This window comes from Harpegnathos saltator, unplaced genomic scaffold (genome assembly GCF_003227715.2).
Source record: "Harpegnathos saltator strain DR-91 unplaced genomic scaffold, Hsal_v8.6 scaffold132, whole genome shotgun sequence".
Taxonomy (NCBI): Eukaryota; Metazoa; Arthropoda; class Insecta; order Hymenoptera; family Formicidae; genus Harpegnathos; species Harpegnathos saltator.
In genome coordinates, this window is record NW_020229909.1 from 910599 (window position 1) to 1054777 (window position 144179).

At 46.4% G+C, this 144179-nt stretch overlaps 3 protein-coding genes across 12 annotated transcripts; 1 reads left to right on the forward strand and 2 right to left on the reverse strand.

Moving 5' to 3' along the window:
* Positions 1-19406: 19406 nt before the first annotated feature.
* On the reverse strand, positions 19407-111907 carry LOC105188875 (fibroblast growth factor receptor 3). 5 transcript variants are annotated; one of them, XM_025307948.1, is made up of 6 exons: positions 111531-111907; positions 104574-104887; positions 79083-79291; positions 57445-57644; positions 31336-31549; positions 19407-22555 (listed from the first exon to the last, which is right to left on the reverse strand). In XM_025307948.1, exons 3-6 carry the CDS (start codon positions 79213-79215, stop codon positions 22143-22145), a joined length of 960 nt encoding a protein of 319 aa, XP_025163733.1. In that variant the 5' UTR covers positions 79216-79291; positions 104574-104887; positions 111531-111907; the 3' UTR covers positions 19407-22142. The 5 variants fall into 5 exon arrangements, with proteins under 5 accessions (XP_025163733.1, XP_025163732.1, XP_025163731.1 ...); XM_025307947.1 differs by lacking the exon at positions 104574-104887; XM_025307946.1 differs by lacking the exon at positions 104574-104887 and having other exon boundaries at positions 79083-79433.
* Positions 111908-130922: 19015 nt separating this feature from the next.
* Positions 130923-132060, forward strand: LOC105188874 (COMM domain-containing protein 7). Of its 3 annotated transcripts, none has more exons than XM_011150559.3 (3): positions 130923-131088; positions 131482-131579; positions 131851-132060. In XM_011150559.3, the coding sequence occupies exons 2-3, from the start codon at positions 131531-131533 to the stop codon at positions 132024-132026; spliced, it is 225 nt and encodes a 74-aa protein (XP_011148861.1). In that variant the 5' UTR covers positions 130923-131088; positions 131482-131530; the 3' UTR covers positions 132027-132060. The 3 variants fall into 3 exon arrangements, with proteins under 3 accessions (XP_011148861.1, XP_011148862.1, XP_011148863.1); XM_011150560.3 differs by having other exon boundaries at positions 130924-131047; XM_011150561.3 differs by lacking the exon at positions 130923-131088 and adding an exon at positions 131116-131190.
* A 712-nt stretch (positions 132061-132772) lies between these two features.
* Ripk5 (receptor interacting protein kinase 5) lies at positions 132773-138987 on the reverse strand. 4 transcript variants are annotated; one of them, XM_025307950.1, is made up of 5 exons: positions 138514-138987; positions 137369-137542; positions 134883-137312; positions 134394-134642; positions 132773-133194 (listed from the first exon to the last, which is right to left on the reverse strand). In XM_025307950.1, the coding sequence occupies exons 2-5, from the start codon at positions 137490-137492 to the stop codon at positions 133163-133165; spliced, it is 2835 nt and encodes a 944-aa protein (XP_025163735.1). In that variant the 5' UTR covers positions 137493-137542; positions 138514-138987; the 3' UTR covers positions 132773-133162. The 4 variants fall into 4 exon arrangements, with proteins under 4 accessions (XP_025163735.1, XP_025163734.1, XP_011148860.1 ...); XM_025307949.1 differs by having other exon boundaries at positions 134355-134642; XM_011150558.3 differs by having other exon boundaries at positions 134499-134642; positions 138514-138986.
* Positions 138988-144179: the final 5192 nt, after the last annotated feature.

The following is a 144179-nucleotide window of genomic DNA, read 5'->3' on the forward strand; positions in this document are numbered from 1 at the left end:
TTGCCACAGCAGGCGCGCGAGCCGATGTCGATGAGCTCGCGCGCGCGCACCGCCATTAACGAATCGGAATAGAAAAGGCTCTCGACCTGTTTCCAAGTCGGAGCCTGTTAAACAACGCCGCTGTCAAGCTGTTAAACATGTCTCTCTCTCTCTCTCTCTCTCTCTCTCTCTCTCTCTCTCTCTCATGCTCGTTCCGTCCCTCTCTCTTTCTACGTTTCTCTATTTCTCTCTCCCCATTTGCCTCTCCGCCTCTTTCTCTCTGTCACCTCTCCTCACCCTCACTTTCGCATGCCGCGCGCTCGAAAATTAATATTCATCGAAGTCGCGCGCCGACGATAAATTCTGCTTTTTCGGAATTGCGCCACGGGGAGCTTTTTTTCATTGTCACGTAATTAATGCGCGCGCTGGAAAACGTGTCACGGAGGTTGCGCGAGTGAAAGTGCGTGCGAACGCGCGTCCGATATTCCGCTTGCACACAGGCAAATAATTTCCTTTCGTTACCGCGCATACGTGTGTGTACACTCTTGAGCTCTTTTCATTAATATAATTCAATTATCCGGGAAATTTTCTCGACCCGCTCGCGATGCGAATCGCTTCAGTTTGACACGTCAAAGCCATACTGGATTGCGTCCTTCAATAACTATTTAATACAGCACGAGTGCGGCCGATCACTCCGCTGATTACAAAATAACAAGATTGTAGAAATTGTTTCGCTTCTAAACACACGCACGCAGTATGCGCAAAGTCGAATTAACAAATTAACTGTTAGAATTAATAAATTAGAAGCGATATAACTTTCTAATATATCGCAAATATTTCCGCTATCGGCCAGCAGCGACAATTCATTTGTTTGATATTAAATCTCGCTGTTCGACATTTCTGAAGAGTTTTAGATTTTTCCCACGTATAATATAATATAATGATTACGTACGGACGGCGAAACGAAACGATTTTAATGGCACGAAAACCACCTTGCGAGCACGACAGCGAATAGAGAACGCGAAAGCGTAAAGGTTTTATTCAACAAACGCAATTGACGCAATTAACTCCATTTCCCCAATGAGACGTGGAATGCATTTTCTTACGAGTCGCGCTAAACGTTCCGGCTACTAAGCGCTCGCCGCAAAAAAGGACATCGTCCATCGATGAAAGTTCTTGCCCCGCAAGCAGACCCTATTTACCGCAATAGAGGAGGAAGAAAAAGAGCGGTGAAAAAAAAAAAAAAAAAAGAAAGAAAGGAACACGGATACTTCTAACCGAAGACCGGCAACCGATCGTACATAGAACGACGATTGAGTTTCCGCGGGTTCCAGCATTATGGCGTAAATTCGCGAAAGTTCGTGCGAACCTACGAAATACCTGGTCTTTTAAATGGCAGCTCTCTTTACACTCGAAACTTCGTTCGAAGGTGAAACCCGACTTATGCGATAAAGAGACGCGAGAAAACGCGAAGCGGCGCAATCGTAAAATTACGAAGGAGAATCGGTCGGACGATTCCGCCGCCCGGTTGTTCTCGACTACTTCGCCAACTTCTTCGCTTATTTCACAGGTCGGCACGCGCTTCTTGTTGATTTATTTGGTCGTATGCGCTTTAAACTAAAAATTATAATATCCCGAGCGTGCTATTCGACTACGTCGAGGCTCTCTCTCTCTCTCTCTCTCTCTCTCTCTCTCTCTCTCAACATTCTTCCACTAAATTTCAGCGCATACGACCCGATCGATTTTCCAGCGATGATACGCGCGACATATTTCGCGAGGAAACATTCATTTCAGACGATTCTTCACTGTTTGTGTTATACTTTTACAATGCTACCTTATATGCATAATTTATACGCATGTTCCGACAAAAGTGGACGGAGGGACTATGTGTAGCGGAGATTAGAGTATTCGGTAACTTCTCGTGCACCACGCAGAAACTACTTGTATAATTATGATACGGCCAGCACCTAGCTCGTAGAATAAACATTTGCGAATCTGAATTCCTCTAAACGATCGGTGTTGGGCAGCATTTTCATCGCTTGGCACGGATCGTATCGAGTTGGGAGAACTAGCATTTGAACTAGTTAATTCCATCAAACAATCAGACCGGTTTAATTTAATTCAACGGATCGGGCAAAACATGATTTTCTGTTTAACAAACAGTTTTATATGTCAAAGCGAATGTTTTTTTTTTTTTTGTTTATTTCTCCCTTTTTTTTTTTTTGAAGCGGAATGAAAATCGTAGCAATTTTTATTGTGCGTATGTGTAAAAGTAATAGCGCAAATCGACGATCATACAGAAATATTGAAGGCATAAGAGTCCTATTTTTCCTTTTTTGTTTATTTTTCTCTTTTTTTCCAATCGATTTTCGAATGTGCGCAGAGGGTTCATATTACACGCACGCTGAAAACGTGGCGTTTCGAGAATTTTCAGGTAATTTGGTGAAACAGTTAATAACGTGTATTGTATGAAGTGCCTCGTTAGCAACGCGTTTCATTTCGATGTAGATTATGTTTTTAATTTGCGCTAAACGCTTCTTAACGTTGCCACACTCATGATTATTATGCTCGCGCCGGAATATTCCTGTAAGTTGATGTATCCTCGCGAGCGTATGCAAATATGATCGCGCTGCATTCGCTTATAATCTTCTGTGTGTATTCAGGCCAGCGGCTTGTTTAGAATCCTTGAGGATTTGCTCCTCGAATCTGGGTAATTTGTATCCGTGTTATAAATGTATACGTGCATTATCTGCTCTCTCGAGCACATTGAATTATTCTTATGTGAGACTCCGCCGTTATCGACCACAACGTTTTCTTCTTTCTTTTTTTATTTGCGAAGAAATATTGAAAAAGAACTATCGGGAAGAATTAATTCCGCTATTTACAATATTCATGGGCAATTGCTTTGTGGAGCACGATTTCAATTTACTGAAAACGTCGGATTGGGGAAAAATTGGATTAAAGAGGGAATTTTTTTATCACTCGCGATATGCATCTTCCTCCCCTCTTTCTCTCTCTCTCTCTCTCTCTCTCTCTCTCTCTCTCTCTCTCTCTATCTCTATCTTGTCGTCTGAATAATATGGAAAAAAAGTCCGGAAATAAAATTATCCGTTTCACGAGGCTCGATATTATAACTGGCGGCAGTAAATGTAGCCTATAATTCAATGCGATAAGAAATTAACAATAATACACACCGAAATGGTCGAGAGCGTATAAAATGTGACAATCAATTTCCATCCCCTTGAAATAAAGCATCGGTGAAAACGTCGCTGATGAGAATAATGTATAGATCGTATCAGCAGCGACACACACATACACACACGCGTGCACACGTGTGCGCGCGCGCACACGCATATCGCGCGTACGTTTATCTCGGCTGGAAATATCGCAATTAGACGAGCTTTTCAACCAATTTCAGATCAACTCATTCTTCACGATCGTGCGCTTCTTCGCGTCTATATTATTGACGCGACGCCATCGTATCGCCTTTCTCCGTTCAACGCGCAGAACGTCTTCTCTCTCCGCAATAAATACGTAAACGCACTCGATACGGATACGCCTTTCCTTTCTGCTCTCGGTGCTCGTATCGTTAATATTTATTTGAAAGTTAGCAGACGCGGTGTCCGATAAAGTTTTACCGAAGTCGCGTGCATCTTATGCAATCACGATGAAATTGGAAAGTTCCGGCAAGAGGATTGGTCGAAGGAGCAGCAGATCGCCGGGATCCTAACCGAGTTGCCGGATTACCGGGTTTGATGCGACATTCGTAAGGTATCCTGTCGCATCGATCCTTATTGACGCGCGCGCTCTCTTTTCTTCCTCCTTCCTCTCTCTCTCTCTCTCTCTCTCTCTCTCTCTTCCTTTCCCTCCCAAATTCTTTTCCTTTTTTCATTCTTGTTTCTCCTATTCCGAGATAGACAGCGGAGCTTTATCGCAGAGATCACATCATATCTGAGCGAGTGCACGGAAATATAATCGCGCCGTTCTCATACATCTCTCGTACACATTTATGGGAAAATGCTTGTTTAGCAAGATGTATTATCTTCACCTTTGTGCGCCCGAAGTAGCGCGCGTGCGTGTACTCTTTTGAAAAATGTTTATGCAAACTCGGGCGCTCTCGAATCACTACCATCACCGTGAGCTCTTTGCTCTTGAAAGATGACGCATCTTCTTTGCGGTGGTCTTAGACTGGCGCAAGCCGTCTTCTACCATGTTCGGCCGCTCGTGCGCGGAGCGGAAGCTTAGCGAAAAATCAGTTTTTAACAATATCGATTTTCGGCCTGTCCTTCAAAGTTCACCGCGAGATATCTGTATGATTCACGTACGGCGAGGAGCGGGCGGAGAGGAGGAACTATTTATGCTCGAAATTGATGCACACACATGCGCGCGCGCGAGTTTCACGTTACCTGAATATTCCCGCGATGAATTATTGGGTTCGTCGTGCAACATCATCGTACGTACATCGTACGTACGTTACCCGTTAAAAAAGAATATGCCGTCGTCGGCGAACTCTCTCTAACGGGAAATTTCGAAACGCAGCTAAAGTTACCGGCTAAATGCCATTAACTCGACAATCACTGAAGCGGCAACCATAACTCGATGACAAAATCATTCGCGCAACACCTGCAGGCGAAGTTATAGAAATGCAAATATGGAGATGCAACGCATAATATCGCGCCTCGGTGGACTGGTGAAGCGAGGTCTCGGCGATTTTCAAAAACATAATTTGCGGCTTGTCAAAGGTGCGCCCGAGTCGCATTATCCGTCGATCCGTCGTTCCGTCGAGAATCGCTCTCGCTCTAAAAATAGATATATATATATATATATATATTTAGTGACAAATATTGTCTCTTTCTCTCTCTCTCTCTCTCGCTCGCTCGCTCGCTCGGTTCACATTATCCGTTAAATTCGCCGTGGCCGCAATAACGCGCTTTTCCTCCATCCTTCGCATTTATCGCCTAATTAACAGCGCACCATCGCCATCAGCACCATCGACGTTGCCTTCTTCGTGCGTAAACATCCACCTAATTTGCTGCGCAGCCCAATTTAGCGCATTAATGTGTGTCGCGCAAATGATATACAATCATGAAGCACCGAATTATGCATGCGTGCTACTTACGCGTGGCGGATGCATTTATCTTCGCCAGGATGTACGCTACCGGATTTTGTCAATTGCGTATAGACCGCGTATAGGACTTCCTATCCCAGCGACGTTGATCCTTATTGCCGTCGGTTCGCTCGGCACCGCGCCGGCACTTATAACGTCGCGCGAGCTCTCGCTTCCAATTATCCCGGGGCATCGATTCGGATCTACATCTCTCAGCGACACGGAGGAAATTCACCGGAAAACCGGAATGCTCGCGAGTCGCGCGACATCCACCAAAACGACGAGTGAAAATGACTCTAGAAAAAGGAAAAGAATTGGCATTTCTATCTTCTAATCCTCCTTAGCAAGCTACCGCTTGCTTCGCATAATCTCGGATCATTGATTCGGCGATTTGTCTCTCAGGGCGACGCAGAAGACTCACCAGGGGATCAGCTGCCCGCGAATCATGCGCGACGCTCGGCGCGACGACGAAATGACGAACGCGGAAAGAGCGCTCGGACAAAATTTGCATTTCCACCTTCCGATGTCCGATGCATAATAAAAAGACGCAGGATCCTGCGTCTGCCAGAGTTTCCCGCGGTGATGCGTACGGTTTGCCGCGGAAGAATCCTTGCCGCGCTCGAGCGGCGCTGTAGACGCGAGTATCCTCCGCTGCGAGGATACGAAGTCGCATATTCGCGGCTCGGCGGTGTCGTCCAATTCAGCGGCTCCGTCTGAATGCGCACCGCAATCACAAACGTAGATAGATACGCACACGCTAACCGAGCCCGCAGCGAGCGTGCATCAGCCGCGCCACGGACGCGTGTGTCCTTCCGCCGGGGCGTAACTCGAAACAGGACGTCGCGTTGCAACACGGCGCAATTTAATCCTGCGCCGTAGCGGCAACGTGACAGATCGAAGTCGGCGCCTGGCGTATAATAATCCGAGCTTATCACGGCTCGTCGTCGACGGCGAGGCTCTGCCGAGGCTGGGCTTGTCAATTCGAGTGCGGTCGATAAGGTCATCAGGACGCCGGAGCCGAGGTCATTTAGCGACGCGCGGAGCCAGTCAGGTATGCCGCCGCGTCATCGTCGTCGGGTTATTCCCGCTCGCTGGTCCGAAGGGAACCCTGCGAAGGGGGATTGGGAGAGGGCGGCCGGGTGGGTAGCTGCCGTGGCCGAACAATCACGAGGACCCCGTAGCCATGAAATTCGCGGAATGTCGGCCGGAAGCGCGTATATCCGACGCCGACTCGAATCCCGCGGGCAAGTATGCGCCTGGACGGACCGCCGCGCCGCGCGGCGGCCGAAGGAACGAAGGCGCGAAAAATGGGAGCCCGAATTTTCCGCGCGATTTAGCCGCGCAACCGGCGTTTAATCAACCGACCGATCGACCGTCCGACCGGACTGCCGCGCCTCCGACACGGTTGTTTTACGGAACACGGCGCTTGTCTTCTGTTGGGGAAACCGCACGCACAAAGCTTCCGGCTAATTACTTGCCCGAGTTGTTCTGCGGGCTCCGAACGCCGCGGGCGATCTCTTTTAACCCGGCCCGGCGTTTATTAATCCCAGGATTCTAAGGATCGCGCGGCGCGGCGCGGCGCGGCGCGGCGCGGCCCGAACGTCATCGCGATCGACGGGCTTGAATTTACGATGTTCACGTCGTCACGCCGATGTGTCAATTAAATCGTCCGCATCATTATGATTCATGTGACTAGAATCGACACAGTGCTTGACCCGGAAATGAGCGAGCTCGCGTTCTTTTCTGCGCCGCAAACGTATGTAGACGCGCGGCGACTCTGCGTCCCCATTGTGCGCGTCACTTTCATCAATTTAATTTGCGCGAAGTACGATAATTAAGGGGAGGAAGAAGAGCGACGCGAAAACGGACCCACGAAAGCATTGGAACACCGACGTGAGATTTGTACGCCTCCCACTTTTAAATCTCAACCTAGATCTCAAGTCTATTCAGGAGAAGACTTAAACTCGAGTTAAGGTTTAATCGATTTTAATCAGGTGGAAACGAGCGTCACTCGTTTCGTTAACTTTTGTCTCTATTCCGATTTATCCCTCTCTCCTTCTTTCCTTCTTCCTCTCTCCTAAACATCTCGCGCGCGTGTTTATATCAACTTTGAGAAGCAACACTACGTTCAAATAATTTTTTATGAGCTGAAAAGAAATGAGAGCCTTGGGTTCCCCGTGCGAAAACAGATGTGCCCTAGTAAATCTTTTGAGCGGATGGAAAAATGTATAGAGCGGGAAAGCAGATTTGTTAGACGAAACTTCGTCGGATTATTTGTATCAGCATTGAACAGCACGGAGAGACGCGCCAGCGGCGCGTATGGTAATGCAGCTTTTAATGCTTTTAATGTCGCGCGGTGCGAAATGATTGTGGAACGAAATGGACGAAGAAATTTTCCGAGGAAATTTCGGTGCGTCTCTTTGCAATGCAAAAACCCCCCGCACACACATACATATGCACATCCGCGAAGACAATGAGAGACACGATCAAAATACAAGATCGCTAGCGGTTCAGGGCTTTATTGAAATTTTGTTTCAAAGGAGAAGAAAGCTTATTTCGATATGGATGAGCTCGTGAGACATGAATAGCGATGCTTTCGCATGTCGCATTCTTCACAAAGAATATTATTCCAGTTCACAACGTGTAAAACGCAAGTACGTAACGTGGCAAAATAAGCTATTTGATGAAACCGTGCCCCCGGGAGCCTCTCGACGTAGAAGGATGATGTCAGAAAATTTTTGCACTGATGAAGATCTCGACATCTTCCAGCAGGATGAAGCTTTCATTAAGTTGGTAGATGACAATGGCAGTTTCGCGGAAGAGAGCTTCCGTCGGAATAATTCCTATCCAGATAGACCTTTGTAATAGAAAATAATAATTCTAATATTGAGAGAACGAGGGAAAAAGTTTGAGGCCGAGAAATGTAAAATTTTTTTCCAGCGGCACAAGCTGCGCTCGCTCCGGAGTAAATATGTCCGGTGACTTCAGCTGAAATGAGACGGTAACATTTGTCAGGGAAGCCCGGTATAAATTGCAGCAAATATGTACGAAGACTCGCTACTCGGAGGACCGTTTAGATCAACAGAAATTAAACCGAAAGTTAATCTACGCTGCTAACTGAGGGAATCCGAAAAGGTTTATGAATATGTATCCGCGGATCATTTTCTAGCAAGAAAAGTAATTTTCGTAACTGCATATTTGTTGTGTGCAGTGGCAACGGCAGTTTCAAGACGAGAGAGAGAGAGAGAGAGAGAGAGAGGTACGCACTTAAAAATTTTGTCTTTTACCTGATAAAATTTATTTACGTGAAAATCGTACGCGAAATACCAAAATTTTCCCTGTGCAGCTTTTCATCTGCAGCTAGATACAATATTTCGCACACATTTCTCCGCTATAAAGAATTGATTGATATTTGAAAAATGTTCCTTTTGTTTCGCGCTGATACCGTTCTCGGTCCACGAGACAACGAAATGAGCTTAACAAAATTTCTATCTTTCATGATTGTCGTTCTGTTTACGAATTCTACGTGAAAACAAATATCCGGATAAATTATTGCACATCAAACAGTGACAAAAGGGAAAGAAAATCGAAAATGAAGCGTGTGCCTTTGTTACACATGTATACTCGTGAAAGTAATGTAAATTATAACACAGTGAGAGAAGATGTAATTTGCGCGACACAGATAATTTTGCAAAGAAAATAACGAACATCGCAAAGTGCGTTTGGCGGAAGTGACAAACTCACAAAGATTCCCCGATGAGCGTGTAATTTGTCGAATATATTTAGCATAGATCGATAAATTGGACGGACGGTGAATAATTAAAGAAAAATAATATTCATCCGACGAGAGAGGTCGCGGGGAATAACTGCGCGACGTGGGATACATTATTGACCTTTTTATATTAACTTTCGTTTTGTCCATCGATCAACGCGCATTTTGCAATGCATATTGGATAAATGCGGAGTTCGCCGGCAGTATGTCGCATAACAGAATTACAGGACAAAGTATGCAAAACCGCCGAGCCGACTGAACCAAAGTATCGATACAATGAAAATTTGCATTTAATTTTGCGGAAACCGTGGATAATGTTGTAACCCCGGCGCGATCGCGATGGGGAAATTGTCGCAGTGATTTCGTACCGCGATATGTTACATCCATTACCCTTAACAGAAGAGCGGAGAGAAGCTTGGTCGTCGTTTCCATGATAGGAATGTCGAGTGGTAGCTTGCAGGGATACATCTAACGCTGCTGCGGAGCTGAAATACGCGGAAACGACCATTAGCGGAATCACCGTCATTGATAATCCCGAATCTCGCATGCCGCTCCGTCACGTGTCTCGCCCGCCGCTTTCCTTCGCTCAGAATTGCGCGAATGTCGTTGAAGATACGCACGGCGATACGCATTTTCTCGGGGCTATCGTCGCGCGTGGAAAAAAAGGAGAGACCGGAAGTACCCAACGGCGCGCAGTATCTAGCCGTCGAGGCGAGAGCAGGGCGAGAGACTAAAAGATTGGTATCGCCTAGAATTTGCATTTAATTTTGTTGAGAATTTCGAAGTAGTTTCTACATTGGGAATTACGAGAGACTTAAAGATCTCGAGTCGAATCCGTATACATTGTTAGAAATCCTGTTTATATTTCTACTTCTTAGGTAAAGTTGAATGGAATTTGCTAGCGTTCTTATTATTATTGAGAAAAGAAGGAGCGCAAGACGCGTCGTACATTTTCTTTTCTCGATAATAATAAGAACGCTAGCAAATTCCATTCAACTTTACTTAAGTAGAAAATGAGAAAATGTGAGACGCGCTTCGTTGCAGTCTCTCTCTCTCTCTCTCTCTCTCTCTCTCTCTCTCTCTCTCTCTCTCTCGACATTGTCGCTCATATTATTTGAAAGGACGACATTGCGATAACGACGATGACGATTATGAAAAAAAGTTGTCTGAATTGAGCAATATATGGCGATATATGGCAATTTTGAGCGATATATGGCAACATTGAAAAGAATTACACAGTTGTAGAGTACAGTTGTACCAATTCTTTACCTTATTTGAACCGCCTGTACGTGTGCGTGCGTGCAAGTGCGCGTGTGTGTTGCTCAACATTGTCATTGCGCAATCCCTCGAGAGTCCAAGGAGTTAAAGGTGCCTTTAAAGTTGCCGCGAGTCGATAAACGGCAGACTAGCGAAAATCCCGAAAATTCGGGCCTCTGAGGCTCTGAGGCTCTGAGGCTCTGAGGTAAGGGACTAATTGGGTATCTGTGGTAATTCCGTGTAATTCCATCGGAACTTCGAACGGCTGTACATGCCTCTGTCCGGAATTATAAGCGGATATCACCGGCGGTCTTGAATGCCGATGCCCTCCTCGAGTCCTGACCGCTACCGCAAAATAATTTCGCCGCCATCCGTGTTGCTATTCGCACCGCCGACAGGCGAGATGTATTAATAAATCCAATAATATTCAATATACCGCCGCGCCGGGCCGAGAACCCGATCGATCTTTCTTACAGCGTCACGCGCTGTTATAATGATCCAACGGAAACGATAAAATCACGCGTATTATTACCGGCCGCAGCGCGCGCTTGATAATAAATCCGTCCAAATCCGTCTCGAGGAGAACATTTTTCCGCGAATACCTTTTTAATATCAAACACGTGAATTCGCACGAAATCTCCCTCCTCGGTAGTTTTTAATCATTCGGAATTTTCGCGAAGATAATGTTACACACGCGATATCGCGTCCGCGCACTTCCGATATGTTGTTTCGCAGGAAATATACGACGGCCGCATGTGCACGGCGCAAAGAACACGTCCTGATAACAACTTAGGTCTTAATTTCCCCTGCAGAAGTATTTATGAAAATAATATCGACACGAGCGCGCGCGTGCCGCCGGAAACGCCGCGGAACCGATGAAATGAATTTTATATCGACTCGAATGTCCCCCCCATTGTTGGCGAACACGAGACGCGGCTTCGCGTATCCGCCGCGTCGAACTTTGGAAATGTATGCGTTACTGTTCCGAGTGACAATGGAATGGATATTTTTGAATATTGATAACCCGTGAAGATATAGATAGCGGGATATCGGCCTCGAATTACAAAGTCGGAAATAAAAGAGTCGCGTATTTCCACCACCTCTCCGTGATATTTTATACATATTTACTTTGCGATCTTATATTTTTATTAATCCTCAAACGCGCGCTCGCCGGAGTGCCCCCCACTCAGGAAAAAACCGCGCGTTCGTTTTACTTTATATCTCGCGTAAGGAACGATACAGACGACAGAAACATATATATTTTTCCGCGCGCGCGCGCGCGCGCTCGTAAGAGATACGTTTCTCGATGGTGCGCAAATATAAGCTGAACTCTCGGATTTAACGGAGTGTAATATCTCGTGATGCATTTGTTTGTCGTCGACCATGCGAAAAATGACGAATTAAAGCGGGTTTGTTCAACAACGACCGGCATGCAGGTTGGGACGAGAGCGAGGGGGGGGAAGTACGTAATGCGGAGAGAATCCACGGGATTCGTCGGTCAATTACGAATAATTGGACTACAACGGCAATGGCCGTAGCGAGAGAGCGCAACATGGTCCTTGTGAGAATCTCGATTTGATTGCCCAAGTGCTCGGTTGCCCGTGGCGGTTTCGTTATGTTTTGGACAAGAGCCGCAGTGAATTGTTAGAATGATCGTTACCTCAATGAGTCGTCACGAGGCGGCTCGCAAAGCGCACAAGGCGTTTACTTTCCGCTGCCGATCTTCCGCTTTGTGTAATCTGCCGGTAAATGGCGAGCGAGCCCCAATATCGATGAGTTGTCAGCGCACTTGTACAGCGAAATCATTGTTACGCGAGAGGAGACAAAATTCAAATGGGGAGGCAATAACGAATGTGTCACGGTATTCCCGGATAAACGCCGTATTGCGCGAGCGAGAAAATAAACGAAACCGCACATTGCATTCCGCGAGAATCGCAGAAGCGATATAATGTAATCACTTGAATATCGTCTCGCGTTCGTACTTCAACGCGACTCCGCGAGGCTGTTCGCGCTGCCCGCGGCAGAGCATCGGTCGCGACGGATCAAACATCAATAAATTACGAGGTTTTCAATGTACGTTACCCGCCGCGACACTCGAGACTCGAGCTTTGAATACACGAAATCCTGCCCGACACCGAGTATTATATACAAAATTTACAGCAAGCGCCATAAAAACGCCATAGACCTATTCTCTCGCCGGCTCGGCGCGTGTTGATTCTCTTTGTTTTATTTCTCTTCTGTTTCTACGGCTCCCGGCGAGACTCAAGAGAGTAGATCCTGAAAAAATGATCGCACCTCGTATCTCAGGTACAAGCGCGGCAAATGCGTTTTCCCGGTATATATCGCGCGGCTTTGTCGCAACAATGAACATCCGCCTGCGCCGCGTATCGTCGCATTTACAAGTGAAATTTATCTCGATTACATTTAACACGCATATCGAACGCCGGCCAGCGGGCGGCGGAGGAGGGAGGGGGGCGGGGGGGGGGTGGGAGGGTGAGACAATGGAGTTGTACGCGTCGCTGTTGTGTGTGCGTTCGCGCGAGACGTTTCCCAGCATTTGGCGGGCAACGTTCATTCATTCAAAACAATCGCAAAACTCTGCACTTACCTCAGATCCGTCGTCGCTAAAAATACGCTGAAGAGTAAGCTGCGGGATCCTCGACTGCTTGTCCAGCCGACGAAGCTCAGCTGGAGGGATCACCGCGTGTACATCGCACGCGCGCGCTAATAAAACGGGATCCCGCTGTGCGAGATTCGGTCTTACATCTTTTAGCATCACCCTTGCGCGCCATATCTTTCCTCCCCGCCTCTGCGATCCCACGGTAATCTCGCACGATGAAAAATTCGTCGAAGCCGGCTCGTTACCATTGAATTCAATCCGCTCGGGTTCCGCGGCAATTCGCGCGCGACGAATACGCTCCAGCCGCAAGCAGCCGGGGAAGGAGGAACGGTTTCTCTCTTCTTCTTTCGCGCGCTTCTGCTTTCCATTTTTAAACTAATACGTATGTGCGTCGGCGGGGGTGAGATATACATATAATATAAGCCAATAACATCCATCGAATTGCGCGTCCGGCGGGATACGAGCCGTAGCGAGAGCTCGCGCGCGCGCGCGCGCGCGCGGCTTATTTTCGGCTCTCTCGCCCGCAGCGAGGGAATTAAAATCAACGTGAATTAATCAGCCGCGCACTCGCAGCGCCGACGGACAACCCCCGGCAAGCCCGGCTTCTCGCTGGAGTCGTGCGCGCGCGTGCGCGCTCTGTTATCGGCGCTGTTATCAGCGCCAGCGCGACGGCTGTTTGTGAGCGTTTGTATCCGTGATGGCTCTCGCGCGAAACTGACGCGCCCTTCTACGCGCGCGTTCGGTCCGCGCTCGTCCGGCAAGATATACGTACACGCTGCTGTTGCGTGTAATAATCCGGCTTTTATCCCGTTGCAGACAGCCAACGCTACTTCGAGATTCGCGGGCTAAGCCGCGATACGACGAGGGATGCCTTGTCGCGTATGGTGACAGTGCCAACGAGGGCGGGAGGGAGAGGGATTTCGAGCGTGCACAGCCGAGCACGACGACGACGGCCCTATCGAAGACATGAATCAGTAAGCGTGTAATCGGCCAGCCCTACGGCCATGGCGAGACGGCAGGAACAGATTAGAGTCATCTTTCTGGAATAATGACGACGTGTGTCGCTGCGCGATATTAACGATTCAAATTTAGCACGCTCGGATATCGGACGCTGATTGCGAATGCAGCGCCCATTTCGGCCAGGCCGACGTGCATATCGCTCGCTCGTCGCGCTGCTTCTTTTTCTCGTCGTTGTGCTCTTTCCCCCACTGTTCTTCTTCCCCCTCCCCCCTCCGCCCTCCGTGTTGTTCCGTTTTTCTGCCTTTTTGCTGCGTTTGCTCGTTCGCTCGTTCGTTCGGACCGTGATCGCAGTCGACGATCGGTATGCAGCGTGCGAATGCACACAGCGGGTGAGTTTTTCATATTTGCCGGATACAACGCGTCGGGTCGCGCCGGCTGGAATCGCGATCCACTGGAAGCTCAATCCGCGAGATCGACCCGAAGGGGTTTGGCGCCGCGACCGAGTCGCTGGCGATTTTCCCAATCGATTCTTCCGCAGCCGTGCGTCGCATCGAGCGACTTCGAAAGGCCGCCGGTACGAGAGCCGGGCCGTTCCGAAATTGTCGATTCGCGCGCGCGCGAACGCGAGGCTCGCCTGATTATGAGTCGTTGTTTGCCGGCCGATTCAGCCGCTGAAAAACCCGAAGCGGGCTTAACGCGCGATTTGGCAGATTAACGTCCCGCGCGTATATCGCTCGGCGCGAAAATCCCTGCAATCAGCCGTCCGAGTGTCACCTGCAATTTTTACGGCTGACACAGTTTTCACAGTAATAGCGCGCTCCGGAAAAAAAAAAAAAAAACATTCGAATATATAAGAATATCGGGGACGCGACGCTCTCTCCTTCGATTGTATAATTTTTTCCGCACGCGTGTTTGAGTGCCTTTTTGGAATAACTGTGTCACAGTCAAGGAGAAATTAATCGGCAAGTCATCTTTAACGTGCTATTTGGAGAGAGAGAGAGAGAGAGAGAGAGAGAGAGAGAGAGAGAGAGAGAGAGGGAGAGAGAGAGAGAGAGAGAGAGAGTCTTGCAACATACTTGCGTAAAATTGCAACTTGTCAAGTTGGTACTTGGCAGAAGGATAGGATAATGGGAGCTTCTATGAGAAGCTTCAAGCTACCTCTTGAAGCAAGAAGCTTCTATTGCAATTAATAAAGCCGTCGATTAATTCGGACTATTCGGTTAGTTATGACGCGATTAGTTTGATGTGCAATTAATGGAGAAGGACAGTGGCACGTGGATCTTATTTGAGAAGTAACATTAATTATACTTCTGTTCTCTCCGGCAATGGAGCGCAGCACCACTTCCTTCAAATACGATCCCCGTTTCTCAGAAAATAGCTGTGCGCTAAGATCGCACGTTGTTAAGGATAAAAGCTTGATATAGTTAGGTCACAGAGAGCGTAACGTCTAAAAGTATATTATCTGATTATCCTCCGGACTGAATTCGCAATTTGAAATCTACGAGTCTAGCTTTGTAACGTCGGAACTGATCTGAACGTGTAAATAATTCGCGCCGTAAAATAAAGATTAGGCGATGATGTTTAGGTGCGAACGGGAAATGTATACAAAGACCGAGCGAATTGTCGGGTCGTGTGATTGCGATTGTGCCTGAAACCAGATTCATCAAAACGGCGATGCTGCACAGGGCAAATAATTTCGAACGTAATTAGAATATACGAACCTGATCGACGAGGAACGTCGAAATTGCAATTCCAGTTGTGCGAGTAAGATTACACGCCGTTTGAGTGTAATCGTTTCACAAATTTCATTTTCTCAAGGCAATTAGTTTGCTCTTAATTACGAATTGTTTCATCGTGCATCCGCATTTGTGGAGCAACGTACGGCAGGGCTTTCGTCCCATAGTTTATGGGATCAAACGGGTCTAGTGACTATGGCTCTGTGCACACACAGAGAGAAACAAAGGGAGGGGGAGAAAGCGAAGAGGGGGGAGAAGAATATCGGAAAACCCCTGCGTTATCCTTGCGTTATCGCTCGATTAACCTATTTCGTAATACATATACAATCGCTGAAACAAAACCATATAATATAATTATAATTCAAACGTGCGTTTTATAATTTCTCAATATCGTGATATAAGTAAACTTGTAAAATATCTAAATATCCTTTTAGCAAGAATTAAAAATAATGGAGAAATGTTATTGAGATATTTTGGCAAATTAATAATTTTGTCACGATTATGAAGCGTTAAATTTGTAATATCGAATCAAAAAACGTCTAAAATAATATTCAAATTTAATTAATCATTTACTCGGAGCCACGTAACAAACTACATTTTACCGTTCCCGCGCGACAATATTGCCTGAATTTTTACAAAACCACGGGAAGCTGCTCGGAACTGGTGTTTGACTTTAGATCTACTAATCCCTTTAACATGAATGCGGCTGAGTGATAATCATAAATCGTGTAGTTAAGAATTTAGAGCCACTAATTGCCGTCGACCTCAAGCTTCGAGAGCATTCAGGAGCGTAATTGTCTGACGCGCACACGATAAGGATCGCCTTTCGTAAATTAATGAGAACGTTATCCACCTGTGTGTCATTCGAGCATGGCATAATAATTGACTTGCACCAGCCGAACAGAACGTCAATTTTAATGTGGTAAACAATGTCATTAGCACGCTGATATTATCGAGGTCAACGCTTCAGATTGCAGCGTGGCGTAATTACACTTACGGGAGAGGTGCCAATCAGGGTGTGTTTGCAGCTGTAAATTGTCCGAATTCTGCGTGTATCATCCTCTCGTCGCAATGCACGACTTATGCGCAATTTCTTGTAAACTTTGTATCTCTACGTTTTGATCTATCACGTCGACGCGCTGCACGTGCAATTGGGATAAAAATCCCTCGGACGATGAATTGTTATCCTCCACCTAAAAATGCATATCGCGGCGATGAAAATGAAACGAAATTGATCGACGGTAACAAAAGAAAAAAGGGGGAGGGGGGGAAATCCCGTAAAAAGGACTCTAAATCGTTAACTCATCAGTGAGAAGTCCTCCTTCACATTTGTACGTTTCACAATTAACTACTTCACAATAACTAACTTGAAAGCACACATACATGACACAGAAGTAAATCCACTCGAAAGCTCGGTAGATGATTGTTTAAACCATTTATTATACGCTTAATGATTAAACAATATTCGAGACGACGTTAGTTACAGAGATATTACCGTTTAGTGTTTACTTGAAATCGCGCGTCGCGCGATCGATCCCTCCTCTTTCGAGGCATTGTCCAGTCATTAACACGTGTCCCTTAGTCTATACGGGAGAAGCCGCTCTGCGCAGATTTTCACACATCGGCGAGAACTTCTCTTCATTTAACGGTGCTGGATGGTGCGTTCGTTGAGTGCCATTCGCAGTACGGGGGATTATTCCCATCGAAAATGTGCACGATATATGGTCACCGGGGACGCCTATTGCAGGATAATGAATTAATGGAGGGCAGAGGTAAATGAAACAAGTATTTAAATCCGCCGCACACCACCGACTGCCGGATACAGCCTCTTTTCCATCCTCTTCATTCGCCGACAGATAGAAATATGTACTCGTCGCGATCATTAACCACCCCTTCCCTCTCTTCGGCTTTCCCGTCGTAATTAATGCGCGATGCGATTTCGATCGGTCGCCTAGGCGATTCGAGCTAGCCGGTCGTCCGGTGAAACGGCATAAGTCATAAAAAGGAATGAACCCCTCGCAAACGAGAGCCGTAATACCATTCTGCGTCTATGTACGCGTCTACAAGTCCGCCGGAGATCGAAATGGTCTGCCGAGGATTTTGCTTTTCAGCAAAATGTCGAAAAAAAGTATCAATCACCACGAACGAACAGTGACACACTACTCGCCGATATCGCAGCACTTTTGTCCTGCGACGCGAGTCCTACACCGGATCGAAACGATCTAGCGCGGATTTTGTTCCTCGGTAAAACGTCAAAGAAAAAAGGGAAAGCAAAAAAGTAGCAATCATCAAAAACGCGCAACGGCATGATCGTGTCAGCCTGCCGCCGCCGTCGCCGTCGCCACCGCCACCACGACCGCCACCGCCACCGCCACCGCCGCCACCGCTGCCGCCGCCGCCGCCGCCGCCGCCGCTGCTGCTTCGACAGCGAATAAATCCGCGAATAAAGCGCGACATATTTTCCCGCGATATTTCACCGCTGAAATACTGGATAAAAGCGAAAGCGTGCGGGACGGATAGAAAAAGAAAAACTTGAGCAGAAATCGCGATTGGGAACATCGCGTAGAACCTCACATACGACTGATACATCTGACGAATCTCGACCATGTCAAGAGCGTTTCGTATTTCTCTGCACCGCCCACCCCCTCACCTCACCCCCTTGCGCTGGCCTCTGGTTTTTCCTCTGGTTTTTGCCGCTTCGTCCCGGTTCTCTCTCTCTCTGTTGTTGCGCTCTTTCGTTTCCCACGGGCGTTTGTTAATACGCGAAATCTTTCCGCCAGCTGTTCCTATTCCCAGCACGGCGCCCCAAGGTTAAACGCGACCATCGCGCTGCATGCGCGATGATGTGCACCGAATCCGCAGGGAAATGTTCCTTGCAACTCGCGCCACGGAACACGATCTCCCGTGAACGTCGGGTATAACTAATTTCGACGTTATAAACAAGGTCAGCGGCGCAGCGACGGAGGATAATATCGTTAGGCCGCGCTGCATCACGCCAGGATTATCGCGATTAATTATGTGCGCCGGCTACGTAGACCGAGTATACAGGATTATTCCGTGCGTGCGTGTCGCTTACATTCGGATGTAGCCTGAATGCGCCGTAGTCGATTGTGACGGTGAAAATTGAACAACCGTCGGAAATTGCGCCCTTTAATGCCTCAATTCGAGGACGAATCTGATTATTTTACCTCCCCTTCCTCTTCCCCAACCATGCGCCCTCCGCCATCAACCTCGTGTCTTCCCCTTGTGAAACATTGCAGCCCTTGTCGCTTTTTCCCGCTTCGGTGGAGTCGCATTATCTTGAAATTATATCCCATTATATTTAATTGCACTTTCGAACGCGATATTTCTGTATCAATCATGATTAAGAAGCAAGAAAAAGAGAAGAAAAAGGAATAAAAGCAGCATCCCCGATTTCGATGCCCACGTGTGTGTGTCGACAGAAACATATTTATAAAAAGACATATTTATAAAACAAAGGAATATGTATTAAAATATGTATTAAAAATGGGATTAGATATGGGAGTGAAATTCGGTGCACCGCCTCCCAGATTCGCGACAGCAAATCCAAATGTGCTCCTAAAACACGCAAGTTCGCGGCAAATTCAGTTAATTAATTCTTTCCCTTCGGCGATAGCCGAGGGCTCAAGTCCGCCGCCCGCGCCGCCCGCGCGGTGCTTCCGGGAACGGAAGCTGTGCATTAAATTCGGTGTTTCCGGCAGCCTGCAGTTTAGCGTCAGCTTTAGAGAGGGAACTTGCGAAAACACGCAATATTATAACTTTGCAACTTCGCCGGCGAGGCTACGTCGACGTTCGCGCTCCTCCTCCACCTCCTTCTCCTATTCTCCTATACTCCTCCTTCCCGCCGCCCCCTGCCCCTTAATTTTTCATCGCGCGCATCGGTGCGACGACGGTGTGACGAGAGGCGATAATCAAGATTAACAAGTTTGAAACTTCGTAATTTGTCTGTGTTAGTACAGCACGCATGGCGGCGGCGGCGGCGGATTATCGACAGCGCTTGCACTTTCAATCGGCGGCGTGCGTGCAAGGTTAGAGTATCGGGTCGCGCAAGGTCGCATGCAGACATTACGGAAAGTTGTGCCGGCGAAGTGACGGCGCAGCGACCCGTCGAAATGCCGCCGTTAATCGCGGCACTCGTCACAGACCGATTATCGTTTCATTATCGGGAAAGCGCGCGCAACGCACCCTCGCGTGTAACGTCGATCACCCTTCGGGTTCGGGCTCGTCGACTCGACGATCGCAGGCACTCCCCCGTGGACACCCGAGTAAGGAGAGTTCTCCTTGGCCGGCTACGTCGAGGAGAGCCGTGCGACACGACACGAGGTGAACACCGTACGGACAGTCTCTCGATTAATCGCGGCCGCAAAGTGAACGATTACTCCGCGGTTGCTCCGCGGGCTTCTTATCGCCGTTGATCACGTGGAACGTTCGTCGTTCAACCCGCTCGCACCCGTTCGATCTTCGAATCGCGTCGGGAAGAGTCAGTGGGAAGTCCTCCTGCGAATACATTCAATTTCGAGTAATTTGATGGAAGCCCTCGAAACAAGATGTGTTCGCGCGTATCGAACGAGGATTTTCAGGGAAACTATCTCGATTAAAATCCCGAATAAAATTGCCGAATTCGTTTCTTTTCTCCTTTTTGCCGAATTTGAGCCGTTTCGCGCATGAACGGAAGTAGCCCGTCTCTGGCCGAACGCAAGCCTCATTATATTGATTCCCTTCGCATCGATGCCTCGCACTTACCGATGCGAGCGGCTCGATCGCCGAGATCGCTTATACTAACTCTCAGCGAGTGTTTGATTACAAAAGAACCTTGGCACGATAACTCCGCGGGCGCGATCAACGTCCGTCTGTGCGCGCGCGCGCACGAGGCCGCCGTTCTGCGCTCGAGAGTTTAGTGAAGAGCTCAGCTTCGGTTTATTTAGTCTGGATATTATTTTCACTCGTGTCCGCCATCACCCACCACCGTCCGCAGAGTCCTCTCGAGTCGAAAGCCCTCTCGGCTGGAGGGCTGAACATTTCGCATGAGACTTTCGTTGGAACGACCGCGTGTCGCAGCCGCGCGCCGATCAAGTATCTTAGGCCTCGGCGAGAGAAGAGACGTCACTCCCGTAGTTTCCCAAAGTCACCCACAGTCCTTCCACCACCTCCCCGTATATTTGTCTTCCACAGCGCACTCGAGTCAAGGACAAAGCGCCCTGTGTTATTAGCGGCGAGCAGCGCATCGCCGGCGAATGCATCATCTTCGCTTGGTCGCTTTGATGCGCCGTCCAGGCGATTGCTGATGCCCACGGCCACGAGTGTCCGCGGACACAGTTCCGATCTCCGCGCTATCAATCACTTACTTTCAGCCGGGTTGTTGCTTTCATCTCGGGACTCGCGCTCCCGTCACGTCGTCGTCGAGCATCCTCGTGTGTCGGGCGCGCGCGCGATTTCCGTTCTCTTCTCCTTCCGGCCCACCGGCCGAAATTCGACACACTTGATCGTTCAGCCACGCATGCGGTGCACGCGACGAGCCGCTTTGTCCGCCAAAGTACCGGCGCGGCGCGCAAATGCCATCTCGCACAGCGCTCATCGGTCTCTGAGGAGTTCTCTCTACCCGGACGTATAGCACCGCGCACATTCACCAACACAGAAACCTCGGGCCCGTGGAAGATCGCGCGCGCGCGCGCGCGCGCGGTCGGCGAACGCCGCTGCTAGCGTCGTATTAGCCGGTTAGATTGATGAGTCTGTCTTCATCCGCGCGTCAGCGTCCAATTTTTCCCGCTCGGCACGCTAGTCACACGCACTCGATCGATCGTCGAACACGATCTCTCGCGGGCGGGAGTCGATCCACCGCCGCCGAAGACACACACTCCTGGCGCCGCGAAGCCTGTGCGCATCACGGCCTAATATCCCTCGTTCCAGCATGTGACACGGAATGTAACACGATCGATCGCCGGAAGAATAGACGATAATACGCGACCCATCTCCAAGTTACACGGCGGCGTTTTATTCTACAGCGGCGCTGAGCTTCCTCGGCCCGGCGCTCGCTCGCTCTGCGAACGGATGCGAACAGGTGAGCCGTTACACTCGCCGCCTATGTCGTCCTCCGTCAGGAAGAACGACGACGTCGCCTGATTACTGGGGATTTCAATGGATGCGCCGATCCATTCGTCAGCAACCTCGTGGACTTCGGCGCGCGATGACATTATCGCGCTCTTCGTATTAGCGCGCTACGTTGTTACACGTATCTGCCGGTCGCGACTGTAATTAAACGCCGAATCGATCAGGTGGTCGTTCAACGGCGCAAATAACCACAAGTGACCTTTCGATACTATTTTGCTGGGCACTGCGAACGCGCTCGACCGCTCTGGATAAGCAACGATCAATCACTGCCGATCCCGCAGCTCCCACAAAGAGACAGAAAGAGAAACAGAGAGAGAGAGAGAGAGAGAGAGAAAGAGAGAGAGAGAGAGAGAGAGTATAGTGGAATAAAGAGAGTTCTCCCGCACAGTCCTCGGTCTCGTTAACGACGATGGATCTTCGCGACTGGAAGCAGCGTGCTGCTATGGCCGCCGGAGAGTCTGCTGCAAAGCTCTCCTGGCGGTGAAATTCGCGCGCGATTTCCGCGGGCACGTTTAATGACAATAATTACACAATTCCGCTAACACCCTCGGATTAAGTCCGTGTCCCTTACACACACGCACGTCACAAGCTCCAGTTCGTCTGCAGCGCCAGCTTGAGCGTGACGAACATGGTGAGCAAGGCGGTGCAGGCCATCATCGACGGTGAGGTCGCCATGCTGTGCTGCATGGCGGCCGGATTGTCGCCCTTGAACACGTGCACCAAGACGCGCGCCGGCTGGGCGTTGGTGGCCTTGCAGGTGTAGTTGCCCGAGTGCCGGTCCGATGCCTTTGGCACCTCCAACCAGCTCTCCCTGCCGGCGAGGTCGGTGCTCACGTTGACGCCTTGCTCCACGTCGAAGTTGATCATGCGTAAGTTGTGGTACCAGAAGAGGTACGTCGGCGCCTCGGTCGACTTCTTCACGAGGCAGTGCAGTTGCAACGTGCTGCCGGGCCTCACGAATTTCTCCGCCGGGCCGGCTATCTCCGCTCTAGCTTCTGCAAATGGCCGAACGTGACACGTGAGACGTGAGCCGCTTATACTCCGGGACGTCGTATTGTTTACTACGGGCGTGAGAGCCCGTCGGGGTCGGGAAAAGGGGATAGCTCGCCACGGGAGTGACAGGATCTCGGGCACGTCCCGCCAGGGTTTCTCAAACCGGGCGGGTCTCCCGCTTCCCCGAATGAGAAAGAAGGACAGAGAGGGTGAGAGAGAGAGAGAGAGAGAGAGAGAGAGAGAGAGAGAGAGAGAGAGAGAGAGAGAGACGCTGAAGAAAGGAGAAACACACACACACACACACACACAGAGAGAGAGAGAGAGAGAGAGAGAGAGAGAGAGAGAGGCTGAAATTGGCACGGCGGCCGATTATCTTGAACAGATGCCCACGATTACGTTCGGGCATCTGAATGAAGCCCGTTCAAATTGTCGTCGCGAGACGGCAAGCCGGGTATAGGAGGCGGTGCGCGTCTCCAGCGAAGCTTGACGGTGCGACGATTCGCAGGAGAAATTTGAATTGATTCTTTCCGCGCGTTTTATTCCTCGTTCTAATACCTCTCTCTCTCTCTCTCTCTCTCTCTCTCTCTCTCTCTCTCTCTCTCTCTCTCTCTCTCTCTCTCTCTCTCTCTCCGCTTCAATCTCCAGCTCTTTCCCTGGCCGAGCGGCCGAGCGGCCGAGTACACAAACGTGGCCGCAATTCGGCAGGTGCGACACGATATCCTGTAATCTGTTAATAACTGTAATTCAGTGTTTCTCCGCCGGGGGAACTGCGGAACGATATTTGGCCTATCAGATTTGGCTAATAGGCAATCAATGTAATACGAAATTAATACAACGGTGTGATTTATCGGGAACGATGATGTAACCTTTTATCCAATAATATCAATATTATAATTAATATGTATAATGCGCGCACGCGCGCGTGAACACGTGCGTGCGTGTCTCCGTGAGCGCGCGTGTTTGTGAGTGATATTCGCATGAAAGCAGACCGATTGCATAATTAACTTTTCATCTGGAGCAGCAAATCTGCATGTTACTATTTCCATTAGCAAACTGCCAATTTCGGCTTCCCCGATACGCTTTGATATAAAGGACATCGAGAGGAGTCGAGATATACTATCGATCATACCTTCGATATGCAATATTTCGCTCCGCCAGGCGATAGGTGTATTAATCACTTATTCCAACGATAAACCTTCAACCGTCGAGTACGTACATACGCCGAGAGAATGGATATGCTGTATTTGTTCTGGCGTGTCTAGGAAATGTTCAAAGAATTTGAGACCTTGCGAAAAGGGCAGGAAACTCCACCGGCGTCCTTCCTTCGTCGACTCGGCCCGATTCGTTTTCTACCGCAATTAATTATTCGACAAGAAATTAATCTCCCGCGCTAATTAATTCCTCGAACAATCCGCCGCCCCGCCCCCCCCCCCCCTCACACGTACGCGTGCGCATACGTGCATTGAGTAAACTGTCTATTAATTTAGTATTCAATTAGACCGTGTCCTCTGCAGAACAGTACGGTTATAATCACATCACATGCAACTAATATTATTATTCATAGAAATTCTAATTCATTAGCGACTTAACATCGAACGGTAATCACATTAACCACGCTATTTCCGTTTGCGCCCCGGTAAAAAGGGTACTTCCACCCGATTACGCAATTAGGCGAATAAATAATTATCCGCTCACACGTACGGATTGCTCTGTTAACTGCATTTACATTATCAGCTGCTGTTCGTGTGATGTAATAATCCGATATTTCTTATAAACAGATTAACGTTACCCGAAGCAGTCGTTAATTTGGTGAACGATACAGATACATAATTCGATATATTCAATATTCATTTACCTGGTTGCTCTAGTCATAGAAATTTGATGTATTTTATTATCATGCAAAATTTCGTTTATGGTTTAATCAAATTCGATCGAGATACTTGAAAGGAAACGATACAAATAAAAATTGAGTCATGTATCGGTGATATTTGATACTATCCATCATGGAACATTGTCGTGTAGTTATCGCGCACGCATACAATTTTGTGTCAAATTTTGGAAATATCCGACCGCACACGAATCCGGCCCACGGAATAATTCCGGAGGAAAGTAGATACATTTAATTAAAACAATTCTACTCTATAACGCTTAATTAAATGGACGGTTTAATTAATCAATCAAGAGTGAAGGGATAACATTCTCCTGATACCTCTCTGTGTTTACGGTCATTGTAACGGGGCGGGTTCTCGCAGAATTGATATCGGTTTTATCGCAAATGGAAACCATTTCTGCTCTTTCCTCTGAAACGTCATATGCATTGATTTTGTGATTTGTAAGTCGATAGCGCTGAGCAGTGTGACATAAAACTCTCAAAACATTTCAAACGGCCTGAAATATTGGATTGATAAATTTACGATTTTTGAGTGTAGTATTCCAAAGTGATTACGAATAGGTGATACGAGTTTAATACTTTGACAGCTGTACGTTACGAGGGAGGGGAAAAAAGTTTACGCCCGCCGCTGTTCGTTACATCTACGTGAGGTGCACACGGTGCTACGCAACTACCGATTGACTACTGATGTATCGGTGGTATTTATTATTTTATATTCAAATGTGTCACCGTCTATAAATTCCTCGGCGAAAACTATTACACTGATTGCACCGTACGATTCATCATCTCATATCTCCCTCCTTGCCTCTGTTCTGTTCTCCCATCCTCTTTACACACATACACACGCACGCACACATTCTCTCTCTCTCTCTCTCTCTCTCTCTCTCTCTCTCGCTTCCACCCATTCGCGGTGTTACTTATGAAAACAAGAGCAAGCTGCCTTTTGGTGCCCAATAACACACAACGACGACGCACCGTAATCCGACCGCAAAGTCATTTATTACACGCGGGTACATCTCGGAAGCTGGAGAGCTTCAGGATGCGGTGGAATTTGGGAGCGAGGGTGGGTGTACAGTAGTTATTGCACCGTACCGCGCGCGATCCCGACTTTGAGAAATACTGTCGGGATGACTCACGTTTCGCGGTGTATCTCGCGAGAGAGCGTAGCCCGCGCAACGGCGGCGGCCTCCGCGCGCGCATTTTAAGTCCGTTCACGCTCTGGCGCGTTTCACCCTTTCACTCGAGCGCGGCCTGACACGCGGCCACGCTCGCGCAGCGCACCCCGGCCAGCAGAGGGAGGCATTATAGGATCAGGTGTGAGAGAACACTGTAAACACGCCGCCGACACCCATATACCCCAGGCCAGATATACGCTGTTACCGCTAGCTGACTACTGTCACGGCCGAGCGGCCGCGAACGATAGTCGAGATGTGATTCGAAACGTTGCGTGCGGTCTGAGGGCTTTCCCGCGAAGTGAATGGGCGTTGGTTCTCCTGCGGGAAATGCAGTTTCGGATCGCCGGAGCGTGCGCCCTTGTTCGCCGCTTGCCTGAACAATTTTTTTTGACAGCCTTCGCTGAAATATTTACGCGGGCCACCCCCGTAGCCCGCCTACCGTACGCCGGCGCGACAAAGAATTTCGTTATCGCGCTTCAAAAGCGCGCGACATTTTTCGATCATGCTTCCTTGCCTCCCAATCTTCGTGATGAATTTTCACCTACCTACGTTTTTAACATCGCCTGCACGCCCTGACACATTTGGGACAACGAAGTATTCTAACCCGATGCCTGCCTTACCGTCGTTTATCGGCGACAACGTCGGCCCAACACGGAACGTTAATCCCTCGCCAGTACGCAAAAGTACGTAATAAAACCGGCATAAATATCGCCCGACGTGGCACAGGCGACGGCTGAGGGGGGAGAGGCTCGGAGAAGTAGCATCGTCCCACTGAGGATTAATAATTCAAAGTCTCCGCGAACACGTGGAAAGAACGCGTCGCGTTTAATAACGGCGAGCCGTCCGCGCGATGCGTTCAAGTATCGCCCGCGACTTGGCGCGGGCGCGCACGAGCGTGTATGCCCGCGTAATTAAATGGGGGGGGAAACTGAGAACCCATGTAAATTAGAAATTCGAGATGTTACATGGAGCGGAGGGGGAGGGGGGGGGGGAGAGAATTGGACAGCTTACAAAGTGCCCGCGGAACATAATATCGCGCGCGCGCACGCGCGCCCATTACCGTAGCTTAAGGACGATGTGCCGCTATCGAGTGATCAAGATCGGGATGGGCCCGCCGAGAGAGAGAGAGAGGAAGAGAGAGAGAGAGAGAGAGAGAGAGAGAGCGGTCCGCTTGTGATCTTCCGAGGGCGAAATATACGGCCGGAGTTGGAGCAAATGGACGAGAGAGTGCGAGCGGGCGCGTCCCGCTGCGCGCCGATTGTATTTTAATGGGAGCTCATTAAGGCCGAGTTTAAAACTATCTTCATTTCAAAGACAATATCACTGTCATATTGATTCGAAAGTTATACCGGATTCCTTCCGGCTCGCCGCCTTCATTAAATTCACCTCCCTCCCAAGTTCTCCTTCTTAGTGCCTCAATCGGGTCTCCTCCTATTCCACCGCCGATATATATATAGGCACGTTTCGACAGATTTATTTCAATTTTCTTCGCGGGACTGTTCGATTTGCCTCCCCCCTCCCCCCTCCCCGCAACCCTCCAGCCCGACCGCCGTGGATCGCAATTGCGATCGCGAGAATATGTTGCCCACTCGCGACGTTAATAACGCAACTGTTTCCTCGTCGTGAGCGTGATTGCGATCCGACCGTGGGCGCCGCCGAACTTAATGAACCGGGTAACGAAAGTAAATAGAACTTACTCGTCAACATCGCGGAGAGGAATTGCTTCGGAAACTAACTGAAGAGAAATCGAGTCTGTCATTCGGATAGGACGGGATCGCGCTCGAATTTCTTCTCAAGTCAAACAAATGAGAGCGACGCTCTCGCAAAGAGGCAGGCACATCCTCGAATCCCGAATTCCAGCGGCGGAGCCGCACGCCGCACAGCGCGCCGCGTGCGACAGCTCTCTCAGTGACAGCAGCTGCTTCATTAGACATTCGTGGGGTAGGTAGGTCTCGCGCGATTGAAGGGTCAACAACGTGAAAACGCTCTGAATCTCAGCGGGCCAGGTCAGGCGGGGGGCCGGGGGAGCATCGAAAAAAACAGAAATATTAAAAGCACGCAGGAAGAGACCTCGGGAGGTTACGCGTAGCGCGGCGCCAGGATGCCTGGCGCGCGAAGACCTGGGCAGACATCTCGAGAAAATTACCGGCGCTGCATACATAAAACATGTACTGTCAGAAATCAGAGAGTACATACGTTACAAACAACTCGACATAAATTAACTCCGCTGTACTAACGGGGAAACGCGCAATCAGAGCGCGAGCGATTCGTCGTGTATGGGAGGCAAGTCGGACAGCGGAGATGTTACGCGCGCGCGCGCGCGCGCAAAAAGCGTCGCGTACAAGTATGGAGTATGGAGATTCGCGGGAGTTTAGCAGAGTTTTGCATAAATTACGTGGCGTTGTGTCTTTCGAGTTTGCGCGCCGCCGGCGCTGACGGTGGCCCTGCCGACAGTTATCAATTAATAATCCCGGGGTTTGCTTTCGAGAGCGCTTTTGAGATGGTGAGCGAGCTGCCTCTCTCAAAGAGGAAGGTATTCGACGAGTATTCGCGCGACTAGAATCGCGCGCGTACGAAATCAATGCTGCGGTGCTCCGCTTATCCAGCCGCGATCGTGATGCTCTCTCTCCGCTGGAGCTTCGAGAGAGCTCCGACATCATCCGGAGACGGGTGCGCCCGCACGGAGAGAGAAGAGTGCGCGGTCTCGAGCGGACCCGCACACAATGGGGGTCCCGCGGATCGAAAGACGAACGCGGTGTCGGACGGTGGAGGGGGGGATCTAGACAAGCACGAGGGCTCCGAGAGATCTCGCAGAGGCGAAGGACGGGTTTAGCCACCGTGCGCGGCTGTGTACACGAAGAATAAGCGAGTGCGGGGCGTGAATCCGAGTCTCTCGTCGGAACGAAGACTGGAGATTCACGAGAGTGTCAAATGCCCCCGGGGCTGCGGGTAAGCATCACCTGACACTTAAGAGTATCGGACGCGAAGGCGAGCGTGTTCTCTCCGAAGACAAAAATGCCCGAGGCGAGGCACGCCGCCGCAACTCCGTAGACAGAATCCGCCCCGCAGCCGAAGCGCGACTCAGCGGGCAACGCGCGCACGACACAAGTCGACTGAGCTGAACGGCCGCCGTTGAGCGGTTTCCTCTCAAAAATACTCGAGATCGTGGCCGTTAAGCTCGGCCTCAGCCCAGCAGAGTACATATAGAACGATGGTCCGGGCGTGGTGAAGTCTAAAAATACGGCTGCTGCGAGCAAATTCCCGCAAACCGCCGTCGACTGAGGGAGACGCACGCTTGAGAAAAAGAAGCGACTCCTTCGGCAAAAGTGCCACAATCGGCGTTGGATCGTACGAAGAGCCGGAGAATACTCCGGCGACACTCGCGGGAACGCGACGCTTCGGGGGGTTTGCCACCCTCCTCCCCTCCCGTCGATCGCTTGCCGCACAGCAGCCGCGCGACCGCTCGTTAACAACGCCGAATGGATACAATGCAGGTTCGTTGAGACTGATAAGCCCGAGAGTAGCGGTCGTTGGATCTTCCGCGAGCAATTTTCCACGAGCGCATTTGGCGCGAATTGTCGAGTCGTCTCGTCTCTTCGGAGCGCCTATATTCCGCTTTACGGCGCCGACTTTCAGCGCTTACTCGACGCCGCGGCGGTAGCGATATAAAATCAATCCGTTCAGTATGGAACCTGATCCGCCGCATTCGATATCTCAAATTGTTTTCACCCTCCTTCGCTCGAGGTGCTAAGAAGCGCCGGCGGGGCCGGCGCTGATGTGCTCGGGGGTGGAAATTTATCCGATGTATTCCAGGTCTGGCGGTACATAAATATGAAAGAAGCGGTAGAAGAAAAGGGCCCACTTATGTAAACGTAATTCGGCAAAGAACAGGGGCCGAGACGAGCTCGGAGAGTCGGCTCGGAGGTGGACGAGAGAAAGCTCGAGAAGGAAAATAACATATACATGAAGTACGTTTACGGTGTCTGCTCCGGATAATTCCCCGGGATATATTCCGCGGATCTCGACAGAGAGTGCCTTCGATGAAATATTCTCGAAGAGTAATATTGACTTATATACGCTGACGACAGTCTGTTTGTGCGAACGTCGCAGCTCGAACGCAGGAATTTCACAAATCGCATACTAACGCGCACGATGGAGAGAGCGCCGAGACGCTCAAAGCCAGGTGAAAGGGTTGAAGCGCGTCGGGGTGTGCTGCACGGACACGGACATAAATATCGAAAAGCGCCTAAGGAAAAGGGCGGTGTAAGACCGCGTATACGTAATACCGCGCTCTCTCGCGCGCGACATCGAAAAAAGGCCAACGAAATCCCGAGGAAATTAGATAGCCTCGCGCATAAGAGATGCGCGCCGGAAAAAGCCGAATCTAAATGCAAATATGCGGGTGCCGCGCGCGCGCGCGTGCAGCGCGAGGGAGAAAGAAAGAGAGGGAGTGCGTGAGTGAGTGAGAGGAAGGAGAAAGCGGCCGTCGACGAGAGCGTATTTCATGAAATTCCCGCGACAACGGAAAAGTATTTTCACGCTATCGATCCCGCCTGTGCCGCTTAATAAAATCTAAATAAAAATACCTGCTGTCTCTCTCTCTCTCTCTCTCTCTCTTCCTCCCCCTTTCCTTCTCCCAGGTGACGACTCAAGAACGGGAGCGCCGGAGTTTCCGCCAACTTGCACTTAAATCGTGGCTCCGGACCGAGGACGGGATAGAGAAGTTATGTGAGGAATGTCTTTTGGAAAATGTGCAGAAATGCGCAAATTGTCGAGGTAGCCAGATAGGCGGATATAAGCAACTGAAGAGAAAAGACCAGAGAGAGAGAGAGAGAGAGAGAGAGAGAGAAGGGGAAGGAGAGGAAAGGAATTGTTATATTCATAGATGTACTCTTATCAATGGGAAGTAAAGTTCTCCGACTACGAGTGGAGATACTCTTCGCGGTTCCGCTCTTCCGCAGAAAGCCAAGATATACAATACATATAGCGCAACCACATACGAGGGAGCATTGTGCGTTATGTTTACACGCCCGTGCACGCATTGTGTCCCGTACTGCTCGACCTCCAAGCAGTACATATTTACTTTGCGCAATGTGTGAGTTAAATATGTAAGTAAGAAGGTGGTGATAGGAAAGTTGTATACGGAGGAATGCTGGTAATCAATACGCCGAGACATTGTTCGGGTTTTGCTGGAAAAGAGTAAGAGAAAGAGAAACAAAGGGAGGAAGAGACAAAGAGAGAGAGAGAGAGAGAGAGAGAGAGAGAGAGAGAGAGAGAGAGAGAGAGAGAGAGAGAGAGAGAGAGAGAGAGAGAGAGAGAGAGAGAGAGAAATAATTTCTCATTATTCAGTCAGTCCGTCTATTCATAAACATACACGGAAGCAAAAATATAAAAAAATCACCGAATGAAAATGCCGGCGCTGTTAATTACGAGGTGAATATTTTCGCTGCGAGGCGTCTCCTCGAGCGTAAAGCGTAACCTTTTGCTTCAAACGCGCACCATTCGTTATCATCCGCGGGATCCTTCGCCTTCGGAGCAAAGAGAGAGAGAGAAAGAGAGAGAGAGAAAGAGAGAGAGAGAGAGAGAGAGAGAGAGAGAGAGAGAGACAGAGATATGATGACGAAGGAACGCGAACTCGGAGCCTCGCGAGTGATGAGAGAACGCGGCTGAGTGTATATAATTGATAATTAACTCCGTGATTAAATTTTACTCTTACCGACAACCTCGAGTTTCAGAAATATACTCGTGGGCGGATGAGTAGACACTTGGCACTCGTATGAGCCGGCGTCCCTCGGTTGAACGTATTTTATTTGAAGAGTCCAGTCCTCGCTGTGGTGGAAATGAATCGCCTGAAACCGCTCGTCATTGGCGTACGTCGTCAGTCCTACGGTCAGTAACTCCTGCACGTTCTTCCGTTTGATCCATGACACCTGCGAACCGGCAAAAAGGCAAAAAAGAATTCATTAGTGAAGCCGTAGCGATTTATCACTCACGCTGCCGCAGAACGAATGTGTCTTCGATGACGTATTTCGCGTTTAAATAACTCGGGCGGAATAATTCCCACGCGTCTAACGAAAAATCGAATTCTCGTGAAATCGTGTGCAACAATTTCCATCCCCGCGTAATTTCCGCGTTCATTTACGAGTTTTGATGCCTATCGCTAAAATTTAATACGATGAAAATGAAAAGCGCGCGTATGCCCGCACGGGAAAAATGAAATATGTATATCGCAGAGAGAGAACGTTCTCTCTCTCTCTCTCTCTCTCTCTCTCTCTCTCTCTCTCTCTCTCTCTCTCTCTCTCTCTCTCTCTCTCACCATATTTATTAGCTTTTCGTATTACTTTTCGTTATCTATGCCGTCGAAAATTTCAGACTGTGCGTTTTCAACCTGACTTGCAGATTTTGGTGAGAAAAACGAAAAAAAAAAGAAAAGAAACACATAAAAACAAAAAGCGGAAAAGGAAAAAGATGAAAAAAGGAGAAAAAATTCGATACGGTTTTCGTACATAACACGATAATTGGAATATAGATTGGCGACACAGCTGTCACTGTTAGTCATAACAGTCGGTGACTACAGTCCGCGTATAATGAACAGTAATCACTGCCCGTTCATAACGGTTAGTAACTACTGCTCGACATGGCGATCCGCAACTACTGATACGTCCGTGGAATGCAAACACTAACTACTGCGCATAACTATTGCTGGCTTTGCAGACCAGAATACCCGTTATACATTAATGGCCCATGCCTTAACTTTCTATGTGCACCTATCGTCCTGAAAATTTTCAAAACACAAACAAAATCCCGGAAAATAGAGCAGAGACATCTCGCTTGCTCGGAGCATCTCAGAGAATGCGGCGGAATGTAACCATCTGGCAAAAAGTGGATTAATAGCGAGCGATAAACAAAGCGCGAGATTGCTTTAATTTTTATCTTTTATTCCGTGCCAAGCAATGCTTTAACACTCGCGAATTTAATGCTTTAACGTTATAACAGCTATCACGGAGACGTGCATGTAATTCAGAGAAAAAGGGAGAGAGAGAGAAACAGAGAGAGAGAGAGAGAGAGAGAGAGAGAGAGAGAGAGAGAGAGAGAGAGAGAGAGAGAGAGAGAGAGAGAGAGAGAGAGAGAGGAAGGGAAAGAGGGAAGGAATTTTGCTTTCTCCTGTGCGAGCGAGTGTAAATCTTGCGAGTTTACAAACAGAGAATTTTTTTCCCGTTCACGAAAATTTTAGTCATGTCGAGGTAAAAAAATACGTCTGTGAAAACATGCTTCCCGGTTTTCGCTCGGTTTTCAAACATTTCGACTTTACACGAAGCTACTGTTTAGCGAGATTTTTTTACGAAATAACGTATTTGTTATTTAACGGTAACTTCTCGCGACGTGGGGATTTAATACCACCGCAAATACAATGGTTTTCACAAAGCAATCGCGGCTATCTCGCGTTTTCCCGCAAATACAATTTCATTTCTTCGTAAAAAGAATCACCGTGTCCGTTGGTACATTTTGCATCGGCGCATATATGTTTCACAATTTTCAAATCCGTCGCTCTCCCCCCGCCCCCTCCTCCTCCCCCCCCCCACGGCGTGACATCCGCCCGCGGAATTTTACATTTCGGAACCTTACCGCGTCGCGAGATCTGCGTGTATCTGCATGCACGATCCGATGAACGCGCTCGTCTTGCCGCGTGAAATCGACTTCGAAGCTTAAGACACCGATGTGCCTATTAACCTGCGCCTTTGTCGACTGATTACGGGCGCCTCGCCGCGGGCGAGGCGGGACGCGCACTAGGCGAATTAGGCGTTATAAAGTTTGCGACGTCAATAAACCACTCAACGTCGACAACTATTACTCCGTACCGGATGCTCATAACGGACAGTAACTAATGAAAACTTGCAACGGCCAGTAACTGCGGTATACACACGTATATACATGTATACAAACACGCGCACATGCACACATACACACACACACACACACACACCTACGTACATACACACGACGGTCAGTAACTAAGGCACATCAATAATGGCCGGTAACTATCGTACGTACTCCCGCTCGACTCTCGGACCACCTGAAAGCCACCAAGAAGCGCCGTCAGCCAGAATAATCCGACGACTGTGCCGCGAGATGATTGTAGGGCTCGTGACCGGAATTGATCGCAAACTCCAAAGACGCCAGATCTCCCTCAATAACTATATATATATATATATGTGTGTGTGTGTGTGTGTATTTTTTACACCCTTTGTCACGTCACAGCCTCTTACAACAAATAAAAGTATATATCTGCGGCGGAGATGAAGAGCATCGTGATACATAAAACATTTCTTACTTCGAGAAATGAAGAAGTATGTGCAGCGAGAATTACGCGAGTTAGCGCGTCGTCGCGCCGGCTCACACCTGTGCTTTACTTTGTCGAACACGCACGTCGCGACGCGCGCTACCGTGCGATGCTTAAATTTCGAGCTTAAATGCCACGGGCGAAAGAGCAAAAATTAAAATTCCGCGACTGTGAATCCTCTCGAATGTTATTACACTCGCGTTGGCACGGTAACGCCGTTTCGCGTCTACTCGCGCCGCGCATAAACCGGGCAATATTTGCTCGCGAGAGGGGTATACCGTGGAGAAACATTCCGCGCGGAGTCGATCGGAAGACATATCTCCGTGAGAAAATATTCCACGTTGATACGACTTGGCCGGCATCCATTTTCGCGTTCCTCCGGAACGGAAGTGCGCAGTCTGTAAAACCGGACGAACCCGGGTCCGTCGCCCGGGTGCGCTGGACGGGACGTTGCAGTAGTGAACTTTATTGCGCGCGCGCGTTTTAAAGCGCCGGACTAAAGACATTTAAAGCGAACTCTCGCCCGACAGCGACTCCGCATACATGAACTGCGATCCGCACCGAGACGCCGGTCGAGTGCGCTTGATGTCAATAAAAAATCATTCCGTAACAACCCGGAGCAGCGTCCCGGCGACAGATTTCCGCAATTTGCCGGCCCGAAGAAAGAGAAGATGCGGGATTTTTCTCGCGGGCGAGCCAAAACGCCTCTGTATATATTTAACACGCAGGCGGCATCTGCAGATATAGAGTGTTCTTTAAACAGACGGAGAAAGCGCTTGCGCGTTATACCCGCACGCGTGCATACACTGGAGGAGGTGTATGCGAAGAAATTTACATAGGAAATGAAGGGAAAAATTTTTCTGGAGAAACTTACGGGGCGAAACGCCCCGGGAAACAAGGGAGAAACGGCCGGGAAGCTGGATGTGTATGACCAAGCCTTTTATTCCGCGCACGCTTCCCGGCTCGCTGTCTCGGCTCGCGCCGTTTTTTACTTTTCGTCGTCGGTGTTGTTATTGTGAATTAATTATCATACACAAACACACACACATCCTGCAGCGCGATCAACTGCTACATACGGTAATAATAATAATGACGATAATAACGACGAAGCTTTTCACATTTCACACACTGTTGTAATGCACATTTCATACACACTTTCGATTCGAGCGAGCGTCGTGCTTAATCTCCTTTAAGATCAATTTTATAGAAGCCGCATGCGGAGGGCCAGATTCATTAGTCCGCGATAGATCCACCGTTATTTACGCGTTACATGCCATTAAATACCGATCTTTTTATCTTAACGAGAAAATATTTTATGCATTTTCTAAATGGTCGATAGCCATTAAGCTATTCTTTTTTTAATGGAACCGTATTTTACGAAACGTTGCGACGCGAAAAGCATCGTCAATATACGCTCGCGAGCTTTATCGTGCAGTGTATATTCCAAGCTGTTCGCATAAAAAGGTTTAAAATAATCCCCGCGTGAGAAAACACACGGCCAACGTAGCGACAGGTTACGGCGAGCTTTAAATTCGGCCCAAGCACCGCCGGACTCGAAGAACGTAAATATTAAACAAGCACCCGGGAAAGATTCATACGTGCACATACTATGTTCTATCTCGCTACATCCAACCGTTCATACTCCTCGTAAGCTCGAGGAAATTAAATACAGACGTACGCAATAACTGTATAAACAAAAATGGAGCGAGAAGACGTAAGGCTCTTGAAAAATGGTTACTTCCTCTTTCGCTGGCAAGATTCTTCTCGAAAACTCAAATATTGATAGATCTCGGTGCTGTCGTTATTTTCTGTGCAGTCTATGTCCGTTGAGTCTTGCAAATTAACGAATCCAACAGAAATGACACCCCAAGGATATCTCAACGGACGCTTTTGACAGAAAATGCACGTGTTTTGCAAGGGAAATATATTCTCGTTCCTTAAGGTTTTAACGTTACTAAAGCTCCAGCGGTTTAAAAGCATGCGTAATTAAACATGAACGTGTTTAATAATTAATTACTCGTGCGCAGACTGCGCGTCGTGCAAATGTTTGATATTTTTCATTGTGCTGCACAGTGCAAGAGCTCTCCACGAGTTACAGCCACGAGTACACGCATTCCCTCAATTACAGAAATAGCGTAACGGATAAAATTGATACAAATACGAAAGAGACGAGGAACGCGCGTCTGTTTTTCACGAAACGTCGCCGAGCCCTTTGAGGGATGGAAATGGCAGCAGACACGCTGCAATATCGTAAACACGATGCGCTCACCATCCCGTACGACCTTGCAAGAGAATATTTTACAAGTATCGCCCCGGCAAAGTGGCCGGCCAGTTGATTGCGGGTGGCGGAGGAGGAGGGGGAGGAAGAAGAAGAGAAGGAAGAGAAGTGGCGAAGAGAGGTGGACGAACATAATAATCAATATCCGTTTTCACGTTTTCCCGAAAGATCTGCCGATGCCTAAAAACGGTCAGTGCCGTCGCAAGAAGAGCTATCAGTGAGGATAATCCGGTGAACGCGGCATCGAACGATGGCTCTGCTCGTAGACGGAATTGGCCGTCGAAATCGGGAAGGAAGGAAGGAAGGAAGGAAGAGGTTGTCTGTCCGTGACGATAGAATCTCTCCGCCCATATATGCCTTTATATTCCCCCTAAAGTTCTAAGCACCTGCTAAAGCGAGATTGAGGAGCTTTTTCTCGCGGAAAATTGAATTCCATCGATCGCACACCACCTGCCGGCCGGACATTCGTGTGGACATCACGGTAACGTCCCTTTAATCGAAACGCTTCAATCAACTGGCGCAACCTCGACCTCGTTAGTTACCATTTCTACGCAATTATCGCGGTCTCGGATTATGACGAATCCGCCCGATCGTCTTCCTCGACTGGGATCGGGCGGAAACGTTCTTCTTTTTGGTCTTGCCGTAGGGACGATTAGATGTTTATGCGATATCGACGGAGAACCTGATGTATGTCGTCGCTTCTTGGAAAACGAGGGCAATAAAAAGTGAACGAAGAAGTCGTAAACGGGAAGGTTTAGTAAAGGGTTTACTAAAATGAATGACGACGAATGTACCGACAACGCGGAGGCGATAATCAAAACGTCACATCAGATAAACCCCAATATGATTATATTTTCTTTTCTGTATTTCTTTCTGTATTTTCTGTATTTCTCGTACATACAGATTTTATATAAATATGTATTGTTTTATTGTTTTTTTATTTTATCGATATATTAAAACGTACAAGCATACGTGCATGTAGAAATCTTTCCAAAAATTTTTCGGGTATTTTTAGGCTTGTAAAATCTTTGTAAATTTTAATTTCCTCGATTGTTGTTGGGGAAATATTCCTGAGTGAAACAAACGCACGTTCAGTATGCGCAAGCGGCAAGACTTTTGTATGAGGCAAATATTTACGCTGCCATGCCGGGATACAAATTTCGAAATTTTTTATCGTTTTTGTTTTGCAAAGGCATTTTTAATGTTATAAAAATAATACGATTTAAATTTTGCAGAAAACAAAGTCAGTCGACCAAGTTTTCTATATGCAATCCCCTTCATTTAATAGCATCAGAAACATGTAAATTTGTAGATATAACAGCCAGAGAATTGTCAATTCGTCGTTCGCGGATCATCTCAAACCTCAAGCCAGGCCGAGAGGAAGCATTTGTGTTGCAACTAGCAGCAAAACCTTGACGGATCGTCTCTGCGAGTTGAGTGACGTAAATTTGGCCACTGCTTAGGTAATGATTGCGAAATTGTCAGAAGACGCCGGTTAGATATATTAAAGTGAATGACAGAAATTGTTACTGTCGGTATGACGCGGTCCTGTCGTTTCACGCAGCACAATCGCGAACGATGTTATTGTTACACGCTGCCCCATTCAATCCAAGAAGCGTTTAATATCGATCACCGACTCGCTCAGACTAGCGATCGTGTTTAGCTGTATATATTGACGCAACGCTAACATATAATGCAATTATACTTTTTTTCAAATTAGGTCGCCAAATACCAACATACCTATGAATTGTGCAATAATATCCGCTGTAATTATTTGCTCGGTGAGAAAAGCCGCCCGTTTTCATTGTCGCGGTTAAATTTCAGGTGAGAATATTCCATTGGATTTCCCAAGCAGAGTCCGCGCACTTTTACTTCCAACAACAATGTATAACGGTAATCTTGACTTGAGGCATTACAGCTATTCCGATAATTATTCTCATTCAATAACACGCCGCGCGGATTGCGAGGCGAGAGATAATTTGTCGGAGGAACATCATTACTACTCGGCAAACGGCTTTTGAATGAAACCAATTTTTTTTCTCCATCGCTACTAAAACGAGAAAGATATTTGAGCTATTTAACGAAGACCCAGAACTCAATAATGAACTTCGCCGGCATAAAGAGAGATCTTATCGTTCAGGCTGAATCTCTTGGCCTGATTTTACAAACAATTTCAGATGCAAACTTCCCAATCATTTCAGCATGCTAGTCAACGGACTGCTCTGAATTTCGATCGGTGAGATCTCGTCTTGATAAAACGCTCCGTCGCGACCCACGCTTCGCACTCGTCGCGCTCGAAGCAAGGAATATATATAACAGACAAACACACAACGAGATCATGTTTACCACGATACTGCGCGGATTAAACAAATGATCATTTGTAGCGACATTTTGATCAAATAATTTATGTGCCCGAATTCATAAATATAAACAGGGGTTTCGAACCCGTAAATACAAACAGCAATTTCAATTAGGATAGAACGCAACATATAAATTCCACGCGAATCTGAAACAAAACAGATTATATTGATCAATCAACACACTTCCGCCAACTCCCCCGCCCGCCTGCTCTCTCTCTCTCTCTCTCTCTCTCTCTCTCTCTCTCTCTCGCTCTATTAATTTGACTTTCGCGAGTCGCCACCTGAAACGGAGAATATAGAAATGCGCGTCGAACGATAGTCGACTGTCGCAACGCAGCCTGCAGACAGGCGGAATGGACTCGCAGGAGCCGGAAGAAGCGAGGAGACATTTTTTTCGCGACGATAAGATCGGGTACGCCCTGAAACGAGGCTCCCCAGTGTAACTTTCCCCTATCTGCCTTATTTCCGAAACTACTATCCACCCGCCCAATTTCTCTTCATCCCAGCGTCGCGGCTAGCCGCGACGCTGGAACTGGCATCGCAACCCCCCCGAATGCGGGTTCGCGCAATTTCCGAGATGAGGCTTCGAATGTTTGCTCGCTGTCTGCGGATATTTTCTTCGCGGAGTCTTTTATGGAGAGAGCCGGCAGAGGAGCCTGTGAAGGCCGTTTAAAAGCCTTCCGGAAGAAGCAGCTTTACAGGGGCGAGAGGAAGAGAGGAATGATCGCGCCGCTCGCGCGTTCGCGGAGAGTCGGCGGCAGAGAGAGAGAGAGAGAGAGAGAGAGAGAGAGAGAGAGAGAGAGAGAGAGAGAGAGAGAGAGCTGGGGAAAACAGAGGGATGAAGCTTGGGATGCAGACCGAAACGAAAGCGGAATAGAAAGAGAAAGAAAGAAAAAGAGAGAAAGAGAGGGGAGGGAGGGATAGAAGAGAGAGAGAGAGAGAGAAAGAGAGAAAGGGGAGACAGGAGAAAGAGAGAGAGAGAGAGGGAAAACGAGGGAATGGCCATCGGCAGATTCTTCTCGCATGCTTTCCGGATCCGATTGTCGAAACTGCGGCAGCGGTAGCGGTGGCGGCGGTGGCGGCGACGGCGGCGGCGGCAGCGGTGATGGTGGTGGTGGTGGTGGTGGTGGTGGTGGCAGTGTTGGTGGCGGCGACGGCCCCCTGGGACAGACGGACGAATTGAACCGGCCGAAATCGACATTGCACCGAGCTCGAAAAGCGAGAGCACTAATAACGGCGCTGCGCGTAATGGGAGATTCATTAAGCGGCAAATTCGATTTTCGACTAATTATGAGCCGGGACGAGGTGTTTTCGCGAGGCTCGCTGACGGAGAGCAAACGCGTCGTCGCAGAAATTTAAAGCGGCTTATGACAAATCCGGGACGAGTCGATGATGTAGCAAGTGATCGAGACGCGCTTAAAGCGTCAAATGTGATATACGTTCCGTGAAAAGCGTATCGAACGCGATCACGACGCTAAGTGGCAGCGCACACCTCGCGCGGCGAAGAAGCGCTCGCGAGAGGCAGGTATTACACAGCCACCACGGCTGCAATTTTGTTCGCCTTCGAAAAGAAGATCTATCGACGGTGTCTTCGGGGCTTATCGCATCCAGGACGCGCTTTCAATCTTTCTCGCCTTTTGAGAGACGCTGTAGGATTATTTCATCAAAACAGGCATTTTGTCACGCGCAAATGAGAGCAGAACGCCGTGACGAGAATATTGAGTCGTGACGAGGCGAGTCGAGTATCTGGTTCGATTTAAGAGAAAAGAAGAAGAAAAATCAAAAACGACGTGAAAACGAAAATACCATTCAATCTGAAGAGACGCGCGCGCGCGCGCGAGAGAGAGAGAGAGAGAGAGAGAGAGAGAGAGGAGCTTACATCAAAGAAATAAAGAGAGAGAGAGAGAGAGAGAGGAGAGAGAGAGAAAGAAAGCACGGTCAAAGATTGAGCAGCATCCCCGCGTTCCTTCATTATGGAAATTCGGTTAACGGTTGAATTCAGATGCAATTAGGATACGGATAATAATATAATTGACGCTCCGCGCTTTACCTGAAAGAGAGAATCGCATTGTGCGAGTCGCGCTACAGATTTCGCGCGAAGAGAATGCGCGCGCGCACGCGAAAATCGTCGTCGCGCGCTGCAAAATCGAGCGGAAACGTCGCACTTGGCGCGCTTGGTCATTATTCAGCCCAGAAATGTCGTCGCGTGCTTCCCGCGGATAATCAGGGCCGGCTCCGCGGTCATTATTATAAAGTTCTCGATTAAAAGCGCTGCCCGGCCGGTTTCGTAAATATTTTGTCTACAAGTAGCACGCTTGGCATGTTAATGTCCCTCAGACAGCAGGATAGTACGCCGTGCTCGCAGGAGGATTCCGTTCGCTACTCGGAGCTCCTACGGATCATTAAGCTGCTTTAGCGAAGTGATAAATACCCGCTGCACTTTACAGCTTCCAGATACAATCTCTCTTTCCCTCCGCCGCCATCCCGCCGCGCCCTGCCCGCGCCGTCCCGCCTCCCCCGGCGTGTCCGGGCCCTCCGGGTGAGCGCGGTAAAACAAATATCATGTCATCCGTCGCGGTACATATTTCCCCGTTATAGGACGGAAGATATTTATTACCGAAGGAATTCGCGAGGGAGATAAATTTAGGAAAAGACACCGCGCGAACGCCGCGCGCTGCAGCCGGCGACACGAAGGGGTTGAAACAACCACGCCCATATTCTAATCGATTGTATCGCCGGGCTTGATTAATGAACGCGTCTCCGACGGATATCCGGCAACGGAAGGATGAGTCGCGCGTCGCGAAAATGCGCCAAGGTGAAATTCGCGCGATGCGCCCGTTAATCTCGTCACGCATAATTCTTCCTCCGACACCAGCGCGTTCACTAGCTTTTCGCGTGAACGAGGCAAATGACACCGCGGACGATAAATGCTACACGCCGGGAAGTGAGAGAGAGAGAGAGAGAGAGAGAGAGAGGGAGGGAGGGAGAGGGGGAGGGGGAAGAGAGCTACGCGGAGAATAAAATAAATTAACTTGTCGACCATGAAGAGAAATCCGAGAATGCGTAGTACAATCGACCAATTGAAATCAATCTACCGCCCGCGCAGCCGGCACGACCGCGTCGGCTAACAAAGTCCGCGCCGGTGTGTACATACATGAGTGCGCTATTTTCCCCCTCCTTTGTCTCCAAAGTATCGTGATAAATATATACGCATTTCTCCGTTGCCGTGTCGGGCGAGAACGCGGCAACGGGACGTATTTAGCACGCGCTGTTAACGGTAATGGTGACTCGCTTCTTCTTAATCCGCTCTTCGTTTCGATTGGGTTGCAATCGCACGTGCATCCCGTACACCCTCGAGAAGATTTCTCCGGGCTTCTCGAATGCAGCGCTAATTAACCGAGAGAAAGAGAGAGAGAGAGAGAGAGAGAGAGAGAGAGAGAGAGAGAGAGAGAGGATAAATTGTGCTGCAGCTGCGTATTATAGTGCTTTGTGCTGTAGCATTCGTTATATTTCAATTTCGAGTTCTTTTTTGTCATTTAAAATTATGTGACGTTGGAACGAATATTTCAGATTATTTCTGTTGACAAGACTGACTGTTAACGAGGCGTCTCCTCTTCTCAATTGGAACTCGTGTATAACATTGATGATATTAATTACTAAAATGTCAGAAAGATGAGAATCCTCGCGCGGAAAGAATGTACGTTATTTAAAATATTTTTTCATATGATTTTTTCATCGCGCGTATGTAGGATACACGTGCATATATCTGAGATAATTATATTGCATTGCAGGAGAAATTTTTTTAAGTAAAGCAAGAGATATTGTTTCACACGTAGCTCGTCGAAATTAATTAATAACATTTTCGATATCATAATTCGCTACGCAATGATATTAGCGCCATTTAATACTCTATTAAGTGTAATTAATTATATCGCGTTAAAAACACATCAAGCCGCAACAGCCGAGCGAAAGGATCACAAATCAGATACCATCAATTAATTATGCGAGCGATTTTTCCTCGCCCTCAAAAAGCCGCGTGTAAGACAATAAAATCATTAATTAAGAGCCACATTATCCGTCCTGGCATCAATCTCCCTCCGGGGGGGTGCGCGCTCGTTCTCCGTTCTTCTCCCTTCATTCTCAAACTACCGCGATAAATACAAGACTCCGCTACTTGTAACCAACGTGCTTAGGTATAATAACGCCCTTCCGTATCTCCAATCCACCCCCGCCGCCCCTGAAGTAATTTCTCCCCGTGGCAGTTTCGAGCGGCGGCAGCGGGTGGATGAAGAGGGGGAGGCGGGGAGAGGGTGGAATTAAAGAAGCGTAATGTATGTGGAATGTACTTCCATGGAAAGGCAGCCGTACTTCGGAGTAATGGTCGATGGCGGATGTAAGGTTCGTTCGCACTTAACAGCGTTACGCGACACTTCATTAGGCGTTAAAGGACCAATTTTATCGCCGGTATAAATGGACGATAATTGCGCTCTCGCTTTGTGAATTTTCCTCCTCACTTTGCGCACTCACTTCCGATACATTTCCTTATCTAAGATTAATTCGCATCAGCCACCGCTCGTCCTCCTCTGCTGCGATGTGTCTCTTCCCTTCTTTCATTTTGTAGTCGAGCGCGCGGCTCATTCGGCCCGCGGTGAAACATGCATTTCGTCGAGCCGTGGAGCCTCTTTCCCTCTTTCTCTCGACAAAAGTGCGCGACCCATTGACCAGATGAAAATAGCGTACGTGTGTGCGCACATCTCAAAAAGATGCTCTTATTGTGTTGCGGATCACTCTTAATTCACGCTGCTGCATGATATGTGTGCCTCACGCCGGTGCATTCCACTTTCTGACCAACTAGCGCTTGCTTCTGGCATACAATGCGTTTTACTTAAAATTCGAGAATGCAAATAACATCCCTCACGGCCAGGTGCAAAGAGAGAAAAACATCTCAACGGCCTTGCGGCATTTTATTCTATATTTCTCTCTCTCTCTCTCTCTCTCTTTCTCTCTCTCTCGCTCTCACTCTCTCCCCCTTTCTCCCTTTCTCCCTCTGCCTCTTTTTCTATTTCATATTGATGCGCGTAGCTATGCACAATATGAGTATAAATTAATATGCTTATATATCGTATATATATATATATATATATATATATATATATAATATTTTCGAGAATCTGCAATATTTCAAACATAAACGATGATGCGTTACTTCGAGAATCTTTATGTCGGATATCACATAGGATTTCACAATCAACTCTCTGCCGAACTATTATTAGATACTCGATTTTCGATATCCGCCCGATACTGGCAGCCAGTATTAGCTCAGCATTCGATTACAGCCGGATGATAACTCGGGCCCAATATCGGTAATCAGCCCATGGTTGAACACTCGCAACTGTACATTAATCCGACAGTGAATTTCTCGATGTGACGCTCGACGCTGCTCGTCGCTGAGAAAGCGTATATTTTCCAGCGCGTGTCTGGAAAAATACGCGCATATCGCACGGGAAACAGAGCACCGATTGCACGGAAATGTCCATGCGAATCTCTCAACAAAATTCGTGTGAAACTTCGTTTGCTTCGCGCGACGGAAACTTCCGACGCTCTCTCTCTCTCTCTCTCTCTCTCTCTCTCTCTCTGCCTTCCGATTGGAATCATACTTGGCACTTGTCCGCACAACGATCTCTCATGTATATCGCGTTTCACAACTTTACATATAAATACGCGTCATGACAAGAGCACACGTGGTCAAAGCAGACGTGTGCGGCGCGCGACGCCGAGAAGAAAGACGTTTGTTTCACGTTCGTACGTCTATTTTTCGCCGAGTTAAGACCGTTTGAAGCTTCCGAGCGCGCCGTGCGTTCCTTCATTTTTATTCGCTATTGTTATTAAGAACAATTTATCCAGCGCTTCGAGATAGCTCGCTTGAGGCCTCAGATCAATACAGGTACAGTTCGCCAGAGTTTCCAGCGATTTTCAACATCGCAATCAACGTTGAAAATTGCACAAACCCGGTCGGCGCGTTGAGACATTGACGTCACCCGGTGCATGGAGTGCAGCGAGCGTGGTGGGGGCCGCCGCGGTGGCGTCCTCCGTGTGTCGGCGAGCGGCAGCTACTTGACTCGACTTCGCACCTCCGCGCACCGAGGCGGCGCGCGCGCAACAAAGGAGCGGCGCGCAACATTGTAGTCGGGCCTCGGTCCCATCAAACGATTCGCCGCTCGCCGATAACTCTACGTAGAAAAGTCCTAGCGACATGCGGAAAAATGCATTCGAAAGCTGAGACGATCCCGCTTCCGATGGTGGGGCGCGCGCTTCTCTATACCGGTCGATTAATTTAGCGGGATAATATAGGATAATTAAACATCGAGCCGCTTCATTCTTCGTTCTTGAACCGAAAGAATATAAATCTACGATTCGAAGTTGCATTTAGAGCCGCAGTCTTGGACTCGGGGATCATTGATTTAGATTTAGATTAAGAGTGATTGTTCCAGAATGAGAAAGTCTCTGGCTTCGCGCGTAAAGAATCGTTTCTTTACATTACGAGCCGCGATTGAATATTTAATTATCTGTTGGTGAAGGTGCAGAAATGGACGCCGAAATGTCGTCAATTAATACTTGGCACTCGTGGAGCGACTCGACGGGTCGCTGACTCGACGTAACGTTCAACTATCCTGCATATTATGTATATTACATAAAAACGATACTAAATACTTCGAGAGAATATTTCAGCCAATCAATTTCATTACACGACATGTTCTCTTTCGGATGCGTGTTATCGCTTCGAAACGCATCGAGTGCCGCACGATGTATGAGTGCGCGCACGTGTGCAAACGCCTGCGGGCTGCGTACATATACACGCTCAACATATACACACACGTACGCGTGTGCGCAATTCGCACGGCACACACGTAAACGTATACCTATCTAAACTAGCCACCCGCCTGCCTGCCTGCTTGCCTGCCTCCCCCATACCATCGCTCCGGAATACTTAATTCCGCCGTGTTGTACAAATTCTGCGGTCCGCATTTGCATCCTTTTCGTCGCGCGCCGCCGTTTATCGATTTCCCGGATCGATAAGTGCCTATGGGCTACGAAATTAGCACGATCGCTGCGCAGCTTCGCGAAAAGTCGGCAGATAAGAAAAAAAAAAAAAACGGATTAACCGCGTACTCATTGTCCGGGGAGTTCCGAATACGCGGCGCTCCACTAATTTGGATCGATCCTACAGAGCTCGGTGAAGCCAATAAAAGCGCCCCTTGAATGCATGCATCGCTGCTGCCGCCGCCGCCGCCGCCGCCGCCGCCGCCGCCGCCTCCACCTCCGCCACCTTCTCCATTGCCGCCATCGCTATGGGCGCCCTTCGCGCGCAGCCCTCTTTTTTTCATGCAATTTTCGCGGAATAACTCAGACCGCAGTTCGTACGACTGCATTTATCGAGCGCGAAAGAGAGATTCGCCCGAGCCGAGCGAGTCATTTATTTATTACGCCTGTTTGTATCCACACGATGGGACGCGAGGGCCATTCTTTTCTGCGCGGCCGTTTTGCGCCCTACGGCTGCTCATGCGTATGTATGTATATATCCATATTTTTCCGCCCGCCTCTTGTCGCGCGCCCGAGAGAGAGCGCGGAGCGCGCTCGGCTGGGTCCGCGAATTTTCGACTAATGCCCGCGATGTATGCAAAGCGACGCGAGTACACGCGAGTGCAACTTTATCTGCTTGCACGCGACGCGATACGCTGATGCGAATGTGCGCGCAGAGGACGGAGGAAGCTCGTGCAGCTTCCGTGGCTCGTGAATCGTAAGAATAGTCGCGACGCGATTTTACGAAAAATCGCGGCGGCATCGACCAAGTCAGTCCGCTGACATTTAATTGCCTCAGTCGTACTTTACTCGTGTTCCCCTTTTTCCGCCACTTTCCCGTCCCCGTACATCCCGTTGGAACCGCGCCTTCATCGTCCCGGAGCATTTTGAGAAACGCGACGGCGTGATGGACGCGCCTGTTATTTCGTGCACGTGCTAGTGCTAGAGAGACAGGGACAGAGACAGAGAGACAGAGAGAGAGAGAGAGAGAGAGAGAGCTCGGTCTGGTAAATTTGAATTCATTATTTATGTACAAAATGCGCCGCGCGTGTATCTCGCACATAAATAACGAGGTCACGTTTGCTCGCGATAATATCGGCTTGTTGTGTAAACGACGCACCGTTATAACGAACGATCGCGCTCACCGTTAATCTGTCCGTTCTTCTGCGATGAAGCACGAAAGGATACCGCGCCTTCGCTTTTGATTGAAATTCGTCGGAGGATGTCGGAGTGAAGGAGGAAGGGGGAGAAGAGTAATACCACGTATATACATTATAAGGTTATGGTCGCGGAGAGTATGTGTGAAAAATACAGGTTACATAATATTTCGCTCTACCAAAATGCACGACGTTTTAAGCATTCGCGCGGTTGCGCGACTTGTGTGCGACGGGGTATTTTCGTCCGGTGAATAAACCAACCGATAATGGACGCTGGCGGCGCAGAATGCGCAAATTGATTTCTAGCGCTACGATTTACCGCTATTTCGGGTCTCTTATTCCACCGCCGCCACCGTCAGAATTTCGTAGACCTCGCAATCCACTGCACTCGCGCGGTATTTGTCAGTTCCCGCGATACGCCGACACATGTTCGCGCGCGATAGTAAAATTCGCGTCGAATATATCCAACATCCGAAGCCTGTCGTACACTTTCCGTTGCGATTTTTCGTTGCCATCGTACGCCTCGTACGTACACGAGGCGCGGAGGAAGCGGGAAGGACGCGGAACGGGAGGGCGGCGGCGTGGAGGATTGAACGGCTAAATCTTGCTCCTCAGAAAGTATCGACTGTGCATCGATCGTGCATGTACAATTTATGTGCAGTGAAACGGCCGACGCGTGATTCCCGTTCGTAGCACGAGTTCCTGTTGTCCATCTTTACAATCGACGATGCTCATCCATCGCTCTTCTATTTCCTTTCCTCTCTCTCTCTCTCCCTCTCTCTCTCTCTCTCTCTCTCTCTCCCTCCCTCTGTCTCTTTCTCTTCCGCTCTTTTCTCTTTTTTCCATTTTTTCGAATCGCCCTTCTCCATAAAAGGAATTACCTCGCTGTCACTTGCGACATCGATTTATGTCCCCGGAGACTGGTGATGTATTTCAATGCGAACGATGCGACAGAAATGTAAATACCGCTTGCGATCGCGTAAACGCGAGCTCTCTCTCTCTCTCTCTCTCTCTCTCTCTCTCTCTCTCTCTCTCTCTCTCTCTCTCTCTCTCTCTCTCTCTCTCTCTCTCTCTCTCTCTCTCTCTCTCTCTCTCTCTCTCTCCCGTCCTCCGAAAATTATCAAAACGGACACAAAACTTGCGACGCCTCTCCCGTCACGGTAACGCCGTCGATGTTCGTAAGATCGCATCGAACCGCGCGATAGCGTTGCAAATTAACAAAACACTTACGCAGAGGTGTAACTTTCTCTTGGCACTCGATGTTCATAACTCGTGTCGACGTGATCGAAGCAGCGTGGTAATTAATTAACGCACTCGCGCCGTCGCTCGCATGTTACAGCTGACGCCGACTGATTCCACAAAATTTGCCGCATACGTGTGCGATATCGTCTCGAAAATATGAAGAAATGAAATTTCTTTACACCTTGTCCGTCGCGCTTTCCCGTTATCAACAAACTCACAATCTCACGAACGTAAGCGACGTGCAAACACGCATTAGACGGCATCCCGACGCCGTCATGACATTAATCATGCGGCGATGAAATCGCACGAAGAAGAATCGAAGCGTCAACGGCGACGCGAAGTTCGCCGTTGCGAGTTCACGCGCTTTTATCCAATCTTCCCCCCTCCCCAAAAAGAAGAAGAAAAAAAAGCAAAATAATGTGACAACGATAATGCGGAACGCGCGTGATTTCATCCCTCCGTAGCGGAGCGTCCTTACACCTGCTGCAGCGCAGCCGCGATTTCGCGGCTCCGGCACGTAGACTTAAAATTCTCCGGAAGTCGCGCGCGCCGTTCCAGCTAGTTCCTTCATCGCTCGCTCGGTCGGTCGCGATTTTTCGAGGCGCGCCGTCTTGTGAGTGCGCCCACACACCTTCTCGCGCCGAATGCGAGCATATGTACGTTTATCCAGAACCCCGCGCGCGCTTATTGAGCGATATCCGGCTACGAGCGCGCGCGCGGAGCGCACGACAGTACATCCGACGCCGAGCGCGACGCCCGGCGTCGCTTTCATGCGCAGCCGATCCCGGCGCTGCAGGCCGCCCAATTACCGGGATACAGGTCGTTAGCGATTCCCAAAGAGAGTTTTCAGCCGCGCACAATGCGGCTGCCGCGCCGGGCGATGCTCCGCATCGCCCTTTGCTGCCCTTCGCCAGCACGCCCCACCGCCAGCACGCCCCTGTCCGACCCTGTCCGCGCCGCTCTTCCGTGGCCGTCAATCATGCCCTCTAGTCGCCTAGTGAAAATGCCTCCAGCGCGGGTAACGAGTTGCAAACCGCGCGCACTCGGCCGTTGCGGCGACGAGGTCTCACACTTCCGCGGATTACTCTCGCGGAAAGTTGCGAGGCACCGCGCTGACTCGTAGCGCAGCGCGAAATGAAAATCGACTTTCCGCGAGAGGTAAGTCTCGGCCCCGGGGTTCGTTGCGCGCAACGAAAGCCGAGGTGCTCGCTTTGATTTGAATATTTTAATGGCACCGTGTACGCGCGCGCGCGCGCGCTCCACCGCGGGGTATTAATGAACGAGGAATGCGCGAGAAAGGAAGAGGGAGAGAGAGAGAGAGATAGAGAAAGATATATATATATATGTATATATAGGAGGAGGGAGGAGAAGGCAGAGAAGAGAAGCAGAAAGAACGAAAAAGAGAGAAATAGACGAGTTGTTGCGCGGGATGCCTTTTGCTTTCTTTTCTTTCTCGTTTTTCCTCATTCAGCCATAAGTCGGCCGCTTTCGATGGCGCGACGGCGGTGAAAAAAGAGATCGCGTTTGATGTGATGAGGATGCTCCGCAAGCGGTGCTTTGAATACGACGGCGGTCGCGCGCTACGAGTGAGTAATTATTTCATACTTTTTCTTATCATTCGCGGTTCGGCGTTACTCCTTCGATATTTTCACCTTTCTATTTCGGCCTTCTGCACAAATAGCACGCGCGATAGCTTGCACAGCGGCAAAAAATATGTCGGACATTCCACCTCCGCTGGCCGTGCGATAATTGATTCCCCGGTGGATTCTACGGTTAAAACGGAGAATTGAGAGAAGAAGCACCGTGCGGTCTTGATTTTTCGAATTTTCTAACGAGCTGATGACGTATATGGCTCACGTCGGGGCTGTTTTGTGCGAAAAATTGTGCCTAACAATCCAGCGTCACCGCGGAGAAAGAATAGAGCAAATGTATTTGAGTTGCCCCAGCGAGTCTTCGCAAGCGCGTAAAATCAAATAAGTAGTACCATCCTATAAGATATTCAACGTTTTTCAAAGCGGCAACGTTAAGTAGGTCACCCCTTGTATACGGGGTGGCATTCTTAACTTTGCGATCTGTACTGTGGCGTACGAAATAACATAAGAAAAGGATCTCATCCTCCGTCTCCGGTTGAATTTCCAGCGTTGATTTTTCAGCGCCGCGTGATGAATAAACACGCGAGAAATGGAACAAGACCAGATTTACATAAAAATTTATGAAAACGTAATACCGCATTAATATAAGAGAAGGCATTGTTTATGGAAGAAATACATTTTTATGCATATACGAGAACGAGTCGATTTGAAAACAAAAAGGATACGTAAATCCATACATATTTAAGCCAGTCGTATTTGCATGTCTGTGCCTCCGAAAATGAATATAAATACCAAGTGTCGCGTGTTTTTATATACGTTACGATCACGTCGCATAATCTCCAACATCCGGGCGCGCGTTACCTCTGGACAATTTATTATCCGAGCGGAACAAATTTTTTTTTCCAACTTCATCGTTCAACCGGTCGCGGCGGATCACACGAGCCCTTCTGTTCGTCGTTTAATGTTGCCTCCGGACTGTAATTTCACAAACGCGGAATTCCATGAATTACCGAGCGCCACTTGATTTGTTATCTTCCGACGTTCTTTATATCCGCGGCCGGAGAATGCACGCAATCGAACTTCATTAAGATTGCCGATACACCAGAATCCGAACATCGTATTTTCATATCGAGACGACTCCGGATTGCGGAGCTCCGCAATCTAGCCCCCGATCCCGTTATAATTAGATTTATGCCGGAGCATTCATCTCGCTCCTTCTCACTCACTTTCTCACTTACTCACTCACTCTCTCCCTTTCCCTCCTTTTCTCTCTCTCTCTCTCTCTCTCTCTCTCCCTCTGCCTCTCCTCTCTTCTTGAACGAATTCCAAATATTGCTGTAAATTACGGATAAAAAGGTTGACCGTGCGACCTAGTTCGCCGACTGTGATTGTATTTCCGCAACCCACCAGCAACTCCCATTCGGAATAGTAACGTCGTTACTTCCGTTCGTTCGAACGAAAAAAAATGGATTACCGAAAGAGGACAAGAGCGTGTGTGTATGTGTGTGTGTGTGTGTGTGTATGTGTGTGTGTGTGTGTACGTATGCGCGCGCGCGCGCGCGCGTGAACCGTGCTGGCTTCAACTTATGGTGGGCTTGATGTCCAGAGTTTCACGTTAACGCAGATTTAAATCGCTGCTGCGAGTATCGATCTTCTGCCCGTGTCGTTATCATCGCCATAGTATCGCCATATATTCGTCTTACTGCACTATAGGTCCAGAGCTTACAACGATGTCGCTCCCTGATGAAATCCGAACAACGCCAGAGCCCGAAAGCGCGCGCATGCTTTTGTATACAACTGATCTACAATGTACGAGAATATCGCTCGCGTATCTTTAAAGCAATCTCATGGGAACAACATCGTGCCCGAGATATTCGTCGAAAGATCCCGTCTCGTCCCGTTTTTCGCGAATTCCCGTTTGACGCACGGCTATATTGCTCGTCATAATCTTCCACATTTCAATTCAAGCACAAAAGCCGACAAGGTTCCGTGGCTGCTATAAACAGAATTTCGGCCGCACTAGGAGGATCTTGGACGCGATAATCATTTGTTATCCTCACATTGTCATCCGCGCACACCGCGTCACAATTCATGTCGTAACTCCAAACGTACGCACGATCTTCTCATTGACCGTAACGGCGAGAGAACGAGCGAGCGGGCGAGAGAGAGAGAGAGAGAGAGAGAGAGAGAGAGACAGAGTGAGAGAGAGAGAGAGAAAGGCAGACAGAGCTATAACCTATAACAAACGTGAGTTTACCCGCGCGGGAATCTAATTTTCTCCGCACACACAAAATCGATAAAATGAAAAAGCGCGCTCTGACCCTTATTATATGGTGCATCAGCCGACTGCCGGCGATGCTCTTTGTGGCGCTCTGTGTCCCGGTGTATCGCGTCGTCGTCGTCTCCTTTCGCCTTGCCTCGTCTTGCCACGGCCTGGCCTGGTCTCGCCTCGCCTCTTGCCATCCCGTTCGCTCCAGTTTGCGGCGATGAAATCTTATATGTCCCGCGAAACGACGCGCGTGCAGCGGCATCCGACAACGAGCTGCGGTATATACGCCGGGCGAGTCGTTCGACGAGGCCGTCCCTATCGATTTCCACCTGCGTCCATTTGACTCGCGCGTCTGCTCCCTCCCTCTCTCTCTCTCTCTCTCTCTCTCTCTCTCTCTCTCTCTCTGCTCGCCGTCCTATAACGCGCCAATTATTCTCGAGCGCTCGCGTGGCAAGGGCGTGTAATAATTCCGTAATAACTTCCGGGATACCGTCCGAGAAACAAGCGCGGATAGCAGAGGACCGCAAAACTGACAAACGATGCGCGCTGGCCCCGTCTCGATTCCGGTCGGGACAATACCCAAGTGAATTTGCACGCGATTTTAATGTCTCCTTGCGCGATATCGACGCCACGCGTTCGATATCGGCTGGTATCTCCCGGCGCGCACACATTTAAATCGCCGCACGTAGGGGATAATTCAGATCGCAAATTACGCGTTCTGAAAGGGGTAACTTCTCGTTGGCGGATCTCCGATCGAAAAGCGTGCGCGAGAAAACTTTGTTACGCCCTCGTACATTCGCGCTCGTACGCGATACGGGAATTACAGCGATATTTAAAGCGACTAATTCGCGTATACCTATACGTGGAATTCGTCTTCACCTTCTCCTCCGCTTTTCCTTCTGCTTTTCCTCCTTCTCTTCCGCGTAGGAAATATTCATAGTATACAAATGTCTCCACCACTCCTGCATTATTTGTCTTTACGTATAAGACATCTCGACATATTTTTCTTCGATATTTTCTCGGCATGTGGCGCTCGGAGATCTCGTCCCGTCATCTCTTCGAATTAAAGTAACAACGAAGAAGAGAAATATTCATACGTGCAATTTTTCATGTTTCATACATAAGATTGTCGTGCACACGCCGTCGCGTATATTTCCGGATGGACAAATAATTGCAGATAAAACGCCGCAGATATTGGATTAACCGAATGACGCTTGCAATTTATTGGTTGCGTTAACGTAATATTACGGTTTGGAATTTGGAGCAGCAAGTCGCGCCTGGCTACATCTTTTCCTAAGAAGCAAAGAGAACTATTTCTAATAAGACCACCGGCGAAGCTACCATACACACACACACACACACATGTATGTGCGTATGTGTACACACACATTAATTAATTAAATTCTTGAAATTCTGGAAACGATCAAACGTCGCGCGCGGGAGTGGATTGCATTCTTCCGGGCGGTAGCATTTTTTACAGCTTCCTTCTAGAACTTGAGAGGGCTCTTATTAAGTTTATAATATCGTGAAAATCCCCAGCTCGCGGCTGCAAGAGCAATTTTACGCTAGAACGTTGTTAATATCATTAATTAAATTAAACGCGACAAATCGCAATAAATACACGTCTTTTCGGCACGACGCGGCCGCAATTACGCGAGCAGCGAGGAAAATAGCCGCGGACAATTGTAAAACAAAACAAACGGACGTGATGCATCGGCCGTGGTGCGTTGGCGAGTCTTTGCCGTCGCTTTGGCGAATCGACACAAGTTGTCCGGTTATTAAAGTTATTTTACGCACAGTTAATAATTAATACTCTGCGCGCCACGTTATCCAACTTTGAAGCATTCTCGCGTTCGCGCGCGTGTGCGCGCCGCCGCCTGCATGTTTGCAGTAAATGAAGTTGAACAAGCAATAGGTTCATTAAACGGTTCATTAAACTCTATTTGATTGTATTGCTCGGTGTTTACGCCGCATGTTAAATCAACGCAACATTGTGACGGGCAAATGTCAGTTGCATTAAATTATGACAGGCTATGCTGACATGTCGGTCCGACGACGTAACGGCGCCTTTTGACGCAGCTTTTATTAACCGCAGCCGATTATTCGTGTTGCACTTTCCGCGCGCAAAAGGGAAGAAAGAGCGCTTCTCTCTCTCTCTCTCTCTCTTCTCTCTCTCTCTCTCTCTCTCTCTCTTTTTCTCGCCATTCTAGATACCGTCGTCGTCCGGGCGACACGTAAATCCGTGTGTCGCCACTCTTCCGCGGGGAAAAACTTCGCGTTGATATGCGCGCGAGCGCGGATGGAGTTATCGCGGTAAACAAAGAAAAGCAAACTTGATAACAACGTTAGCCACGAACAACCGGAAGAGTTTCGCTCGCGCTCGCGCTCGCGCTCGCGCCGCTATATTGTGAAGTTACGCCCTATAAGAAACCACGAATACAGTTTGAGAAAACATCGGATTAATTAAGCGACGCTTTAAACTTGTAATCGTCGCATTAATCCTCTCGCCGCGGAATCGCATTGCCGCGAGACGGGATTTTATTTCCCGCCGCGAAATTTTATGCGGATAAAAAAGTGCGCGAGCGTGCTCACCGCGATTTCCCCTCCTTGTCTCTTCGTATTTCTTCTTCTCTCTTTCTTTTTTCTCCTTTTCCTGAAAGGGACGGAAATACATCTCCGTATCCTTCGCGATCATCAGTTACACACACACACACACACGTCCGCGTATTTTTAATAAGTTGCCAGTATTCAGAACGAGGTTCGAGTTTATTTTGAATTCGCTGTCCAACTTCAGCTTTGAAAATCTCGCCATGATCGGCGTGCATCAGTTCGCATTCACATCTCATTGAAATTCATGATGTTTCAAAACTGGACTTATGTAACTTTCTGAATAAGTGACTCAATGCATGAAGTTGCGCGCAACGGCGCGAATGGTGTAATATAAAATATTGTACATGAGTAACGTTTCGAGAGCGGGACGAGCTTCGATATTGGACAAAATATCGCCGTATGTCGACATTTATCTGCCGACGCGTTTAAATATCGCAAAAATAATAACATCGCAAAAAATTACATTTAGGCGTTCGGTTAAAAGAAATGTTATCGTTCAGCATTGTATACTGCATTATTTATATCGTTTGCGAAGCGGCCTTTGTGCAGCGGGGTGTGATCTACCGTGACATATAATTGCTAATATTAATGTACCAATGACGTTTGCTTGCGTTTGAATTATTATTAGCATCGATTTCATACCGTTGTGCAACATCCCTTATTTATGTTTCTTTCATTATGCGAAACAACCGTATTTCTCTTTGTACTGCTCACGGTAAGTACATCCTGATGATCATTATTCAAAGCTATTGTTAGTGAAAAAAAAAACAACGTACGTTACATTAAGTAACATCTGTGGCAAAAAAACAGTGCGAAAGCAAAAAAGAGCGAACGATGTATTAATAAACGGCATAATTTATATAAATATGCTCCTGACGGTTGTGTCGAATTTTCTGTGAAAATTAAATAAAATATATTCTGTAGAAAATATAGCGTTATTTATAAACCATCTCCGCATTTGCGCCTGCTCTCTTTCTCTCTCTCTCTCTCTCTCTCTCTCTCTCTCTCTCTCTCTCTCTCTCTCTTCCTCTCTCTATTGTCCAGGTGCTTTTTATCAGACGCGGAGAGCTATTTGTTCGGCGGTATCATCGATCCCGAAGGAAGCTCTCGTTGTATTATTAGAATTCTTGAAAAGAAGCGTCGAAGTTGAAAATTCCCCTCCGAAGGCCGGCGGAAATCTTGTTTATCCCCGCTTTTATCTTGTCACGTCGAAATTAGATGACACTAATGCTTTTACTTTGTACAATTGTAAGTACCACCACCGCAGCGGCCGCCGTCGCTACCGTCGTCGTCGTCGTCGTCGTCGTTGCTGCCATTCGTCCTGCATACCTAATTAAGGTGCAAATAAGCGTAGCGCCGCTTTGTCCCCGGGATCAACGGAGGAAAGGAGCGCGCTATGGCGACGCGCCGAAGCGACTTATCGGCGCTCGTTGTCGAAAGAAATTTCAAAATCTCGGATTTATATCACGCTACGCGCGACAATACCCACTGTCGGACGGGACTTTGCACAATTGTCGTCGTGAAGGCTGACGCACGTTTCTCTCTTTCTTTCGCCGCCTCTCGGAATCGCATCCGACATTCGACGAGAAAATCCATCTCGCCGAGAATTTCACAAGAAATTTCACACATTTTTCCATTAAACTGCGCCCCGAAAGCTTTCGAAAATAAAGTTGTGCGTCAAGCTTTCGGTCGGGGCTGCGCACATTCTCCCTCCAATTATATTGTATCGAATCGGCAGTTTCGAAGAGAAAAATTAGAGCTGACCCGTCTCGAGTTTTATCTCGCCAGCAAAAATCGGATCGACGATATTACCGATACACACACACACACACACACACACACACACACACACACACGTCAGTCTCGCGTATCGCGACAGTCGTCGGAAATAATGTTTGTCCTAACAGCGATACTGCGTTCGCCATTGAACTACTATTGACCCAATTGTGATTCTATGTTGTCACGACTTTACATCGATACCGCCGAATGACAGTCGGTTGCTGATAGCGTCCCAACTATTCTATTGATTGTCACTCTACGTTGACACTCCACGTTGGACGTTTCCGCGCAGAGGAAAAGAATAAAAATCAATTCAATTAGATTCGCCAAGTATTTGAGCTGAAACGATCATCGAGCAGCGGCGCGTGGAGAAGTGGAACATTTTTTGGAGGCTTGCCGTTTGCCACTCGCCGCAATTTTAACCCCAGACGGGGCTGCCTCCCTTCGCCGTGCAAAATCCGATATTATTAATTAATAAATAATATTCGGTGCGTTTATATTGATTAACGCTACACGTTTGCATCATTAATATTTTAGAGTAAAATATGATTATCTATCATACGTTCATATTGATTATCCCGGCATCGGAACTAATTAATCGACGTAATCTGAGTGCCGCAATGATACTACGATACTACGTTGCGGAGGAAACACGATTGTGATAATTAATTAATACGATAACAGAATATACCGGCGGTCGTATAATCACATTGTACTTATCTAAAAACCGTTCACCCGTTGATTGACACAAACAATTAACGGGCGCGCCGCGAGTGTATTCTTTCTCTCGTGTGATATCGGCAAAATTGCTAGACCGTAATAGAAAATAATTCACGAATATATTATTGTAATACGCGTGTATTACAATGTATGTATATCGTAATGACATGCGTATAATGTATGCAAAATAAAATTGAGTGAACGAACGATCCAGTCGTCAACAACGCGAGAGAGAGAGAGAGAGAGAGAGAGAGAGAGAGAGAGAGAGAGAGAGAGAGAGAGAGAGAGAGAGAGAGAGAGAGAGAAGGAACGCTCGTTTGCATGCAAAATTGTCGTGCGCCAATCGACAGGTCAACAAACACATCGCAAACATGTTGCTGCTTCGCGAGCTACTTACCGTGCCTTCTCCCAGGTTGTGCACGACGCAAGGCATCAAGGCGGTGGAGCCTAATTGCGCCGAAACCAATGTTGAATTTTCCGTGCCGAAGCTCATCGGCAGAGTTGGCGGCAGGTCGACGTCCAGCGGCTTTCCCGTCGTGCCGTCCAGCGAGTTCATGTTAACATCGACTATTTCCGCCGTAACCGCAGCTGGATATTCTGAAACGAAAATCGCGAATTATCAATTATTACTCCCGCTGAAACTCTCGGCGGATTTTTAACCCGCGAAACCGAACGAACGCGAACGGCATGTCGCGCGACGTGCGTCACATATGTCAGTTGCTTTTTTTTTCAACGCGATGACAAACGGCAATGTTATAGCGACGACTGGCGGTGAAATGAATATTAAGATCATGCGCGCCGTGGCGATCGAGCGGCGAACTGCGCCGCGTGGAAATATGCGGTTTGCGACTCGAATTCATTGAAAATAAGTATCACGACTCGCGGCCGAGAAAAATCATGCGAAAAGTGCGCGAAGCTTGTTCGCGATTAATTCACCGCTCGTCATCACGTTTATGTCACGCAATGGATGCGCGCTCGGTCAGTTTATTCGAACGAGACGAGCGGCGCCGAATTCGCTCGTTCGGACGGTTTCCTTTTTCACCCGGCGCGCGATAATCGCGCGCAGTTCCCCCCCCCCCCCGTCATTCCGTATACTCTGCAAACGATCTCCGAGCGCGTTGCTTGTTACCGCACTTTGATTTTTCGATACGGCAAAGAGCTTGCGAGTGTGAAAATAATAAATGATATTTCGCGCGAATAAAATGCCGACGCGCGACTATTGGCGAGGCGATAATAATAATGAATAGTATTATTCCGCGGGAAGCTTCGTTTATAGCCGCGAAACGCATATATACGGCAGCTCGTTAATCTTTTTAATATATTATTTTCAAAAGCATAATGTTTTGTATACACTGTAAGTATACACATGCAACAACGCCGCTCTGCTTGCCGTGAGCGCAATAATAAAATACTGACTTCTTCCATGATACGTTCGGCGTTCGCGGATTATCTCCGCGAGTTAATTCACCACGAGTACCGTTTATTCATAAAGGTTTATTCATTGCCGCGTCAACGGACATTGCATTTTCCGATATACGCGGCGAAAATTGCAAAGTACTGAAAATCAGTTTTGTACAATTATTATTATTACGTGGGCGTTGCGGTGTTAGGAATACTAGCTGGCAAAAAATGACGATTACGATCGGTGCTCTTCCAATTCGGTGAACTGATTGCGACAAAGCGCTCCTGGTCTATTTATACTATCAAGTGTTATTGTACATTCCGATACCATTGCGAACAAATTGTATATCGGCATATGTCGCAGCAATCCGCATTATCGCGATCCATTCTTCCGTTCGGAGCCTCGATGTAATCTCAGTCTTTCGCAGATAATTCGAGACAATCGACAGCATCGATCCTACATCGATGTGCGTGTTCTACAACATTACTTCCGGTAAACGGCGAACCGACGACGGCGGCAATGAGCGTGTATCTGCCGTGCGCGTAATTTTCCGTGAAACGTTACGAGTCCAGTCCCTTATCGTGGATGTTGAAGCTCGCCGAGTTTTCGATGCCGGGGGTCATCGACTATCCTCGAGGTAACTGCCGTTAGATGCGCCGAGAAATTGGCATTAAATCATGACGGCCTTTACGAGGTCGAACTTTGTAACAGTGTAAGATCACCTACGCGTGAATATGAGACAAGCTTCTCTCCGCGATGGCCTCCTATTTTTCACGCGGTGTCCAGCCGGCCGATATTTCAATAAATGAGCGACAATTTTTGCCGACTGATTTACAGCGTTGTGAAAATAAGACCGCGAATCGAGATTATTCGCAGCGCCATATGGCGAATTTATGCTTCCACACGCGTTCATTATCTCGTCTTGCAAAAATATGAAAGATATGAAAAACGACGAGAAAAAATTTTTAATTATCCTTTGTCGAGAAAGGATCCGTATCATGTCGTAGAACTGAATACTGCCCGTTGCGATATTCTGAGCTTCGTTCCATTCTCAGCTGTCGCAGAAGCATCCACAATAGCAAATATTTTCGGTCAAAGTATTCACCAAAAATGAAAGAGAGAAAGAGAGACAGAGAGGAAGAAAGAGAGCGAGAGCGAGAGCGAGAGAGAGAGAGAGAGAGAGAGAGAGAGAAGAAAGAATAAACATTCGCGCACAACGTGCGCTTTAAACAAACAACGGAGTATATTAACGTACAAACGATACGATTGCGGAGGAATAAATTTCATTTCGCGTTGAAAGCTTATGCGTGACGAATCCACTTTATCCGCATTTTTAGAGGAAAATATTAAAGCGGAAAATGCTGCAGATAGCTATATGCAGAATTCGAATGACTTTTTTGTTGCGTTACTCACCAGTTAATACGTCGCACGATAGTCGATGGGGGCATACTTGCAAAATGTTCAGCGCACCACTTTACTGTATATCTCCTTTTGAACGTGGGAAACGAAATAATATACTCACGAAACCATTTCCTTTTTACCTCCTCTCCCACCACTTTCGTCATCGTATATATCCACGTCATTTTCGTCGAACGTTCCTCACACGCTGAAGCGCTAAAGTACGGCAGAGAGAAAGCGAGAGAGAGAGAGAGAGAGAGAGAGAGGAGAGGTTCGTGCAGATTGAAACGGCCAAAAAGTATGTCCCGCCCGGCCCGTACGATCACTTTTCATCCGTGAAAATCTACGATACGTTGCAGGCGATGCGTGTCTCTCGCGGCTACGCGGTTACATTGAACGCGTCTCATCTTGTCGGTTTAATTTTATTTTTGCCCGATGGTCGCGCGGAAATAGCAAGGTGGTTATCCGTCCGTGTCACACGGATTCCCGCAAGACCTTCATTTATTTCGCCCGGCCCGGCGGCGAGAGGCGGGAAGGAAGGAAGGAAGGAAGATACCGAGGAAAAAATCTATATCCCAGGCGTACAAATGTTTGTGCAGGGGCGATCGCGGCGCGCGAGGATGGTTAAAGTCCAACGGAAAGCCTCTTAACGAGAATCCCTCCGGCGCGCGACGGGAGGCTTTGAGCGGGCAACCGTTAAACCTCGTTCGACCCCCGTAACGACTGCTCTCTGATTTGACGCCTATTTTTCAAAGCCGGCATTTACCGCAGATGCGACGGGCAGCGAGGTGAATTCGTTAGGAGACGCCAGCGGAGGAGGAAGTCGGTCTGCTCGGCGACCGAGTCTTTGTTGACGAGCCGCCGTAGTTAACGATGAGACGCGCCGATGGCGGTCGCCGTTATTCCGGACGGCTGGAAGCCGGAGGAAATGGTGTATAAAACACGTGAAAGCCGGTCGCCGGGACGCGAGGAGACGCTGCGAAAATTTGTAAAAAGGACGCGCGGCCCGCTTGTAAGAAGTTGAAGTGCAGCGGGGGGAAACCTACGGAATTGGAGTCGTGCCAGCTCTCGCGACGTGAGATACACACAAGAAGCGCGGGAAAGAAATCGGCGCGAATGTCGAAAGAGTGCGAGATAAATCGGAAAGATGTAACGGAGCCGTATTAAGTCGCGCCGCCGCCGCCCCGGCCGAGGTGCTGCAGGTGCAGGATCGCGTGTCGATCGGTGCAGGATGGAAGATTGAATTTTCGAATCGTTCTTAATGACGATCGATAAGCCGGGACTGCAAGTTTCGCGCGGAGAGATCCTCGCAGGATCCCCCTAAATGGCCCAAATGCGAGATCCAACTTGTAATATCGAGTGCCAAAGTTGCAAACTGCAGCCACGCGCAGCAAGTAATTACCGCTGATTAATTGTTCAAGAATCCGACCGCGGTTTATTTAGCGCAGCTTACCGTTGTCTCAATAGCGCGCTATTACAAATTCACGAAATATCCGATCAATTACAACGGACGCCGGCGACTGGCATTGCAGCGCGACGTCGCGGGATATTGTTCACGTTTCGTGACGACGAAATTTCCGTTCGCGATTTCCTGCGGGAAGCGTCCTCGCGTCGCCGCTTCGCGCTCCGCCGAATCTATATATCGCGCGCGCGCGCGCGCGCGATATGGATTCGAGATATTAGCTTCGTGCCTTTTGATCTAACCTCGCGCTTCGCCCGTCTCTCAGCCGAAGGCGAAGGAGGATATTTCATGACACCGCGTCGCGTTTTCGGTTGGCCCAAAGAATACTTGTAAATTCGCGTCAAAGGGAGACAGAAGTATTTCCGGCCTCCCCCTCGCCATTCCGCGGCCACGCCTGCGACGATAATCAAGATTTTTGTTCCCCACGGCGGTGAGAACGCGCGAGAATAATGAGGACGCCATTACCGACACCGGAAGATCGAATATTTCAGGGGTGTAGCGGTAAAGCTCGTAATAAACGATGTCGACGGTCGATAATGCTTGGAAAATATTTGAATAAAGTGACCTCATCCACTTCTACTTCTTCTCCATTACGGTGAAGTAACGTCCATATAAGATGCGACTGTTGCGGATCCTCCTCCGCAAAATCTACCGAAATTGCATGCGACGTGTAATATTAACGATATACCGACCGGTCCCTTCAATCTTGCGAGATTATTTTCGCATATGAGATACGGCGCGTTTCTCGAGGAGGGACTCTTTCCATTCACTCAGCGATCGGAGCGACTGCACGTCAAATCGTATTATTTTGCTTATTTGTTCATCTCGTACCATATATTACCTGTATTCTTTTTTATGAGAAACAATAAATAGCTTCAGAATACGTTGCAGGGCACAAAGCGATTGTCGACGAGAGTTATGCGAGACGATATATTTTTCAAATACGCGCGATATGGAATAATTAAATTCTTTCCCCCCGATATGCCTGTTATTTATATAGCAATGAGTGATAACAAATATTTGGTAATCCAAATTCCACGTAGTCGACGAATTCGAGATATCTCTTTTTTAAACACATTCGTGCTTTTTCCCGTATAAAAGATCCTACGAAACAAAATATAATACGAATTATGTCGATACGTGATGCAACGTCGAGCATGCAGATTCATCAGAGAAATACTAAATACGCTCTCTCCTTCCCGGTCGTCCCAGTCGATCGGGACGACAAGAAGAGGAGAGATGCGAGAGATCTCGGTACTGAGGATGCAAAAATATTGAAATCCCGGCGGGAAAGCTTCGAACGCACGCACGTGCGTGCGTGCGTGCGTGCGTGCGTGCGTGCGTGCGGGCTATGAGGGGCGGGCGTTATCTCATCGATTTGTTTGTTACACGCCCGGCACAATCGCAGAGTTTAAAATCATTTCGCGCGGATACGTCGTGCGCGTCGCGCACGCTGTATATAAAGTGGCTGTTTTTCCTTCGGGATTTCGCAGCACGAGGCGCAGTCGACGGGTTAATATTCGACGAGCGTTAAATAATCAATAATGCATCTGTTGCGGGGAGAGCGAGCCGCTGAATGTTCGAGCGGTCGGCAGGGTTACCGCGCCGGATTCATTGTCGCGCGTATAGATTTTTCTCGGAGATGAGCGCGCCGCGAGATATTTTAATGCCATAATCCTAGATTACCCGGCTGGTTTGCGCGGGGAAGCGCATATCGCGCGTTCATCCACCGTGTACTGCCGATCCACCTTAAGCCATTACTCTCAGGCTCAGCGTCTAAAAGAGTGGACGCAATTCTTCAAATTGCATTAACGGCTCGGAACAGAGAGTACACTTATACTCCGAAATCATGATCGATCGCCCCTCCCCACTCCGCCCGCCCTTGAAAATGTTTTAATCACCCGACGACGTTTCCTCGGCAGGCTTCCCTTATGCGCGTCGCAAATTTTTTCATCGCGTGTACTTTGTTCGTTAATACTGGCCGGTTTAATAACGCGAGGTTCGACAATATCGACAGGTATTTAGGTTGAGCAATACAGCACTAATGAAGATACACGCACTGTGTGTGACTAATTTTCGGCGCTGCGGCGTCGGAGAGAGGAGGACACCCGGTGCCAGCAGCGAGCGATCCTCGAACTCGGGGATTTCAATCGACGAACGGCGATGGATTCTGTATCTCGTTGCTCCCCCGGGCAACATTATCTCTCGCAGTAACTTTTTATAAGCAGCCGTCGTTACTTTCAGCACTGGATTATTAAACCGGCACTTCCACGCTCGGTGGGAGAATGAAAAAAAATCAGACGCGCTTCGCGCGCGGATCTCGAGAGTGGCGAGCGAGTGGAGTCAGAACGTTCTCCGATAACAAAGTTGCAATAAAATTGTTGCGATAAATACGAGCGACGGGTAATAAGGGTGGATGTAGTTTCGCTTATTATTCCGACGGAACTTAAACGCGCCATCTACAATATCGCTCTTCTTCTTCTTCTTTTGTTTCGTTTTCCCCTCTTTAGTCTCTTTCTCTAGTTTCTTCCCTTCACCCTTTTCTCTTCCTCTCTTCTTCTGCTTCTTCTCTTTTTTTTTTCTTTTTTCGTTCGCTTTCCCTTCACGTTCAACTTTAAATCTCGAGCATCGCATTGCCACGGAGATACACGGGGATAAGCCCCGGGAGGCCGGTGAAAACAAATAGCAAAAGTTTAAAGGCCATCAGGAAAGTTTCATTATTTTCGAAGGTTTACGTGCCGCGTATTTTTAATAAAACAACCGAGTCGGCCGAGCGTTTTTTTGACGAAGCCACGAATGGAGCACGATTCTCACGGCGGCTTGTCGCTTATCGATTAAGCGCCTCGTTCGCGTTTCCCTTTTTCTCTTCTCCTACCTCCCCTCCTCGTCCCTTTTTTCCAGCCGCGACCGGAAATAGTGACTTATGCGTTCGGCTTCGCGGAAAGTGTAACGGACGATTACCCCCGAAAGCATTCGAGATCTCGGAACTCCTTTGGGCGTTACTCGCAGAACTGGTAAAAACGCCGTACGTGTGAAAAAAACCTACACAAGCGCGGCTCTCTTTCTCCCTCTTTCTCCCTCTCTCACGAATTATATTAACGACGTCGTCCAATCGATTTTAGCCGCTGCGAAAAAGCGCACTTTCTCTCGCATGGACGCTTCGAGTCGAGCGGAATGTATTTAGCGCGTTACCATCTCACACACAGTACACACAGTACACACAGTACCGCCGGTAATTCGCACCGTTGAACGTGAATCGCGGTCGCGATTGTGCGACCGTCGACACCATCAACATTATCGCAACGATCGGAAATTCTTCAAGTAGTGCCCATCTCGTTGGCCTCTTAACCAGCGCGAAGACCACCACCGCGAGCTAACTCCTGCGGGGCGGAAGTTGCGCGCTGACGTTTCCCTACCACGTCCAACAGGAAACTGCTCTCTCGTGCAACTTCATGCACTCAATTTAGAAGCTATGCGGTCCAAATTCTCCGCGCTTCAAGTTAATGTGTGAATATTTCCCCGTTTTTTCCTTTCTCTTTTTTCCTTTTTTCCATCGCGGCAACTTCGGCGTCGAAGTTTTCGCATTTTATCGGCTCAGACCGTGCCCGTGCGGCGCTGACGTAAAGAGCTCTCGCGAGGAGCACAGACGTGCGCGGTACGGTTTAATATTGCATATATTGCTGGTAAATAAGCTACACGCGCGCGCTGCTGCTGCGGCGACGGCGAGAGCGTGTTTGCCGGATGAATTCGAAGAGAATGAACCCTCTGTCGCGCGCGTCGCGCGCGTTTCTTTCTCTTTATTCGCCCGGCCGAATGTGATACGCGCACTGATGAGCGCAACAGAGCCGCGATAAAGCAGCCATGGTGGTGCGATCTTTCCCGACGAACACGAATCTCCACAGTCACGTCTACCGTCCGACGACGCTAGTCACGCTGTTGCCGCGTGTTTTTCGATTAATTACTGGCCGACGTCGTTAAAAGCCGGCCGCGGAATTACCGCGCGCTACGTCGGCACGTGAAATTACGGCGTTAAGCTCGTGCGTTCCACTTCCACTTCGCGGCTGCGTTGACTGCGCGGCCGACGCAGTCGACGCGTAACATGACGCTCCTCGTGCCGCGCGGAATTAGACGTATTCCGGAGAAGTTTGATGTCATTCCGCGCTGGAACTTTGGTCACTCTCTCATGAATTATGTAGCCACGTCGTTAAATAGCAACCGGTTCGTTTCTGCCAAGAGGAAGAACAACGCCCTCCCTCCCGCCCCTCCCGTCGCCGCGTGCGCTTCTGGATACTCTTGTTTAGAAACATAATTAATCCGCCGACGCGCGATCCCGTCACCTGCCTCGGGATTCTTCTATTTATATGTAAAAGCTGCGCTGTGGGACGCGTCGCGAATCTCGGCAACGGAGATTGACACAGAATGAATATTGTATGATCATATGAAGAATGCAGCGCTTTTTATAATCTTTACGGACGATACGTCGTTTCCGAACACGGAGGATCATCTGTCGTGTTTGTTTGAAGCTCGATTCTATCGCGGCGAGCGATATAACTCAACAGATTATAATTCAACGCCGCCCGTCCGCGTTTTCAGACACGGCCAAGTACGACGGAGAAGCGCCCAGAAGTCTCGCGGGCACGAAACCTTTTTTTCCCCTCCCTTTCCCTCCCCTCTCTACTCTCTTTTTTTCTCTCTCCTATGTGTGTGTCTAGCAAGCCGCGCGAGTGAAGTGGAAATTTTTCTCCGGCGTGAAATTCGTTAATTATGATATATTGCTCGCGTGCGCCCCCCGGAACTTTGGGAATTTATGCGGTTAAGCAACTGTAATTTCCCTGAATTTCCGCGTAACGTGCATCTTTCGCAGTAATTTCAGCCGCGAACTTTCTCTCGGCGTTCGTTAAGCCCGGGCTGAAATACTGGATCGTCTCGGGTATTCGTTTTCCCCCGTGCTCCCCCTCTCCCCTCGCTCAGCTTGGCGTAACTTGGTGGTCGTGGTCATTCGAATTTGTCCCATAATTAGATACATTATGCATGGAAATTTTGATGCAGGGCCTCTATTTTGCCACGTACAGCGGGAGATACGAGTGCGAGCGAAACGGCCGAGAAAGAGGAACGCAGCCGCTTTGCGGCGCTCGGCGGAAATAAATAAAAGCGGTCGCGGCGGGAAGCCCGAGGCGGCGTAACGATGTTTACTTCTTTCTGCGCGAGGAATTTTTACGCGAGCGTGCTAATTAAAAAAATACCAGTTGCCCCGATACATCGCCCGATACGTACGTCTGCGCAAAGCGCACGGCTGAAAAACAGATTCGAAGCCGTCGTTATTACGGTATCGGCAGCAACGCGACGGAAAATTCAAGAGCGCAAAATCGACGGGGAAATTGACCGGCGCAACAGTTGCAAAACTAGCACTCGATGCGTTCAACTGGAATCCGTTTTAACGGCAGCTTCTCGCGCATACTTGGTGAATACCGTTGTACGATTATTGCGCACTTGTAATCCAGAAATATTGGATTTGCCACTTCCCAACATACTAGCCTCCATGTTCGATTTTAAGTGTTATCAGGCTAAAGGGATTTTGCCGCGAGTTGCCCCTGTTCTACTGATTGAACAGTTCCATAGTCTTTTTAGAACAAACTATTCTCCGTACTTGACTGCACACGATTGCAAAAGCTTTTACGCCGTGGGGACGCGAACACGCGTGCGCAATACGCCGGAACCGGGTATCGCCGGAAACGGGTCGTAACTCGAAAAGCGGAGGGACAGGAGCGAAAAGATGAGATGAAAAAGAGAGGAAAAAAAAAAATAAAGGTAGAACACAATCATGTCTATTATGACGTCGCGCGAGTTAGCATCCGCGGACGATAATAATTGGCAGTGACGCATGGAGCTGCGCATGCAAATCGGCCCCGCGGGGTCCGTTATTATTTTCACCGCGCGTGCAATCGCGATCGTTCTCAGACGAATCTGCACGCGCGCACGTACTCACGCACGCGCCCCTTCCGTAAAAAGCTTTTTGTAATTCCGCGCAGTCGACAACGAAGAATGGAGTATATACCATGCGAAAAAAAAAAGCCCCGTGCCCGTCCGTTAAAACAGACGCTCGCTTAAATCCACTTACCGCTGAAAGCTACTGAAATGCAAATTTTTCAGCATTTTTCAACTGTTTCAAAAAACATCGGCGAAACGATGCCGCGTTCGTCAATAATAAGTATCCCTATCGATTTCGCTCTTAAAACACTACCTAAAAAACTCTACCATCGCACCCGCAGCACTTTTTGCCACGGGACTGTCGCGCACAGCAGCGCGCTGCGCCCGAAATTAAGATGGATGTGTTTACGTTGATCAGCATTGGCCTGTTCATAACTGCAATGTCGCCGCGAATGCGGTTCTTTCCGGCCGTAGTCAGTGTGCATAGCTGCTGCTGCTGCGAGAGAGAGAGAGAGAGAGAGAGAGAGAGAGAGAGAGAGAGAGAGAGAAAGAAAGAAAGGAAGAAAGCATCGGAAAGCGCGCGGCCAAACTGAGAAATAATTCATTGCTTTCCCAGTTCTCGACGCGAAAACGATGCATCGCGAGGCTGGCTGCGCCAGCCTCTCCCTTATTTCTTCGCTCCTAGCCGCTAATAGTAATACGATCAGCGCCGTGTTCGGCGCAAAAACTGCAACTGTACCAGCTGCAACGGACCCAGCGCGAGCGAGTGAAACGGTGATTTGATGACCGCGCCTTGGTGTACTTTTAACGCGAGCTCGGAACGCACTCGAGCACGCGTCGGGCGACTATCGCTGCGCGACGAAGCCCGTAATGGAGCGTCTCTCTTCGATCAGAGGAGACAGACTCCGACAGCCCACTCGTTACCCGATGCAACGAGCGATGCATTATTTTCAACGGTAAAAAATGGATTGGAAGTGAAAAATGCTGTCGATATTTTCGACGATGGAGTCGAGCCGGGCTCTCGCGAGGAGGAGTGAGCACACCTCGCGAGCTTCTCGATTTTACAGTACATTTAACGAATATAAGTAAGCTCATAAATACAAGTGCCTCCATTCTATACGCTTCTCCACATGTATCTTTTTCAGCCTGACGTATTCGTATCGTCAGCTGTCAACCTCAGTCGAGCAGGGGAAGGTCTTCCCTCCGGGAGATCGACGAATCTGTTTGACACGCCGCACGCGCTAATCTGTTTCACTTAAATACGCTATTTCTGCGCGGGCGATTTGTGCAGAGACACGGGAATCCAGACGCGAGTAAAAGGAGGGAAGTGCACACCCTGGCCGGGCGGACGCGCAGATGTTCTCGAATATAGAGTATGAAACCACCACTGGACCCCTCTCTCTTTCTCTCTCTCTCTCTCTCTCTCTGCATATCTCTCTCTCTCTCTCTCTCTCTCTCTGTGCAGCCGCTCTCGCAAGTATATTTAGCGAACGGATAGCCTCGGCGTGTATGACGTACTATTCGACTTTCCTTTGCCGCGGTGGAGCTTATTTAGTGTCACGGGATCGCGCTACTCGTGCCGAGGAAGCGCACCCGAATGCGAATAAATCGCGGTAAATTTAGCCGACCGCCAAACGAGCATCGGTTACAGCCGGCGATTAATTTGCTTTTCAGCCATGCAACGCGCTTCAAAATCTCGCCGAGGGCTTAACGTACTGCAGCGAGCCGCGGGACAGCCGATTTTAATGATGTTAACGTCTGGCCGGACGAGTCGTTTGGAAGGAAAAACCAGCGACGAAAAATTTCTGCAATTTCGCATCCTCTCGCGAGAGAGAGAGAGAGAGAGAGAGAGAGAGAGAGAGAGAAAGAGAGAGAGAGAGCCGTTCTCAACAGCGTTCGTTCGATCCGGACTGGTTTCGTTTGTTAGCCTGTTTGAGCATTTATTTCAACGAGTTCAACAGGCCTTACAAGCCCAACGAACTTTTCTCCGCTCTCCGCGTTTACATTTCCTTTCTGCCAATCTGATACATTTAATATTGCGGGCAGAGAATATTTTACTATTTTGATCAGCGGATGAAGCAAACGTCCGTGTTTAACCAGATTAAACAGCGCGACAGCGTGTCGGGGAATAATGCGGAATTCAACGCGCGGCTTGAAATTTAAAAAATTACAACGGAGAGGTGAAATTTTAATTCATAACCCTGATAAAAATAAAATTTTATCACCAGAGCAGCAACATTTATATCCTTTACCGCGTAGATAGCCCCGGAGAAAAAGTTTTCGTTTAATATCGCATTTACGAATCCTGCAGTCCGCAGCTACGTATATTCCAGATTTCACAGTTGAGGAATTTGCATTAATTTTAAAGTAATTACACGAAAGTCTCGCCCGAGCTTCAAGTTTTTGTTTCGCTCTCTACTTAATCCCGTTGCCGCGCCCACATACGGCTCGGCCGCGCAGTGGAATTATTTTGTAAAATTACGGCAAAATTTTCAAAAAGGATAAGGGACAATTTTGTTACACCACGGCCAATTAAATTCATCGTACTTAAGGGATTTAGGGAGAAGAGCTGTAAAACTTTCTCGCTTCTATTTCCTCTCTTTCTCTCTTTCTCCACAAACCGAGAGACGTAGGAAACAGATTAAGCACGTATCACACAAATGCGCCGACGAGATGTACGAATACCGGGACCATTGCGCGCGGATATATCCGCCATGATTCTACGAGTAATTACAAATATTACGAGAATACATATGAAAAACTTTCCACGGTTCGCAACGGGTCGGGTTATTCTCGGGAAATCGCAAACTCCGTCAGCTCGAAATCTTTCTGGCGATTTTGAATTTCTAAAGTTTCAAGTCCGTCGCGTACGTCGTAGCCGCCGCCGTCGCCGCTGTCAATTACTCCAAATCGTCCCAGCTAAGCCCTAAATCTAATGTTCGCCACCAATCACTAGCGAAAGTCTAAACGAACTCACGGAGATCTCAGGAAAGTCCGCCGCGGGCGCAACTTTAACGAAGTAAGCAGTCCCTCAAAATACCGACTTCTCTCTCTCTCTCTCTCTCTCTCTCTCTCTCTCTCTCTCTCTCTCTCTCTCTCTCTTATCCCTCCGCCGTGTCCCGCTCCTCCTACTAGTCGCCGGGTCGGCGAGATCCCGAGCCACCGATCGCCACACCGGAGCGTACTACCTTAAACAGCTTCGAGCAACTCCATCCCCGCACTCGAAACTCTTCGAGCGAGCTTACGGGCGGTAAGCTTTTTAGCGCGGCGAAATTTCGCCCCGGGAAGCGCCCGGGGGCGCGAGCGCGCGAGGGGCGCCCGCACCTAAGCCGTTACGGAAACAAATCAATGTGTAAGATAAACGGAAGTAACACACCTGGCGTACGCCGTTGAGCGTGTGTGTGTGTGTGTGTGTGTGTGTGTGTGTGTGTGCGTGTGTGTGTGTATGAATATGCGGTGCTCGGCGACGGCGGCACAGAGACGGCGGTGCAGCGCGGCGCGGCGCAGCCACCCCCGCCGACGAGCGCGCGAAAGTTGCGACGCGCCGAATTTCACGGTATATTGAAGCCGCAACCCGTGCTTTATTACGCCGCGGTGAATATCGTCGCCGCGCACCGGATTCGCTGCAGTTTGTTACGAAGTATCCGGCCGTGTAATCCGCGAACGTGCGCGCTCGCAAGCTCGCACGCGCCCGCAGTGCATCGTGCCGCGCGTATTAAACGGCGAACACGATTTGCAGCCCGAGGGGAAACTTTTACGCGCGTGTGTTCGTGCGAGCGTGTGCGAGAAAGAAGAGAGAGAGAGAGAGAGAGAGAGAGAGAGAGAGAGAGGAAAGGAGCGGGAGAGATCGAGTTGTCTTATTTGCATCGCGTTCCACGCAGAGAGAGAGAGAGAGAGAGAGAGAGAGAGAGGAAGCGCGTGTAAAGCGTCTACATACTTCCCCACTTTAAAACGTATTAACGCTTTCGCTGCGAGAAATGGGGCGAGGGAGGGAGGGTGAGCGGGAGACACCCGCGAGAATAATTGCGCGGACGGGCTTGACCTCCGACTTTATTCCGACTTTAATGATCCCCGAGTGTTAATTCTTAAACGGACCGGGCAATTTAAGTGCGCTTTCTCGCTGTCGGGATTCTACTCGCGCGCGCGTAGGATTCTGCTCTCTCGTCCTCTATTTCCCTTTCTCTCTAATTCGCATTAATAAGATATCCAGTTTCAAGAGCGACAGGATTAATCTTTCGCAAGTGCTTTTTACAGGGCGGGGATGTTACGCGGGCAGGTTTAGCCGGCGAGTGGATTTATGAATTAATTCCACGCACACCTGGCATATCCGCGATTTATAAACAAGATCATAACTGCCACACGCCAGTTATTTATTTCGCGGATGAATTAACAAGCGCTCGCAGCCAGCACGTGCAGCGCTTCCTGGGACTCGGCTTGACGCGGAGTTTCGGTGTCGCGAGCTCACGCGACCGTCGTTGCGCGCGTCATGTGACAGACAAAAGATCGCTTACTTCGTAATCCGCATCTTAACACATAGTTTAATCAGTAGATCTTAACAACCGGATACTGTGCGCACTTCTCACTCGTATACGCGTATTGCAGCATGTCGAGCTTTCACGAGAACGATCCGCACAACCGCGCGTCCTTTGCGTGCAGCCTTCTTCCAGAGAAGAAAAAACGCGTTTCAAAGTGACGGGACTGCAAACAACAATAACGATTTATTGGGAGAAACGTCATCAGCGAACACCAAATTGCACAATACACGAGATGGAAGCTTCAGCATTCAGCAACAGTAAAGGTGGGTGGGTAGGGAGCAGCGGCGTTTCGCAATCAATGGAAGAAAAGCTGACGGCGACAAAAGTCCCCGCGTAGAAGAATCGTTTCGCTCGCGGCTTATTCCTTCCCCTGCGGCCCCTCGGTTACCCTACGTCGCGAAAACACACTTACCGACCCCCGACGTTTGCATGAGAGACCGACGCGCTACTTAATCCCGTCCCGTCAATTTAACGGTAAGCCCCGATGAGGACGAGGACGAAAACGGGGGGGGGGGAGGCGCGCTAAGGTAACGGCAGTTACGCGCGCCTATAGGATCCGTAATTAATTGTTGGCGAAGCCGCTACTTTATTGACGTTCTCGATTATCAGCGAGCTCGTCCGATGCAGTCCTCCGCGAAACGTCTCCGTCTGTAATTTGCGGTCGACCGTCGCTTTATCGCCGGCCGAGACGTCGTTTGTACCCTTAAGGACTCCTATCGACACGTCCTTCGCTCATTTGAATCGCAAATACGGCCGGGAGAACGCACGAGCGAGCGAGCGAGCGAGCGAGCGAGCGAGCGAGCTACTCTCGACTCCGGCGATTTTCAAGGATGAATACACACTGCTTGATGAAGGAGCGCGCGCCGATTAATCTTTCACGGCCCGACTTTTTATCCCGGGAGAAAGTAACTCTCCGCGCGTCCCGGCCTATTATACATTCCCGACAGGCGTGATCGATCCATTAAGTTCCCACGCCGTCCTCCCCGCCGCCCCGCCACCCAGTCTTTTGCATCGGCTGCATCCGGGGAGTGCATCTTGGCCGCCTAGATTGATACAATATTTGTGGCAAACATAATAATACTCCGGGAACCACGTAGCGAATTAATATCGCTAAACTCTATTTGACGACGCGCAGCCTGCTTTCGCCGAGGATTACGAGAAGCGTCGGACGAGAGACAGGGAGATCATGAAGGGCAGGGCGTGAGAGGAAGAGACAAATAGACAGAAAGAGTAGGAGAGAGAGAGAGAGAGAGAGAGAGAGAGAGAGGAAGGGAGAGACGCCGGTCTAGGGCGAGTCGTATGAATCGCCGCTACCCCTTTTTCCTACCGGCAGCCACGCCGGTGGTAGTCTGGGCTTTTTGTAGCCTCCGTAAAGTACAACGGTTAGTGTATAACTCCAGACACGTCGACGCGCTCTCCCGTCTAGACTCTAGACTACTCCAGCGACCGGTCGCGCGCGTATCGAGTGCTTTTTGTCCCGGCATCGAAAACAATGACACTGCGCTCTCTACGTTGCGTTGCTGCTTGGCCTGCTGGAGTCGCTCTCTCTCTCTCTCTCTCTCTCTCTCTCTCTCTCTCTCTCTCTCTCGTCAAACTGAAGCGCTGCTTTCTGAACTTTGTTCCCGAGGACGACATCCGCCACCCCCGCGTCACATACACACATGTGCGCGCGCGCGTGTGCGCACGCACACAATGGGTGCACATAGAGCGAGCTATCGCGCCGGGATTCACACGCGATCTCCTATCTCTGCTCGCACACTCCCTCGCCGTCGTCAATGGGAAATTATCTAAGCGCGAGTCGCACGCGATTGCGGATCGACTTGCATCCGACGGAATCATCTGCAGCGGTGCGATTTTGCGAGTAAACGCGCCCTTCGGGCGCCGAGGGGGCGGGTCGTGGAGTGACCGTTGACAACAGCCTTGAACAGCCTTTGAAAGTACGTTGCGCGACCAAGGTCGCACGAGCAGGATGTATCTCGTGTCGCTCCTCGCTTCTTACTCCCCTCCCCAATCCTCGCTTCTCCCTGATCTTGTATTCTCCACCTCCCCCGTCGTCCCGAAGATACACGAGAGATAGCGATAACTAATGGCCCGCCGCGTAGCACGCGCTGTTAATGACACCTCGAGTCGCGGGATACTTTCTCTCTGGAAATTGCGCCTGTCGTTGAAAAGAATTATCGCGCGTACGTCATCGCGCAACGCTCCGAGCGATAGCGATACCGCGCGGATGATACCTTCGCGAAGCGTCCCGCGGAATAAGAAGCCCGCTGCTGCGCCAGCAGATCCTCTTTGTTCGCCAATCGGAAATCTATTAATAAAGAAACGAGCGACGTGCACGCTTCCCTTGTCTCTTCTTCTATCAATGTGTCTTCGGTCACGCAGCATCGAATGGCAAAGAGGGCAAAGATAAGAAGAACGAAGTTTGGGCCGCGCGCTACGGCGGCGTACAAGTGACAGCATGGAAATGACAGCGTGATTATGCAAGTGAGTCTCGGGCGTATTCTTCAGGGATGAATATATGAATGTATAGGAAGCTGGAACTTATGTCCGGGGGATATTAAGGAAGAAAGGTACGCTACGGAGGAAAAGTGGCGGTCTCTCGAGCGAATTACGCGAGCATTAGGACGCGATCGCGAGAGTACAGCGCGTCGGCTCGGGAACTCCGGGAAAGGTGCGAACGGCGGAAGAAGGCGCGGAGTGCGAACGTGTAGGCGATTTTACGAAAGAGATAACACCTCGAGGCTGAGGAGCGTATCGTTGAGATATTAATGTTGGAATAACTCATCGTTGATTCAAATGAGTTCCGTGTGGGCGCAACTTCCGCTAAATTTAACTCTATCTCTCTGTAATTTGCTCGCAACACAGCCATAAGTGAGCGATAAAGCACACACAGAGGAGGTTGAAAGGGCAGAAGCGCCAAAGGGACTAATGCTCAATGCTTATTGGACCGTGTATACGTTATTTACCAGCTTTCGGAAGTCTGATCAGAACGGCATAGCACCACTGGGCCGTGATCTTTGCAAATAATTATGCCGGAAACCCGGGGACTATGCTGGCTCGCGCGATATCCCCGATAATCGACCAGGTCGATATCAATCTGTAAATGAATATTTCAGCCGGCGAAGATGGTCGCATCCGCTGTAATCGATAAAAAAGCCCTCGCGAATGAAGCGCTTAATGAGTAATGTAGCTGGCGTTTACCTCCAAGTTGGTTATTAGGCGAAGTTCTTACTCCCGACTACTTTACGGCGCTTATATCATAGTCTCGAGAAGATAAGTTTTTCGGTCTGCGATCGTTTTATCTCTCTGATATCCTCCGAGTCTGCCGCGCGAGTTACCTCGAGAGCGTCTTCTCTAATAATGCCCGGCTATCTTATTTCCGCGAGACATGAAAATGTAATACACAATTAGAGATGATGTAATAAGGTCTGCTCAAACGGGCCGCGACAGCTCGCTAATTAATGTATTAACACTCGGGAGCGTTTTGACGCTGTCGAAGATCACGGTGTGAAGGATTTTACGAGTAAGTAAACAGGCAGTAGGGAGGGCTGTAAATTGCAAAGCAAAAATCCGTGGAACAGGTCCGTCGAGCGTTCCGCGAACGCGTTCATGTCGATGTCCGGTAATCAGCAATGCGAATTTGAACGCGAGTGTCGCAAAAATACGTGTTCTCAATTCGGTCGACCAAAGCCCTTTTACGCGCATTGTTTCGGGAAATGGAGATTTCAACACCATTTCCGCTAAACGAAGACGTCGGCTTTGTAGAACTTTATCCGCGCTCACATACACACGCGCGCGCGCGCGCGCGCGCGACATCTCAAACATCTCGAGCACCGTATATTGCGACGATTTGTAGTTTTCGCCGTTATGTTCCTCGCGGAAAATACAGTTTCCCACTGACGTTATCAAGTCGCAATACACCGGGAAATAATAATCGTGTAATACGTAAACGCAATGCCCGCCGTCCAACGCGCGCGAGGCAAAAAGAGGAGAAACTCGTTACCGTTTTTAAAGAACCATCAATCATCGCGCGAAGCTGTATATTACACTTCTTTTCTTTTTTTTTTCTCTTCCTTACGTGAAACGGGAGCTCGTACGGCGCATGATTCGGCAAACCTCTCTCTCTCTCTCTCGAGCGAGCGAGCGAGCGAGCGAGCAGATCTCGCGAGGAGATGTAGTTTTCTCGCTCGTCTCTCGTGCAGTCATTACACATTCTTTGTAAAGTGCGTTCGACTCGCCGCGGTCGAGATGGGTGTTCATCATGAGCGGGAGTTGCGATCACCCGGGAATCGAATCGGGAATTTCCTTTTCAAAACTTTCCCTAGTGAGATGTTGATAGGAACTGTCGGACGCGAATACTTTCTGCTCCAACTGATTGAAACTTACAAGCCGATAATTGGATCGCGGCCATCGCTATCGTGCGCGCCTTGGTCGAATGGATGCAATCGTTGTTTTGTCGGACTTGGCATGTGTATACACACACACATACATATATATATATATATATACATATATATGTATGTGTGTATGTGTGTGTGTATAAGTATGTATATATGTGTATATGTATGTATGTACGTATGTATGTATGTATATATGTATGTGTATATATATATATATATATATATGTGCGTGTATATATAGAAGTTTCGCTAAGAATTGGGTCTGCAGACGGCGCAAACTCTGTGAATCTCTTTTATAGATCGTTTCTAATAGACGCTTCTCCGAGTGGATATCGCCGTGCGCGCGCTCGCTTATATACGAGTTATGGACTTGAGCTTGTCGGAAAGTAATGACATCGGAGTTTCGACTTGAATCAGCCATAAAGGTTTTACTGTTGGCGGCACGTCGCGCGGAGAGTGTTACTATTCGAGCGCATTCCACCGAAATTCTCCAGGGGCTCGACAGCTGCGCTTGATCCTTTTTTCACTTTTGCTCCCGATATTGTCGCGTCTCGCCGCTGCTGCTGTGTGTATCCGTGTACCTGTCTGTCTGTCTGTGTGTGTGTGTGTATACTATGTATGTGTGTGAATTTATAGAACCTGTTTTTTTCCTCTTTTGTACAAGAAACACCTTATTGCGAGGCGCGCGATATTTTTAGACGCGAGCGCAAAGGGGGCTGACTCGTTCATTTATCATCGCAAAAATTGTAACAGTGGGAGGTACCTTCGGGGCTGTTTGAGATATGAATTTTTAGTTCTTTATATTGTGCGCAAAATTAAAAGAGCCGCGCTGTGTATGTTTCACAGCAGCGGCCAAACAGCTGTGTCTGTTGATGCCGTGTACCAAAATGGTGCATATATTAAAAAACAGATACTAGTTTTAATTAAGCTGTAAATAATTTAATTCAATTCCCTTGTTTCTTAATTTTATTTTATTTCTGACAAATGTCTTTGTGACTCTCGCGTTTTGTCGATCGCGCCTACGCCTACGGCGATGAAAATGCCAAAATTTTGTTCATCCTGAAAGATGCAGCCAAGATCGATAGTAGTATTTCAGTGTTTTATCAGTACACCGCGCGCGCGCGCGCGCACGGAATTTTGCATTTTTAGATGCGACTTTTAGATGCGATGCAGATGCTCGTGATATCTTTCTCCTATTTTTGTTTGTATCTCTATATATGTTTTGCATGTAAAGCATCATAGCGCTCTTGATACTGATGTTGCATAACTCGGATGAGTTATGAGTATTCGAACGAAATTTATTTCCCGCAGCGGTTCCAATACGGTAGATATTTTCAACGGACACTTTACAACGTACAAGTCCCTATTTATCGCGATTACCAATTTATTACGTAAAAATAAATGACAGATTTCCCCCGCGGCCGTATAAAATATCCATTGGCGTCTTATACATAATCCCCGAGAACGAACTGACGTTATTCTCAGGCACGTGATACAAATTTCACCGCAAGTGAGCCTGAGAGTGGCAAGTATATCGCGCGGTTTATGAATGATGTTATATCGAATTCATAAAGCATAATATGACGAATGTACATTCAGACCAGATTCCACTTTTAATGCACCCATCGATATGCAGCGGTATATCTGTGCATACTGGGACGTAATTTAAATGCATTAATCCTTTGAGTGGTGAACTATGATGTATCGTCATATCATGCGTGTGCCTGGAGTGCCGACGGAGATTTATCGTCGTTGCTGCAACATTCAAGAGATAAACAAGACAGGTGTACTTGAATTTCGGGCGAGATTTTATTAAACTGCTTTCGAATGAATAATCGATATTTCCGCAGTGAAACGATACCAACGCGCGATTATTGTTATGATTTATATCATATTGGATTCTTTGAGAATAAATCTTCGTTGGTAATTTGACAGTTTAACAGTTGAATTTAGGAGGAACAATAGGAGAGAATAATGCTACGCTAAACATCTCGAACGATTAACGTAAATTGTTCATTAATTAATAGCGATCTCGTCAATCGTGAAGCGATATTTCAATAATGGAAATGTGCCAACGTAATATGCAATGTAGATAGTAGTGGAAAGATTCATTGTAATGCAACATGCGTATTTTTCTACGCATATCCAAGCATACCGATCATATATAAATATATATATATATATATATATATATATATATATATATATACCAATATACACATATATATCGATGAAAATATCTGATTTATGAAGCAGAGGTAACCAGAATCGAGCCACGTCACCCAAACTCATGCATCATGCAAACGAAACAGCCTCGCGAAATCTTTTTTCAAGAAAGAATGAACGATCTCTCTCTTCGGACCACCCCTTTTAAATATCACACAACCCCGTACGCCTGCACATGACAAGCACGAGACCCGTGAAATATATATATACACAGCTGCTTCGAAAGTCTGCAACTCGCCACTTGTGATCCCGACGTGCGGCAGTGGTGTGTAGGCATTAATTAATACAACGATACATATCATTATCTTCTACATATCGCTACATCGTTCTAACGAAACTCAACGTCGCACTCTCGGACGCGCACTCGGATTGCTGCTCGATCTGGCGCAAACAGAACAACGAGAAAACGTCAGCTCAATATTTACAATAAAAATGCACGAAATTTGCAGAGGAGGAGAATGGGGAATGGAAAAAAAAACATTTTGCGGGAATACGACGAGTGACGAGTGCGAACAGCGCCTAAAGCGCAAAAAGAAGCAGTCAATATAGATAACGCTCGGGGCAGTCGCTACTTTACGCCAGGCCGCGCCATCCGCTCCGCTTTGTCGACGTTTGGGCGTGCGCAAACAAGAGCCGCGGAAAAACAAACGTTGCCGAAGGGAGTCGGAAAGTGGTTATACTCACCGGTGCGCACCAGCACGTTAAGCAGGACGTACAGGACGAGGGTGGTGGCCCGGTATCCGTGTATTATGATCATCAGCCACCTCGATGCGCTGAATCCTGCCGCGTGCCATAGACCCGTGCCCTCGTGCACCATATTTTTCCGGCTCGCCCTTTCAAGCCCGCCTCCTGGCCGCCGTGAGTTCCCGGCTGCGTCCTCATTCACCGGCACTCTGTGAGACCACGTATCGCGAGCATGTAACACGGGAGGGTTATCGGCGATACGGAGAGAGTCTTGGTTCACCCGGCGCGCGGAGCCGTGGCCGAGGTCGATTCCACCCCCCGGCCGGGGGTGAGCCGAGACGTCGAGAAGTCCTTTCGGGAGAGACGGTGGTGCGTTAGCCGCGCCGACGGACTGCTCGAAAATTCCTCGCGTGATCGACCAGTCCCGACACATTACGCGTGCAGTGCGCGGAATGTGTGAGTCGAGAGAGAGAGAGAGAGAGAGAGAGAGAGAGAGAGAGAGAGAGAGAGAGAGAGGAAGAGAGAGAGAGAGAGAGAGAGAGAGAAAGAGAGAGAGAGAGAGAGGAAGAGAGAGAGGGCGAGAACTCGGCCTCGCCCATGACACGACATGCTCCATGGAGACTGATTCTTCCGGCGACATTTTATTCGGAGGGGGATAATGCGGGATTAGAGATAACTTTTGGATTCGTACATCGGGATTACGCCGGTTAAAAATAGCGCGGAGCTTTAAGCTTTCGGGAGCTGTTAAAAGGGTAACGATGAAACCTACTTTTAGCGGCTGAATAGTTGACGTTAGTTCCGAGGACTCCGTAGTCTCTGAGAGAGGGAGAGAAGGGGGGGGAGAGAGAGAGAGAGAGAGAGAGAGAGAGAGAGAGAGAGAGAGAGAGAGAGAGAGAGAGAGAGAGAGAGAGAGAGAGATTACGCAGACAAAGGTATTTGGAGCAATGCAGACGTATACGCTGCAAAGAAAGCCGTTTGTTTGCGGGAGGAATTGCCTCTCGTTGACGCAACGATACATCTTTTCGACACAATGGCATTCATAGACCGTAATAACTGGATCGACTAAATATTGATCATATTAATCGTGTAATTTGTTCGGTTTATTTGATATTTATCTGAATGAGAACGAATATCTGTTTCATTATGCTCACCCAAGTATCAAGGATTTACGATATTCTATCGGATCAGTTTATCGATTTTGTTGGCACGAAGAGATAAAAATGATAAATCATTTTACAAATTATTTGCACAATTATTTGAAAGTTGACAGAAAGTAGCGGATAGCAATGGCGGATATTTTAATTCAATATAGCATACACCTTTAAATTGTTATTTATTAGTAGAAGAAATATCACCAAAAATCTGATAAACTCGCGCAAACCCCTAATAATTCTTTCCTCTAACACAGTAAATCTTGAATTATAAAGTATAAAGTGCCAAAAGCACACAAATTACGTGTGCACGTTGATCGAGATGTTTACTAAGGCAAATTTTTGCGGAGACGGAACTGATCGCCCAGCTTTGCTTACGACGGGCTTTACAATCGATCGGGAAGCAGAAGGCTGCTCGGGATGCGGTATAATTTGATGATCATCCTAGCGTGGCGCGAAGGAAGTCGATGGTACTTATTAATGCGAGTAAACAGGTCCGTTGATCTCAAAATTTTTCGTTCGTATCGCGAAATAGTCGACGAGCTTTTGGAACTCGTAATTTCTGTCGGCATCGACAACGTTTCCGACTTGGTGTTCGATGCGTCGGCACTTGACAATCACAAATGTGCGTTCCGCGTAGATGTTCTGATAAAATAGATTAGGGTCAATGGAGATTTAAAATAATCTGTACTTTACATTATTACGTATCTAAGTGCGGATTCACTGGCGAATGAGCGCACCCAATTTGATATTATGTGCTCCTTGCCGAAACATTAATAATATATATATATATATATATATATATCGTGAATTGGTGAATGAAATTTTTCATCATAAGAATAAATGGGACAGATATTCCTTTCTCTCTGTGTTATTACGTCGCATACTTCTCGTTATAAATCATACGAATCGTTCACCATTAAAAGTATTCATAAATTCCCAAATTGTCAAAGAACCAAATCACCAAAGGCAGAAAATTTGATGTAATAAATTCACAGATGCATCAATGAAATAAATGAAAGAATAAATAAAGAAAGGAAATGAGTAATTATTATATCACAATGACTAAACTGACAGACACGACAATGTCGCAAACTTGCAACGAAATTCATGCTGGATTTCTATCAAATAGTCCAAGGTAGAAACGAGACACCGTAGATGTCATTAACCTCGTAGCTCGGAACCAAAGGCGAATCAATTTAACGCGGTGCCGTCACGGTGCTTTTTCCGCATTAAGGAAATGCATGGCGTAAACTGAGTTTCGACATTGTCACAAACACGAAAGTTTTCTCCTCACGAAACAAGGTATCAGAACTCGTTTGTGTGGAATGTGTCTTAAGGCGCGACGAGCGAAGCTCTTCGCTTAAATCTTCCTCCGCACCGCCTACCTCCTGTCCTTCTTCATTCGACTGACGTTACCACCGTATAACAATATAACCCAAGAGACAACCGCGCGCACCGAGTTACGAAAACCGACCAGATTGTTTAGGCCACGTAGACTACCGAACAGAATCCCCGAGAAAGCGTTCAACCTTAGCGGAGAGGGTTAATGCAAGTTTATATTGTATATCATTCGTAATTCAAGATCCCCTATCTCACTGTAATAACCAGAGGTTGATATCGATTTAGAGAGAGAGAGAGAGAGAGTTTTTATCAGAACGCACCCCTTTAAGCGCAACCAAGATACGTTCCAAATAAACTGCAACGATGAAATAATGAGACGTCTATTTGCTTTGCAACAAAAATATTATTAATGTTAAAGGGAAATTACGCACAAAACACACTCGCCAATTATTTCCGATTCGAGTCCGTCCAAATCCGCAATGTCCCGCTTTAATGGCCGAGATTAGAAACACGAGCGAGCGGAGTGGAGAACGCGGTCGTATAACGTTTGAGCGCTCGCGCAAAGGTCTGAGGATCACTTTTACGCGTTTTCCGCGGCAAGCGCGAAGCTGCGCCTTCCAGGCGAACGCAGCGCAACGCAACGAGTTCCACTCCTTGGATACGCGAGATGATTTTTCCGGTAACGAGCTTAGTGTCGCGCGCGGCTTCTTTCAGCGTCGTTCTTTAGACCCGCCGGGAGAGAAGAGGAGAGAGAGGGTGTCTTTGAACGCATTCTTTCCGCGGCGTTTCCCCGTCGAAAACGCACAGGAACGAGCACACCTGTGCGTGCCGCCGCTACGCGAGCGCGCGCTGGCAAGTACGTTATTCGTCCCGTAATTAACCGGTGCTCTCGGAGGAGAATAAATCGAACGCTTTTCTCTTTCACGGGGTTAAACGGGGAATTTGCACGACGACGTCGTCGCAGCGTCTCGGCGACTCGAAAGAAGACGGCAGAATTAATATCGAGCTTCGAGAAGAACGAGAAACGCGGCCTCCCCCCCCGCCGCCGGTCCCGCGGCGTTCCACCCGCGCGCGCGGGTCCTTTTCTTTTTTCTGCCCGACGACGTCCGCAGCGACACGTAAAACGACGTTTCACCGACACGTAATTACTCGAAGACCATTCGACTCAGTGTCGCGCGGCAACGTGACGACGACGCAGCCCCCCGCCCCCCCTCCCCCCCCCCCGGCTCGAACATCAAAGTTCTCTTCTCCGGCTGCTAATTTCGAATGCGAAACGTCGGAATGAAAGGGCCGCGCGCGCCTCAACCGGCGCGCGGACGTGCGCGTTGTGTGGCAGCATTCCTCATCTGGTGACCGGGCAAATCTCGCGCGAGTTAACGTTACACACCTTGCCGGCCCGCTCTCGTATTCCGCCGGAGGTCTTTCGAGCATTATTCCGTTCGAGTAATATCAAGGCGCCGACACGGCGCGAAGAGAAAGAAGGAAAAACGCGCCTCTTTAGTGGGTGGAGATTTCCTCTCTGTTCTCGCCGGAAATCACGTCGCTCACCATCGTCGTCATTTCTCGCGAACATCAAGCGAATATATTATTCCTTCGGAAGTAAGTAAGTTCCGGTTGATCAAGTTGCTCTCCCGCCGACGACGACGGGGAGGCAAGAGAACGCGCGGCCGAAGAAGACAATGTCTAACAAGCCTCGACGGCGACACGAGCGTTTCTCGATTGTCAACAAGTCGCTCGCCGCAGCAGCAGCAGCAGCAGCAGCAGCAACAACGGACGGAGCAAAGCGAGTCCCGTGGCGCGGTTCAAGTAAGCGAGCGTTCCGGCAAATTGACGTGCGTTTGATCTTACGGGTAAATAGCCGCCCAACAGTTGGTCCGCGCGCGATTGTATCGCGCGGTCGATGCTCGGGGCTTGGCGCTTCTAAGCGTCCGTTGCTTTCGCGGGAAAAGAGAGACGAGAGACCCCAGAGATATTGTCAACTTTGCGAGCGAGAACTCAGCCGGGCGAATTCAACCTTGCGGATGTAACATTAGCTGCGTAAGATCGCGGCCGGCCCGTGTGCTCTCTCTCTCTCTCTCTCTCTCTCTCTCTCTCTCTCCCTCTCCGTCTCTCTCTCTCCAGTCTCGCAGCGAGAAGTTACCATGTGTAACTTCAATAGAGAACTTGCCTGATATCTTCAGTTCAACAAGTTCCACGACACACACGAATCCGCCCCTACGTTACGAGCTCCCCCGCCGGAACTCGGGGATCGTCGCTCGGGAAAGGCAGACGTTCCACTTTCGCAGAGACCCGGGGGTGTTCCCGACAATATCCCGGCTCTCGGGTTAGACGAGAGAGAGAGAGAGAGAGAGAGAGAGAGAGAGAGAGAGAGAGAGAGAGAGAGAGAGAGAGAGACGTTAAGGCATCGCCGGTGTGCGATATCCCTCGCGCCCGAGACGCGATATTAACTTCGTCACCTTCGGCGCGATGATAACTTCATCATCTAAAGCGCAACGCTAACCGCGTTAACGGGCAGTGCGCGGCTTTCGACCAGCTCGTTTGAGCCCTGCGCGCTCAAACTCCGCCCATGAAATGACCATAATTGTAAGACTGTCGCGCACGGCAGAGCAAGGTGTGCGACGCGACGGCTCGTTCCGCGAGCGACGGGGTCGTCTCCCTCGCCATTTCGCCGCGACTGCCTCGGGTAACTTGCTCCACGAGCGGGCTAGCTTTCTCTCTCTCTTTCTCTCTCTCTCTCTCTCTCTCGCTCGAGCTGCGGCGCGACGCTACGCGACTCGAGTGCAAGCCGGAAATAACGGAGCAGACGTCGAGGCACAGCCTCCCGTAACCGTAAACCGGTACCCATGTACCCGTACCCGTGCCCGCACGCGTGCGGAGCCGCAGCAACGGTTGTCGTTTCGTGACCCAGAAGTTTTCCAGCGTGCGCCGGTGCGCACCGACGTGTATCCTCGAGCCGTCACGACGGCGATGCCGCGGCACGCCGTGCGTGCGGATCTTCCATTTGGCAGCTCGTATTCGCCTCGCGTCTCGGAAGGCAGGGACTTTGATGTCTCGCTTCGCGGAGCAGCGTCGTTAACGAGTAAAGAGTCGAGGAGGGTGCGCCGAGAGAGGGAGAGAGAGAGAGAGAGAGAGAGAGAGAGAGAGAGAGAGAGAGAGAGAGAGAGAGAGAGAGAGAGAGAGAGTGAGGGGGGAGCGGCGCGCTACCCCATGCCGTCGGGGGACTGCCGCAAGAAAGAATGTCTTAAGAGAGTTCGAATGAAGAAGTAACGCGGCGAGTAGAAAGAGGATTTTCGTGGCCCCTTGAAATGTTCATATTTCTTGCCCCGCGCGACAGTTTGAGGAGAATAATAGTTGGCTTACCGCGCGTCCCCGGGATCCCCCGGGAGAGAAATGATGGCCGTTGCATACAGACGGCCGGCCGGCCGGCCGTGAAAAATACAGTCGACATCGTTGTCGCGCGCAGCGACGTGGCCAAATTATCGGTCGCTTGTCGATGTCGCGATTAATAATGCAACCGATACTCCATCCTTCGCGAATGGAGGCGCCGCGTTTATACCCCCCATCACTCGAGCCGCACGTATTCGCCTCACGTGACGTCCCGGAGAGAAGCGGAAACTTTTGCGCTTGCACATTGACGTGCGCCACGGCGATCGGAGAAGTAGGAAGAAGCGGATGGAGAACAAGTTCCGAAACGCGCCACATTCGCGTAACGTTCGAATCATACGCGGGGACCGCGATATTTTCAAAGGAGATCGCGGCCGGACGGGAAACAAAACCACCAGGCGGAAATTCACGTATCACTCGCGCGACTGCACTTGTGCATTTATTACTCGCAAGACGCGCACGTGTACTACGTACACGGCTTCGGAATCATTCAACGTCGGCGTTCCAGCCGAGAAACGTTCCAACGGGCACTTGCAAATTCTACAGCTCAGCCATAAAACCCGAACACTCGCTCCCTCGCGCGACGCACTATGCAACGCTCTGCAACGCTTTATTTCAAGGGGAATCCTCCCCGCAGACTCGAGCCTGCATTTTTCATAATTGTAATTGCGTAAAGCAGACTCGATTTATTTATATACGGACATAAGTAAGAGAAATTATCGCTGTCGCGCATACGTGACGCTGGTCTCTCATGAGAGATCGGCGCGTCTCACTGGCGCGTGACGCTCGTAGCGAACATGTTAAACACCAGCATGATCTCACCGGACGGAGAGGGGGCCCCGGCCCACAAAGCGAACCGCGAAGCGTCCTTTGTGTAATTACGTAAAACAGACTCCCTTTATTTATACGAGCATAAATAAGAAAAATTGCCGCCGCCGCGGCCGTCGCGCGTACGCGCGCGGTGCTGATTTCTCACGAGCGTGCGCGCGCTGCGAGCGCGAGCGTGCTAAAAAGCACGAACGAATGCGGATAAACGAACAGCTGCAGAATCGGGTTGGCACGAGCGGGATGACGGCTCGGGGTTGGTAAGGTGTTTTCGTATTTCCCCTCGAATTCGCAGCGCCCCTGTATCGGGAAATACGTGACGACAGCTCGCATATCAAGGAACGCGCGCGACTATCGCGCGGAAGGTTGCATTCCGTCGCGAGACGCCCGCGGCGTCTCATGCTTCTCATAATATCCGCGCTGAGGTTACGCCACCTCGGAATGTCCCGAAGACATCCATCCGCGACATCCGCGAAAGACAGACGGCGTCGGGCAAGAAAGCGCTTACGGGAGACGCCATTAGCCTCGTGGAACCTGGAGCGTTCCGTTGTCACGAGCATAATATTAACTACGTAATTCGACTGTCAACGCGCCTACGCCGCGCTGTCATTGCCACCAGCGAGTCATTGGCAGTCTGTACTCTCGCGACCGGCCGGCCGATCGCGAACGAGCACTATGAGTCATCAAAGGTGCGAAGGGAGTTGAGCGTCGGAGTAAACACGGTAAAAGTAAACGCGGAGAGAGAGAGAGAGAGAGAGAGAGAGAGAGAGAGAGAGAGAAAGACAGAGAGAGAAAGAGAGAGAGAGACAGAGAGACAGAGAGAGAAAGAAAGAAACTCTCGAGGGAAATGTTACGCGCACTATCCCGCTTCGCACAACGCTAGCTACGTTGCGTTGCTTCTAACTTAGCATAAGACAACCGTGAGCGAGAAGATGCAGGTGTGCACGGCGAAAAGAAACAAACGTCACCGGGGGTGGCGCGCTGTGTGACGCTCGAGCAGAGGCAAATCCGTCGCGCGGGATTAGAAGTCAACGTCGAGGATTTATTTTTCGCCGTCACTCGTATATCCCCCTTCGAAAAAGCGAATGGATGCATAATAGAGGAGAAAAAGCGGCGAAAGAAATAAACGAGTTTACTTCAGGACTCGGCTGACGTGCGCCTGCGGTGGCGTGCGATACATTCGCGACGACACCTGTCACTCAACGTGCCTCCTCTTCGTGCGTCAAACTTCTCCTCTCTCTCTCTCTCTCTCTCTCGACGACGATGACGACGACGACGACGGCGACGACGAGGCCGACGACAACGATGTCGTCGACGACGGAGACGACGAGGCCGACGGGAGACGTCTGAAGATGGCCGTGCGATTCCGAAGAGTGCTCGCCGGGAGTGGCGGAGTTGCCGTGTCAACTGCGTTGACAATCGCGTAATTAATATTAATTCTCGCTCATTACCCAACACCGCTGTCGCAGGTGGGAGCGTGCACAATGTCTGTCGGAGTATTACAAGAGGCATGAGAAGCGCTCTAGGTCATGGAACTTCTTCTTGCCGGCGCGCGCCGTCAAAGTTTCTCTCCTCCCGGAAGTACGAAGACGCAAACTCGAAGATCCGCGTGGACCTCCTCCCGGTCCACGGATATTGTGCAAGTTTTGGAGATATTGCGAGTGGGCACGAGTTACGCGCCGGCGGAGGTCCTCCTCCCCCTCGCAGAGGAGTACGCAGTTAACGTTACGCCCGTCAGCGAGAGAAAGACACCGCGAGAGGCCTTTGAGCGGCCCAACTTCCCCAACTCGCGTAAGTACGCTCCCCGTGAGTCCGCCAGCCAATTTACAGTAATTTACATTTTTGCCGCGCAAGTCGTGCGCGCCGTGGAAAATGAAAGAGCGCGCGAGACACGAGTCTGAAACGAGGAGACGCGACGTCGTAATTATTCCTCGCGACTCGTCGGTCACGCGCGCGCGCGCGCGCGCGTGCGATCATTTAAAATCGAGATTCCGTCCGACCGCCGCGCCGCGCCGGCCGCGAATGTATTCGTTGCACGTCGAGCGGTAGGTTTAGTTTCGATTATCTGGAGATGCCATTTTTCAGACTTCCAACTTTGACGGTGAATAACACGCTCATGTTTCACGAATACGGCGACGGTGAATAATGCCTTCATGTTTCAACGTGGAGAGGATTCGTTTCCTCTTTTTATCTTCCAGATTCCGCCCGTAATTTCGTGGCGGATACGGCTCATATGCGTAACACTTTACAGCCGCGAGAGGAGCCGCTCCTCTCTCCGAGCCGGGTTAGGTCCGTCGCGGTCTCACTCGGACAACGATCACCGGGACAAGTCGACCAGCGTTCACACGTGTCAACACATGTAGAAAGTAATTTCGACGCGATGTAATCCTTTAATTTTCTGGACACTTAAGCGCGCCCTTAAAGCATCTACATTTTCAAAGCGACAAAAAGCCGACGCGCGAACGCGCGCGCTACCTTCCTCCCTCTCTTTCTTCCGCGCAATAAGCTCGGAGGTAAGTGTGTGGAAAGACATTTGCCACACACCAGTGCGAGTCTAGCGTGCGAAAAATAGCACGTGGAAAAATGTTTGCTTTGCTACTGCGCGTGGAAAAGGGGCAGTGTGTTGGGTGTGCAGACACGTGTAAATTCCGCATTCCGCGACTGACTCCACCGTCAGTGCGCGACGGCGCTGGTAATTATCCGAGAGCTCGCGTCGCGTAATTTCGCAGTCGATCACACTCATTTACGTTGGATTTCGCGCGACAATTCGAAAGGCGAGAAAGCCGGCCTTTCTGCCTCGAGTCGGTGAACGAGTCACGTTCCTGTGTATCCGCGAACGGAGAAGAGACGTTTTGCTCGAACCACGAGCGACGTATCCGGCGGGGGTCTCCCCCGAGTATCAGAAATATTTATCTACTTCGCTCTCATGCAACGCATAATGCCCTCCCTGCGAAGTTCGCCGAAATATCGGCAGAAGACGAGCGCTGGCATTCCGGAACTGCAACGACACGCGAACTCGATAAATTGTCAGGGGAGTACATCGCCGCAGCGGAGAAGACATACATATGTGTGTACGGTGGTCTTTGTTGAGCATCCACGTCGCGCGACCGGTCCACTTTGAGGAATCCGAGCCGAGGTTCGTGGAGGATATTCTGGTCTAAGGCCACCCCCGAACGTGCGGCTTCGGGGATTACGAGGGTGTTGCCTCTTTAAGGAGCCCGCCGCTCTTGAAATTCGAGCAAAGTGGATATAGTTCGCGGAGCAATTCGGCCTCGTTGTAGCCAGGACACGCTCGGGCTGTCGTAAAATGTGTTGAAGGTAAGCTGCTTTTTGTTGAAAGCTCCGTCGGCAGGGCTGAGGGGGAGGGCGGGGGAGTTTGATACGTACGAAGACAGCTTTAAGACGACGACACTTCACTTCTCGTGAAGATATAATTGCGCGTATATCACGATTTGTCGCGGACCTAATCGCGGAATCGTGCAGGCGCACGTTCGTTTTACGGCGTGGCCGTATAAACGCCAGGTCGACGGCGCCGCCGTTATGGACTCGAGCGTCTGCGAGTGGGCGGGCGCGGGCGCGAATCGGCGAGTCAGCGTCCCTTCGAAATTAGATGTATGTACGCTTTGATAAACGCGCAAGTGGGAACCGGAGTCGAAATTTTGGCTGTACGCTAACCCTGCAGCTTCTATCGAGCTTGAAGAACCGATTAGAAAGCCCGATATATGATGCTACGTGTTATCGTTCCTCTTTGATGTTACAGCTGATTACTTGCCGCGGTTTTCCAATCATCGTTAAAGCTCAGAGAAGCAGTTACATCTCGAAATTATCCGATATTCGATCATCTCTCAATATTCTATCTGTGTTTAATCTTGAGCCTTAATTCCAATAAGCAATTGTGTAATTTAATTCCCTGCGCGCGATGGCGGAATATGAAATGGTTTGATAAAGATCGACAAATAAATGGATGGGTGAAAGAGTAGAGCGAGAGCGGGAGAGAAAGGGAGAGAACGAAAACAATGAGCGAAAAGCGCTACGTCATCTCCCGTCAATCGCCGATCATCGCCAGTCGCAGAAAAAAAAAAGTACGCGCACGCGTCTGATCGCGGCAGCCGCGAAACCGCAACAATCAGCGCGCTTTTCAAACAGCCCGAGTTTTACTTCAAGGTGATTGCGGTTAACTGGGCTTTCCCGCATAATACTCTCCTCCGATGTAACTCCGCGCGATCGAGTGTTACATTATATTCACCGTGGCGGTACGCACCACCGCAAAATGTATGCGTATCGGTGTATTAGTTGCAATTCCCGTCGGGCGATTAAACTATTTCGCGGCCTCTTGAAATATTCAATCGAGCTCTCGTCGACGCGGCGCGTTAATTAATTAACACGCGCATCTCCGACCGAGTCGTATCTGCGCGAGTGACAGTGCAACATCGGATGAAATATCCGGGACGAGAAATGGAGCAGGCAGGAGCCAAGGTGTTGTGGATCGGAAAGTCAAGAGGCAGGAAGATGCAGGATGTCAGAAGGCGGATACGTCGTATATATTTCTAGATACGTCAAATCATTTATTACAGGAATGTTTCCGAGCCGAACAGACGATTTTGACGAACTCACTCTGAGAATAGGAAAATATTAAAGTGGTTTCCGCTTTTGTTCACTTCCGGGCTTAGCCATTGCTTGGGGTGAATTAAAATTTTAAATTCTCTCTCGATAAGCAACATAATATGAAACGCGCAACTGCCTCGCTTTTACAACTATTTTTTTCACTCGTTTCGAATATTCGAATCTGTCGGAAATGTCAACGTCAGTAAAATGAAATAATAAAAGGTTTACAAGAAAGGAAAATGTCTGTTTCCTCCGCACGCTCACATATTAATTCCCGTTAATTATATATTATATTCAATATTTGATTATCGCACATATTCTACTTATAATCACATATTCTATTTATAATCAAATTATATAATTAATACATTGCTTGTTAAAGTTAATAAAGGCCCAACACGAATAGAATATTAAAATAGTCAGGTACATTAAGCGTAATTCTGGGATAAATCTTTCCTTATAATCAGCTGCATGGTACAATAGCATTTGCAGTGTTGTACCTCGAAATTCTCAACTGATCCTTTAGATTCTATGGAATTACAGGGTTAATCTGAAATCAAAATTTCAACTCGAGTTTCTCCTCTCTTGCCGCGCATTTTCTGCAGTTTGCATGTAACATGTATTCTGCATAATTATCATTGTGTTCTTAAGTATAATTCGGAGTTAAAAGCAGATAATGCACACTATTACGTTAACCGAGCTATTAGATAAGAAAAAACACCGTTATTATTACGTAATATAATATACACGTTATTATTATTACGTGATGCAATAAACCGATTCTGTTATACCCCTTTAAAGGCATCCATTACTTACGCATTAATTTCATAAAAGGAGTTTCCCGTTGAGGAGGAATAAAACGCCTCCACTTAATTAACGCGTTCGTATAAGCTCTCGAAAAATCTCGGTGCTTCGCGAGCAAGAGGAAAGCTTCCGAAACCATTTTGCCTTAACGAGTTTACGATGTCGGACAACAATAGCGGAACAATGTCGAGACGATACGCCGAGAACGTTTCAATATACTTGAGAGATTTGCCTACAGACATTTATTTTATCCGTTCTTTCAGCGGTATCTCGACGATGTCTTCTTTGAAGAAAAACAATGGAGAGTGTATCATATGATAAACTCACGCACAAACACGCATATGCGCGACAGGCGATTGACGTAAACATTAACGCGGTATTCGATCTAGTTGACAGAGGAGTCGTCCAGGATAATTCCCAATCAGGTTAATGAGGCGCGAGGTAAAAACGAAAACACTCGGAACGATTCGAATTTGATTCCCGGCGACGAAGTGCGCCGGGATGAAGTTTACGGCGTTGGCGCGAAGTGCAACAGGAACGAAAGGTCCTCGTTACGAACAATCACGGACTGTAGCGTAAAAAACTCACCCTCCCTGAAACCGTCGTGCCGCCGTAACACCGAATCGATAATGACGTACGCTGATCAATCGGATACTTGAATGGAACTCCGCGCTCGCGCGCGCTCCGTATCTTGAGAAATGCGCTCTGCGATGCACGACCGTCGGATTCTCGCGCCCTTTCTCTCTCTCTCTCTCTCTCTCTCTCTCTCCCTCTCTACCTGCTGATTTAAGCGGGCGAAAAATGAACGGGCGTACTCGCGCGGAGGATTTTCCGATACGTGTTAATCATCCTGAGACGTCTCGATCCCAGCGATGTACGTAGAGGTAGTACGTATCCCTTGAAAAGGGGGAGGCTTTTAGGGAAGGCGGCCAGGGCTCCTATCCTATAGTAGAGCGTTATCACAGTAGAGCGTTAAGCTCCGGAAGGTGGGCACGGAGGCGCAAACTTTAAAGAGTGACTAAGGTTGCTCGGCAAGAACGAGCGATGAGGGAAAAAATGAGGCGGAACGCGGAGAGGGAGAGAAGGAAAGAGAGAGTGAGAGAGGATGAGAGAGAGAGAGAGAGAGAGAGAGAGAAAGAGAGAGAGTCAGGTGCAGGCAGGAAACGGATACGACGATACAGCGGCGGCGGCAACCGCTGAAAGTAACGACACGGCACGGGGCCGCGGCACTTAGATTAACCGGTGGACATTTGTCCGGCAATGTGGTGGATTAAGTTCCGGCCGGTGTCTCCTCTCGCCTTTCCCCAGCGCCGCCCCATCCCCCCCCCCCCGTGGCCGGGCGCACTTTATGAATACTAATTGCTATCGGGGAGGACATTTGCCAAGGAAATTTATCGGCTTTATCGGGACCCGACCGCCGCCCCGTCATATCCCGAAGGACCTCATTGAAAAGAAATATCTCCGTCAGGGTCGAAGGGAGGAAGAAACGACGGGATCGTGAGATACGCGAACAGATCCGTGTTATCTAATGGAGTGTACCATTCGCTCTCTCTCTCTCTCTCTCTCTCTCTCTCCTCTCCCTCTCTCTCTCTCCCTCTCTCACCCCTTCTCTCCGTTGCCCTTCGGGACTGAATAGTATACGAGCGTACACACAGGGAAGACGCGCGCGTATGCTACGCGCGCACACCAAATATCGGCCAGGTTGGACTTGATTTTGGTATCCGTTTCCGGTAATTAAGTTCGGAACAGCGCGGTTGCGTGCATCCATGTTGGATTGGCGCAGCGCGCGCGCGCCAGCGTGTTTTTCCCTGCGTGTTATATTTATACGTCGCCGCGCGCTGTATATACGGAGCACACGCTTTAACAAACTAGGAAGACTGCTGAATAGGTTTTTATCTCCGCAGTTGCGAGCGCTACGGATACGGCAGTTCGCGCGAAACACGCGTTCGCGCAGGCGGTATTGTGGAAATGTGGATTTACGTTGTGGGAATCCGCGGTTTTGCCAAGTGTGAAGGAAGGAATAAAATGTGCACGGGTGTGTATACACGGCGGAGTCGACTACGTGCATTATTTTCGTACGTTTATGCTTGGTTAAACGAATGCGACCTGTGTATGCGCGAGGTTTTTCTCTTTTTTCCCCTTTCAAAAGTGGAATTTTCTGCGTAGCGTCGCAGTCGCGTCTTTTTTTCGCACGTACAGAGAGAGCGAGAGAGAGAGAGCGAGAGAGAGAGAGAGAGAGAGAGAGAGAGGGAGAGAGAGACTTAAATTGAGACGGGCTATTTTGAAAATTGCAGAGGACGCAGCGGAAAATGCGCGCAGTAAGCTCCGATAGAGCCTTGAGACATCCGCTACGTACCATTAGCTTTTCTAATCGTTCGCGTAGTGTTTAAACAATAGCGTGTACAGTCAATGAGGGGGAAGAGAATTTTTTGCTAAAAAGACAGCTGCTTAAACAAGAAAGACAACCGAGTTCACATGCGCTGCGAAATCTATCGGAAAGAAAGAAAGTGCGCAGCTTTTTCCCCGGCAACGGTTACACAATTACGTGTGATGAGTTTTCAATTAGTTTTTCGATGGATCTGTTATCCGCGGACAGCTTGACATATCGCGATGGAGGAAACGATTAGGAGGATTAATAAGTTCCTAAATAACTTGCTAAATGTTAGGACTTAGGATCGAAGCTTAGCGTACGGCGTCGCGCAAATCCCAACCTCTAAGCGGCGTATTCTCAGAGTCGAACGATAATATTAATAATTCCAGGTAAAAGCTGTAAAGCCAATGTCGGAATAGAAACGCTTTAGAAATAGATTCGCGTACGAGCGCGCGCGCGCGCGTGCACGCACAACGCGCTGCAGAGACGAACTATTCGCAATTTCGCAAACTGTTCACGTCCCGACGGCGTGCAAACGACACTCAGACTGCAATCTAATATAATGTAGTAATACGTTTTATATGGTTTCTAATAAGCACATCAATTACACAAGCGGAACAAACGCGCTATGTGCGAGACGAGGGATGAAATCAGTGTGAACCACTTGAGAATTAAGCCGCACTAGAAGGGTAATAATTCGGCCGCGCTGCCGGCTGCGCAGAACGCGGCGGAAATCACGACAATAGTATTTCGAGCGCGACGATCGCGCTCTATAGTATTTCATGCCACTTGCGCTGCAATCTCGCAGCTTTCGTGCTTTCCTTCAGATATCCGTGAGTAAGATATCAATATGAGGATATCATTGTAATAATATTAGTTGATATTAACAACATCGAGAGTAAACGTCGCTGACGCAGAGAGCGTCGTAACAGAGAGAGAGAGAGAGAGAGAGAGAGAGAGAGAGAGCGCTCGCGGAATTTCTCGGAACGAATTCTCTCGCTTAAGAGGAGGAAAAATTCTCATCCGGCGGAAATGAGGAAACTAACCCGCTCGTAATCGCAGGAGTGAATGTTTAACTCAAACTCGACGAGTAGGAGTTTTTAGCCCGTACGAGTGAATATTTCAATCGATTAGAGCCAACTCGTTGGCGCGACGACAGACCACGTCGTAGATTCGGTCGTCAGTCTCTCAAGTGAAAATAATTACTCGAACGATTCAGATCGTGGGAGTTCATTCACTCGCGAGTATATGAGTGAACAGTCACGCGAATTCCACCTCGGGCTTGCCTGTCAGTCTACTTCCCTTCGGTCAGAATTTCACCCGAAGAGGAAGCCCGCGGAAGAGCACGTTAGGCGACTTCGATTATTCTTGGCGTGTAACTTTCGTCGATTCGGAACGGACGGTGAGTGACGGCAAAACGCGGCGGTATCATACCACGCCATGACTGATGACAACGTAGAATTTCGCGCGCGGTGCACGCATACCGCGTGTAACTTGTCGGCTTGGTTCTGGCAATCGCAACCGGCAATTAACTCGCAGCATCGTACAGCTGCGTCAAAGCGCTGTATCCCACGGAACGTGCATCGCTAACCACTTCCTCGCGAAATATTCGCTATTTCATGGCACCCCGAACGTCGGATTTTTTGCCGAATTAATCCCCGCAGCTATCGTCTGGGCAATTGCCAGATGGCACGCCTCGCTCTTTTTTCCCTGTCTCTCCTACTCTTTTGCGATGCCGGCCACGCCGCCGGCTACAATGATCCCCGATCGTAAGCGGGACCGAGACCGATTCCTTGATAAATTATCGGACATTTATGACGCCGTAATACGGCAGCGCTTCAATCCGCGATTACTCCGCTTCTTACGCGGAGCGTGGCAGGCGTTACTTTCGCGATATATATATATATATATATATATCGTTGCTCCATCTGTATATCATGTTCGCACATTTGCAGCTCAGCACAAACATCCGCTTGAAACATACGCGAGAGATAGAATCTCTTGACTTGAGCGTTATATACGTTTCCGCTTAAATTGTGCAAATAATTCCGACGTAATTAATATAATGCGGTAAATATTTACGATGGCCGAAACGACGATCGCCGATCGTTGGACGAGTATCAGATTGCGCATTACGAGATTTTGCATTATTGGATAATATTCTACCCGAAGACACGCGTCCGAGGTGCGCGTTCAAGTGAAATCGGCCGAAGCACACGCGTCGAACGAACGAATCGTGAAATTCCGCAGACGCGGTCGCTCGTGCCTCCAAATCCTACGATCGATTTGTATCCGCGATACGTGGAAATTCTGCGAGTCCCTCCCCGGTAACGTAACGTGTGAGGGGAAATAAAATATCTCGTCCTCTAATCCGATAGTCGAGTCTGCCGGCGGAGTGGCTTCTCCCTTGCCGCTGAAATTGTATTCCCCGGCGCTGCTCTGCTCAACACTCCAATTCCGTCTCGTGTTTTCGCGCGCGCGCACGCCTGTGTGCGAGATTACGCTGCACGATCGCTCGCGCCGATTAAAGAACCGGCGATGTCGGGTACGAATTTAACCTATACGGCCCGGCATCCATTACCCGGCTCAATCGCCGTCAAATGACGCGTTTAGTCGGCGGCTGGTTCGGCCGGAAGCCGCGCTAGCGGGATCACCCGAGACAATTCCGCTAGTTCCGCAACAGAGATGCTCATCTCTTCGGACGAAGCCGGACTAAGTGAAGCAGAATTTCGCTAATGTCACTTCGGCCAAGTGCCGTTCTAATTTTTCGCGTGCATGTTCGCGTGATCAAACTCGAAATTCAATTACGACGCAGGAGATCGTGTAGGAACGGTTTTCGGTATTTTCAACTTTCAGTAGCCACCGTCCTTCATTCTCATCTCGCGGGGAAACTCGCTGTCTCAATTAGTGAGTCGTCTAATGTCGGAAAGTCGCGGTGTGTAAGTAGCCACGGTTAAATGAATCTTCCACGATGGAAAAATGGAAGCTACTTTCGGAAATATAGATCACGTTGATTCGCGACGAGTATTCCATGCTGTTGAAACAGTGGAACGTTGGGCACGAATGAGAAACGTTTGTTGATACGTCTAATGAAGCTGTTTACGTTCCATTATCGCCGTTGCTTACATTTCGTCTCTCAATTAAAGACACTTGCAAAGTGCGAAAGCGGGAGATCGCCACAGTCCCTCGCGTCATGGACCGGCCTGAAAACCGACCTGACGGCACATCTCTCCCTATTTTATCCCTAGAATTTTGCTAGGATCCGTCAATTTGCGCGCAGGCGCGCTCGAGAAAAGTAACGCGTTCCGAAACAACTACGCGCGAAAAAATGAAAGTGTTTCTTTTTTTCATGCCAACAATATCAATTATGCTATGGCAACTCGTAAAGCCGTATAATGTATGCAAAAGTAATCAATTGAAAACCTCTATTCTTGATGTCCAATATTCATTCATATTACACGATCTCATTATGCACTGGATATCGACTCGTATTATATATGTGCATAATTTGTTCTCAAATGCTGCGCGCCTGGCTACACGTTTTTTCAGAACAGACCGGCAGGGAGACCGGTGAATCTACATATTAATAGTCTATAGGTGCGTTAACGCGACATCGCGAGCAAGATTGTACGCTTCTTGTACGGAATTAGACGTTATAACTTTTAATTGGAAACTTTAACGGCACGCGATATAAAGTAAGTGTATCAAATTGAAACTCCAACAACACTGCAGAATCTAAGTAACTTTGTTACCTATTTCTTTTCTTCAATTTTCTTTATTCTAATTGTACGATTATAAGAAAGTTGCATTTTTCTGAAAAGTTTCGTCATATTGCGACGTATTATCCGTTTAAAACGAACGTTACATGCAAAGTTATAAATAACAAGAAGCGTACGTGTGAAAAAGTAGTAGGGCTGTAATTTGCGAAGGCGCGCATATAATAATTGAAGAGTTTAATAAAAATGGAAGGAAAGTAAAACTCTTACAGTCATTTCGCACAGGGACTTAGTTCAAAAGTTTTCAGATGGATCGGTTTCTCCGTCAGGAAACAAGAACGAAATATGCTTAACAAGGTACCAACAATAGTAATACTTCACATGTACTACTGTAGAATATTCAAATTTATGCCACGTCACATAATTCATAAGTACTACTCCCCTCCCCCGTGAAGAGAGACCTGCGTTATACCGAGCAAGGTATAGAGTAACAATTCAACCGTATAACAATTGCCCTTTTCTTCGCTCCCTCGTTTTCTAGAAACTTGACTAATGAGCTCGATCTTCACTTCGTATAAAACGATCTGAGACGATTATTTCTCTCTTTTTACTTTTCTTCCCTCTTTACATACCAAACGCCCCGTTTTTGAAGCAGGAGAAACAATACGTGGTGCGAGAAATTTGGCATAATTTATGGCAGTTCGTGCATTCAATGTATATTGCGTTAATTTGGGCGCTGATGAAATTCACGGTACAATTGCTAACAAACATTTGTCGGCGATACCACAATTATAGACACAAACGTTATTCTAAATTCTCTATTGAAATTCAATTTGGACGTTTTCGGTCTTTGCACATCGCGCAATTTCAACCTCGCGACTTATTCTGATCGCACGCACCTGTGAACAGAACGCTTTGCCTTCAGCCCTTATCATGCCTCGGACCGGTCTGATTATTTAAGGTATTACTAAACTTAATGGAAACTCAACACGTTCTACATTTTTCCTGGAATAAAAACAAAGGCCGGCTGATTGTCAGGGACATTTGAGATAACCGACGCCAGCGTGTCCCCAGCGTAAGATCTCTTTAAATGAGCCGGCTGCAAAAGTGTTAATGCGGGAAAAATATGTAATTAGCGCCTCGAGCATATAACGGGACGCGGCTAGCGTAGATTTTAAAAATGCACATGAGGGAAATGTTTTGGGATCTTGGTAAAAAGATGCTTTTGATAAAAAATTCCCACGCGCCGTGCTCGATTATCGAACCTTCCTCGTACCGTTGACCTCAACGCGAAACGCTTCATGCCTCGAGTTCCCAGAGAGGGAAAAATGTTGGCACCATCCAAAAGAAAAAAAATAAAAAACAAAAATAAATAAAAACGCCACTTCACAGCGAATCGCACGCAAAAGCCAGAAAATTCGGTGCGCATTTGATTCCCATCCGTTTCTTGCAGATTAAGGGTCGTCGGCCCTACTCTTTTGTTAATGCGCTTAAATCGTCGTGATTTCGCGGAATCCAACAATGGGGAATAGTTAATTTAATCGGCAAAAAAAGCTCGGCTCTGGGGACAAAAATTAAATGAGACGTCGTAGTACGACTTTGCAAAAAAAAACGCAAAGAAAAAGAGAGGAGGTAGAGAGAGAGAGAGAGAGAGAGAGAGAGAGAGAGAGAGAGAGAGAGAGAGAGAGAGAGAGAGAGAGAGAGAGAGAGAGAGAGAGAGAGAGAGAGAGAGAGAGAGAGAGATCGAGACCGAAAGGGTAATCGAGGTGGAGAAAGACAGAAACTCTGTAATCGCAAAACTTTTTAAGCCTCCGCTGTTGAGATTTTTTACGTTCGGTGCGAGGAACTTTTCCATGACCTAATAATCGAATAAAAAAACAGAGATCGTGTTTTCAAGATCGCGTGGTACTTTTTCTCAATTTTTTTTCTTGCAAATTCCCCAGACTTTGTCAGTGAAACGCAAAGTAAAAGTTCTTGGCGATAGTGAGCGTAACTTCGCGCGGATGTTCGCGCCAAGCAGGGGGTAGCAACGTAAATACTACATATATTAGTGATGAAGGAAGTTCAATTACGAGTACCCCGAACGCGCGGAATGAACTTAGGGATCGCGAGATAACGAGCGGATAACTTGGTCTGTGCTGAATTATTAAAAAAGGGGGGAAAGAAGTGAGACACGGTGCGCGAAGGTACACGCAGCGACGTACGCGCGATTATTGTCGGTATTTTAATAAAACATCATCGTGCGAGACGACGTGAATAAATCCCCTGTAAAACAAGGATGAACGTACAACAAATACAAATACGAGATATACGAGATGTGAAATGGGCCAGGTATGAATTATAAAATGCGGCCGTAAATATGCAGAATAGCGTACGAATAAACCGTGCAATAGATTCAACACATAAGAGAGCGAAACATATTAAATCATGTACGCGCACGCTGATAAACGACAGTGGATTAAAAAAGATCGTATCCGCGAGCTACTCGAAACTCGCGCAGTCATTAATTTGTATATTGTATTACACGCTTAATTCAGTCAACGGCATAATGCAATGCATAAATGTCATTGGCCGGCGACAAGATAAATTCGCATTGCGCGAGCATCCCGACCAATTAACCGTTGCCCGTATTAATAATTTCCGCGATTGCATTACTCCGCGGTTATTGCCTAAGAGCCAATTGCGGACATATTTGAAATTCTAGCGGCGGACGTACTGCCGACAGTACGAGAGCATGCGGAGCTTAACGAATACTCGTTGCTCGCTGTTGCTCGCGATAAATTGCGCTTCGCGTTGCGGGCACATTGCTACGCAAGCTTGACGATATCGAGGAGCCGTTCGACGGAACGACTTTCGGTATTCACGCGGGCGAAAGGCGTTAAGAACGCCCGCAGGCTACACCCGGATGATGCGTTGCTTCCGCGGAAGGGTGGAGAGAAGAGGGGGATAACCGGGAAAAAATATGAAAGGTATTGAAATGTTATTGTACGGTTGATCGGCGGACGATCGCGCGAGATCTTCAGCCTCCCCCGCTGCTCCCTCCTCGATGTACCCCTCTCGCGTGAGACTTCCGGTAACGCAAAAAAATGTTGCTGTGGGCTGTAACTCGCTTACGCGTCGCTTAACTCCCCTCCCGCTTTCCTTGGCTCTATTATCCCGCCTGAAAGCTTTACAGAAAATAACGCCGTACACATATTGTCCCCTACTCTCTTCCTCCTCCCTTCCAATCCCCTCCTCCGCGTATTTTTCTCCATTATAGAGTTCGATATACGCTCGTCTTTTGTTTACGGCAAGCACCCCCGTCGTCGTAGTCGCGCATAAAGATTAAATTTGCAAAACGCTAGCGGAGCGAAATCCTCTACCGCCACTATACGTCGCTTTTCGTGTCGCGGGGTAGTCGTTTTTTTTTTTTTTTCGACATCGTGTCCTTGCAATCAAATTTTTCGGAAATTGCTGCACCGAACGGGACGGAAGTCGACGCACGCGTTCCCCGGCTCCGCGTTGTCGACGTGAAAACCGAAAATGCGATAGTGCGGGATTAAATTGTTCGGCATCAAACTCCGCGTGGCAATTTTTCACGACAACATTGGCGACGAAATTCTTAACAAAGAGGTCTCGCAAATTTTCAAACAAGAACAGGGAGAGAGAGAGAGAGAGAGAGAGAGAGAGAGAATGAGAGGCAAAATAAATGAAAAAAAAAAAAATGTTTTTAAACCCTCCCACTTGTACAAGAGGAAAATTATTTTCCAATCGTGAAAGTTAAATGAAGTCGCTTGACAAAGCGACGTGGATCAACCGAGTCTTCTCATTACAAGCTAACTCGGTCAATTGGCATGGAAATATGCGAATAAAACGTCGTCGAGGAGACGCAATGTCACACGGCGCGCTGGCAAATCTTTACTTTTTCCTCGAGCGGCATATGAAACTTCGATCAAGATTCTCGCGAGAAAACGACTACGGAAAAATGTGGTCCTGATACGTCGTCCATCATTATCGACAGTATCATTGATCATCGTAGGGCACCGGAGAAACCGAAAGAAGCAATCAGTGAGGACATTCGATCCATCTCACCAATGGGCCGCGCGTTGTTGCTGTGTTGTCTACACGTATGTCAATGGCAAGCGCAGAAAATGCTAACCGTTAACAGTAATGAAATTCTCCGTTGAGTTAAACAACAAAACGACGGAATCGCTCGCGGTGATCGCGCCCGCGAGCACCACCACAGACCATTTGCCCGCTGATGAAAATGGTAATGCGAGCGAACCAACGGAATTAGAAATATGTACATATTTAGTCTTCGTATAAAACGTTATGCTTTTAAGGCGCCATTAAAGTTTCAACGCGGGTTTCGGCCATAATAACGAAGTTGTTGAAGCGCATGTACTAAAAAGCAATGCTGAGCTGCAATGTAAGTGCGGCAGGTCAGAAATAAATAATACATCAATGACGCACTTTATTTCGTGAGCAGTAGCTAGCGCACGCGATGATTGCTCTATCTCTCAGATAATATTGCAATGACGGAAAATTTAATTATGCATAAGATACTTTTTTTCTTCCTTTTTTGAAAAACACAGTAAAGTAATAAATATAAATTTCGGACCACGCGCATGCCGACGTTTTTAACACCGAATTAATTTTAAACTGGAGGTAACAGATGGAGTACACGAGGTTCGTCATTGTTAACAATTATATAGAAAAGAGAGAGAGCCTTGCAAATTCGCAGGCAAGCGCGAATCCGAAATAAAAATAAAAAAATATATATACTACATTTTATAATATATATTTTTTGTGTAAATATATATATATATATATATATGCATGTCTGTGTGTAATTATTTGCAAAGCTAACTGCCGTGTCAACGAGCCTTCATAACGTGTTTCTGAAGTTGAACCACATCGCATTAATAATCGATGAATGATGGACGAACGATTCTCCGCAAAGTTTAACGATGAAAGATAGATTCCATAAATCGTTCAATAATGACGGGACAATATCTACTTGTCAGCGAGGAAAGTAACAAGCGTAATGTAGCATGCGCAGTTTTATTGTAAATAATGAACTCGCCTTTCTTCTTGAAAGACCCGCTCAAGTTGACCAAGAAGCAAGAGGCAGTAACCACCATTATTTCGTTACACAATTGTAATAGCTTAGATATTCGATTAGTAATACGTTATGAAGCATTTTGCAAGAATGGTATATATATATATATATATATATATATATACACATACATATATCATTGCATGTATTTTCATAATTCCAAAGTTTCCAAGTTAATTTTCCAAAGTTATTTTCCAAAGAGGTCATAGACTATCGATCGCCAGCCTCTGTAACTTTGTGGTGTAAGTAACATAAACACGGATTCACACATTATCGTATAACTGTGGAATCCAAGAAACCGGATTCCTGGCTTTACGACGGATCCGCAGATTCCCGAGTTCCAGATTCGCCGAGGCCGAATTTCAAACTCGGCTTCACAATTATCATTCAAATATCCGGAATAAAATCACGAACTTTCGGTTAAAAACTAAATCCCTAATACGAGCCGGCCGAACATAAGTATCTGAAAAAGCGACCGCATTACATAATTTCCAGTATAATCGCGGCTGCCAGTATAACTATTCAACGAAAAGGATCAAACGTTTAACTCGAGCATGAAGTCGAAAAAAGAACACATACAGAAATATCTCGTGGAGTTTATTACGTGTGCGAGTTTGCGTAAGAGATTGCGGCTCCTCCCGCATTGAACGCAGAAAATATCGCGCCACTAGAAGCGATAAAATGTACAAACTGATGAGAACCACAAAAAAGCGTACGTTACATCAGTGCTTCCCATTTCCATCCGTACGAACGTATCTCGTTAACCTATTTGTCCGATTCCTCTTGAACTTTTAATCTCTAAATTTGGACTGTAATATACGAGATATTCTCTCTCTCTCTATCTATCTCTCTCTCTCTCTCTCTCTCTCTCTCTCTCTCTCTCTCTCTCTCTCTCTCTATCTATCTCTCTCTCTCTCTCTCTCCCTCTCTCTCTCTCTCTCCAATATAAAGATAAATATGTGCTTATCATTGTCGGCAAATAAAATAGTCGCACTAACAAAATAACAAACGAAACAGTCGCAGAGGGTCACGGGCGATGAACAAAGTGCATCGTTAAAATCTCCCATTTACGAGAGAAAGCGAAAATTTGCGAGCGAAGGGAAAAGGGAAGGGAATGAGACACGCTATGCGTTGACGCGCTATTACCTATTATTTTCTTGGCGGAAATATATCGGCGGGAATATTCGTCCGAGCAAGACCTTATGAAATTGAACGAGCCGCACGCGCGCGCATACGCTTTCCCACGGCTGTTGTAGGCCGGCCAATTACAAAAGTTGAGAATCGCTGTGGAACACGATTGTTCGCGCGGCCGACCGAAACGTATCCGATAGCGAAAACACAAAAGGGAGAGAAAAAAGAGGAGAACCAGAGAGGAGCAGAAAATGTTGAGATCTGGTCGCGTGCGGCGATCCTCTGGGAAAATAAATTCGACAAACAGGCAGTAACGTTTCCGACCGATGCATTGTGCCGCTCTTTCTCAAGAAGAGATTATGCCTTAGAAACCCTGCATTGTACCCCTTTAATCTACTGTTTAGGGCGACTGAGGGGGTGAGTGGAGGGGTGAGCGGGCAGAGACATATTCGCGGAGCAGTTTGGCACAGAGCCGTACCGATTAAAATTGGAGTCCGTTCAAACAATCAGCCCCTTTTATAATGTAACAACCGCGCGTCGTTGTCCAACGCGGTGGGCAGAGAGAGAGAGATATATATATATATAGAGAGAGAGAAAGAGAGAGAGAGAGAGAGAGAGAGAGAGAGAGAGAGAGAGGAGGGGGTGGGAGAGGGGAAGGGGAAGACGGCGCGCTCTTTTATAGCTGGCTTCTCCCTTTCATCTTTAACAACCACCTGCGCAAATATTAAACTATTTGACCTCCTTACCCCCAACCCCTCACTCTCAACCTCCAACTTTGCCACTCTGTCTCCGTTCTCTGTCACCCTTGTGATCTTCTTTGACTCCTCTACCCTTCAGCCATTCGGCGTCCGGCGATGTTTACTGTTGCATATTATCGGTCCGGCGTACAATCACGCGACGAAACGCGATCGAGTGTAATTAAAATAATCGTTTGCGAGAATCGTAGCTGCATACTGCGCCGGCGAAATTTGCCGGCGAAATTAACGCGGCTAAATGAAGTTGCCGATAACGACAGGATTTATCGGCTGGTAATCGCCGCAATTATTGGCATTTAATTACCCGTATGCCGTTCCTCTTCCAGGCGGCCGCCCGTCACCCCGTCACGACCGTTCACCGAATCACAACTTTCTTTCTCGGCCACTGAAAAGAACACGCCGGAACCTTTTCAGCGGGCTCGCGCCGAGTGGATAACGAAGCAATAAGAAAGTTCCGACGAATTAGCATTATCTAGCGCCGAGGTACGGAATTAATGAGTTCCCCTCGCCCAGCCCTCATGTCCTCCCTGTCTGTCCCTTTTCCGCAACCCTCTCGCTTGCACACTTTGAACACAGTTTTTTCGGTGGTTGGCGAGCTGGCAGGTTATGGCACGTAATCTTGTAAAATACGGTGTAACTGAACTCTCCTCCTTTCTACCATCCCCCATCTCACTCACTCATTCCCTCATTCTTTTCCTTTCTTCCCCCTCCCTTCTCTCTCTCTCTCTCTCTCTTTCTCTCTCGCCGCTTTTGTCGGCCGCATGCCGAAAAAGCGCTCCTCGAAAGACGAGAAACACAGAGAAAGACAGAAGAAACAACGAAAGCGGAATTTCTCCACAAGATTCTTTCCTCCCCGGTGTAATTACTCGGCCGTTTACGACATTGTCGCAAGTTGTTGTTACTTTCAATAAGAATGAACACACGAAACATTGCAATTGCCAGTGACATGGGCGGTTTTATGCAAGCTTTCAGAAAACTTCAAATATAATTTTCAGTTATTACGGCTAAATGTTTTAATTAAATGCTTTTCCTTTATAATTATAACCAAATAACAATATACTCGGAAAATATTTTAAAATGTTCCATATAAGGATAAATATGAATTTGTGTAAAATTTAGCAGCATTTCAAGAGCATTTCTCCTACTATTTATTTTATCTGCTTGCATTAGTAATTTTTGATATTTTACAATCTGTACAGTGTTGTTATTTCATTTTTAATAATAATACTTTAATTAAAGAATGATCTATTACCCGAAACAGTGGTGGCTAAGATATTCGTGTCAACAAAGAGTCAACACGACGTTCGAGTGAAATCGTTGAAATATTTTGTTAAAACATGTTAGAACGTCGTCCGTATTTATTTTTATGTATGTATAAATGTCGATGACAAATATCATATGTGTAGAAACAGAAATCGACAAGAACAACATTTGCGAAGGGAGGAACGCCAGTAAACGAAAGAACAGTGAAGACGTACATGGGTAGATGTATGGAAGGCAAGTAGCGATAGGATTTGGTAGCGGAAGCTGAAATCGAGAACATTTCTCTTACTATTTATTTTATCCGCTTGCTTTTACTGCAATACGATAAGCCGCGTTGGAAGCTCGCGCTGTTATCAAACGATCGCTCGAACAACTTTGGGAAAGAATCGTGCCCAATCCACGATTGTTTAAAGTGTTCCTTGTGCTTCTACTAGTATCAGCGGAGAGTGAGGTTATCAAATTAGGCTCTTTTTCCATCTATCCTCACGATTGACTTGCCATCGCAAAATTGTCGTGTTCGCTTAAGGGAATCACTTCTCGCCGTTTTGCTTTTTCGATATTCCTCGAGACCGAGCGACCTGACCCTCCCACCGAATCATCTACAACATTTCGCAGCTCGCAAATTACGTCCCGAAATTACCTCCTTCATTAACCTCGCGCCTGATTACTCAAGATAACTTGGACACCCTCCGTACTCGGAAATTTATAACTCGGGTTAAAATTTGCTCTTGAGCTTTTTACGTCAACTGAATTTTATACGGAAATGTTACACGAAGTCCAATATTTGCAGCTAATTATTTATCGTTCGCTGCTTATATATACATACATACACTTATATATAATTATTATTAACTTTTCTTGATTCTCTCTCTCTCTCTCTCTCTCTCGCGTAACTTTCTAGTAAAGGGGAGTGCTCCATTTGTGAGACCAATTTTTAAATATGAAATGAAAATTAAATATTATAAATTTTGTTTTATCAAATGAAAGTTTGCTATAATGGAATATTATAAATTTGTTCATTGACATAAACTTTGGTTTCCACATTAAAACACCTACAGACGATGAAGCTTGTGATTTTAGAAAAATATTAATTTTGTATGTCGTCAGCAGAGATCATTGAGAAAGTATAAATTGTGGAAGATGTTTAAAGAAAACGTACATGTCCACATCCTAGTTTTCGGAACACGCACAAACACGTTAGTGAAAACTGAGAATGAACTGTTCGCGGTTGAGATTTTCTCGATAACATTACAAAGACGTGTCGTCAGCTGTTAGGAAAATATTCGGAAGCCAAGTCACATACCAAGTCTGCCAGGTCAACAACGTACACTGGACACCTTGTAAGCGGGAATTGGATTCTGTCGTGATAAATACTGGCATATCACTGCCCGTTATGTCGCCCAAACTTCGTGAATATATATACCGTCCGACTGTGCATGTAATGACTGTAGCCGTTGTAGCATCCTAATGTAGATATAGCCGCGCTCTGCACGCTGCAGGACGTGTACATGCAGGATAAACCGGGGGTCATGATACTGCTAAGGAGGGAACAGTTTACTGCGCAAATCGAATGAGAAATGTATAAATGGATTTTCTCTCCCTCCCCGACAAAAAGGCTTTACTCTCCTTGGGAAGCTTGTGAAAAGTTGATCGGCCAGATAACTGGCTCGACGTCGATAGAGACTCGTCGTCGATTTAACGAGAGCGCGTTAAAACAATCCTCCCGCGTGGAATTTCATTTTGGCATTTGGCAGCACTTCCCCCCCCCCTTCATTGTGCTATAATCCCCGGCCAATTCTGCTTGCATATTATTACAGCGTAATACGGCCGCGGACGTATCAGCTTTCCACGGATCACTATGTGGGCCGAGTGGAAAGGAATCCGACGCTGTTTAATCTCACTTAAGAAAAAGCTGGCTGAGTATGCAAAGGGAATCCAATTAGAAGGAGGCCAACTGCAGGTATACCACACCGAGCATATCCTATATATGCTTTATGTACGAGAGGATGGAATAATCCGCGCGTATAGTCACGAACGTGACACGTCGTTGCGCGGCGGGCAGCGGAAAGCGAGGGGAAAATAAAGGCGGCGTCAATTTCAGCCTGATTCGCCGGAATTATTAACGCCTCCGACGGATGTTAGGATGCCGCGCGCGCCCTAAGGATCAGCTGAAATCCACGGGGGTAATTATTAACGACCTAACGCGGCGTGACGACGTGACCCGGCGCGACGTGAAAAAATTTACGTAACCCCGGGGAGGGCTTACGTGCAATCTTTATGGGAGAGAAAAATAATTCGTCAGTGAAGTGTGTGCAGCACCGTGTTACGAGTTCACGACGGTCATATTTTCAGGACGAAATTCGCAGTGCTCGCGTTGCGGCGACAGATTTGCCGCAAGCGGCAGATACGCTCGTTGTACGGAAAACGGACCGTTGCCGCCACTTCTGCTGAAACGTCAAACTAGAATGTTATTTAAGGTAACATTTTAATTAACATTCACAAAATACACGAATGATTAAGTGCGTTACATTATACTCGGCGTAGAGCAGAGAGTGCGCGTGACTCGGAATACGCAAGCGGCTATATACCTTATGGAATTCGTTCGCAATTCATGCAAATATGTAGGAATTTAATTACGCACAAAATATTCCCTTTGTATTCCCAAAGAGAGGCAAAAATCACAATGCGCAGGGAGCAATTCGATTAACACCGATCAGCAGCGATTCTATCGATTCTATCTGATTACAAACAATATCCTTGATTATCGATTTGTCAAATATTAATCCGCTCAAATTCTCGTTATAGCATTCGCGCAAAGGAAAGCGCAAAGTACCGCGTGACGCATAACGCGAAACTCTTCACGGACACAATAGTCGTATAACACAAAGGAAAAAAGCAAAAAATGGAAATGGAACAATAAGGTAGAACAAAAAGGAGAGAGCTAATAAATATTGAAAAGCAAAGTTATCCCGACAATACACAAACGAGCTGCTCGACAAATACGTCTGCGAGACGTTTGCCATAAATTCTCGTGAAATTTCAAGCGTAGAGAAGGCGGAAAATGTGCGGCGCTGCTATCTTTCGGAGCTTACAAGTTCACGTGAATTAATGCGATCCAGTCCATCCTAATCTATGACGAAATCTTGTTAGTTCACCTCAGAGCGAACGACTGAAATTCTCGTACTCGTAGCGACGTTGCGAAGACAAACGTACGCAATTAAAAGCTCACGTGAACGATATAACAAGCGGAGATCGGAGAAGCGAGCGGAATACTTTCCGCAGTGCCCAAGTACGTCCTGGATTAACGGTATCAAGTTGATTCAGATTCGCGACGGGATCCAATTAATACGCCCGAATGATCAGCTGAAACTCATCACCAGGGAGAGAGAGGAGGATAGGTACACCCACATCGACACAACACATCGCGATATTACGAACGTGCGATATTAAAAATCGCATCCCTCTGTGCATCCCGAGAGCGCGAGTCGCGAGACTTCTTTTTCTCTGCGCGTAACATTTATATATATCTGCATATTGTATAGTACAGTACGTGCAACAACTATCGCACTGTTTTCCTGGACCGTGTGCCTGGACCCGCGAAACAAGCCGCTCTTCGGCGCTTCTCTTGCGCTTGGAAATCTAGCCGTCTTCTCTCACTTTTTAACTTTTCACATTGGGAATTTCTCGACGGCTAAACGCTGGATTACGGCTGCGATCTTATCAGAACATTTCACTCAATATTGAGCGGCGAAGCCCAGGGAAATTCGCGTACGTCGTACCTGCTTGAATTTGCCGCGGAGAAGTGACGCGAAAGGTCGCCGAAAGAAATCGGATCGTCTCTGCGTGTTCGTGTAAATTAAAAAAGTCCCGTCTAACCCAAGATTCAATTAATGTACACCCCAGCGATCGGCCGAAATCCGTCCGAGAAAGTGTGGGAAAGCCAACGTATCGTAAGAACGAACGCTCACGTCGGGGAGTTTACAAGGTGTGTCCAATAAAAGTTTCAGGACTTCGCCGCTGAGACATTGAAAATCGTCCGATGAAGGAATGCACAGGCTATCGATTACTACGGTCGAATGTTGGGAGCTGGGGAAAATTTTTATCGGCGAACATGTGGCTTTTCTCTTGCATTTTACGATTCGACAAAACACACCAATATTCAATGATTCATCCATTAACAACTCCTCCGTTGTTGTTGCGCCGTAAATATATAAATATGCAACATTACAGCGGGCGCCTGCAACAAATTGCGTGTGCAATCAATAATTATCCGAACTCGAGGGCGTTTTAATCACTCTGAAAATATTTCGGAACACGTAGTATTTCTCTTAAGAGGATTACGCATGTCATTTTACATTTGATTATTATTGTAATTAATTGATACTGAGAGTTCCGCTTTTACGTCGGAAAAATAGGATTAATATCTCGCTTGTAATTTAAAATGCGTTACGTTTATTCACACCGTGTGAACAGTATTTCATGTCCGTCACGTAATTTACAAAAATTAATTTCAAATACATTAAATAGCCTTTATGACTTTTTCGCAACGTACTCGTATCAACGTGGATAATTCTTTTCTTTTATTATTAAAGGTTTATTCCCGATTATAGTCCACGTTTGTACGTTTCGGTTATATTCATGTGGATAAATATGGAAAATATTACCCTTCCCTTTGCGCTATTTAGCTTTTAGCGACGTCATATTTACTGTGCCAATGCGTCCCTTTTTCAGATTTCTATTTCGGACGCAGCTACGAAGAGTGTCCGAAAAATTAAGCTCGTGTGTGAGCATAAAGAATGCTTTTAGACAAAGGCTCTTTTTTTCAGGATAAACGACCTCGCGACCTGGCTCGACTCGCGCGACAGCACTCGGCATATCGCAGCATAGAAATTAAACAACGCTAAAGCGAAATTAAACGAACTGTGCTCCGCGTTTTCCTAGAGATTGATTTAATAGAAAGGCGACAAATATTATGTGGCAATTGGACGAATGTAATTCGGGTTCGGCGAAAATTGATTTCAAAACAATTGACTGGCATTCGTGCCAATATCAATCTACGCCCGTTGTCCTCTCGCCGGTTCTCCGTTTCATTCATTCAGTCCCAGAACTCGTCGGACACGCCTAGTACTTCCGTGGAATAATTCACGCGCGGCGCGCACGTTAAGGGACTAATTAATCTCGCCAGAGGCGACCGTGTCCGCGCTCGCAGCCGCGCGTCATAAGGGCTGTGCGCGCAAAAAAAGAGCAAGAGAGAGAGGAACGAGAGGGACAGCGCGAGAAAGGTGGAGGGGAACGAAGAGGGAGACAAAGAAAGAAAGAAAGGAAGAAAGAAAGAGGGATAGAAAGAAAAAAAGGAGCAAATCCAGGATTCGCGCGAGTTAAGCGGATTTAGCCGATCGTTCGATGCCAAGGGCATGTTCAATTAGCGGGAACGTCGAGAATGGAATTGCCGTGAAAATTCCGCCGCGGGAAATCTCGGATGCCGCCGCGCGATAACGACGCCCCGCGTGCGCACAGGATAACCCCGTCCATCAAGCGGGCGCCGAAAATAACCTCCAGCTGGAGTCGAAAGGAAGGGAGGAAACCACCCTCTGGCCGCCAGGATCCATCCCGCGTCTCTGCGATCCAAGATCAGGATCCGATCAATAGGTACAGCGCGGACGCAACGCCGCGGATCCACCTGGATCCTGCATACGCGCGCGTCGCCTCGCTTCGCGTATCGGGCCGACGGACTTACGTGGACGCGGCACAATGTCACTGGATCGGATCGCTAGATCGCGGCTTCGCGCGCCGCATCGGGCGTCGCACGGTGTTGACATCGTGACAATTAATCTCGCCTGAGGAGGAGCGAGATAGAGAGAGAGAGAGAGAGAGAGAGAGGAGAGAGAGAGAGAGAGAGAGAGAGAGTAAACCGGTCTTTCACCCAGTCTCTGTGTATCCACGGAGTTGCGTCTTCCACCCCCCCCTCCCCCGCACCCATATCACTTGCCGTCCATACCGGTTTATCGCTCACGCCGCTTCCTCCTTGATCCCCACCCGTGCCTTTAAATCCGATGCCCGACCGACGTCCGGATGACGTCTCGGCTAGACAGAGAGCTTGTCACTCCGACGCTTTCATTAAAACGTAGGCGACACGTCGTCCTCGTCATCGTCGTCATCGTCGTTGTCGTCGTCGTCGCCGTCGTCATCGTTGTCGTCATCGAGAGCGGGAAAAATGCGAAAAAAAAAACAGAGACGATCCTTTCCAACACGTCGCGAGATAGAGACGCGCGGAAAAAAAAGAACGAAAGAACGAGACGCGACGTCGCAACGACGTGCGCGACGGAGGTTGACGCACGATCGCCGGCTGACACAGCGCGGGTTCGACGCCGATCTCGTCGGGAATTGCACTGGTCGGTTCAGCCCTTTACTCGGTCGGAGGGGTGGCGGCGTGAGAGAGCGTGCCGTAGGGAAGGGATAAACGGGCAGGAGGGAAAGGAGAGTGAGACAGGGCGCGGTGGGGACGGCGAACTTGGCGTGGGAGGATGGAGAAAAGCCGTGGGAGGGTGAGGGTAGGGAGGAGGGGGTAGGGGAAGATGAGGATATATATCTAACAGCATCCATAGCGCTGAAAACCACCGTGGTACATTTCACGAAGCTCCCACGAGGGACGAGGGAGAGAGCAGTGACGGAAGCTGAGACGGGAGTCAGAGGGACACGCGTGAGGAGGAGGAGGAGGAAGAGGCGAAGAGGGGGAGAACGAAAAGGTTAAAAAAAGCAGGGAAGTAAAAAAGGAGAAGGGGGAACGAGATGGAGCCGGTGGCCCCTAGGAAATTAAAACAAAAAGCATAGGGAAGCACATCGTGTCGCTGGAAACGGACTCGTACACACGCCAACGCGCTAGCTGTGTCTCTCGTTCTCTTTCTTCCTCCCTTCTCTCTCTCACTCTCTCTCTCTCTCTCTCTCTCTCTCTCTCTCTCTCTCTCTCTCTCTCTCTCTCTCTCTCTCCTCGTCATCACGTTACATCCGTTCCTCTTCCGTCGTCGGTCGCATCGGTTTCCCTTCTCCGTTGGGCGGAGCCACTTTTATTTCCCTTTATCGTTTATTACGAATGGTACGTCGCCTGCCGACACGTTTGTCGTCGAAAAAAAACGCGAGCGCAAGAAGGTGCAAGACACGTATTTTTTTCTTCCTCTCTCGTCCCTAGGCTTTTCTTTTTTCGACCTCCACAAAGATTCCGTTTTCCGCGTGGTTATCGGGAATAAGTTGAAAATTCAGGTGGGAGCGTTCGCGTGGGAAGGCTCAAGGGGTGGTGGTTTGAGGAGGTGAGGGTGAAGAAGACGGCAGATCGATAGTGCCAGTCGATACGTCGGTTATGTTAGCCTCGTTCGACGTCGTTGTCCTGTGTGTGCACGGTAACTCTCTTTTATTGTACTTCTCCTTTTCTCTACTTTGCTCGGTGAATCGATATATATTTTCGATATATAAGAGTGCAATCGTGCTAAAGTATTGCTCAGTTTTCGATCTATTTCCGACGTGCTCGGATACGACGTCTCCGCGGAGCTCCACTGAATGCGACGAGTAAATCTCTAAAAAATACTTATTACGGCTGAGCGAGCGGTTTCAAGTCCGCCGCGATAAGGGAAACACGTCTGCATCGAAGATGCATTTCTTGCTGTCACATCGTTCCGCCATCTGTTTCTTACGATCGATTATTAATTGCCGTGTGTCTCGTTGCGAAACGAACGCAGGGAGGAAGCGAAGGATCTCTTTTCTCGCAATCGTAACTTTTAGTATCCGCCAACTTACCCAACTTAAGCATCGTCCCGATATTGATTATCGCGAGCTACCGATATACCTGGCTTCGCAAACTCGGCTCGGCAGGGATACCGTGATTTTACGAATCACTGCGAAAATCATGACTGCGCAACAGTTTATGACGCGCGCGATGGCGTGAAAGCGCGCGGCGTAACGCGTGCATACTATCACCGCGTCCAATTGAATAAACGGGCGCGCCGAAATATCGCGATGTTAAGAGAGATGGTCGTTGTCACATTATTAAACACAACGCGCGACGTCACTTCGCCTTTACTCCGCGCATCACTATCGTAACGTCCCGGCCGAATGAAACTGAATGCCGGCCGCGTGAAAAACTGTCGCGGAAATGTCACAAACGTGTCACGGCGTGATAATGGAGTGCGCGCGCCGAGCGCACGCATTACTTCATTTGCGTCAGCTCTCTCGCCTCCTTGCTCTATCTATGTGTATATATATATATATATATATATATATGCATGTATGCATACGTATGCGCAAACACACTTTCTTGCCGCTGGCTCGCCGGTAAACTTCTGCCCGACCGGAGGAAGTTCAAGGTGGAAAATTCGTGCGGCCGAGCGGACGGGTGGTTCTCCTTCGCTCGCACGTCGGAGAATTCTCCCGCGCGCTTCATATGGCGGAAAGAATTTCGCGAGCGAGATAAATCGAGTTTGGAACGCGAGTAGGCGAGTGGCCGAGGGGTACAAGATCTTATCGCGGATAGGTGTGTGCTTAGACGCGAACGCGATTTATCCGCTATTTCTCACGAGATTTATCCGCCCGTTCTTTCATCTCCGCCCGCACCGACTCGTCCTTGTCCTCGTCGCGTGAAACTTCCCATTTTCTTCCTCTTCCCTTGCTGCTTCCTTTTTCGGAGCCGGCTCGAAACTATTTTTTTCTCCCGCGCCAGCTTTTGTAGTAGGCGGAAGTTCTCGCGAGAGCGCGCGATAAATCGAACACACACAAGAGGGAGCGAGAGAAACGGAAGAAGGGAGAGGAAGGACGAGAGAGCTCACCTTATTGCGGACGTATAAACGCTGAGAACGTGTGCGACTTTTCTCGCGTCGTTTCTCGCGAGACTTTTCTGTCGTCTCTTTAATTCTTCCGCCGACTAGCCGGAAGAGTGAGAGAGGGAGGGGGGGGGGAGTAGAATCGAATCGGGAACGGCGCATCCACGAGCTAACCAGACGGATTTTATCGCGCGCCGCGCTTCAGCGACGATTTCGTGCGTGCCGTAAACCGAGCTTAATCCATTCATGCGTGTTTTCCTCACTCCTGCGTTACCGTTCGACGGCTTCGCGACTAGTACGGAGAAAAATCTCGCGCGATTCCTCCCCTTCGCGTCAGATTCGACAACATCGCATTTGTCTGAGTTCCCCGCGATCTCCCGTGAGATCCGGACTGACGGATCAAAAGCAATCAACCGCGGCGTGCGAGTTTAATATACAACGAATGGAGAAAGAATCTCCGCTTATATTCTTTCAGAACTTTCCTAATATCCGAACAGCCGCGAGCTGCTCCGCGGAAACTATTTCGAAGAGAAAGAAGCTTTTCGGCGTCTCCTTCGAGGACGAGGATTTTAGCGAGCGACGAGCTGATTAATCGGCAAGTTTCATTTTTTCCTCTTCTCGAAATTGCTCGACGGGGGCGGGGAAGCGTGTGAGGCTCGCGTCGAGCCGAGAGAGAAGAACCGGTGGCGGGCAGGCGAGTGTGGAACAATCCCCTTTTATCGCGGTCGATCTACCCCTCACACTTTAATTCCACCGCCACAGCGTGCACCTCCCTCTGCGGAACGGGAATCTTTTATTTACACACGTCACACACTATCCGTTAACTTTTTATTTTTACATCTCCTCCCGCGCCATCCCCATATCCTCCTCGCGGCGGATTTCGCACTCGCGCGCGCGAGATAAGGCCGGCTCGGGGTGCTAGCTCGGCTTATACGCGGGCCGGAGGGGTGCAGCACTCTTATTGCGGATAGGTGGGTGCTTAGTGGACGGGCGCGATTTATCCGTTCTTTCCACCGAGATTTATCCGCCCTTTCTTTAACATCCCCCGCACCCCGCCCCATCCCCTTGCCCCACGGCTGCCGCTCTCCGCCTCCACCGCCGCCGGCCTATCGTCGGAGGCGCAATACGTCTGGCACGATAAGTGAGTACGCGCGCTCCGATAGTAATAAGTTCCCGCAACTCTCCGGCGAAGGAAGTCGATCGGGAACTCGAGCGAAACTTCCGCCCGCGTGTATGTTATTAACGTTTCCGACGGCGTGCACTCTTTCATCTCCCGCAGTCCGAAAAGCGTGAGATCAGCCGTGCGAGGCATCGACCGCGGGACGGCAAGGATCCTCCTCGCGACCGTTCTCCCGGCGGGATGCTTTAAATTCTCGCCAAATTACCGGACCGTGTTTCACGTCACATACGAGCGGCCGAGCGCTCGCTCACCACCCTCCGCTCCGTCGGAGCAGGCGAGGACCTTTGCCAGATCGCCCGGAAGTTTCGTAAACGCGGCCAATCAGCTATGGAAAAATCTATATCCCTGAAATCTCGCGCGGAACTCGAGAATTATTAAAGATTCTTGACGGAGATCTCCAAGTTTTCTCAAGACAACATCTTAAACGAGAGCTCACTTCTGCGTGTTTCTGTAAGTTAAGGCGCGCCCTTCCTGCTCTCTTTAAGCGATATTCCCCTCGGGAAACTTCGCAAAAAGCAGCGATCCTTAATCCTTGCAAACTTTCTTCGCGACAGTTGACTTCCCCCAGCGTGCATGCGCCCGCGAAGACCATGTCTACAGATGCCCGTGTCGGAACCTCCTTAATAAATCGCGCATCCCTTTTTCTCTTCAAACGGCTCCTCTCCGCAATCCCAGATTAGTAGAATTTACGGGGAGTAGGGAAGGGCGAAATTCATGAAAGGAAGAAGCAGCCGCCTGAAAGTCGGCGGGAGAAGCGATTGCGCAAGTATCCCTCCTTGCGATACGTGCGATATTTTGGCCCAATCTCACCACGGCCCACTGCCGGATATTCATGTGTAACGCGCTACACGTACGCACATCCTTGGAGACGTTGTCCCCGGTGCGAATAAATATCCTTCCCCTGCCACCGCCGCCGCCGCCGCCGAGACTTCTCCTCGCTCCTCCGCGCTCTGACCCGCGGTCTTCGAGATAAAAGTCGATCGTAAGTGCGAAGCCGCGCAAACACTCCGTTCATCGTCCGTAGATTTATCATTTCGCTCGGCAGACCGGCGTGAATCGTGCCAGGTTTACCGAGCAGACAGCGAGTGAGAATGAAAGGGTGAGCCACCCAGCCGCACGAGCGGAAAGGGATGTACGGTCGGGGTGGTCAGGGGTGGAAAGAGGGAGAGTGCACGAGAGAAAGAGAGAGAGAGAGAGAGAGAGAGAGAGGGGGAGAGAGAGAGAGAGAGAGAGAGAGAGAGAGAGAGAGAGTGAGAGAGAAGTGCTCTGGAGAGGGTGGCGGAGAAGGCGGTGAGCGCACTCCCGGCGAAGAAAAAGTCCGGCGTGACGGCCACGCGGCAGGTTATAAGGCTTGTATGGATATATGCCAAGTGGAACAGGACACGGCGCGGCACCCACCAACGGCCGTCACGAGAGGGAAGTCAAGATTAATGATAAGCCGTCGTCGATTCGAATTTCGTGGTAATGGGAGAGCTCGGGTATTTTAAGGATAGCCCAGGAGACGCGCTCCTGGATATCCGTCGTGACGCAGGCGCTTCTACACCGCCCCACCCAGTTGCAGGACTCCGCACACAAACGCAACGACGACGACGACGATGCCGCCACCGCCGCCGCCACTACCCCACTACTACTACTATTACCACCACCACCACCACCACCACTACCCTCGTTTCCGCCGCCGCCGCCGTCGCCGCCGCCGCCGCCGCCGATGCTGCTGCCGAGCAACGACTGCGAGTATACGCGGGTGCACGTGGCCATGAGCGTCGTTGCCAGGGGAGTTGAACCTCCGTCGAGAGGGTGAAAGTACGAGAGTCTCGTGCCGTTTGCGCTTCGTTTTATTATCGCCGCTCTTTTTTCACGACACGGGGGCTGGCGAGGGCTCGCGCGCGACTTATGTGTTTTGTTGGAATTTTTTGCAATCTGGAGGAAAGCCGTCGTGAGACGTTGTCGAGTGAAACGTCGAGGCCGAGTCGAGCGACGACTTTCGGAAAGTCCCCTAAAACTCAAGAACTGCGAGGTTCATGATCTTTTAATCTGGCCGAGGAAAGTCCAGAATTTGATGAACCTGGTAAAAAGAAACTGTCCCCTTGTTTAACAAAGAAATATCGATAAAGAGATCAGCGCCAGTGCTCTTGCCACGGTGAATTATGAAAGTAAAAGGCGATTTCATATCACAGTGAAATGATACATACGTACATGCATATATCTTCTTCCGTGTGTAAATAGGACAGCTCCTTTTAAAGAAAGGCTTTTACCAAAAGTATACAACGGCAGCTAACGTTGTACAAAAAATATCTTACGTCCCATGTAATACTGCCATGGACTTTCAGGACAGAAAATTTTCAAGTACATCGTCAAGCAATAGCGACGCCCTTGCACGCGCTCATCGAACGTGTATGCGTGTGTTCGCCTGTATAGTTGTATATTTGCGAAAAGCACGTCAGTGAAACAGCGGTGGATCCTCGGCAAAATATCGCGCAAAAACTCGAAAGCTAGCGGAGTGAGAAATAGGCATTTATAGAAGACACTTTTTAATACTTCGCAGTGCCGTACGTGTGCCGTATGAATCCACTTGTTCAGTAAATTTTTGAATTTCGCCGGAATTTCACAACTGAATATATTTTTGTGTTATAACTTCTTGATCCGTTTCCTGATTTTATGAATATCTTTCTGGCGCAACTTGTCCCCCTCCCACAGTCCCCACTCAGTTCAGTCTCTTGAACCATATCTTTCTCTATTTTTTCTTTTTTTTTTTTTTGCCGAATATGTGTCTGTCCCCAGCTAGAAGGAGGGTTGCGTTCAGTTAACACAGAAGATGCCGCTAGTAATGTAATTCCGTTCCGGATAATAAGATGTAAAACGTTTGGAAATTGTATGCAAACGAAGTGCCGGAGAACCGCACGTGTATCTGTTTGGCGAAAGTATCGGTTTATTTCCCAATCTTATTCGAGATGTTAATCTCGGATCATCCATTTATCGCGGTTGATTAATCAATCAACGCGTGGTAAATGGATTTTGACACATTTTCTCGGATGCATGGTATACGAGATCTTAAAAAGGAAATACAAAGAAACAGATTTATACCAATTTAATATGTGCAGAAAATTAGTATTAATTAACGTCAAACGTTAATTTTCGCAATTTTACTTAATATCAAATATAAGGAACACGTGGAGAAAGAAGTCTAGCCAGATGTTCCTTAGATTAAACTCAATTTTGAGTTATTTGAAATATTTGTCACGTAAAATGCACATTCATCATACATTATTCTACTCTCATTTTCTATTCTATTACACCTCTCCATTGTACTCATAACCCTTCATAACCCACCGATGCTTTTCATTAATTTTTTTTCTTCCATTTAATATTTTCGCGTAACGCGAAACACATAGAGCGGGGAAAATATATATAACAACGCTATTGTGCTCCGATGACTGTTCCCGAAAAAAAAAGAAAAAGAAAAAAGAGAAGATATCGGGATTACCTGGACTCCTTTAATAAAAGGGTCCTTTTGCGAAAAGCCCGGATAAACACGTAACGGTAGTATTTCTCCCTAGTCCATTTTTCAGAGAAGTTCTTTGGATCTATTCTTCTGCTCTCCCAAAGCATCCTCCCTGATGAAAGTAATAGACGAGCGTTGTCCGAGTGAGACACAGATTTTGTCTTAACTATTCCGACAACTGGAGCGAGTCTACAGAGAAACGCACTCCACTTTAAAGAACATCACGTGGGATCGCGTGGTGTTCTAAGTTAATGAAATAAAAACTATCTGACGAGTCGCTTAAGCGGGCTGGTTTGACTAGACTGAGCCACGCTAAGCTGAGATAAGTGGAGTTTAAGTAGGGTAGACCGTGCTAGTCCAGACTACACTACGTCGTATGTTAACGTCTAATATCTCGCGTTAGATCCAAGCTATACCGTTAAAAAGTGTTTGCGTAACAATAACGTTGCCTGTGTTTTGACACGAACGACACGGTCTTTCTAATACACTCAAAGGCTTCTTTGACAGTCTTACGGAGTCCATACGACCGGTCAGATAAACGCGTTATTTACCGTCTATGCATATATGGAGAACAGGAGGAGCGCGCGAGACTAGGTCGATTGATGTTTTAATTATCAGACCGTTCTGAAATTGATATGCAAATCGAGTGTTTGAGATACTGCTCTCATATAGGACGGCGTCTAATAATGCGCATCCACGGGGCGGCGTTCCATCGATTTTAGAGGCTCTCTCATCATCTCTTCCGAGTATTTACTTGTCTTTGTGCGACGACGCAAGGTCATTTTGGATCTCTCAGCGAGGAAAGATTGGGGGGTTAAATAGAAACCGATACCGGCGAACGACCGGCGGGGAATCAATGTTTTAATTAACGGACGCAGATCGACGAGATTTTAATTAAACGAAATAGCGTGCAAATGGAGCGGCTGCTCGAAGTGCTCTTTCTCCTCCGCTCGGCAGGTCGAAGAAAGAAATCGAAGAATGTAACTATACGTGTTGAAGTTTACTCGATGGTTGATTAGTCTGGCTCTCGGGCCGATGCCGTTTCGCGAACGTTTTAATTGATTTCTCACGATTACCGCGATAATGAAGCAATGAGTTTATTCGCGTTCGCATAGTCTTTTCGCGTTATTCCATAATAATTGCTTTCGTACTATCTATCTATCTCTATCTCTATCTCTATCTCTATCTCTATCTGTCTTTCTTTCATCTATCATTTCTAGTAGAATGGAACAATATTGTGAGAGGACGACCCCGAATTCTTGAAATTGTTAGTTGCGCCGTCATCACAATTGCAATGTTTAGCAATGTCGTCTTTGTAAACATTCCCGGATCTCCAAAAGCATTTCAAAATTAATTCGCATGCCTTCGCCTTATACGGCTTACGTAGTCGTGCTGTAGTAATGATAGGCGAAATATATAAGATATTATCGTCTTTGAGTTAATATTGCATTCCGCGTGTTATTCTATGTGCAGACTGTAGCGCGCGCTAGCGATACGTTTGCGCAATCTCAAAAGGAATGTACCGCCGTATCATTATTACCCATATAGGGCTTTACGATCAGCCCTGTTGGGCCATTACCGCGTGCTGGATTTTCAACATCGGCCCGGTGCTCGTGTTGACTCAGCATTGGATTACAGTCGGGCGATAAATCGGGCCCAGCACCGTATTTCGCAATCGTATCGCAACCATACGTTAACCAAGAGTGAATTTCTCGCAAAATGCTATTGAACGCAGTGCGATATTCGCCCTGATTTCGAAATCGTGAGCGTTTCATCTGGCGAAAATGACGGCTTGCGCCGATATTCCTGTGCAATATTTCTTCAACAAAGAACAAAATAAAAAATAAAACTGCGAGCTTCCGACGATAGAAATCGCGGACATGTTCTCCTCTTACGTATTTAAATATGTTCTGTCTTCGTGCAACATTATGTACATCACGTGTCGTAATTGTACACATGAACGCGTGTCACGATAAGAGCACACGCAAGCTGCGCAGCACACGAGGCCGAGAAGAATGATGTTTGAATCGCGCCCGTATGTTTTTTCATCGAAATATAAATGTTTAAAGTTTGTACACTAGGCGTCACGAGTGCTTGAATTTGTTCAGTGTATCATCGTAAATTTACTTAGCACTGGAACGAGTCCTCTAAAGCGCAGATTAATATGAATACAATTTAGTGAGGTTTCCTACCTCTCAATCCTTCTCTTTCGCACTATTGGTAAATTTTAATATTATATTGTACATTATGTGTTAAATATTATATTGTACAGCAATTCCTTAATTGTAACGCCGAAGCATATAACGATGTCTAGTATACAACATGCGGCGTACCGGCTCCTTCGTCAGCGATCAGCTTCACACCTGTCGCTTCGAGACGGCGCTCTCGACAAAGGAACGGCGCGCAACAATGTAGTCGGGCCTCGGTCCCCGTCAAACGATTCGCTGCTCGCTGATATCTCTCCGTGCGGGAAAATCGTAGCGACTTGCGAAAAATAGCGTTTGAAAGCCGAAATAGTCACGTTTCTGATGAGGAAATGCTTATGCCTCTGTGTTATCGATTAATTTACTATAATATTATAAATATTATAATAATTATAGTAAATTATAATTTTTATAAGCTATTCCAATTTTAAATTTTCGTTACATATTTTGTACATTTTTACATATTGACCGTACAAATATATAAATATTTATTACTACCCAGTTTACTAAAACGAAAGAGTCTCTCTCTCTCTCTCTCTCTCTCTCTCTCTCTCTCTCTCTCTCTCTCTCTCTCTCTCTCTCTCTCTCTCCAGCTTCGTTAAAATATAAATCACACTCTTAATGTCGCCGTCAAAATATCACTCTAAAATTAAGAACTTTGAGATGCAATCCAATAACTAATATTGACATTAGGAATCGATTAGTTTAATTTATATAACGCAGGAAATGATATACTCATAAATCGTTTCATTTTACGGGATATAAAAAGTTACCATCCAAGTAGTTTTGTGTTCGAGATGAGTTGAAAATTGTCGTTGCGACTCGTGCTATTGTATAAAAGTACCATCTTTGTTACGACACAATAATAAAAAAAAACAAACTGTATCAATTGCGCGATAAGGAACTTCTTTTCCAAACTTGTTGCCGTGTGGCGGTCCGAAGTGCTTTAGGATGTATTTGTCATTGTGTGTACTTTAATTAAGAATCCTAACGAGTTTTTCCGACAAATACGCCGCGATTTACATGTTTTGATGCATCGTTCCCCGCGGTATGGTATAAACATCAAAGCTGTTTCTTTTTCGATGAAGCTCGTTATACAACAGCGGCTATTTGTCAACGTCGTCGGAGATCTCTCGCTCGACGCGGAGAAAAAACAAAAGGAGGAAATTACGTCACTCGGCGAATTCTCATTCCGTTTCGATATTGTGTTTACCCGCGCAACAAACGCAATCGATCTCCATTTTCGCCCTCAACACGATGTCACGTTTTTAGCCGCTGATTCACCTCGCAATTATGACGGTTCCCGGCCGAGCAACCATTTCTTATCATACAGACGCGGAACGAGCGCTCACGCTAAGACCGGCGGTATTATTTTCAGTTTGCCGCGCGAGTACGTACGCGCATTTGTATTTATTAGGCAGCCGCGCGACTTATTACACGAATCCACCCCAAAATAGGGCCTAGCACTTTACAAAATGTACGCGCGCCGGTAAAACGCGTCTGAAGCCTCACGGAGGAGGGATTGCGCGCTTCGAAGTAACCGCGAGAGAAATAAGCCGCCCTTCGCTTTGTGTCACGATGATTATTATACGTCTTTTCTCCTGCTTCTTTTTCAACGCGCTTAAACTACGACGCGCAATTTAGACGCGTCTTTTTCCCTCGCATCCTGCTTTCCGTTCCGTCACGCTCTTTGTCTCGATTGTGCGAACTTGCGCGCGAAATATGAGAGTATAAGTCGGCGCCTGACTTCATTTAATTAAGCGGAAGTACAATTTATATTTAACGCGGGGAGATTAACCCAAGATATACATCCCGGCGTTAATTGAGTTGATTCTAGATTCCCTGATTTCAGAATTGTATTACGCGAGTTAATTAAATTTCAACTGTCACTTTGACCGTGATGAGGACACGTACACGACGCGCACGTGCGACCGATCTAACATACTTCGCGGAGCGAGCAATTGTATCGCGCAATCGTGTCGTCCGGGTCGACGTTTTCTTGAACGATGAATAATGACGGCCGTTTAAATGACGAAGATACGAAGACGGCGCGGCGCGGCGCGGCGCGGCGAGCCGCCCGGCGATGCTGTTACTTTAAATCCTGAAATTGCCCGGCTCGTTATTAAATAGCTTATAAATGGCGGCACCCTCCGGGCATCCGGAGATTCTGAGCGACACAGTTCTGAAAATATCCGCCATAAATAGTTAGGGCCGCCGTAACATTTACCCCTCCGTCCAAATGTAACAAACTACGGAAATTCAGGGGTTTCGCGCGATACAGTTTGAAAAGCAGTACCCCGCGGAGTTAGGGACACTTTACCCTCCTTTGCGCGACGCGACGCGCGAGAATTGAGTCAAATGCTCGCGACGCTCCCCGAGGTTTTCATTTACCGCCATTTATTGCGCTAAGCGGCGTAATTAGTGCTCAACTGCCCGCCCCTCCGTCGCTCCGCTTCTTCCTCGTCCCCCATGAGGTTGCTTTAATTGCCGAGCGAAGCGGCCGCTCGATATCGACGAACGAAACAAGAGGGATGTTCCGGCACAACGAATTATGTTTTTTATCGCGCCAGATCCCGGCCGGCTGCACGGTTATTTCCACGGTTACGACGATTTGCGCCGTGCTTTTTTCCCCCAGGCCAATCGGCTGGACAGAATGATGGTGTCGCATGAAAGGAAATCAGATTGATTGCAAGTTTTTAGGACACATGCGGGGGGGGGGATGGGGGAGACCCTGCGATATATAACTTACTACAGCGCGACAGCTCGGTATCGGTTGTACCTTTGCTAGAGCGTGTGACGCTTTTCTTCACGGCGTTGCGCCGTGAAACATCGACGCTTGTAACTCTCCGACAGCGAAGATTCCATCATGAATTTATCGTGTACACCTAGCAAACGCTAGGTGCTGCTTCGACGCGTAACTTATTGCGAAAGAAAGTAGAATTAAGAAAGTAGGAAAGTAAGTAGGAATTAATCTCTTATTTGAAAATAATTATGGTTCGTTATCGCGTTATTAAGAATCCTGCTTTCAATTTCCATAAGAACCCTGCCAGAAAGCTAATGAGACAGATCCCGTTATGGTAGTATAGGGACATCCTGGTGCTATATAATTCCCCGGTGACTCGTAATCTACTTCGAAACAGTAGCTCCTAAACTAATGACCACAGTTTGATCTACTCGATAAGACCTCCAAGTCGTTTTCTTTTTCGCGCTATTCACACTTAACTTCTAATAACGCTTTCAACATCTAATAACGTTCGATTTTCTCGCAGCTTGCTTTATCCTCGATAAAAGAAGAGAAAAAAGAAAAGTAGACATCTCTCGGTGCAACGATGACTCGATATTTTCAGGAATGAAGTTTCAAGTAGAGAGATGAGGAACAAAAGACCCGAAAAATATAACATTACATTGGCAATACCAGGGTAGACGCGATAAATTGGAAGAATAGCCGATTACACATCGATCCACATTGTTTAGCGAGAATTACGAGAGGCGTGCTTAAAAAAGAAAAACGAAACGGAACTTCACCTGCTCCGACCTGGTCCCATTGCTTCGCATGATATTTAACAAGGTCCGAATTGTTTTCTATCGTGTACAGCACGTGTCCGTCTGAATCAATTCGATCTCTGTTTGCGGTACAAACACGGCGCGCAGCATTTCCGCAATTCCGGCGCAACAGATAATACCGTAGATATGGTGCGCGGAAACACGAGTGTATTCGTTTGTAACACATCGATCACTTCGTTTTTTTTTTTCTTTTTTAATCGAAATAAAAATCATTTCTGCGTGCAGACCTTTCGCACGGGGTAATATTTGAAGTTATGATGTCGGATGATGGCGCGTGCGCGCTTCTATTTTCGTGTTTCCGCGGGTTATCTACGCGCGATGGTTTCGCGCTTAATCGCATCAATCAATTCTGATTATCGGCGAAAAGATGCACGAGAATATCATCGGACGAAATGCAATAATTTGCATCTTTTCATGCACTGTACTGCCAGTAGCAGGCTTTGCAAAACAAAATTTCTGTCAATGCTCCTGGCCACCGCGGCGGCTCTATGCGGGTTCTATTCGCAAAGCGAAATATATCTTTGGTGTATGATATTCCTGTTAGAGATTATGTTGCGGGTATCTTGTAACGGAATACAAGCGGAAACGTTTGCGAAACATTTTCCGAATAATGCGACACAACCGACATGCCGATGTATTAATCGGATACTACGCTTTGTCTGATGTTATAAGGATGTTCACGCGATTGTCGATGTCTTACGCCTCTGACATGTTTGATTATACGCGACGTGTTGTAAAATTTCTTTTGTACGGAAAGAACTTCGTACGATTCTATACTTTTATTGGAGATTCTATATATCCGAGCTTTTCCCATTTTCCACATTACACATCTTCGCAAAAAGCAAGATTCTTTTGCAACAAAATAAACTTGAAATGAAATAAAGGAGAGAGTGGAATTTCATGTCACTTGTTTTCTCTTTTACGTTCCGTATAAAATTTTTCTAACGTTGAGAGGACAGCTGTAAAAATCACAATCATACACGGTATTTTGCCGACTGTGCCCTAACGAATGGAAAATTTCAGAACGCAGAATTAGAATTAATACCGGCGGAGCTATTTGATCTTATTCCCTCACATTTTTCACCATCTATTGTATGTACATAGAATTTAACCCGGATCGTATAACGTAAATTCAAATCCATTTTCCGATGTCTCTACATATAGGTTTGATCAATAAGAATTCCATCATAACCTCTGATATAATTTTCTCTTTCGAGAGTCGTCGCACGAAACGTCCAACTTCAATATAAAATGACCGGTAGCGGTATAGGCGATCATACGTATTTTCCACTAGCAATTTTAGAATGTACCTCAGCTTCCCTTGAGGAGATTTTAGAACGAGCATGATATTTACTTTACGCGACAATCTCTCAGAAAATAGACGCAACATCGGGCGAGAATTTAAAGACAACTCCGCGTATATTCAAACTATGAGAGTAATTTCGAACGAGTCGTCTCATCAATTACTGTATATATTTTGCGAATATGTTAGGAACGTCACGGCAGACGTGTTTGCGCAAGAGCCGACGCGCAAAAACCGCACTCCCACAATAGGAAATATTTCGCGCAAGCTGCTGCAACTCGCATTGCTACGTCACAACTAATTAACGCCGCGAATGCAACAAGTACCTCTTTCCGTTTCTACCCTTACTTTGGTTCTCATAAATTCGCGGCCGTAATCGGTTCGTCGAGGGATGCGAAAGCACGAAATTGCTCTCTAAAATGAGCGGCAAATTGTGACGCCAAAATTGAGTTTAAGCCCCGGGTTAATGTATCATTATCGGCGCCATCGAGACCGGTCCTTCGAGAACAAAAAGCGGCACTCTCCACCGCGACAAAAGAGGTACTTGCCGGTGCACGGTGCGCGAAGTATACGTTAATACTGTCCGCGTGGACTGTGTGTGCGACCAGGCGATAATGGAATTTTATATATTCCGCTTAAACACACACTGTTTTCACAAGTTCCGGTTGTACGGTGTACCGGCGGCACCGCACCACGGCCGGAAGCTAAGAAATATCTCATCTCGGAAGTATAATTTTAGAGACATATATCTTCCCTTTTTTCTTCTCTCTGTGAAAAAGATTCAATATGATATTTCACATCTGCCGCGCACACTGCACGTGCTCGGGGAACGTTCGCAAAGATTCGCGCTCATTAATTACAGCTATTAATTATCCTTCAACTTTTCCATTACAGCGAGGCAGAAGATACCGCATCGCGCGCCGCTAACTAAACACGCTGACAAAACCGGGCCCACTTATAATTTCGAAGGGCTACTTTTTTCCCCGCTCATACGTTCGTATCAACTTTTTATTCGCCACTTAAATGTGTACAACACAAACCGCAAACAATGCCGCCGGGGCTCGGGCTACACCCCGCAAAACTGGCGCGCACCCGATACCCCGTCGACGCAGCCGTGCTCAATCCTTAATTTATGGCGGCTTAATGCCAAACAAATAAACTCGTCCGCCTCGCAAATTTACTTCCGACTTGCGCGACAGCCGTGGTCACCGCCGAGATAAACATCCCCTTTTATTAGTTCTTCTGCCGACCATCGAAAGCCCAAAAAGGGGGATGGAGCAATTTTGCCTCGCTTCCTCCGATTGAGCAAAGGGAGAGAGAGAGAGAGAGAGAGAGAGAGAGAGAGAGAGAGAGAGAGAGAGAGAGAGAGAGAGAGAGAGAGAGAGAGAGAAGAAGAAGAAGAGAAAGAAAGGGACAAAGCGCACTTTAGTTTTCCCCTTTTTTCCGGGCGCTTTTTGTTGCGCGCACCACGCTCGAAGGATTTATTGGCGTCGGGTTACCTGTCGGCCCTCTCTTTTCCTCCCGTGATAACCGCGCCGTAACTCCGGTAAGTTTCGGATTATTTCCCTTTTTTTCTCGCATACGAGTGGCTCACGGTCGTTTTAAGCCCCGACTGATAAGAATTTGAAATATACCGCGCGCCGAGACTCGATCACGTGCGATACGCAAAGGATCGCAATTATACCGCGAGGGTCAGCACTGCCGCGATAAATCGCCGAGGCTGAGAGTAGGGTGCATGTCATTAACCCGATTCCTCCTCATCCCCTCTTTTCTTTTACTTCTTTCCTCCTCCTATCTATCTTTCTTTCTTTTCTTCTCCTTCTCTTGTTGCAATCAAGCGGAATATTAAGGAGCATCGGCCGGGAGAACGTAACGGCGAGACGTTGTCTAAAGACGCTTCACCCTCCCCTCTTTACCGTTTTCCTTTTGGACGGCTTACTCAGACTGGGCAAGCTTCCAGGAGCCTGTTGGGTCGAGTTTTCGTAGTTTTACTTACCGGTGGAGACGCGTGGAGTGATGGTATCGAGGCTGCGGTGGATGTCGAAGTCGGAAATCAATGAGACTTCTTGCGCTCTCGGAGCTCGCCAGCGCTACGAAATATCAATTCTTGATATTAATTATCGGCCCTCACGACGTTTCGTAAATTGTCGCGCGAGACAAATGGCCAGCTGGGGGGGGGGGAAGGGTGTCGCTCGCGACATGTGTTATCAAAGTTCTCGAGAGCGACGCCCGTATCTACGTCGTCCGGACAAATAGGACAGATCGCGCAACGCAAAGGATCCGACGACGCTGTACTGTAAAATAAACGGCGCACTTGTGTCACCGAGCACGTCGAATACAGATTGAGCCATGCAAGCAAGCATCAAGTATAGTATCGAAAGTAACTCGCTCGAAATATATGTGTACCTGTGTGTACGAGGATAAACGGCCGACCATCTATAAAACCTGCGCCCGGTGTACAAAGAACCTCAACGACGCAAATTTCCAATTCACCGGCCAAATCATGAAAAACGTATTTACTCCGGCGCTCGGTCAAATGTCGCGTATCTGCGATTTCCCACAGCAACCAAGGTGCCTCTCGAGCCACTCGAGCGGCAGTTTTGGCAGAAACTACGCGAAAATAGCGACTTGCAAATTCCGAATTTTTCAAGGACTCACCCAGATTTCTCAACGTTAATTCAACGATTGCTTATTCGCGATGCATAGACACACTGCAGTGCAGTTTCGACGAAAGGAGCAAGCGAACGGCTGTTCAAAATTTTATTATCGTCGATAGAATTTTTGACCGATTAAATTGTATATGCCGGCAGCAACACGGAGTAAAGACTTCAGCAAGTTTGACGGCAATGTAGCAACCTCGTCCTCTCTTCTGATCAATCCTTTCGTCAAAAAGGAGCAAAACTTAGTTAACGCGAGTTATACTATTATATTTACGCAATCCTATTGCAATTGTCGCTATCAATTAATGCCCCCTTATCAGGCGGAATCCCCCATAGCTATGAGCAATATGTGCGTCAAACTAGTCTCCGACTAAAGTTCCGGAGATCCGATCTTATCTCACCATCAAAATACTGCACGAGGTACCACGTAATGTGGCTTAGGTCTGATCACAGCCATATTTAATGCCCTTCCTCGGGTCGTTCCCGTAGGAAAACAAAGCCGAAGTCGTATTCCGAGCTACTGAAGAGCCACGACGAGCAAGCTTATTATTTAACAATGTTATCAGAAAATAGCCTTCGTTCTAGAAAAATTGAGTAATATATATATATATATATATATATATATATATTTCTAATAAATCGCACGCCTCGAATGTAACAGTTAGTAGCAATTAACAACATTGACGAATAACAGACTGATTTCGACTATATTTTTGAACGATATTTTTGTTAACGTCATTAGATTTACGTTAAAGGATCTGTCACACTGTTGACATTGAGATAACGAATATCATGTGTGTATATCGATATGTAGGAACGTAATTGGAGGACATCTTTTTGAAGCACTTCATAGGTAAAATTGCCTTTTGAAAGTAACTTTATCGACAACGTCAGATAAAATAATAAATTCTCCAACGAAACCGGAAATCTATCACATGATACAATTAACAATTTTACTTTCTGTCCTATTGGTAATTAATCGAGTTCCGCACCATCGAAAATCAATGGTGCTGTCATCCGCGTCAGAACTCAATAATTCCTAATATCACGTAGAGTCAATAGCTCTCGGTGATATTAAAAATCAATAGCCTGCCATTTTATGAAACATCAATAACCTCTTGTAAGCTTGTAAATTTTCAAATGCTGTTCAATTCTGTACTTTCAGGAATAGACTATAAGATTACTTACTTGACATTAAAAGATCGAACTGATCCTACTAAACAATTTAAATTCTCGTTAAAATTTATAAAGTCGTACAGTTCGAAGCTAGCCGTTCGACACGATGAAAAATATTTAAAGAGTATAGAAATCATCCACACGCGGGAAGATTAAAGTCCTTCGTAAAGGGGAGTCGATAAAATTCATTTTCCTACGCTACGCGCAATAACACAGCATAACTATTCCACTCGGAAATGACGACGCGAACAGGAAGCATAGTAATTTGAATTCCTTCACGTTCTGCGAGTGCGCCTTTAAGGCGCACGGAAGTAACGCGAATTCACGCGGTTTTGATTCGCCTTGCAATTGACAGGTCAATTTTATCCCGAGAAATTCTTTGTTTGTAATAAGAATCATTTCTGAGAATCGATTCAGTGTTACATATGTTACGGACAGTGTCCGCCGATCTTAGACGACAATCGGAATTGTGTCACGAGAACATGGCTACTGCTATCTTGAAATGACAGCTTGCGAACATATCCGGTGTAACGAGGGAAAAACAGCGTTCAACACGGAGATCGATATGACGCGTATTACAAAATTGAATAACATTTAATGAAAATTTCAAATAACATAGATGCAGAGTGTGTTCATGTTCACTTCATTGACACATTTTTGCCGTAATGGAACTACGATATTCTGTTCGCACGCAAGACTGTACCACAAGAAATTCAGTGTTGAAATTCTTATTTAAAGCAGAAACCAATTTCGAACTGTGTGCGATCACCGCGATGTTATGATTACGTTTTATTATTGCAAAGTAATACTGTGAAATATACATCAGTAAAAGTAATATTTATAATAAGATTATTAATACCTGATATGAAGACAACTTCGTACGAAGAAGGTTCGAGTGAAAAAGAGGGAGGCTGGTAGTATAAAGACCTAGATTATGCCACTACTATATTCGAATTTTCATGGAGTGGATAGCACCGCCATCTAAAGTGAATATGAGAAAATATCAGTACGACCAGAAGTTACCACTAATATTACACGCGCACTAGTTCAGAAAGTTCTTCGAAAAAAATGGACTACGCATCCAAAAATATATATCTCAATAATTTGCACAATAATTAGGTACTCAAATGTTCAAGAATAAGAAGAGGTTGAATATCTAGGTAACACCCGAATATACCTAGGTTTTCAGATACTGACTGAGATTAATAATTGAATAATTGATATAATAATAACACATCTAAACTATCAGAACATATTAAACAGTACCAAAAATTTTTACATATTATTTTTAACATATTTTTAATGTATTTGTAACAGATTGTCGCAGGATCATTATGAAACATTTGTCTGTCTTATCATCTGTTAGAATATATTTTTGTATATTTAAAAAATATTTATTACATTGTATTAAAATTATAAATCTCAAGAAAGGTGACAAAGTCAAATCTACTGTAGTAACATACATATTAATATCCCTGTTTTCGTTTGGAACACACACATACACAGTTTAACCTAACCTAACTTTTCTTAACTTATCAAATTCATCTTTATAGGAAGCAGAACTTGTTGTTGGATATCATAAAACGTGTTTTGGTTCTAAGCATGGAAAAAAATATAAGCAAGATAATTGATGTATCATGGAGATTTGGAGGTGAGATTATTCAATGTAAACTAGATGCAATCGTTTATTTCTTAAATCAAAATTGTATTATACATTAGAAATATCACTTTCTTATTTATACTTTATCGCTTATATTCAACATTTTTTTCACTATGTCTTAATAAAATCTGACAATAAATAATATTAATTAACATATACAATTTTCCTTTCTTTGTTTATTTTCAATGCTATATTTTAATCTACAATAAAAGATCATTCTGATAACAAATAAATGAGTATACTATTTTTTAATTTGTTACAGTGACTGCGGCAAGCAATGATTCTGACAATGTGGCAAAGTCATTTCTGCAACTTAAGTTAAGTCTTGATAATGGTGGTAAAATTAATAATGTGTTTATTGAAATGACAATAGGGCAGTTTTATAAATTTCTACATGACTTAGAAAAGGCAAAATGTAATCTTGACTTGTTATTATAATTAGATATATATTAGATTCATACATAGACATATATATATTCTATCATATTTAATAAAAAATGTCTTAATTCTTTATCTAAATTTTTTTACATATGTTACATGAAGTTCTATTGCATCAGATATTACAAAATAACTTGAATATATGAATGTTAAATTATTATAATTTTATATTCAATCCTTCTACCATATTTATAGTAAATTACATAATTTATACACATCACTATTTAAATGGAATTCCTTTTTAAATCTCTTCTAGAATAGTACTGTTAAGATAAATAAATAATTTTGTCATTTTATTGATTTATATCTTAATATTTTAATATCGGATACTAAAATTTATATTACTCAAATATTTGTGTATTATCTAAAATAATTAGAATGGAAAAAATGATGCTTAATACTTGAATAAAATCTATTAATAATTTTTATACTACTTAAATTTTGATATAAATAGTGATAAATACTGATATGAGATCAAACTGAAGTTTTATTATCTCCAAACTAGTTTTAAACACGTTTTTGAATTTAATTATGATTGCAAATAGAATATCATCACATCAAATTGATTCTAAAAACTTATTTATTAAACTGTAATATCTTGAAACAGAAATTAAATTCCTTAGCTGGAATGTGATTAGAAATTTATAAATGAATCATAATTTTTTGAATTCGTTTCCTTTAATATTCTGATTATAAGAATTTTTTCATAAATACAATTCTATATTAAATTTTTACAAAACTCCAACAATAAAGTGGAGATAAACGAAGATCATTACAGACAGAATGTTAATCTAATGAAAAATGATTAGTCAATCAAGTTTAATATGTGTTTTCTCAAAAAAAACGCAATTACTGACACAGGTTTATTACCATAAATACACTATAACTTAGATATATTAAAATTTATTATAGTAGAAAAAAATAATTAGAATAAATATGCATAATTCATACCTTGAAAGATTATTCCTCCCTGTTTTAGAAAAATAATGTGCAGCTTGTTTATAGCTACATTGTTCTTTGATTAAATTATTTCATAGATAGATAACCTTCTTGAGTAATAAAAATATCACATATTATTATATTATTATATATCACTGGGACACAAATAAGTATATTATCAATATCCTCCAGATGTTTCATGCAGTTTCTGTTCTGAAGAATGTATGATCTGAAAACAATATATAATAAATTTTATAATTATATATAGAAACATTTATCATCTTATACTGTGGCAAAATAATGGGAATGCGCTTTATTTATATCTGTTCATAAATAATATGTATTTGTATCTGTGTGTGTAAATATTGGTGCAGCAGGTCTCATAAGGAACAAAATAAGGTATGGAAAATGAAAGTAAACTATGTTGCGCTTCAACAAAATTTATATCAAACACTCAGAGAATTGCTGTTTTGTTTTATAACATAAACAGATTGTATATTGTGAAGCATTTATTTCCTACTTTTAGCACCATGTCGTTCCAGCACAGACCAAATCCATATTAGTAGACATTGTATTTTGGGGAATGATTTCGATTTTTCTCAAAACTAGCACATCATTTGATCTGTGTATATGTTTCAGCATTTTAAATTATTGTGCTGAAAGTATATATAAAAGTGAGAAACTTTATTTATTCTTTCAACGATATACATTTCATAGTGTGTTAACTATCTATACTTCTTGATCCGAGATAATTATACAATCATTACATCACATAAATAATTTAATAATTAAGGTCTCAAGGTAAATGTTTATTTACAATAAAAACATTTTCGTATATAAGAAAATTTAACGCATTTCGTTATATATGTATATATGTATGTGTATAATTAATGATAAAAGTATTTATATTGTCAAATACTTGTGTGTCTATTATAAAATTTATATAAAACTTTCTACGATGAGCCTGAGATTACCGTCGATATATCATTTAGTAATAAAATCAAATCGAAGTAATAAAATCGGCTCAATTTTTTCATATCAATAAACTACATATTACCTTGCGTGGATCAAAACTGTATAAAAAGAAAAGATTTTATGATCCGCGAAAAGGAAAGTGCAATTCAAACATATAAAGTTTGTCACTTTAATACTGCGTTATGAAATACTAATATGAACGTCGTCGAACTAGTGGAAATAAGAGCAATGAGCTGTATTTCAAGCGTATTTCAAAGCAATAAATATAATGGTATCTAACTGTATTTAACATTGTAATAATGCGAAGCTTGATTCACCTTACCCCTGACATTTAAAATAAGGTAAGAGGAATGAACGTGTTGGGATAAGCGAAATGTCTAGGTGTATGACAGAAAGGCATCACAGTTCCGGTACCCTTGTAAACCCTAGGAAGAAGCGGACTGGTTGGAGCACCTCTTTGGTTATTAGGCTCTGCTAATACTAGCGCAGGATTTGTTGGTTCGGATGATGACACTGTGTCTTCTAGCTTCAGCGCGTTGCTTTGTTGTAAGGACTTGCCTCTTTCCGCTTTTTGTTGAATAGACTCTAACACCGGTTGAATTGCACCGAGCAACGGACGTTTAGACGGCTCTCCGGACCAACATTGCTCCATCAATATCCAGCACTCCTCATCAAAACGTGGCAGTCTTTCGGGTCTGATACCTAAAATGACCAATTATATTTCAGGCTTTTGCTTTTTAGCTATATTCGTAACCAAATTATAACACTCAAAATTAAATAATAAGAGATAAATAGTAACTTTCGTCTCAAACAACTTCTGATAATTTACTCGCCTATGGCAAAGGACATTGCGGCGTACTTGTTATAATTATTTTTATCAACGAACATATTTTTCTTATAATACTAGCTCGATCTACATTTAACACAGAAACAGAACATTACCTTTTCGTACGCTTATCCACAATTGCTCCTTGTTATGAAATTGCTCAAATGCATACGGTAATCGAACATTGCCGGCGCATATATACCAAAATAGTATCCCAAAGGCATATACATCCACACTACTGTCGTAATGGCCAGATAAAAGTTCTGGCGCCATATGAATTGGTGTTCCCACAATGCTTCCAGACATCATCGCTTCTGTAATGCAGAATCCAAGATCTGTTAGTTTAGCTCTATTTTCCATATCGAGTAAGACATTCTTCAGCTTGATATCTCGATGCACCAGGCCTTGTGAATGAAGATAACGTATCGCTTCCAACACATCTATCGCTATTTGTATACGTTCCAGCCATGAAAGACTAGCGCGTAAGCCACAATATAAGTCGCGGCTTAGTCGATCGGTGATCAACAGGACAGCTCCTGATCCGAATCCTCCGCCGTACGATAGATCTATGATCGATCCACGAAGTTTCACTATTCTCTTGTGATCTGGTATTGACCTGGTATAGTAAACTTCCATCGCAAGATCGTTCCAGTGCCTTTCGTCCGGCGGTACGACCGATTTTATTGCGCACGGACCTGGGGCTCCACCCCAACCGTCGCACGAGTATACCACTCCGTATTGTCCCCTTCCGATCTCCTTGCCGCATTGTGGAATCCCGAAGCGAACTTTGTCCATCATAGACATGGATTCCAACGCAAGTTTGGCCAATTTAGGCGCGTGGTACTTTCGTATGGCTACCCTCTGTTCTTCTGTCCTCTCCAGATTCCCCGAATAATAATTCTCCAGAGAGTCCATAGCGTCCTGAAAGATGTCATGCGACGACTTCAGTTTCTCTTTGAACTGCGTAGATATTGTCCTTGCCAATCTTGCTGCCGACAAAGAGTTTAAGACGTCTATGGTGACCTTTCTTCTCCAGGCCATGTCCAAAATTGGAGTTGGCGTCCATGGTAATGGTAGAGATTTGAAAAGCTGCCTCAATCTTTCCAGGAATGAGTGCACTAAAGACGGCGACGAATTGTGTAGTTCTATATTATATGCTGTGGAAAGTATTTGTTTGAGTGCGTCACTGGCCAGTGGGTTGTTGTCATGTTCATATGTCTTTTCGAGACTTATTAAGCAACGTTCGAGAGTTCCAATGAATGTTTCTCGAAGACAGTTGATCGAATTCACAAGTTCCTTTGCAACTTTCTTGCCTAGGTGACTTAACACGTATTGTTGAACTTCCGATGTTGCGACACGAACAGTAGTTGCCCATTCTATCCGTTTATTATTATTGACAGTAGTTTGATATTGAGAAATACCACTAGTAGACATTAATATATCGTCTTTCATATCTTCAATGTTAAACTGTATCAACTCGGACAACGTTTCCTGCTGTTCATTAACGACTTTTAATAAATTAGCATAAAGTTCGTTTTCCTTTTGTTGAGCGTATTGTATTCTTCTAGGAGTAATCTGTATTTTGCGTGCCATGTCGAATGCACTTAGAATAAATTTGCGTAAACTGATTGTATGTATTTCGTTCAACCAATTGCTAACACTAAACAGATAATTTTGCAAACAGTTACGAGTAAAAGATAATATGTGGTCCATTTTGTTGCATGAATCCACTAGATGGCTCGAATTAACATACTGATCACCAACAAGCCACGTTAATTTGTGAACCTCTACGGATTCTTCCATACCAAGGAATCCTAAATTCGTTAATTGATGTAGCCATGTTAGACCGAGTGAATTCATTTTGTCAATACTAATACTGTTGTCATTTCTTGACTCGCTAGGATCAGTTGACACCAGTCTTTGATTTTGCAAACTGTGCTGCTCAGACTCAGTCAATTCTGCATCTACGAAAGAATCCAACGAAATATTCGTTAACGACGATATAAATAAAACTGGATGATACGGATAAGTTTCTTTCAATTCTCTCAATTCTTCCAAATTTTCTTCAGTCAATGGTTGCTCTCCAAGAGCATAAAGAAATATCGGTAAGATTCGTAATGAGCCCTTAGCAAGAACTTTTATGACACCATTATTTGGAACGATAAATATCTGGACATCGTCTTTTAGAATCGCTTGATCTAATTTCACATCCAATATTGTCGGACAATTGACATCTTCATTTCCTGACTTTGTTAAATCTTCGATAAGAAGTGTATTCCATGGTTTCTCATTTGACTGTAATTTCTCAATTATTTCATACTCTAAGTTTAAAGTGAGACTGACGTGATTTGTATGTCCATATGTGAGTTTAATCCATCTCCATAAACCATTGGATAATGGCAAAATATCAGTGGAGAGTAACTTATTAACTAGTGAAGCTTTGGCTTTATTGTCTTGTCCTAAGACAACTATTGCAGGGAAATTATCGAGTATGTATGTCACTTTGTTCAAAGTCAATGGTGGTAGTAATTCTTTGATGATATCCTCTGCAACATATAAATAAGTAAAATCAATTGATATATTATGTATGATGTATAATTACCTCCTGGAAAGAAGTTTTCAAGGTTTATGGCTTCCAATGCATGTTGCGTATCCTCAAGTACATGCTGTAGCTGATTCTTGTGGCGATGATACTTTTTGAACTCTTTTGATAATTTGCTTGCCATTTTTATCTACCTTATTATATTGTTATATATAGATCCCACAAAATGGTCACCTATCAACAAAAATACACAATTGATAAATTAACAAATATTTTTTACGCAACATATATAATAATATAATAAAAAAAAAATATATATAAAGTAAGTTTTAGGAATAGAGTACTCATACAATCTTTAAAATATTGCTTATACACATATTCAACCTCAAGTGTACTATATTTCAGATACTATCAAAACTGAATACCCTAATACATGAAATCAAAATTTCTATTCAATATTTTGGCCATATTCATCTTTTACCTGTATCCTGATTTCCATAGTAGATTTTGTTTCTTGTTTTTCTGAGGCATTATGTACATTAATTATGATGCTTGAATATTTGGATATTTAAGCACAAATAAATAGTATCATACATTTATTAATATGTATACATCTTTTTCGCATGTAAAATATATTATTGTTTCGGTGCAAACTATCCAGTTAACATCAGATATTAATAGAAGCCATAAATAAACATAAGTTTGATATATCTATTATATCTGAATCATGTCTAAGAATAGTGCATCCTGTACAATACTACATATATCAACAAACTAGTTTATACTGGTTGGAAATTTTTAATTTCTTATTAAAATTGAAGATGATTTTTATAATGTTGATCATTAATAAGATTAGTAGCTTTTCAAATTGAAAATATTTTGTAACATATTTAAAACAAAATTGTGTTCTCTAATCTAAATAAGAATGTTAAAAAAGACTTGATATCTTTCACTTAACATATTAAATATGTTGTTCATCCTATGTAATTATCTTTTTAATACTGAGCTGTGAGAAAATATAGCCAACTTATTATTCACTTCAAAAATTTCTTATGTAAGATGATGAAAGCTGTTCTTAACTTATCCTGTGGATGTTCTCAAGATATTCTATACGATAACCTAGAATTTTTAGAGGCTACTATTATATATTATCGGTCAATAACTTTTCCTCAAGATACAAAGAAGATTAAGATCAAATAACTTACTGTGTTTACGAGATATCTAGCATTTAAAATGAGGTACATGTGTACTCGATGGGAAGTATCGGTTTCACAGTGTACTAATTATAAAACATGATGTTACTCCTTTTCTTCTCTTTCTGTCACTGATACTGACCAAATGTTTACAATACGGTCAAAAGTGATGAAAAGTGTACATATTGCAACATCGGTTTTGCTCGTAATCGAAAGCGGTTAATCGCTGCTTCACACAATCGCTGAAGTCGTAGTTTTCTCACCGTAAGACTGCACTGTGATTGCAGTCATCTGCATATAAACGTTTTCACTGTCTTTATCAATTTCTTATTCAAGTAATCCAGAAGATAACTTTTACGAGACCAATGTGCTTATTTCACGTTCGAAACATATATACAGACACATCGTTGACACTTGTTCACCATCAACTGTCGCAGACTAAACTGACGTAGAAAAGTATAGTCGGCGTTGGAGATACTGTTGAGAGGGGAAGAGAAGAAGTCTACAAATGCGTTCGAGGAGAGCGCTGCTAACGCGTCATTTTATCTTTGTCGCTCATTAGATACACAACAAGGATACAATAACATATTAGCGCTCTCAGCGCCAATAGCGTGCTCCTCGAATGCAACCTAAGATAAGAAGAAACAAAACTTGCTCACACTCAGTAAACAGAAATAGTTATCTTTTAATAAAATTTTTATTTCTACGGAGTATAACTCATATAATGCCGATTAAAGTTAAACTTAAAACCCCTTTTTAGTGGTAAATTTAATTTTATATTATTCATTTTCATCTCTTGACTTTATATTTGACGTTTCACGTTCATTTGCACTGTTATTAATTATCAGATGCGATAAAGCACGATATACGAGTACCAAGATGCGATGCGTTTGATCGAAATTCTAAAGCCAGAAATGAAAATAGCCTTGCTGACGTCTTTGTACGTCAGTAATTGAAAGCTCAATCGTATTTGGTATGACAAATGTTTCAGAGAGATGCATGACGTCATTAATATGCATATTATTAATACAAATGGACCATACTCTAGAAGCGTTATTAACGCTGGCGTCATTGACACCTTCATTCGTATATTGCTCTACATACAAAATGTAAAAAGCAATGCACGATAAGCTGTATGCATCATTTAAATTCCATCTACATACACACACACACACACACGAATGCATAGTGCGATTCTACCGTGGCGTACTGATTGTTCTCCATGTTGTGTATAATTGATACATTTGATATAAATGCTGCTATTTAAAGTGTTATCGCACTTCTGAGGAAACAAACATCATAAAAACGAGAAAAGTAGTTTTTAATTATTACTTTTAGAGTAAAAACTTTTTTTATGTCGATATGTATAGCTTATCCATCAATAGACCTTTGCTTATGCTGTACGATAATCAACTGTCTTATTACATTATATTCACACATATAATGTATTTCATTGTGATAAAGTATGATAAAGAATGCAGATTAAAAACGGACAAAATAATAACAAGGTCTCCCCTATTCATGTAGATAATAACGGCGCACATATGTGCAAACATGTACATGCAACTTTGCATTTTTAAGAATTAAACCTAATGTTAATCTTCATGCTCTATTAAATTCTTACTCGTTTCTTTAAATTGACCGATAAATGGTAATCGTAATCCATAAATAATGTCGGAGAAAAAAACAGAGTACAAAAGACATTGATGCGCGTGTAAACTAAGAAGAACTTGCGTTGCGATGAAGCAAATGGATACGAAAATGATCGCGTTTCTTGTCGGTTTTGCAATGTCTTTTTATACTTTGTCTTACGCGAATGCATAATGCTCTCGATTAAACGAGAGATTCAAAAAACTCAAAATATTAAAAAGTATAATTGTGAAAACTGTAATTTTTATTTATAATAAATTTATAATAAAATAATAATATTAAGGAAAAATTATAAAGTATTACATAAAGTCTCTATTTCAATCAGTTCATTATTAAATTGATCATCAAAGAATAACATGTTATAATAACATATAAATGTTAGACAGTAATGAATAGATTTTTTTTTATTTATTATCTTGATAACTGATCAGCTGATCAATTATGAAACGTATTTTAATTAGTTTAAAGCCTACCAACTTTATAACCAAAAACAAAATTTTCAAAAGCGATTTTGGAATAGACCGTATACTCAACGAATTGAAATGATCAGTGAATGGTTTGTGATTATTGGGGCTTTACTGTTAGATTCTTAAATTTGAACCCATTATATCGAGGAATTACTCAGCCACTATGCACCGATGTTTTCTGAACATATGGTCCGTTCTTTTTAGCTACACCGCTGAACTAGTGCAATAAGTTAAAGCAGAGAGAAGCCTGCAGCCCGTATCAGACTACGGATTGGGATTGAGTATTGGATTGAAATTTAACCAATCAGGAGTAAGTTTACCATACTTGAGATTATTTTCTCTTTTTCAATTGATCAAATTTCAATCTAATCTCAATCCCAATCCATAGTCTGATACGGGCTTGAGAGCGGCCACGCCGGCGTTTTTGGCGACATGCATTTTGATGACTGATTTTAACGCCATCTGCGCCCATTTGCAGACGCTGCCGGCTGCAGTCTCTATTTGGTGCGTGTCCATTCTACGCCCATTTACTGGCCGTTCGTGTCTGTGGTACGCCTATAATTGCGGGTTTGAGAAACACGGTACCGCGCACAAACTTACACCTCGTTCAACAGCACATGATTCTTTTTCTGTACATATGCATTTCTATACATATTTTTGTAAAAAATTGCATCTTCTAATTATTATCCGAATTATTATCTCTCGTTACATTCGTAATTCGTAACAAGAGCAGGCGGTAATTCCCAGTCGACACAGAGCATTAGTTACATTATATTTATATTAAAATTTCGCACTCAACACCATGTGTGTTATATTACATTTATATTGTTGAGTGCGAAATTTTAACATAAATATAATGTTCTGTGTCGACTGGGTTGTTTCCTTCTCTCAATATTTTGGAAGCTTTGTTTCATGATAGTGTAGTTGTTCGAGATTCGAACCGGAAGATTTGCCTATTTCTGAAACGTTCTGGCAGAAGAGACAAGACCGAGAGAGACAACAATTTGTTCCTATTTTTCAGGTACATACCCCTCTAATCTTATTCAACAAATTAACTCGGATAAACGAGCGATTCGTATCAATTTTTCTTGTCTTATAAAAAAATGAGAAAATAAATCAGTACCGAAAATCGAAGACCGTTCAACATCTATTTTTTCATCAAATTAACGCGGATAAATGAACAATTCGCCTGAATTTTTTCTTTTCTTATAGAAAAATGAAAGGAGAAATCAGTACCGAAAATCGAATACTGATCAATATCGAATTTATTCATCAAATTAATGTGGATAAACAAACGATTTGTATCAATCTTGTTTTCTTTTATAGAGAAATCAAAGACTAAATCAGTACCGAAAACCGGATCAATACTATAAATCAGCGTTAGAAAATTGTCTAAGTGCAATGACAAGTTGTTTTCAGCTTGCAGGTACTTACCCCACTAATTTACTCAACAAATTAAGTCGGATAAAAGAACGATTCGTATCAATTTTTATTTTCTTATAAAGAAATTAGAGAATTAGTCAGTACCGAAAATTGAAGACCGACCAATATTTAATTTATTCATCAAATTAACGCGGATAAATGAACGATTCGTATGAATTTTTTTTCTTATAGAGAAATGGAAGAGTAAATCAGTACCGAAAATCAAATATCGATCAATACCGTAAATCAATGTCAGAAAATCGTCCAAGAACAATGACAATTTGTTCTTATTTTCCAGGTATTTATCTCTCTAATTTACTCAATAAATTAACTCGAATAAACGAATGATTTGTATCAATTTTTCTTATCTTATAAAGAAATGAGAGAATAAATCAGTACCGAAAATTGAAGATGATCAATATTTAATTTATTCATCGAATTAACGCGGATAAATGAACGATTCGTATCAATTTTTTTTTCTTATAGAAAAATGAAACAGTAAATCAGTACCGAAAATCGAATATCGATTAATACCATAAATCAGTGTCAAAAAATTGTCCAAGCGCAATGACAATTTGTTTTCATTCTTTAGGTACTTACCCCTCTAATCTTATTCAACAAATTAACTTGGATAAACGAACGATTCGTATCAATTTTTTTTGTCTTTTAAAAAATGAGAAAATAAATCAGTACCGAAAACCGAAGACTAATCAGTACCATAAATCAATGTCAAGAAAATTGTCCAAGTGCAATGACAAGTTGTTTTCATCTTGCAGGTACTTACCCCACTAATTTACTCAACAAATTAAGTCGGATAAAAGAACGATTCGTATGAATTTTTCTTCTCTTATAAAGAAATTAAAGAATCAGTCAGTACCGCAAATTTAAAGACCGATCAATATTTAATTTATTCATCGAATTAACGCGGATAAATGATCGATTCGTATCAATTTTTTTTTCTTAAGGAGAAATGAAAGAGTAGAAATCAGTACCGAAAAACGAATATCGATTAATACCGTAAATCAGTGTCAAAAAATTGTCCAAGTGCAATGACAATTTGTTTTCATTTTTCAGGTACCTACCCCTCTAATATTATTCAACAAATTAACTCGGATAAACGAACGATTCGTATCAATATTTCTGTCTTATAAAAAAATGAGAAAATAAATCAGTACCGAAAATTGAAGACCGATCATTATTTAATTTATTCATCAAATTAACGCGGATAAATGAACGAGTCGTATCAATTTTTTTTCTTGTAGAGAAATGAAAGAGTAAATTAGTACCGAAAATCAAATATCGTTTAATACCATAAATCAGTGTCAAAAAATTGTCCAAGTGCAATGACAATTTGTTCTCATTTTTCAAGTACTCACCCCTCTAATCTTATTCAACAAATTAACTCGGATAAACGGAAAATTCATATCAATTTTTCTTGTCTTATAAAAAAATAAGAAAATAAATCAGTACCGAAAATCGAAGACCGTTCAATATCTAATTTTTTTCATCAAATTAACGCGAATAAATGAACATTTCGTCTGAATTTTTTCTTTTCTTATAGAAAAATGTAAGGAGAAATTAGTACCGAAAATCGCATATCGATCAATATCGAATTTATTCATAAAATTAACGTGGATAAACAAACGATTTGTATCAATTTTGATTTCTTTTATAGAGAAAGCAAAGACTAAATCAGTACCGAAAACTGGATATTGATCAATACTATAAATCAACGTTAGAAAATTGTCTAAGTGCAATGACAAGTTATTTTCATCTTGCAGGTACTTACCCCACTAATTTACTCGACAAATTAAGTCGGATAAAAGAACGATTCGTATCAATTTTTCGTCTCTTATAAAGAAATTAGAGGATCAGTCAATACCGAAAATTGAAGACCGATCAATATTTAATTTATTCACCAAATTAACGCGGATAAATTAACGATTCGTATGAACTTTTTTTTCTTATAGAGAAATGAAAGAGTAAATCAGTACCGAAAATCGAATACCGATCAATACCGTAAATCAGTGTCAGAAAATTGTCCAAGTACGACAATTTTTCATTCTTCAGGTATTTATCCCTCTAATTTACTCAACAAATTAACTCGAATAAGCGAATGATTCGTATCAATTTTTCTTG

Coding starts and splice junctions, on each gene's coding strand:
- LOC105188875 (XM_011150562.2), bottom strand. CDS start 79,515: ATGTGTCGGGACTGGTCGATCACGCGAGGAATTTTCGAGCAGTCCGTC. Junction 57,645..79,082: donor TAACGTGCTGGTGCGCACCG/GTGAGTATAACC, acceptor TTTTCGTTTCAG/AATATCCAGCTGCGGTTACG. Junction 31,550..57,444: donor ACAACCTGGGAGAAGGCACG/GTAAGTAGCTCG, acceptor GCCGGTTCGCAG/GTGTCATGGATCAAACGGAA.
- LOC105188874 (XM_011150559.3), top strand. CDS start 131,531: ATGGAAAAAAATATAAGCAAGATAATTGATGTATCATGGAGATTTGGA. Junction 131,580..131,850: donor TGTATCATGGAGATTTGGAG/GTGAGATTATTC, acceptor AATTTGTTACAG/TGACTGCGGCAAGCAATGAT.
- Ripk5 (XM_011150556.3), bottom strand. CDS start 137,492: ATGGCAAGCAAATTATCAAAAGAGTTCAAAAAGTATCATCGCCACAAG. Junction 137,313..137,368: donor TGAAAACTTCTTTCCAGGAG/GTAATTATACAT, acceptor TATATGTTGCAG/AGGATATCATCAAAGAATTA. Junction 134,643..134,882: donor GTGGATAAGCGTACGAAAAG/GTAATGTTCTGT, acceptor TGGTCATTTTAG/GTATCAGACCCGAAAGACTG.